This window comes from Thermobia domestica, chromosome 2, assembly GCF_964235325.1.
Source record: "Thermobia domestica chromosome 2, izTheDome1.hap1.1, whole genome shotgun sequence".
NCBI lineage: Eukaryota > Metazoa > Arthropoda > Insecta > Zygentoma > Lepismatidae > Thermobia > Thermobia domestica.
The window spans coordinates 1606878-1727931 of NC_137455.1; the positions used below are offsets into that span (position 1 = coordinate 1606878).

At 37.2% G+C, this 121054-nt stretch overlaps 1 protein-coding gene across 1 annotated transcript; it reads right to left on the reverse strand.

Annotated features, from left to right (window-relative positions):
- Nucleotides 1–58075: 58075 nt before the first annotated feature.
- Nucleotides 58076–109326, reverse strand: LOC145669795 (serine hydrolase BPHL). The gene is made up of 6 exons (XM_081738138.1): nucleotides 109071–109326; nucleotides 102507–102604; nucleotides 100347–100513; nucleotides 84126–84279; nucleotides 77921–78176; nucleotides 58076–60630 (listed from the first exon to the last, which is right to left on the reverse strand). Exons 1-6 carry the CDS (start codon nucleotides 109193–109195, stop codon nucleotides 60540–60542), a joined length of 891 nt encoding a protein of 296 aa, XP_081594264.1. The 5' UTR covers nucleotides 109196–109326; the 3' UTR covers nucleotides 58076–60539.
- Nucleotides 109327–121054: the final 11728 nt, after the last annotated feature.

Genomic DNA, 121054 nt, shown 5'->3' on the forward strand with positions numbered 1-121054 from the left:
ACATAAAAGAAAAAACAGTTTCGCCGCTTCCGAAACAACGGATTGTTTTGGACAGGAAGGGGAAGTGCGCCAAAATACACGATTTTAATGAGGAGGTTCACTGTTTTTCCACTAGAGTGCAGTGCTGTATGGATGGTGATACCTTTCTTGCCTTCAAGAAGTTGTAACATGTAAAGAGTAAATAGAAAGATCGGGTTGAAGTTTTTTTTTTTTTTTTTTTTTTTTTAAATGACAGCTACATGATTCATTTAACGTGGTAATGTGGCTTTAAGCACAGAACCGGAAAAATTGATAAGACACAGGCTATAGCGCGTTCAGTGCACAAGAGAAGGAAATCAACTCTACTTTTGGTTGTTTTGCACGTATTTTTCATCTTTAAAGATCGCTATCTGAAGCTTACTGCAGTGTATAAAAGATTGATATCCAGATAATGTAAAAAACCCGTTCATTGTAAAAGACAACGTTAGCTTTTCTGTTTAAGCATAGCGTACAAATTTTGCGCAGGGGTGCCCACAAAGGGGGGCTATGACGCAAACTGCGTCATTGAAATATTTGGGGGTGGGGTAAAATCTATGTAAATATGTTTGAGGGGGTGTAAAAATTAATCGAAAAGATTTTTTTCATGGAAGAACACCTACGGATAGATAATTGGGGGGTACGTCATGGACATGAAGGGGGGCACCACTGCTTTGTGTACCTGTTTGTTATAGCTTTGGTAATTAGGTTTGATTCAGTTGTGCTCTGAACGCTCTACACATCAGTCGAGAGTTCTCATTGAGCTTAATAAAATGAGACAATTGAAGGTAAATTCTTATGAGTAATTTTTGAGAAAATCCAGAAAAAAATTATGGCCTTAAAGAGTATCGGTATAATGTTTGTTGAAAAAAAAAGTAATTGATTACTTTCTATTGTTCTGGAACAGATCGTTTATATTTGTGTACATACCATATATGTAAACTATACGCTGTATCTATTGTCGTTTGTCTTTTCCTAACAGGAGGCACGTACTGCTCTACTACAAGCAAAAGGAAAAGAAATAAGTTCAAAAAATGAATGGAATTTCACTTGATTTGACTCCAGCAGTATTTTCAACCATAAAAAAGAGGTATTTCAATAGCACGAGGTCATCGCTGCACAAACGAAACTTTGTTTTACTGAATGTTATTCTATACTAAGCCATTTCAGTACGATTTCGTTGTCTACCTTCCTGAGATCCTGATGTATATATTATTCTCGCACATTCTTGGCCTACCAAAGATTTCTTATCCGTCGGATTTCCAACTTGTCTCACCCTGAGGTGTTCAAATTTGCACACCAGCTTCTCAGGCTAGCACCAGTCATGCGAAGCGTAGCCAGAACCCCAATGGAGTCAGTGAACGATAGCACGAGCGAGTGCGAGCTCCATTGAGAATTGTAAGCTTGAGTCATTAGAAAGCGTGATACCATGATATATGGGACTCAGATCGAGCTTCGTTGATACGAAGATAATTCAAAAAGTAATGCCTCCAAGCCCACTACTTGGCCAATAGTACTGCAAACATTCTGAACTGTTTATCATAAATGCACTGATGTTTAAGCTATAGAATGTTACTTGTTTCACCTTCCTATCTTCTCGTTGCAGAGTAATGGAGCAATCCACAGCGGGCTGTCATTGAATTTCTGACTGCGGAAGGTTGTGCGCCCAGGAACATTCATCGCCGGTGTCGTAGATACACCATTCGACCCGGAAACGAAGCGTCAGTCGACGCAGTACCGCCACACGCCCTCTTCTCCGCCAAAAAATTCATAGCTGTTCCTTCTGCTGCCAAAGTGTTGTTGACATTCTGTCTCATCCTGCCTATAGTCCGGATCTTGCGCCTGCAACTTTTGGCTCTTTCTCAAACTTAAGGATCATCTTAAGGGCCAACGTTACAGTTCTGAGCGGAAGTGGAAGCAACAGTTGAGCAATGGTGTCGCCATCAGACACCACAATTCTTCGCCGACGTCATCAAAAACCTTGTTTCGCGTTGGCGCAAGTGTGTTGCACGTAATGGGGACTATGTTGAAAAATGATGCCACTATTTGTAGCTGACATTGCAAACTTTCCATTGATGCCTGTATCGATGCTATCTGTCAAACACAAATACAGGTATCACCTTGGAAGCATTAGTTTCTGAATCACCCTTGTACATTATGGATACGAAAATCCTGAATGCACGTTGCAATTATTATTACTTGAAGTAAATGCTTTAAGGAGTAAACTCATTGAGCGATTGCTAGATTGATAAAAAATCATTCTAAATCTCACTTCTTATGAAGATCTTCTAATACAGCCACTTTATTATTATTATTATTATTATTATTATTATTATTATTATTATTATTATTATTATTATTATTATTATTATTATTATTATTATTATTGCTTGTATAGTAACAATGATAACATCAATAATTGTGGCCGTTATCTGTGGCCTAGTGATTGGCTCGCATGCTTTTGGTGGTATACATGGTCTGGGGTTTGATTCCCGATGGAAGAGCACAAAAATTTAATTTCACAACCAGTCACTTTCACCAATTATCTGTCTCCTTTTGCCTAAGCGTGGGATGTTAAACTAAAAAGAAAAATAGCAATAAGTCAGAAAACTCAGAATTGCAAGTTCAAAGAGTATGATAATTTTAATGAACTATGCATGACACCCTCAGGTGAAGAGGTTAGCGACGCCGCTGACAGTGAAAAACTTTCTGATATTTGATAAGTCTAGTTAATTGCAAAATGCTTACAATCGATACGAATGCTCACAGCTTCAAACTTAACCTTCGAAAACTTTGCATGTTACGTTGTTGTCCATAAATGAATGTTACTAAACCAGTGAGATTGAGGAAGTGTTTTTTTGGAGGCGTTGATAATTCTGCAGCAAACCATATTTCAAAGCAGTGAGTGAAACTATCTGAGTCCCATGCGGAAGTGACGAAGCCATGTAACTTGTGTGCTATCATTGAAACATCAGAGTTGCCAAGTGCTAATTATATCCTAAAAGCACCAAGGACACAAGGCGGAGCTCGCATGATAATGATAGGGTTAAGGGAAATTAAACAATAAAAGTCATCAGCGTGACATCGCAAAGTGCTGTAGAGATTCGAAGGAAAGGAAGGATCTCGGTCGACCGTTTCCAAAAGCTGGCGGCGTCAACTTCCTCTCTTCTGACATCATGTCATGGCTGCCTCTCTTACTATCCTTCAAGCTAGATGCATTTCCTTCTTATGCTTTAACGGTTTTCCTTTTTAACATCATTTTTATTTTAAGTCAATTACCTTCATTCGAGTTTACAGATGTTATATAATCTCTCATTGCAAACGTAACAACAGTTTATATAACATTTCATCATATACAGCAGGAAATAGGAATATTGGGATTAGCAGGGCTATATTCCTGCAATATTGCGAAGTATTCCAGCAACATACACAGAGAAAATGTTCTCATTTGCTTAGTTATATTAGACTTTAACTTTCGTTTTCGACGCCGATGCTAGATGCAAAGTGAGTCTTCCCAGAACTTTCAGTGAACTAAAACTCTGAAGAAATCACTGCATTGAATAAATTTTGTTACCATTTTTGCATTAAAACGTCTTCACCAGACATATTACAAGGATGAGTCGTAAGTCTTGCAATATTCTGGTACACAAGTGTACCTGTGTTTATTACAGTACAGGTTAACATTCAGAGCTCCTCGTGTTGGATTGTCTGCACCTACCTCCCTGTCAGTTCCCCGATTCCGCGTAGATAACACGACTTGTCCTTACCGTAGAGGCAGAGAAGTTAGTCACTGCTGTTTCCACCTCCTGCTGATTAGTGAAGCATCGTGATTTCAGGAAGTGCGCCATGGACAGAAACAGGTAGTAATCCGAAGGAGCAAGGTCGGCACTATATGCCGGCTATGGCATAAGTTCAATGCAGTCAAGTTCCTGCGTTTTTCGAACCGAGTGTAATTTTGCATTATCATCTTGCAGCACATTCGGGCGTTCGATTCACCAATGCACAATATATTTGGCGTAGTGCAGCATACATCCGCTCCAACTGTTTGGAATAAACGTAAACATTGATGGTACGACCTTTAGGAACAAACTCTAAGTGAATTACCCCCTCCCAGTTCCACCACACACAAAATATGACTTCATGCTCGAAACGGCTCTGTTTGACGACCAGTTCTGGAACAGTTGCTCAAAAACTGGTTTTGTGTATTTGGGTTTCCCCCTTCTCCCCCCAAAAAAACAGTAATTTTTCGTTGCATGTGACAATCCGTTTAAGGTAACACACATTTCGCGGATTTTGGAGCAGTTATTGGGACACATATACTCTCCTTTGGGCCTGAGCTGGAGTCAACTCAAGTCGGACAATGCGGTACCTCCTAATGGTTTTCCAAGATCGTAAATGTAACTGATTACGGTAGATTGAAACACGTCGAGTTGCTTTGTGTGTTTGTGGATGGATTTTCCCCAATGGTCTGTTGTTTGACCTCAGAATCTGTTACCCTGAGGCGGCGGGCCTTCAATGCCTTCCGACACTTTCACAATCTACACGAAATTTCTAGAACCAACAACTTGCTGTGATATATTACACCGCACCATCCCATTTCACATGACAAATGTTTTGGATTGCTGCCGCAGAGTTATGCTCGCTCGAGTTCGAATTTATGCAGTAATCGTTCACGTTTCAGATGGCAGTGACAAGACCCTTTGGAACGATTAGAGGACCCGAAGTCTCCCATGATATGAGACTCCTAACCATCACCATGTTTGACTGTGGGTACTAAGCAGGCTGGGTTTTATGCATCAGAGAGGCTTCTCCCGACTAACACTCTCCGTGTTGTTGGAAATCAGTGTAGCAGGACTCGTCTCAGAATATGACTCATTTTGGGTCATCCAACGTTCAGGTTTTATGATTTGGCACCACTGAACGCGCTTCAAGGCATTTGTGATACTGATAAAAGGCTACGTTATAGCAACCCTACCATGGTTGTTGGCATCACGCATGTATCGACGGATCGTTTTCTATACATACATCATTCTGGATTCTGTGGCTCGTGAGGTGTCACAAAGTGTTGCAGTTTTGAACACAGATGTACCTGCTAGACGCGTCCCTACGATTTGCCCTGTTTTGAAGTCGGATATGTCCCCAATTATACGTTCACTGACGAACCTCTTCTACTATAGTGACTACCAAGGACCCACATAGGTGACTCGTGACCTCTGTCTTTTTTTTCTCTCTCTCTCTCTCTCTCTCTCTAACAACCACGAAAATACTATACAGAAAATAAAATACGATATAACCATATGAAGCACAGTAATTAGAATAAAATAGTGGTAGTAATAAATTCAACCATTAATTTCTTACATAGGTAAACGTGAAAGTTCGCGTCACACACTTCACCTTGCAAGTACTAGGATTGTCAACGCTAAAAAATAAAATTACAAGTACCTGCTCATAACCTTTAAAACAGAGGAAGAATAATTGTATGTTAAACCTTGAAATATTAGTTGAGTCTTTCAAAAGTACCGGTCAGCTGGTAAAATGCCGGTCAAGTGGCAACGCTAGCCGAGACTCATTTGTGTGCTGCGGCACACCGTTTACGGAATATTAGTCTAAAAAATAATACGGAAAAATATTTTATGCAGGAAGTCTACCAATTTCTTATTCGAGTAAATTTAAAAGAATTAAAAAAATGGAATGGGATAATAATAAACTTATTAATGTGTTAAGAACAGCTAAAAGCAAAAATCATAGGACTTGGTCGTATAATTCAGTGAGACGAATATAAAACTATACAATAGAATAAAATCAGAAAACGATTTAAAGTATTATGGTAATTAAATATGAAATTAATGAAATAAAAAAAAAATACTAAAACAATAAAGCCAGCATCTATTCTTAAAAATTCATTGCTAAGTTAAGACAAATAAAATATAGTTTTACGATATACACTGATTATATTTTACTTGTGATTAAGTCTTGAGATTATAACATGTTTTCTGTTACTTGGTTGAAATACTATTTTGCACCATGTACCATATATTGGAACTTTTAACTCTAAGTTTCTCTTTAAAAATATAGCTTGAATAACAGTTGATGTTAAGTATGTTTCGCACAATCTTCGCATCAAGCAATTTTCTTTTATCTTAAGTCATTCAAACTTAAAATAAACAAAACAGAAGTAAACAATAACAAAAAGTGTTAAATTATTAACGTCACTACCTTCGATGAGTGGGTCCCAAATTTCAATCACAGTGAGACCTCATACTATGCCCAGGCCGGTAGCCAGCCCAAAAAATTAGGGGGGGGGCAGGTAGAAGTTAGGGGAGCCCGATTGAACCACACTATAGCTCATCATCATATTATACATAATTCATTTGCAATCCTACCGTGAAAATTTTAGGGGGCCAGTAAAAATTTAGAGGGGTCCGGTACCCCTAGAACCTCATTGGATACGGGCCTTACTATGCCACACACCCGTATACTGAGCGTCAGTGCTAGTGTTGCCACGAGACGAGACATTTCTCGTGTCTCGTCTCGTCTCGTCTCGTAAACGAGACGAGACACGAGACGGGACAGAATCCTTTTAGACGAGACACGAGATGAGACAGACTACTTGTCCCGTCTCGAAAACGAGACGAGACGGAACGTCTCGTGAATTGTCTCGTCTCGTCTCGTGTCTCGAAAATGAAAACGTGGCGGGAATGGCCAAGATTGAAATTGCCAGTGGTCATATAGATTGCAAAAGAAAAATTATATTTGTGAGAAAAAATGTTGAAAAGCCTTCATAGAAAAGTGTCCTCTGTCTATTGAATGAAACAATCGTGATACATGAGCTTCCAGGAATATCATCCTTAATGTCTTGTCCCCAATTCCCCTTGCTGTAAACTGAGGAATTCTAATTTTTTTCATTTCTGGCTGGAATGATGACAAACAAAATTAAAGACAGGGAAGATTTTTACAAGGTCAATAAACCGAACTACCACCACCATCTATTCACTTTGAAAACTGGGTAAGGTCTACACTCATTACAGGCTGTAGTTGAAAGTTCTGGTTGAGATGGCGAAAGAGAACAGAACAGACTTGTCTTTATTCTCTGGTGGCGGTATTCTTTTTGCTATATGAACCGAAAACGGCAATTGAAGTATGTCATCTTGCAACTAAAATTTTGTCTTCTCTTTCTCTCTCTCTCTCTCTCTCTCTCTCTCTCTCTCACACACACACACACACATACACATAAAAACACACTTTTACCATTTTACCAATCGCTCGCTTATTATACAGCAGTCATGTTGTAAAATTCACCTCTTCGTTTGGAAGGCGGGCGAAAGACAAAGAAAGCAAAGATATTATCGACGAACCCTTCAAATTGTTTGCTTTCAGCAAATTTATGATACTAATAATAACACTTTAGGTGAAGAGGTTTTACAGGGGGACCTTCGTTTCGTTACGCGGAAATGTTTGATCTGACCAGAGTGCGAAATTGCCCTCTGCTTCCACGTTGAGAGGAAGGGAATACTTCCCTTTCCTAGTGAATAATATTCATTAGGACCTGAATTATATTTAGAAATGGTTTCTTGCAGAGTGTAAAGAACATTTGGTATAATATTCATGGAACTCCGTTGAAAGCAGAAAATATCATGACTAGTGCTCTCAAACGGGTCGGGTCAGGTCAACTCCGGTCGGGTTATCGGGTCGGGTCAGTCGGGTCAGCTCGGGTCGGGTTGTCGGGTCGGGTCAGCTCGGGTCGGGTTGTCGGGTCGGGTTATTCGGGTCGGGTTGTCGGGTCGGGTCAATCGGGTCAGCTCGGGTCGGGTCAATCGGGTCGGGTTGTCGGGTCGGGTCAGTCGGGTTATCGGGTCGGGTTGTCGGGTCGGGTCAGTCGGGTCAGTTCACTTTGGTCAACTGAGTTTAGGTTGAGTTTAAACTCGGCTGGAGTCGAAAGCTGCTGTTTTTCACTAGCTGCCTAATTAAAAATAGCAATTTTCAATTGATTTTATAGAAACCATAAATCTATTTTGAACACTTGCAGCTAGTGTTTTTATGATAAATGCTTATTTTTCTACTTGTGTGTACTTTAATTTTTAAATGTGGAAGATTGATTTTACCAATCGACTGTAATATTAATATCTACGCCAATATGGAGTCTGGATTTATAACAAAACTAGAAGTTGTTTAAGCAACGCCAAAAGAGAGATTGGATATGAACGACCAAGCCCAAGCAGGGCCGCAGTGGCTCAGTGGTAGAGAATTCATCTCTGGTGCATGCATGGTGTCCAGTAGCGTAGCTAGTTTTTTTCAGGGAGGGGCCAATGAAGGGCCCAAGAGGATTTTGAGGGGGACATCTCCAATATATACATATATATATATATATATATATATATATATATATATATATATATATATATATATATATATATATATATATATATATATATATGTGTGTGTGTGTGTGTGTGTGTGTGTGTGTGTATTCAAGGTGAATGTTTCCATCTTTATTGTTCATGATTTTACTCTTTGGAAAACAGTGAAAATATAAGAATTTAGTACCTCAAACAACTAGGATTCATTAATGCAATTGATTTCTAATATAAGTAAATATTTATTTAATCATGGCGTTTAAAATATGTGTTGACTTAAGTGGAAGCAAATACACTTTTACATGTAAAGAAAATAACTTATAGGTTCATGCCTCTACTTGAAGAGGATCTTTCTATTCGTGTGGGCAGCAGCAAACATATCCACAACTTGTTAAAGATCTAACGATTTAGCAATTTTCTTCTCAATATAAAGTAACACTAAGTTTTTCAACCTATCATGAGTCATTGACTTGCGTATACAAGTCTTTAATCTTTTCAAAAAAGAGAATGACCTTTCACATGTAGCACTAGAAACTGATATAATCACAGAGATGATACCTAGCTTGTAGGTTTCTAGGAATGAGTTTTTGTAGACACAAAGAAGATCAACGAAATTCGTTAAGGAATCAGCTTTCGTTTTCTTCTCGTCTTCATACAACTTAATTGTTAGAGCAACCCACATTATGCTTTATTTCTTGTTTAATTAAGCTTTTTTTTTAATTATGCTTTATTGTTAATTTCAATGATTATTTTACATTAATCGTGTATAATGTATATTTATTATACATCAAATATTCTAAATATTTGATCTATTTATTGATTTTTTTGCAACTAGTTTCTCTCATATTTAATGAACTTTCTACTTAATTCATTGTAAAGAGATGTGCTTTGCTCGAATAAATTTTTTCTATCATTTGTGTGCGCCTTACAGGTACATATATACAGAAAGGGAAAGTAAAAGATGCCACCAAAAAGTACAGAAAGTGCTTAAGTTCAAAAAGTAAACATAACAATACAGTGATGAAGCCAGAGGGGGGCAAGGGGGCGAGCGCCCCCCTTATAGCTACTTCTGCCCCCCTGACTGCCACCTAGACTGCTCCCCAGACTCGTACAATCTTTAAACATTCTTCATGTAGTATTATATATCAGTATCATAACCAATCTCATTGACAAATTGTAGTCTACTTTCCATGAATTTACTATGTGGCAGATTAATCCTCAAGCTTTCTTCTTTGAGCGTCTGGGTATGCACGCATATTTCTGTTTTCTAATTTAGCCCCTTTTGAGGTAAATTTTAGTTATACTTCTTTCTTATGATTTTTAATAATTGTGCCTAGCGAACAATAGTAGATTTGGTCGACTTGTTTTCTTCTCATTGGATCAACTTCGATTGGAAACAAAAGAAAGGTAAAACCAGTTACGTAACTTGTTTGTATTTGTCCAGGTTTGAAGTTTTCAGTTTCATATTTTGTTTTATTTAAAACTTCTTTTTTCTGAAACATTATTCTCGGCTTCCAATATTCAGAGGATGTGCTTATAACAGCTTGAGTTTGCAACTACCAGGGCTTAATTTTTTGAAGAGATAAAAAGAGCTGTGTTTTCCCTTCCTGCAAATGATAATAGTAAAATTATGGGATGAAATTGATTCCCAATAAAATGTATTGTCAGAGTGCTGATCTTTAGTTAGTAATTGGTTTATACTAGTGCTCCTTTACTTATTTTGTTTCAAAGTACTGACGTGACGTCTACCATATTGACTAGGAACTGCTGAAAAATTCGTAGCCCAACCCAGAAGGAGTGCACGTGGATTGGTGAAGTTTTACTTCTTCTTCTCTTCCCCCGAGAGTCAATATACTACCTTGTACAGTGCTCCAGCTTTTGCAGAAAGTTTAAAAAATCTAGCTTTCCTCGCACCACTGTTCGTAGCACTACCCCTATCAGATCTAAAATGGCGTCTTTCAAGTGTTATTTATGTTTGGGAAATAAGTACACGTAATAGTTAGACGGAGCTAAATCTGCGGAATAAGAATGATGATCTAGACATTGAAATCCTAGATTATGCAATGTCAGTTATGTTCGCAGGGGCTTGATGGACAGGTGTATTCTCCTGAAGGAACAGAATTCCTTTCTTTTCATTTTCCGCAGCGTTGAACTTTGAATTTTTCTTTCAGTTTTGTAAGTAATGTAGAGATTCTAGATTAAATATCTGACCATTGAGGAGGTAGTCTACCACTCCATACTTATACCAGAAGTATGTTCCAAACAGTTTCTCAACCTACTTCTGTGTCTTGAACTTCTTGGGGCGATGGAGAAATGAGTGTTACTACTCCATTGACTGTTGTTCCGATTCAGGATCATAGTGGTACAACCATATTTCATCTATGGTTACTATTCGTCAGCGAAATTGATCAGCATTACGGTCAAATTGGAAGAATACTTCTCTTAATGCCGTTACCCTTTTATTTTCCTGACATATATTTTGGGAACCCATTATGCCGAGAACTTGCGCATACCCAAGCCATTCTGAATTATGCTACCGACGAGTTCCAAAGAAATGCCCAGAATCCCTGACACAAGTTTTGCTGAGAAGGTAAAAACTGAGAAAGCGGGGTGCAGACCTCAGACTATAATAAATATAAATAGCTTAAAATATTTTTGTCACACAAAAACTGGGGTGGCCTAGGCCCTCCGGCCCCGGGCTATATCCACCACTGGCTGAAATGCTGCAATTTTCAAGAATAATGTCACAAATCGCATCCATGATTCCAGGAAGAGTCATTGCTTTTAATCATCCTGGATGTAAAGCATAATTTGTTGAGAAATTGCTACGTTTATACTAAGCCACTTACTTCTTCACCACTATATATAACGGGGGAGAGTCCCGTGGTGTTTCACTGATTTCCTAATTAATTTACTTCGGTGACTTTCCTTGGTGGAACAAAAATGTTATAACAGTAAGGATCTGGATGTTCGTGAAATTATCTGTTTGGGCACACATAATCACTTCCGAGGCCTGAGAAACAATAAGAATTTCATTATTAATATGAAAATTTATATTTGTACATACAGAGATATGTTTTTCTAAACTACGGTTTCATTTTCCTACCTAGTACCTACACTCCTTCTGGATTGGACTACGATATTTTCAGCAGCTCCTCGTAAATTCTCTCTCTGGCTCTCTCTCTCTACATATATATATATATATATATATATATATATATATATATATATATATATATATATATATATATATATATATATATATATATATATATATATATAGAGAGAGAGAGAGAGAGAGAGAGAGAGAGAGAGAGAGAGGGAGAGAGAGAGAGATACGTAGCATATAGACGAATGTGTTACTTGTAGCATACGCGAAAGGAATTCAATTTATGTTTAGGCTTCAAAAGTTTCATTGAAAAATATTTCATGTGCAGACGTTACTTATTTGTTAGTTACAAATTTTATTTGAAATAAGTTTAATTTATAATTATATAGATCTAACATAAAAACAGCAACGAAATACACAATGTAATGTAAAATAAGTCAAACGTAATAAATATGTCATTTTTGGTATGGCAAATAGCCGCCCCCCGAAAATGTATCTGCCCCTTCTTTGCCCCCCTAAGAACTTAAAGCTGGCGTCGTCACTGTAACAATATAGTATGGAGTTCTTGCATACTATTCATTGTTGGTGGAAAAATTTCTTCTTTTACTTTCTTTTCTCCACATCAAAGGATTACACCGAAAAGTTTACAGAAATGAAAATAAGCTTTTCATTGTTGCATTGTTATGTTCTCAATGATTTTGCATTGTAAATATTGGCTTTAAACAATATTAACACAGTATGTTAAACTTTCAGTTAAAGAGAATTTTCCAAGAATTGTGCTATATATTTTAAATTATGCTTTATACTTTATTTTCTAAAATTATGCTTTTAAAACTAGTTTCCCAATGTGAGTGCATTTTGGCGTTCACCCAGTGTCGTGACCATAGTGCTCTCAAACGGGTCGGGCCGGGTCAACTCGGGTCGGGTTGTCGGGTCGGGTCAGTCGGGTCAGCTCGGGTCGGGTTGTCGGGTCGGGTCAATCGGGTCAGCTCGGGTCGGGTTATTCGGGTCGGGTTGTCGGGTCGGGTCAATCGGGTCAGCTCGGGTCGGGTTGTCGGGTCGGGTTATTCGGGTCGGGTTGTCGGGTCGGGTCAACCGGGTCAGCTCGGGTCGGGTTATCGGGTCAGGTCAATCAGATCGGATCACGGTTCGGGTCAGTCGGGTCGGGTCGGGTTATCGGGTCGGGTCAGTCAATTCGGGTCACGGGTCGGGTCGGGTCGGTCTTCAACCCGACCCGACCCGACCCGTTGAGAGCACTAATCATGAGAATGATCATAATTCGAACATTGAAGAACATAATTAACAGAAAAGAAATAGAATACCCAAACCATATTTTTAAACCTGCTATAAAATGTATATCCTATATTTTTACTAATTCCTTACTCCCATGAAAGTATCCTGGGGAGGATATTCTCTCCAATTTTTTCAGACTAAAATTCTTTTATCCCGTACGATTTCCCCTTGACACAATACGAAAAAACAAATGCTGTTGAAATCCATACACATGACCCTCCCGGGACTCAACTCGGCGCCTTCAAGCCAATGGTCTATCGCCGCAGACCGCTCGGCTTGGTATGAAGATGTACGTTGTATGATTGCGAATAGATCACGACAATATAACAAACTTTAATCCAAAATGGCCACCCAAAAATCAACTTTTTTTAGACCACTAGCTAATCTGGGTGTACTGTCATGAGTTTGTTACACAAACGGGGCAACCACCACATAATATCACACACCCCGCGGTTATGGGAACAGATTTGAACCATTGAGGTGAAGACTGGCCCCAAGCATTCTTTCGTCCGATGTGTCGTTCAGCTGCCATTACTATGACACTTTAAGTAGAGCTTACTGTGCAGTAACACATAAAATTTCAATGAAATGCTTTAAATTACTCAATAAAATTATTTGATCCCGAGCTTTTTTTTAAAAAAAAATAATTGCAACAAATCTAAACATGCTAAAATGGAAAGTAGTTTTTTGATTGGTATGGGTTAACACTGTGAAACCTAAATCAAAGGGTACACACATATCTATCTCTCTATTTATCTATATATCTTTCCATCTCTCTCTCTCTCTCTCTCTCTCTCTATATATATATATATATATATATATATATATATATACAGACACTATAAAGCAAGTGGGCTGATTGTATACGATAGTGTCGGGGATGGTGACACCTTTACATCGAACTTTGCTTGTCGTGTATACATTATTTGACATTAGTGTCTTCATCTTCGACGTACCTATGAGTAATTTCTGTATATTCGTGTATTGAAACTAGTGAAACAAATTTCAATGTTTCAGGATGTTAAAAAAAAAAAAACAGTCGAGAAGCCTCAGACAACTAACAGCAGAGATATATTATCTTCTAAACTATTTGTCCTTGCCTTGTGAGCTTATTTGAATTTATTTTTAAGACCTTTAGGCAACTTTGGCCGAATGGATGATGATGGGAAAATTAGTGGAATGAAGAAAGTGGTAGGATACTAGACAACTTCGAGAAAACACAAACATTCGAAAAATGAAATGAAATCAAATGAAATCTTTGAGTTTTACGTCCCACGTTTATGCCGGTTAGGCTAAAGGAGACAGTGATGATGAGTAATGAACGAAATGGTGGAATGAAGAAAGTGAGAGGAAACGGGAAAACCCCGAGAAAACCCACGCACACGGTGTTTGTCCACCACAAAGTTCACTTGGCGGGACTGGGATCGAACCCGAAACCCCAAGCACCAGAGATGAACGCTCTACCACTGAGTCACCGCAGTCCCCACACACATTCAATGTTTGGCCACCACAAAGCTCACATGGCACTAACCGAGATCGAACCGACTACCACATACACCAGAGGTGAAGGCTTCACGGTGTAGCTACCGTGACATTTCTTGTCTTGTGTGTTCTGGATAATACTTGTAACTTAATTGTATCTTGATTAGCATGGTGCAGCCTGCTACATTTTACTTTCGTTCCCATGGTATGATGCTATATTTTTTACGAGACAAGACGAGACAAAACGAGACAAACGAGACGAGACGAGACAGGACGGGACAGAACCTCTCGAGACGAGACACGAGACGGGACGAGCACATTTTTTCGAGACGAGACACGAGACGAGACATGCTTTGCACGAGACGAGACGGGACAACTTGAAGTTTCGTCTCGTCTCGTCTCGTGGCAACACTAGTCAGTGCTCTAAAGGATTAATCAATCAACCAAAATTAAAAGTAAAACATTGACACCAGTGTTTCTTACAAGTATACAGTACTTCATGCAGTGAGAGGAAGCTTTACAGTCCCGGAGATCGCTAATAGCACCCTTTCCAAAGCTATCATAGCTATCATAATCATCATCATAGGTATTCTGCCATTATTGGCAAGTTACTTGCTGCGACTGAGAAGCTTCCACGCTCCACGGTCCTCTGCTAACCTGTTCGTCTTCACGTACGATTTTTCTCTTTTGATATCATTCATTAATAGTAGTCTCCTTCGCCCTCTTCCTCTCTTTCCTGCCACCATGCTCTTTAGCACGTCCCTCATGATTGGCCAATTCCTTCTTAGCCAATGTCCCAACCAGTTCCTCTTCCTCTTCTTAATATCTAAAATGTCCTTTTCTCCCTCACTATTTCTAGTATCATCTCATTCTTTTTTCGCTCGACGCAGCTAATTCACTCCATTCTTCTCCACACCCATATTTCGAAGGCTTCCAGAGCTAAGATAAATTAAATTGCGATCTTCTTCTGCATCACACGTTCTTCTACAAATAGTGTCCCAGTTCAGCCCCGCATATTTTGATTTTGGCTCCCAAATTATTACTTTTCCATGGAGCAAAGATTGATGAAAGTATTTCGGTGTAAAGAGTTCATAAACATTTGTTGAGCTTACTTCTAAAGTAATGTTATATACATGATGATTGTGTACTTTGTCCTCCTTCCATTTCTAGGAAAATATAATCGACTACATTTGTTACTAATTTTGCTGTAATGCGTGTATCACTAACAGATGAAAACACGCAAACTATAGCATGATGCTTGGTTGCTTCACACATCTAAAATATCGAATATTGTGTTGTAATAGGTACATAAACATCAAAATATTCTAAACCAATCATAATCAAACAGTGTTCTTCGGGCCGCATCCGGCCACAAGCATGTTTCATCTGGCCCGCGAATAAAAATGGTGAAGAAAATCTGTCAAGAAGAAGAGAGAGGTCAGTGGTAGGGCGCTCAATTCTAGTATAAGGGGTCTTTGGTTCGATGCTATGCCAAATAAGTTTGTGGTGGACGGCATTGTGTCCGTGGGTTTTCTCGATGTTCTTTCGTTTACTCGCTTCACCAATTCTATCACAATAATCCATCTGCTTTAGCCTGAAAAGCATAAACGTAGGGGGAGGGGGTAAAACTAAAATATTTCATTTCATTAACGAAAGAAGAATGGTAGAGTCGTATGAGCTACCCCTGTGTCTGTGTGGCTGCCATGGAAAGTTTCTATATATTATAATGCTAGATTTACATGTTTGTGGACAATTCCTTTTGACAACGAGATCTCGGAACCCAATAGAAACGTGCTGTTTTCACAGGTCTATTTCTAATTTTGTGTAGATCTGTCAGTTCTCATTTTTTAAAAAAATAAAAAAGTGACGTTATTGTTCTATTCAATATTTTATGGCCCGTTTTGAGCTTATAAGATTACAATTGTTGCTAGAGCGAAGTTAAGGTTCATATCCTTGTGTTAGGCAACCAGTAGATGAGTTACGTATGGCAGGTTGACGGACATTGCAGGCGCTTTGCTTAAATCCGAATGGTAAGGATGCGCACGAGACAAGATTTGTGGCTGTCTCGTCTCGAAAATGTGCTGTAAGTGGTCTCGACTCGAATTTTGTCAGGAAAATCCTGCCTCGACTCGTCTCGTGCGCATCCCTACTGAATGACAAAACCTATTGCACGATGGTAACTTCAAAAGCCTCAAGAGTGGCAATGAGGTACTTGGAAGGATATGGATTTATAACGGAAAAAATCCATTTGACATCATCTGTCACTTCTCCAAGTTTACCACAAACTCACCCCAATATCTATACATTAAAATATTACGTTTATATGTTTGTCTATAGCAATGCACTCCCTTTGTAAGTCGTCCTGTCCTCCACTTACGTGTAAAGACATATGGACAAATACAGTGAGGAAGTGGCAAGGAGATCCATGATCATATCCTGTGTTTTTTTTCAGAAAATGTACCGGTGGGGCACACAACAAGACGTTCAATTGTCATTTATCGGTTCAAAGTTGATGGTTACAGGCATAAGGTACCATCAATCTAATAATAATAATAATAATAATAATAATAATAATAATAATAATAATAATAATAATAATGTTTGTTTATTAATGTATTTTTGTATTCTGAAACTATTTATCTCTCACTACTGGTACTATTTTAGTTCCTATTAACCTTATCTCCTCCGGGGGACACTGACCCCCAAAAATATACCTGAAAGAAATACTGGTCAAATCAGAATGATGCGCTTAGGCTAGTTCAGGTTCAGCTAGTAGTATTTTAATCTTTGTAACATGCGTTTGAAGAACGTTCCATTTTTAAGGAAATTATTTTTTACAACATAAAAATAACCATTAAAGAGCTAATAACTTTTGTTATTCCTTACAAGGTATTGAAAGGCCGAAAGCTCTGACTAGCAGTAAGAAAGGCTCTTTATCAGCACTTACGAAGGACGGCTGGTTGTCTAAGTGTCAAAATGTAATCTAGTTTCTTGACAAGTGTAGGCCTTGTTTTCACTACAAATGCCTTATCTACATTCTATCTGTCAGGGTGAAAAAAGCAGGTTGCGTTCGCTTACTGTAATTAGCACATCTTTTGAAGTAAAGTGTAACAACTCAGTCATTAATTATGACTTGCAAACTAGTAAAAAATCCGCTTTTGTTTTGCTGGGATTACAGTTCTATTAAAATGAAATATATGTAGGTCGATGCAGTCTCTGTTAGTCTTGGTTATTCGTGTTACATTGCAATTTTTATAATTAGAGAGTTCAATTCCAAAAGAGCCTAAGACAGAAAAGTAAATTTTTCAGGAGACAATCTTTTGTGTGAGTTTCCATCATTCTCTTTCTGTGACAGAAAAGTAATCTAGATAAAACAAAATTGTAATTGCTTACTTTTTGTAAGATAACGGTGAAATTATCATCTATAGCAAGAGTTATTATAAGCGTTTTTAGGCATGAGTCAGAAAATAACTTCAGAGACTACTGTTGACTAAGGACATCTTGGAAAACAACGCTGTTTTCTCTTACCTACAATTAATTTGATTTATGGAGTTTTAGCATGAAACCCTGTTCAATATACGGAGATGCTGCAATGGAATAGAATCAATATCTCAAATTTGACAAATACTGACTTAGGCTCTTTTGGAATCCACTCCTTTAATTGTTTTGCACGCATTGGAATTTACAAAATGTCTACACATGAAAGGAGCGTTAAAAATAATTATCGATGTTCAATTACGTTTAAAATCCATATTTTTTCTAGCCCCGATTTTCCAGAGGGTTAATCCAGCCCTGCCTACATCTTGTATTATTTGGTCCACACATATTTTAATTCTGGATTTTCTCTAGTATGTTTCCTTCTTCCATTGCCTTCGTAGCGAATAAGATGATTTCTCCAGGTCTCATAATGTTCCTAAATATACTATTTCTTATTTTTGAAATATTTTTCGAGATACTAATCTTTTTCCCTGACATTTCCAATACTCTTTCATTTTTGATACATTACCCATCCATCTGCTTTTCAACATTCTTCAACATCAGTGATAGCCAAATGGTGGCCCGCGAATAAAAATGAAAGAAATGAGTGATTTGTTTCTTTTTGCCTAACTCCGTGCGTATCAAGAAGAGTGTAATTGGCCACAATAATTTTGAATCGAGACTTGACTTTTAACTGTGATATGCTTTCTTCATTTTTCTGATTATGAAGTCCATTATTCAAAGTAACGACGATTTTCAGAAAAATGCAGATTTTTAGAGTTCGTTTCAAATGTTCGTAGGTAATAATAGTATAATTGGTCTATAAAGATATGAAAGAAGAAGTAAAACAGAGACCTACAGAGAAGAAAAGTGGACATTACAAAAAGATGGAGAAAGAAAAGAACGGTATTTGAGTTTTCCGACATTTGTATGTTGAAGAGAATGGAAAAACTTGATTGGAACAATAAACCAATAAAGGCATTAGAAATAACAGGGCCAATGGTGTATTTAAGATGGGGGGTTCCCGGGCTTAAGCCTCCCGAAATTTTATTTACTATATTAAATGCTATGAAACATCTTGCAGAATTTTCACATTTCCGGGACTAAAGTTAGCAAAGCTCCCCCTCCCAAAACAAGATTGTAAATACGCCAATGAATAGGGGTGAAATAATATAGCATGAAACAATTATAACATGTTAGGAAATTATTGAAGAAATAATTGTAAACTGAATAACGTGGAAGAAGGTGTGATAGAAGAAAACGAGAAGGGTATAGAGATATAAAATTAATGGTATAATTCTTAAGACAATCAAGACAAAGTTTCCTAAGTATATAGAAACTCCTAAAACGTAGCAATCAACCTACCAGTGATAGAAGAATATATGACGATTAATTTTACTAGTAGAAGTAGAAACCCGATTTGGCCACCTCAAATAACTCCCCATTTCCTCTCGATTTTGACATAAATTTAATTTGGATGTATATACCAGTATTCTTTGTTTTAGTCATCCCCTCAATATTTTCATGCCAGAGACGCCCATGCTTCTTGTAGACTAACGAGTGTCTTATTTTTTACTTTCTAGAATATTCTGAATGAAATGAAAAATGAGATCGAGATTAATGACCAACTTTAAATATAGACTCTGGCCGATTCCCAACACCTCCAGTTCATGCTTCGTTGTGAATTGAAGTGGAAAACGACTTGACAGCTGCATCTCGGAATTTCTTAATAAATTACTTATTGTGTCCTACCAAATATTTATGAATAGTGTGTGGATCACTCTTACCTCTGTATGTGTCACTGTTAGGAGAGTCAAACAATAATGCAAGGTATTAGATACAATACATACAGAAATAAATAAGGTTCTCCAGGAAAATATATATATATATATATATATATATATATATATATATATATATATATATATATATATATATATATATAGATAGATAGATAGATAGATAGATAGATAGATAGATAGATAGATAGATAGATAGATATAGATATAGATATAGATATATAGATGTGTATCAGATTGGTGACGAATGACATAAAAATACGTTTCTCTCGATTTCTTCGAAAGCTACCCATCAGATATTTTCTCAACTCTATCGATTGATGTGTTTTCAATAATCTTTCGACAATATTATAGTGAAACAAAAATTTAAAATTTCACAATTTCATACTTTTGTGCTTTATCTCGTTAATCAACGTATAGTGCAATTGTTCTACTTCAGAACCTTGATGAAAACATGCTTCAGGATCAGTATTTCATCTTAATAAGTTGCGTACTTATAGCACAACACCAATATTTAGGTTTACAAAGAAATGATTTTTTAAAAATAAATTTTCTCGAAAAGCACGCATCAGGAATTTCAGTTACCTATATAATTTTTTTTCAGCTCACTTAGATCTGTGCACTGATACATTTCAGCTTTCGTTTTTTTTTTTTTTAATTTACTAAATAATAATATTCCGCAATTCCTTTACTGCAGATTATCACGTCATTGAAATCAGAAACATGTATCTGTAAGTCATTATAGGCACACACGCAGGAGTTTATTTCGGGGCCGGATACAACACTTTTTGAGCGAGTCGAAATTCAATATGAGGGTAAATTATATTAACAGTTGTAAAATTCTCCCCTAAAATTACACTTAATTTACAGATAAGTTGGGATTTCGGGGAGGCGGTCCGGAACCCCAGGCAGGACCCAATCTCTGCGTACGTCCCTGACTCGTTAATTGCATAAATGAATCAATATAAACATTGAAATCATTTTAATTAGACGTGTATTAGTGTACGAAATCTTCATATGACTCATGCGTATATCGTGAGAGAATTGAGAATAAAGTTGGAGTGATCCTGGCATTTACATGATTTCTCCGTAAAATTTTGTGAATCGTCTAAAGATAAACAAGCGATGACGTCATAAAATGAGTAGAATAGGATATCTATGACTCATCGCTTTTGCAGGTCAACTCCTATTTTCTGATGTTAAAACTGAATTAGTATATAATGACAGGCGTAGCAGGTGTACTAATTGCATTCCCCTGTGATCTGGGAGTGAAACCCATCAACGCTGGTTCCTCAGTCTGCTATCTCCCCCAGAAGAACTGCAATTTCATTACTTCCGGACGGAAGTTCTGGGGAAACCATTCTCGTTTTATCTCGTGGAGAGGGGAAGTAGCCTTAGTCACCGACTTCCAGGCGGCCAAGAATTGATCGAAAAAGGAAAGCAGTTCAGTCGTTGCCATGGAAACTTAAAATCCAATTTCAGTGTTTCGTGAACAAACGACACAAGTACAAACATCTGCTCAATCGTTGCCTTGGTGCTCAATATATGCTTAAATTATAGAATTGGAATTCTATTGATCCGTACGCTGTCTTTGCAGAGCTAATGTCTTCTATATTCTCTCTTGATAGAACTGTATTAATAATAATAATAATAATAATAATAATAATAATAATAATAATAATAATAATAATAATAATAATAATAATAATAATAATAATAATAATAATAATAAAATGTGACAGAAAGAGTTTGTATGACATTCTTAAATAGAAAAGCTAACACTTTTTTTACATTATATGTGTTGTTTACAATATCTGGACAGAAATCTTTTAAGCAGTGAAAACAGCTTCAGATGAAGGTTTTAAATAAAAATAAAGTATGTCTAAAACGACTGAAGGGCCTATCCAGTTGCAATGATGTGAACAAACTTTGGGGAAAGTGGCTGAAATTCAGCTCAAATGCAGAAGAGACTACGTAGAATCTATATTCCAAAAGCAAATTATTCTAAGGTGGATGGAGCATACTTTAAAAAAAATCACGAAACATGAACATTGAAGTCAGTGGAAAATCAATGAAAAAACTGAAGGCGTCCACATATCTCTAAAACTATAAAAAGGAGATGGCTAATTGAAACCTGATTGCAAAGACCTAATGAAGAGCTTAAAAACAATGTATATCACGGAAGGTAAATATGAATAGAACATTGTCAAAAGTCAAGTTGTTTGAGTAAAATCAATAATAATGATAAAGTATATACATCTTCTGCGAATTACCTAGGGCAACCCCACGTGGAGGTTACGTGCTTGTCACATCTGGGTTTCGAATTTCCAGACTCGGTTTAGCACGCAACGTGACTTTTGACTTGATCATGTGAGACAGTCTGGTGCTTATGGTCAACCAGATGGGCCCTTTGGACTTGAACCCCTTCTGCACTGAACATCCCAAATACCAATCAATACCGCTAATGAAATGCGTGACTGCAAAATCTTATCCGTAGTTTTCGAGAAAATAGAGAAAAAACGAAGTTTTCTTTAAATCTAAAAATTGACGCTGAAAAAAAAAAAAAAAAGTCAGTGGCACTCAGTGAGATGAAACATAGCCTCATGAAAGAGTTCATTCTGACACTAATACCTGACGGCAGTAGTTAGTATGGCGAATCCTAAAATCATCATTACTTGTAACACTTACGATATTAGTTTCTGTCTAACCAAAATATTCTTCAAAGATAAGACATATGAGACGTTGGATAGCAAAGTAGCGTAACTCGTTTTTTTTTTTTTTTTTTTTTTTTTTTTTTAACGTGATTAAGTCATTTCCGTGAACTTGAAACCATAACCTGTTTGATGGTAAAGTTAACTATCTCAAGAGTTACAAATAGACCAAGAGATGGTAGCACAAAAGCATCGTAAATTCGAATTCACGATGACCCTGCACTGCAAAGTGGCGTAAGTCAGACAACATTCGACAAGAACCTCTTTACGAATGTCCTCGAGTCATCAGCAAGCTAAAGAAGAAGTATGTAATTGACTTATTGCCATTTATACCACCTATCTATCATCATTACTTGTCTTTAAAGGACAGTGACCAGTATGAAAATGATGATGATGACGTGTACTGTGACAGTAATGATGATGCATAATATTCCAGTATGCCTTCCTTCTTTATGTTGGGGGTGCGGTAGCTCAGTGGTACAGCGTTTACCTCCTGTGCATGGAGTCTCTGGTTCGATCCCAGCTCGCGCCATGTGGACTTTGTGGTGGACGAACACCCTATTCGTGGGTTTTCTCAGGGTTCTCCCACTTTCTTCATTCCACAATTTTCATTCATCTCTTATTATCACCGTCTCCTTTAGCCTAACCGGCATAAACGTGGGACGTAAAACTCAAAGGTTTTCCTTCTTTATGTTTCTGTTTACATTGATGTTACCTGTTTTTTTATGACTTATTTTTACGTTCATTTACTGCTTTCTATTGTTTTCGTCAACATACTGTTCTGTTACACAAGCAGTTGGATGGGAAAGTGGCGTAAGACAATATTACTTATCATATTAAATACTGATGTGTTTATTAGAGTAAATACAGATAATTCTACAAACTTATACGTAGATAAAAGTCTTCACACATAAGACATAACCATCTAGTTATCGATGGATAAAAATATATAATACTTGTAAAATTTCCTGTATTTATTTTAACATGTCTCTCAATATCTAGAAATGACCAGCTCCACTTTGGCTTCCTTTCTTCCTCCCATGAATTATGTGCTATTTCACTGAAATCACAGGAACTTTGTGTGTGTATTCTGACACTCTGCACTTTCTGAGGTTGCAACATACTTTAGTAATATAAAGGATGAATAACAGAACTTTGTACTTTTTGTTCGATTTTTCTATACCGATTCTAATGAAAGTCTCAAGATCTCAAAATGTCTCAAAAGTGAGTTACGCCACTCTGCCATCGAACGCCTCATATATAGGGTTGCCAGATTTGTAAAATCAAAAAGGAGGACATTTTGACTTTTAAAAAGATCACTAAGAAATTGTTTTTACCGAAACTTAAGTTTCCTTCCGGATTTTAAAGAAAAGCATTGTAGAAATCAACACATTATTAAAGTAAACTAATACAAAAAGTACAACTACAAAATGATGACCCACTAGCAGGCAACAATACTAATGATACTTTAAGTCATGATATTTAATAAAGTCATGGTATCAACAACTTATTTATCCTATCTCCATGCTGACAATATTTTATGCATCTTGAAACTTTTTTGACCTGTTTCATCAATAAATTAGTCTCCAAACTCGAAAAGGAGGACAAAAGCGCGTCTGGCTTGGGTATAAAGCCGGACATTAATTTCTGTCCAAAAGCCGGACCTCTGGCAACCCTACTCATATATCAGTCGATAAACCATCAAGATGGAAAAAATAATTATTGAAGATATGTTCTCATGCGTGGTTTTCAAGAAAACGCAACGAAATTTTGTGGCGTTAAAAATAATATCGTTCGTAATCAAACTCGAGTAAAACTGTTAGAAGTAAAACTATGCAAAGAATGAAGGAAAATAGTTATTCCTCGAGAAAACAATGGCCACTTCAGTTGATTCTATTTATAGGACTGTGTCAGTCTCATTCCAAGAATTTCTTCTGCCCCTCCTTCCAATGATGTATTTCATTGCGCCACAAAAGAACTTCTATTTCCAAAGCAGGGCTAAGTACTTAGTTGTCTTGAGGCACACGCAGTGCTTGGAATAATCGCATCGCAATCCTCATTACTCGGAATCCTTACATCGACACATATACGAGGGCTGCTGGAAAAATGTTTGTAAACTACTTACAGTGGTACCTATGTTTGATGTTTCAATATTATGAAATTCGAAAGAACAGACCTGTCTCTGTTTAAATTATCTTTGATTGCTTGTTTGAAAATTATAATCAAAGTATATTCCAGAAAATTTTGTCCAGGAGGGCAAAATCAAAATGTGAGGGCTCTGCCCTGTGGCAATATTTACTAGATGCTGTGTTCTCTAGAAGAGTGATATGTAATCGCAATTTAAGTTATATCAGCTCCGAGAGATGGAGGAAGAGCAGTTTTCTAACTCAGGGGGTCTTTCCAGTAAAAATCCGTCATGATGACTAATTGATTTACATCTTTTGTTAGAGAGAAGCTACATGGGAAAGGGTCTGTTCAAAGTGCGAGGTTCTTCTCGGGAATCGAACCCGAAATCTCGTGGACCAAAGGTATGCGTGCTAGCCACTAGAAGCAGCGATGAGAGCGAGTGCTCGCTCGGAGGAATTTGCGGCGCTAATAATAATAATAATAATAATAATAATAATAATAATAATAATAATAATAATAATAATAATAATAATAATAATAATAATAATAAATTGTAGCACTTCAAGAGTGATTAGATAAGTGTTTTTCAATTTTTTTTTTCCTTTAGAGCTCATCAAATTACGTTTCAAAGTTTCGCGACACCGTAGCATGTGATTTTTTCTAGATGCAATAAAGCAAACACATAAAAATAAATAAATTGTGGAATGACTATGAGATACAAATCTCACAAGCAAATTATATAAGACTCTTGAATAGAAACATATTAACATAAAAGAAACTTACGACTCTTAAGCAGGAATATGAGAAAGAAATATTATCATCAGAAATATAAGAAGACATCAAACTTTAAACTAGTGAGATACTGTATTTGTCACTGGCATATCTATGCGTAGACGAACTCATGACAGACACATTCTTATGTCCAGTGTTTCCTTCCAAAAGAAAAATGAACAGAGTTAAAAGCAAACGTTCCAGCCACTTGGAAGAGAAGTGTGAAATCAAGTCGATTGGCAATAAACTTTTATTTTCTTTTAAAGATACGTTCGTTGCGGAAGATCATAGAAGACATTAAAAATCTTGCGACACAGCGGTTGAGAAACGCTGGACTACATGTTTAAACACTTAAACAATTGTAAGTTGAAAGGGAAGGCAATATTGCATTAATATTTATCTAGAAATAAATCAATTCTATCTCGTATCTTCTGCATGTGACGATGGTCTCTGGAAGTTGGTTTTAAACAAGTTCAAGATTTAAGGATTAAAAATTTTAGGATTGTAGATTTCTGGGCTTTCGGCATCTAAGGCCATTTAGCCCATCACGTTTTGAGGGATGACGTCCCTCGGCGATGACAGTATCCGGGGAAAGGGAAGGAAGGAAGCGGCCTGGGACCTATAAGTTAGGTACCACCCCGGCATTTGCCTGCTGTGAATGAGGAAAACCCAGGAAAACCTCATTCAAAGTGGCTGGCCTGAAAAAGCTTTTTACACTTTTTCGACCGAGTGTCCCCACCGGGAAGTTCAAGATTTAAAAATAATAGTCCTTATGCAGAGTCGTTTTGATGTAAGATTAGCGTCATACTAAAGACTTGACTACTGCAGGAAACATATGTTAGTCAATCTCTTTAGTATGGCACTAATCACGCGTCAGAACGACTCTGCATAAGGTGCAATATGTCTACTCATTAACTTTAAAATTGTAATTACAGAATCGATCCTTCGTATTTGTAGCAAATAAAAACAAGAAATGAAATGTTTCGCTTTTAAGAGCAAACTTGAGACGGAACTGGAGTAGAAAACAAAATTAGAATAACTATAACTTTTTTATTGATAATAAAATAAATAATAGTTTCTACGACATGTCACAGAAGAGAAATATATCCAACTTGTCACTAGATGACGACAGACAGTAGTTAATCGATGAAAACAAATTATTTACTGTACTTCAAATTTTGGACGGTTTTCAAGTAAACTATTCTTTAAAAAATGGTGGAATGGTTGTGTGGGAGGAAACGGTAAATCCACGGACACAGAGTTGTTTACCGCAAACTCACATGCCCTAGCATTGAACCAAGGATAGAGTGACCATATGTCCCGATTAATCGGGATTGTTCCGTTTTGAGAACAAAATATTGTCTCAACGTTTTTGAGGGTCAGATGTGATACAACAAAACACCATCACTAAATTTTATTGTTGAAGTATAACGACCCTTTTTAGCACTGAGGCTGTATGAGGCGTGGACCTACAGTTTTGTAATTCGAACCACCGTATTGCACTTGAATTTCAAGCCTCTTCCACGAGGAATGCAACCTGAGTCTCAGTAAACCAAAGGAATGTGCGCTAGCCATTAGACCATAAGTTTTATTGTAATATGTGTGCCATTGCTTTATTATGTGAGCAACTACACAATAGATGCTGTTTTGTTTTATATTTTCATTTTGTAGTACTGATTTGTTGTGACATTATTAATTTATTCTAAATTAAACTTTTGTTGCAACTTTTTCCTATTTTTAGGTGTCCCACTTCTAACTGTTGATTTTTTTTAAAGACTTACACTAACATGCAACCAAAAGTGAGACTTCTGCCAAAGAAGTACCTACGCCATCATCTGATTAACATACGTTAATGGATTAGTTGTGTCATCATCTGAAAAGTTGAAAATAGCCAATACCTGTATGTCTTTTCATTTATTATTCTCAATATGAAAATATAGTTCCATTTCAAGTTAAAAATGGGCTGTTTTCTTTCTTTCTTTTTTCCGCTCCACTTTTTGGGTTAAATTTCATCCAATCTGCATTCGTACGTTATAATGTCTAGTGGAGAACAGAATTGGCGTTTCTACGAAAAAATACTGTGATCACGAATTAGAGAGAACAGAACGCTACACTCTGCATTAGCGTTTGGCTGCTGTTATCCGTGTTCCTGTTCCATCATTCCCCTTCCCCAGAGGCAGAGAGTAGCTGAGACTTTGCGACGGAACCATCTGAAAGTGAGATTGCTGCTTGTGTGACGTCATCTGCCACTAGAGAGTACCGTACGGCCTGGGTTCAATGCCCTGTTAGCCCTGTAAACCTCGATGAGTCCTAGACTAGACGGATTTATTGATTTCTCTAGAGGGAACCACTGCATAGCGCATTAAACCGATGTTGCCAAACGTTGTCCTGCTGGGCTTTAGTCGACGCTGCACTCAATTCCATTCCACGTAAAATTCAGAGAAAAAACCGAGCTAAATTTAAGCCAGTGACTACGTAAAGGAATTTTTCATTTGTTCTGGTTCCAGTTATTTCGTGAGATGATTTTTTTTTTTTTTAAGCAATACTTTGTTCAAACTTACAACAGAAAAGAGTCAATTTCAAACATGAACAATAACCTATTATTAGGGTTTACGAACAGACATAAAAAATAAATCCCAATCAATCGATAAACCATATCATGCTGAACAAAATGTATGAGTGAAAATCCTGATGCGTACTTTTGAGTCGACAAAAATGAACTGTTTATTTAAATCTAAGAATTGATACTGTATGATCAGGACCGCAACCAGCCACAGAGGTATGGGGGGCATGAATATGTTAGGGGGGGCCAAGTCATTAAACATTCTCTTACCAATAGCTAAATTGTTTTTTTTTTTGTTATTAATAATAGCATTTTGTGTTAAGGTTTGGAGGGACCACGAAAAGTTTAGGGGGACCAGACCTCCTAGCCCCTCTCTGGTTGCCTGCCTGTGTATGATCACCACCCACATGTGAAGATGAAACGGACGATATTACACATTATGGTTAATATGAGAAGTATTCGAAAATCATAATTAACTTTTAATTTTAATTTTATGTAACTCTAGTATAATCCAAGAGAATACATCAACGAATACATTACATGGAGATAAACAAAATGACATATCTGAGAGTTAATCTTCATGTGTAGTTTTCGAGAGAAGCTAATTTTACACCACTAAATAGGATTTCGTTCGTCCCGAATGATAATTGATACTTTTGTTTATTTATTTACTGAATATGTAAAATGGAACACTGTTTATTCTATTGTTGTTTGTTTTATCTAAACCAGTGGCGTACGCAAGGGGGTTTCGAGGTTTTAACTTTCCTCCTTCAGCAAGATATTATACAAAAATAAACATGTAACATATTAAAATATGTATACAAACACCTAACATTATACCAAGTTAGGAACTTGAATCCTCTCTTTAACGAGCTTGTGCGTACGCCACTGTACACATAATTCCAATAGTGACTCATATTCATACAACAGTTACACATAGTCCCGAAAATGACGCATATTCTACTTTTAAAAGTTTTTTCTTGTTTCCTTCCTGTCTATGTAATTATTATTTCTTTCTTTATGTCTGAAAGAGTGAGATTTTGAGATACGACCCTTCGTCAAATTGTTGACGATTTCAAAGAAAAGAAAAGTAATTCTCCTTTTAAATCATCAGTCTAAGTTAAAGATGGCATAAGTATTTATATTTAACAGATAATGTTTAAGTCAAAAAGATTGAAATTAAACTGCAGTGCATGTAGTTTTCAACTTCTGAGGCAATGGTAGGAAACTTATTATAACATGTTAAAAATCTAGATTTATTTTCTGAATAAAGATGACAGAAACATTATTATAGTATTAACAGTTGAACTTCTATGCGAAGTGAGTGTACGTATTTTTAGCTTTGATATTTCAGGCAAACTTCGTTGATGTTAAAGTACAAAGATCACAAATTGGTATTTCTCTTTCTTGATGTTAACAGAGCTTCCGCCACAGTTGTGTATGCACTTTTGCAATCAGCGTTACTCACACATCTAAGAAATACTCTTATGCAAGAAGAACTCTTACATCATTTCTAATTTTGTTTTTTTCTTTTAAAAGACAGATACGTGTTAAATGCCCATTTGAACAATAACATAATGGTACTAAATTTCTCTTTTCCGCCTGGCTACACTAATCTACTGTTTTATTTTCTTCTTTTCTTGTGGTGAAGCCATTTATGGTGAATTGTGCAGATGTTCAACCACAATCTGCTGATTTTACGAAAATAACAAATCATAGCAGAAACCAAGATGGCAGAACAACGACAGGAATGGTTACATAATACGAAGATGCGCTGTGCTTTAAAGATCTTTTCCTTGCTGGACATGGTAATCCAAGGATATTTACTCTGGTGACATTACAATACAAGGAACTACGTACGGCTGCCTCCCTTGTAACACTGTGACTCATCTCGCCTACTACAGGGCGTGACAGCACTTTAAAACCTCTTTCCAGTCTTTGTAATCTTGAAGCAACCTTCCAAAATAGGCAGTTAAATCTCCAAATGCAATCCTACGCACAGACAACAAACAACCTGTGATGTATGCTGTCTGGGCGGCATCTACATGTCCTTTTAAAGAGAAAGTTACACTTTTTTTTTTATTCTTCTGCCCAGTTTAAAGAGACGCCTTTACACACAACAAGTTCCAGCTCTATTTTATTCCGTAGTTTTTTTTTCTTTTTCGCTTATCACTAGGCGTTTCTCCACCTGTACATACAAACTACTTAAAAAGTGCTTTAGGCAGAGACTGACACTGCAAATGACAGCCCTAATGAATTTCAGCGATAATTACATACTTGAATAAATTTCCTATCTAATTACTTTAATTTCTTTTTCTATACTTAATAGATAGTTATCCTTGTACCGACACGTAGGACCTCATAAACGTACAAAGTGTGTAACAGACTTATCCATGAGAATTATATACAGAAAGCAATCAATACATGTAATCATCTTACCTGAAGATATTTTGTTCTTTGTCTTTTATCTGCTGAATAACACAGTCACACACAAAAAATAAAATGTATGAGCACTGGACCCCAGGGGATGGGTTCAATGTATTTTGTTACACAGAACCCGAATTTCAAAACCCTAGAATGACTGACCTTGCCAATTTTGTTTTATGGGCGAAAAAAATGTGTCTTTCCTATCCAAAATCGCTCAAGTTTTTCGCCCATAACAAAAATATTGACACGGTCGACCCTCCTGAGGTTCCGAAATTTCTATTCTGTATAACAAAATACATCAAATCCATACTCTGGAGCCGGGTGCACATAAATTTTATTTATTTTGTGTAGGGATGTACACGAGATCTGTGGCTGTCTCTCTCGAAAATATGCTGTAAGAGTGATATCTCGACTCGAAAAATGTATATTTCTCTATTGGAAGAGCCGTGTCTCAACTCGAATTTTGTCAGGAAAATCCTGTCTCGACTCGTCTCGTGTGCATCCCTAATTTTGTGTGTGTGTGTGTGTGTGTCTGTGTAATCATAGGAAATCCCAAATGAGAATTGTCATAGACAGAAGACACTTTGTGCGCTGATTTCTTCACCGTTTCACCGTAAAATTTATAGTTGGTTTATAGAAATAAAAAAGACGACCTCTAGTAAGTTCCGAAAAATCTTAAAACGAACTACGCAACTACCTAGACTTAAGGGGGCAGTCTACTAGATATTTTTCTAAAGCTAACAATTTTTCTTTTGCCAGTTTTTCGTAAGTGAAAAGAGATAATGAAATGTAACTTACCTCAATAATAGATAATGTTATTCTACACCCGAAAATACGAATCGGAAGAATTTTCAGTGTTGCCATCCATAGAAATTATAGTGTGGCCTGAATTTGAATTACCCAAAAATCTAGGTTATGGCAGCGACTAGAAAAATGAACTCAACGGCAATTGATGACTTATCATACTCTCTGTGTTCCTTGTTAACTACTTTTTAAATAATATTTGAATTTATTTTGTAACAAAGATTACAACATAAATATTTTTTTTATTGTCAGTAGAATTAAAATACAAATATTATTTAAAAAGTAATTAACAACGAATACAGACAGAGAACATTGGCGAACCATGTGTCTTTGGAAATGCTAAATCCTTTGCTGAAAAAGTGTTTTCCTGCTACAGTTACAACAGTCAGCCATTTGGAGCGCAATTGTTCGTCTAAGCTAAGGTTGTAAATGTGTGTTGCAAATGACAAGCGTGACTTTTTAGACAATAATAGCGTTAACTCAGTTCGCATGGCATGTCGTTCGCCCTGACATTGCGCACGCGTTTCTCACGGGGATCAGAGCGATTCAAGGATTCCGAGGAAAAGACGAAAACACTTCATAAACGTTGCTCAATTGCCACTGCTTTCGTGCCAATGATGAAAAGAGTAAACAGGATGACATATTGTCGATTACCATTAATTAAAGAAAAAGTATAAAGTTACAACTATTTCCCAATGAAAAAATTACACTATTCTTTCATTGACTGTGTAAAATATTTGCTATCATGCAGTATACTAACGTAAGAAATGACCACAAGTGCTACTGCAGATAATATTTACAGCCTTTTCTCTCTGTGCGTCCTTCATGTTCAGTTCGTGCAAGTGAATTCACCTTTTTCGTGGAAGCAAATATGTTCTTATATCGTGTCTTTATGTCAGGCACTTTCAGCTGGTCCGTGTGTGACGTAGAAGCGAGTTTTTACAATCAGCAGAGCTGCCAACCTCAGAGAACGAAATTATCGGTTTTCCTGTTTAAAATTATCGTACATTACAAAAAATATAGTATATTTGTTTATGCACGTGATAACTGTAGAAACAAGTATAATACTAATACTACTAATAATAATATGTAATAAACTTATCTGGTAATCTTCAGGTTCGAACTCCGAATCGGCGTCACTGTCCTCTCCATTTTCTTTATTAACAATACTCTGAACAACAATATTTCAAAAAGTGCAAAAACTGCACCATAGTCACTGTTCTAATATTATCGTATATTATGATAAATTATCGTATGGTTGGCAAGCCTGACAATCCGAGAAACAGCAGAGACAACGCATACGTAATGGGAAAGTGTTGGCAGTGTCCATGTAGTTATTGATCCAAGAGTAGTAGGGCCTGCAAGACCATTGACTACACTATATGTTTGTCTGTCACCACTGTCTTTTATGAATGTCATGTTATTTGTCTGCTCCTTCTCCTGTCTGCAGGGCCGGCCTTAAGCCAATTGGACCGATTGCTGCCAATCGGGACCCGCGAGTAAAGGGGGCTCCGCGCTAGTGCTGTCTACTCTACTCTCCAGTAGCGAAGAGAGCAAACAAGTGTGTTGTGGTCCCCGGAGCAAACAAGTGTGTTGCAGTCTCTATGATTAAATATTGCTCCTAATACATATAATTAAAACACGCCATGTGCTCGCGAGGCCCCCCAATGCTTACGGAATCCACGGCCAAGTGGCTATGGTGCCGTTAAGAGTCTTCATCCCGGCGAAAATAAAATACCACTAATTTTACAGTAATTATGTGATATCTTCAAATAGATAAAAGATAATCGAAATGTGGAACAAGAGCGCCCTAGACAATATTATTTTACATGAGAAACCGTTATCACGACTCACTTATCTGCTTTCGATTTCGAGCCATTTTGAAAATCGGCATTTATTTTCGCGCTTCTAAACAGCTGAAAACGGAAAGCCACTAGGTGACTTGTGATAACGGTACTTCACGCAAAATAATATTGTCTAGGGCGCTCTTGTTCCATATTTCAATTATCTTTTATCTATTTGAAGATATCACATAATTAGTGCAAACTTAGCAGTATTTTAATTTCGCCGGGATGAAGACTCTTTAAGATCGCTCTGCTACTCTCGGTTGTCAAATACATTCAACAATATATTGCAATACAGATGCATCAATGGACTCCACAACGGAGTGTATGGTCGCTCAATAAAATTAAATGAATATTCTGTATTAAGTTTGTTGCCATAAGCAAATATTTTCTGAATTTAATGCTGCAGTAGTTTCTTTATTTATTTTATTTTATTTTATTTTATTTTATTTTTTTTTAGTTTACTTGTGAAAAGAGATGTATTGTCCAGGGAGTATTCTGCACACCTCTAACACATCACTAAGATGAATTCATTTTCCTGTTCATTTTCAAGTATGCCCAGTGGTGCTATTCAGGCTAGAACCGGTTGTTAAAATATTTCAAGTTCGTAGAACCGTTTGTTAAACCCAAACATAACAGTAAATTTTACCCAGTTAAATCTATAAACAATAAATTTTAGTTTAACTATCTTTTTCAGAAATTCATACAGCTACAGGGTTAAATATATGATCTCTCAGAACAAGGTAAAAGCGTTTATTTCTTAATCTCAAATGCTTAGATCATGTTGTGAGTACTTCCACTTATATGCCCGTATCCAAACTCCCTCTATAAAAATTATTGCATGAGTACCTTAGGATTATGAAACATGGATTTTTGGATAGGGCACATGTTAGTTCCTAAGTGAAGTCTTGACCCGACTAAGGTAGTTTTGGAGCTATAGACCTTTAAAGTTCATTTTTCGTTTTTGGGCAGCCTATAATGCCGAAAGGAAGTGTTTGTGCACTCAGGTTGGTCTATACTTTTTTCTTATCTTGGTGTCAGGAATCACCTCCCGAACGTTGTCGGTGTTGTTTTGAAACACCCTATCTATCTATCTATCTATCTATCTATCTATCTATCTATCTATCTATCTATCTATCTATCTATCTATCTATCTATCTATCTATCTATCTATCTATCTATCTATCTATCTATCTATATCTATCTATCTATCTATCCATCTATCTATCTATCTATCTATCTATATATATATATATATATATATATATATATATATATATATATATATATATATATATATATATAAACCGATGGTTAAAAATTAGAATAAGACTACTGGGTATGCCTTTAGTAGCGGGCGACTTTTCATTAAGACATTATACAAAGGTCTTGTTTTATTCAGTCATATTAACACAGTGCAAGTAGAGCCTATTATTTTAACCTTAAATTTTAAAATAACTTTCAAAAATCAATATATGGAAAGCCAAATCGACAAAATAAATAAATAAAACTATAGTATTTGTAGTTATTATGACGCATTTAAGACGTCATTCTCCTGTATTTTCTACAATATAAGGATTGTTGGTAGCTTTTGTTAAATTTTTGAAACACGACCTAAAGTATCATCCTTGTTGTATGCATGACCGCAAACAGGGTGGGGTAAGGGAGTCAAATTTATCACCTATATTTTCGAAAAATGTTCAATTCTTCCAAATACATGTCAAAACTTGTTAGATTGGCTTGCTGATACACTGTTGTATTTAATAGATTAGTATGAAATTCTATAGTACTATAGATATTTACTATATTTAATATATGCACAGTGGCGTAACCAGGATTTTATTTCGGGATGGGTCCGGGAATCCTTCCCCGGAATGTTTTCGGCAACGGGGAAACTAAACGCAATTTTAGAGTTTCTTTCAACAACTTTAAAATTTTCGGGGGGTCCAGGGCCCCTCAGTGTTTGGTAATGTGACAACTGAAAACGTAATTGGAGGTTTCATTTTAAGAACTTTTCACAATTTCAGGGGTCACTAAAATAGGTAGTATCAAGACTATGTCATTTCCACGTATGATATACTAATATTGCTAGTTGTAGATTTACATATACAGGATGCGGAAAAAGTCCTGGAAAGGTCCAATACCTCCCAAAATATACAGACCAGCAAAACAAACAAAAACACGTGCTAAATAGTATTTAAATAAGCTACCCAATGATACCAAACGCAAGCCTGGAAATGTTTCCTCCACGTTTCAAGATCTTCAACTTCCTCTTTTAACTCCTAATATTTTCTTCTATTTTTCAAATCACCGATCAACTGTGTTCTTCTTCTTCCTATTCCTCGCTTCCCTCTGGGACTTCGGGTCCGTTTTCTGACATCATCGCTGTGCTCAGGGGACCATTATTTATCGCCACCACTCGCGACCAACAACTCCATGCCTAACACAGTTTCCTTACCGTAGGAGAATCAGCTCCTGCTCTTTATATGTTATCCATTGAATATCGCATTATTGTGAATACACTAATTATGGACGAGATTACATTTTCGAGTGTATAACTTACATGTATTTTTGAGATTTTTTAAATTGTCTTATTGATTTTTCAGCAAACAAAGCTACGGGTTGGGCAGGGACCCTCTTTTCCTAGTGCCCCCCCCCCCTTCGCTAGCACTGCAGGCCCGTTAGTTACGCCACTGGTTACTATGAACGAGAATGGAGTTTTGAATTAGTTGTAAGTAACCGATCAATATCTTAAGTGATTTTGCAGAGGGCAGGGCCCAGCTGGAAATTTCCAGGTATCCGGGCGGCGCAGTCCGTCTCTGATCATCATCATCATCATAACCATTCATTACTCCTGAAAATATGTTTCCACCTGACTCAAAACAATCTAAGCTATTAACAATTCTATATGATAAAGAAAAATATCTGATTCACTATCGAAATTTAAAACAACACCTGTCACTTGGGTTAAAGAAAATACATTGAGAAATAGAGTTTAATGTCAAATTTGGTAAAGAATCATATCGACCTAAACACGCAGATGAGGAAAAAAAAGCAACAAATGATTTTGAGAAAGATTATAAGTTGATAAACAACTCAGTGTTTGGAAAGACAATGGAAAATGTTGGGGAAAGACTTAACATTAAACTTTAGAGGCCCTATACAGAGTCGTTTTGACGTATGATTAGCGTTGTACTAAAGGTCTGACTAGTGCAGGAAATATTACGTTAGTCGAACTCTTTAGTATGGCATTAATCACGCGTCAGAACGGCTCTGCATAAGGCCCTAGGTGATGAAAAGAAATATGAGAAGCTTGTAACAAAACCAAACTTTAAAAGCACAGCTGTGTATAGAGAATTTAGTAGCTGTACATATGAACAGGATTAAAGGATTAAAGTATGTGTTGTCGATATATTTCTGTCTGTCAACAAACCCTTCTTCGAACTAACTAACTCTATGGCCCAGTGCTTAAAGTGAGCCGGTGCATCCGAAAGTTCGAAAATCGGTTGGTATGGCATACCGGTAAAAATAACTGATTTAAATTGTAATTTGCATGTAAAAGAAAAACAACAGATTTTACACATAGAAATTAGTACGACGTTAACATTGAGTCAACAAATACGTTTGTACTATCAAAGATTTCGTTGCTGCTACTTCGAAAGTAAATATCAGTTCCCTATCACCCTATTCAATAGCAGAATTTGTGGTCTTGATTTTTTCAACATTTCGGCGAGCAATTCCACCCCCCCACCCACCACCGCCCTGTTATTGACAGGACTCGTTTTTAAATTCAAAATGATTGTTTTTTCACATGGTCTGGACTTCTGTGTTTACAGTTACCAGGCTGTCCTAAAAGCTCTGCACCACACATGAGGGAAAATGAAACACAAATATCAGAAGCAAAAATAAACCTTTATTCAGAAAAGTACAGACCATCATGTTCGATGACCTTCACCCATCTTTGAGACAACAGTTCAATCTCATGGTGATACCAGGTGGCAGGCTTAGAATTGAAAAATTCGCGACAGGCAGCATGCATCTGTGTTGCCGACCACACAAGAAATGTGAGAGAGAGCGAAACAAACCATAATCTTAGGGTGCAACATCTGGACTATAGACAGGATGAAGTAACAACTCAAATACGTCAAGTTCAGCCAGGGTGTTGGTCACATTTCGAGACCGATAACTCGGAGCATTGTCAATTTGCAGCAATAAGCTTTTCCTCCTCGTTAATGCCACATATTTCTTGTTCAGAATGACATACACTCGGCGTAATTGTTCAGAATACAGTTCACCTGTTACAGTACGACTCTCTGGAACAAACCCAAAAGGAATTATCCCGTCAATACACCATCAAACACACAACATGAGCTTTTTCCCAAATCTGTCCTATTTCACATTGTCCAGGGCTTACGTGTGTCAGGGTTTCTCAAAAACACCGATTCTCATCTCCTGTCACAATTCTTCTCCAGAAACGAAGATCACGCGGGTTTTCTTAAACAAATTCTAGCAAATTGCCACTCTGGACTGGGCCTGCTCCTCTGTCAGCTCATGAGGACTTTGTCGGGGCAGTTTATTGACGTAATGCTTGGCATGCAATCTACGGTTTTCTGCCGATTTGGATGCCCCAACCACTCTTGCTAACACACGTGTACTCGATTCTGGTTCAGCACTCACAGCATTTTACAGAGGGCCGTTAATATTCATCGGAGGTCTACCCTTACGGACTTGTCCGCGAGCCTTAAATCACTCGCAGTAAGTTTTGTGAACCAACGGGTAGCTCTCGATCGATCCAGTATTGCTTTGTTCTCTACACGACAAAGAACACCGTACAAAAAGCACTGCATTTTTAGTCTGTCTGATTTTGGTGATTTTTGGATATGTTGTAGCTGAGATCCCCCCAGTCAATTCCTTATATGGGGCCAACTTCCTATGATCAACCTTGTGACCTCCGGAGGTAACCAAAAGTCACACCGTTATGTGGACTATCCTCATTTACCGTAGCTCAGTATAACACACAACTATTTTTTGTATGTCAAATTTGAACCAGTTCTACCAACACCCGTTCTGTGACCTTTGGTGACCTCTGGAGGACACAGGGTTGATCATAGGGAGTTGACCCTATATAAACAATTTCCCGGGAGGTCCTTCGCTACAGCATATCCAAAAAACACCCAAATCGGACAGGCGAGGAAATGCAATGCTTTTTGTACGCTGTCCTTTCCTTCGCTGCAGCTTTTGCAGTTAGTCCTTTCTTCCATAAAAGTCGTAGCACAGCTCGAATTGAAATTTGGTCCTCATGTTGCCCTTTTTGACTCTATCAGAACACTCGCTACACACGCAGTACTTGCCTTCACTTGATCCCACGAACTAGTCCTCTATGCCTGCCAACAGTTTTCAGTGGTGGCGCCATCTATCCTTCCAAAGTTTTACCTCATGCAGGTTAGTGTGCTGGTGGTGCAGTCTGGTATAAGAAAAATACTGTTGACCAGGAGACGAGACGAGACCAGAAGAAGTGTTTGAAAATGCAAATGAGATTGGAAAGAATCATTAAATACTAGTGGATTACAATACAATAGAATGCAATACAACTGAAAACAACATTCATTGAATACTAGGCTGATGATAATGGCGAGTAAAACATTTACACATTAATCCTCACTCTCTCCCTCTTTTTCTATAGATTTTCACGTCAAAAATGGTGCAAAAATGCCAGGAGTAGAGTTGCTCTTTAGGGTTCTGTCAGAATTACTGCTCTAAGTAGACATCTTTGTTCCATACCGTCACCTTATCTGATGTCACTTTAAGCACTGCTATGGCCTATAGAACCCATATTCAATGTCGCATTCACAAAAGCTCTCCATTGACTTCTGTCCTTAGCCAACTGGATGCACTTTGTACTTTGCTATGTCGTCATTTTGTCCCGTGAGTTTTTGCCAGGCAAGATTGTGTCTCTAAAAATTCAAACTTAGGTGTTAAATTTAGCGACATAAGCAATACACAGATACCGTTATCAAATGGTGTACACATTCTTTGATGGATTATCTGTATTACTCAGTTACTCTCTTTACGTTTTTATTAATTAATATTAGTAATGTCAATTCGTTAACTACAAAACACCAAGAAATGAAAACACGCATGCTTTTTCTATTTACCTCCTTTTTCAGGGAGAGCTATTTCCCTCCACCCACCTCACCAATCCCACCGACCAGTTCCCTCCCTCCCTATTCCCTACCAGCTTTCCACCCCTAATACCCACCGGCTTTATAGGGTGGCTGAAAGAATAGATAGATAGGGGGAAAGCAGGCAGAGGAGAAGGCTGGCTTCGGGGCGGGTATAAGGGCACAGGTCGGGATCAACATTTAGGATTCAGGCGTCCGGACAGATATCAAGAACCCCAGCGTCAGGTTAGAGAGAAGCACAGACGCCCAACCAGACAGACAGATAATATGTCGTGGTAAGGCTTCTTCTTCTTTCTTCGTCGTCGAAACAACTGAAAAAGAAATACTAACTGTTTGTGAATGTGTGAACAGAGGCGTTCGTGAAGTAAGTCGCACCGGTAAAAATAGTTATTTTTTTTTTCGCTTGGAAGTAAAAGAAGATAACTTTCTTAATGTGCTAATTGTTAAATACAACAATTAATACATTAGATAATATTTATTCTTTGAGTTTCAAGCGATAAAACTTTTAATTTTTAGCAGTATGACTTCCCTCACGACACGAGTCACCTGTGTGTGTCAATGTTTACATGCGATCTGTAGACATAAAAGGAACTGTACATGATGCTTATGAACGAAAGCACACTGGAAGAATAAAGGATTTAGCTTTCAAGATAGAGAGTCTCGTCATCAGAATGTATCCAAGACCGAAGAAAAAGGAGAATACTAGACAAAAGTGTCACTACCACCATATTGCATCTTGTATCAGAAGGTTAATTTAAAGGACGTGTGGAGAGGTAATAGTCTTGAGTAGATACTCAAAAAAGAGAAAACAGAGATAAAGGCACGGTACACAAAATATTATTAGACAACCATGAGAGACAACTGTAATATGAAATACTGCAGAAGGAGAAAAAAATCGGGTGGAAGGAAACTGGAGACAGTGTGGTCAGTGATGATGATGATGATGATGGTAGGGGAGGAGTTATGATTAATTAATTTGCTTATTTATTAACATTTTATTTAAATTTTTACCTACTATAACTTATCTATTTAAGTAATTTATTTCTTTATTTAATTAATTAATTTATATTTTTTGTTAATTTGGTTTACCACACTGTCTCCATCCTTTCACCACCCCTTCATCCTGATTATCTTCCTGTTTCTCTAATATTTTACATTAAAGATGTTGTATCCATTGGGTTCTTTCGAGTGATTTTGTATGTGGAACGTGTCTACTATTCAACTTTCTCTCATCTTTGATACTAGCCAGACTTTGACCTGACAGCACGTTCTCCCATCACAACATTCTAACGAAATATGCAATGTGGCCAACAGTGACAATTTTTTTCTTCATTTCTTGAGTTTTTTCTATATTCTGATGGAGAGACTTTTCTATTGAAACTATGGAAAAGAAAAATAATATTGAACAAGTGTGAATTGAGAAACCAGTAATTGTTATCATAGTGTGTGTGAAAGAAATAGTTTTGGAACAAATGTAAATTGAAGAACCAATGATAGTTACAATAGAGAGACAGATTATGAAGAACTTAGAAACTGTTGGATACAGAGAAAGAAGAACGAAGACACATTCAACACAAATTGAAGAAAGGAGAATTATTTGAAGAATCTGAAAGCAGAAGAAATATCCAAAGAAGATTGTGTACACGTCTGTAAATGCTACAATACTTACCCATCCGGATCGCAGCGCGTGGTCCCTCGCTGCATCTGTATCTGTGGTGATGAGGAATGTAAGTGTTTGGATGTGCGTACGTGTATATGTTGTGTATATCCACCCACCTAATCAAACGCCCACATCCCCATCCTCCCTTCTTCCAAGGCCCCCTCAACCCATCCGTCAGCCCGTCTCCCCCTTGCCGGACCGTCTGCCCAGCGGCCCAAACACCCGTCCTGTCCGCCAGTCTACTCCCCTGCCTGCCCATCCAGTCACCACCAATCTTCCTCGAGATCCTAGGAAGATTGGTGGTAGACATACCCCACCCATATATTGATCCAGCCACCCCACTTAATCAAGCATCCACCCCTAAAACCCCAAGCTAAATGTTTTAAGGAGGTTTTTTGTTTAATTTCTTTCCTTTTTTCTTATAAACATTACATTTTAATAAATTAGACATTACAATAATTGAATGATTGATTGATGTTTTCCTCGTGGCTCCAATCCAGCCGCGAAATCAATCACAGGCATTACTGAATCTTCAACTCCTTTGTACCAATTCTAGAGATGTTGCATTAGTGGTTTGTTCTTCCACCAACTCCCTTTCCAATTTCCACAACTGAGTAGGTTGATGGAACTCATCAAGAGCACTGTCACCACGATTAAGCGAGAATCACAAGACATTTAGATGCTTTCTTATAGCTGTTGATTCTTTTGCAAATTTATTTCAGCTCTCAGGAACAACAGAGAAGGCCATTTTGTATAGGATTTAGTATAGTTGGTGAGTTAGTATGTGGTCCTTGGAAATTCCAAATCACGTGCATATGGCCACATCTGTGAGTCGATTTCACTCAAAAATTTGTTCATTTTATATCTTTACAACTTATTTTTCCAACCACAATATATTTGGTTCTGATTATATGGCAAGAACCAAGTCAGATGACCATATCTTTAATAGCTTTGTTTCGACAGAATGTGATAGTTTCTGGTTTACCAAAAGCAATTACACTTAATACTGGAGAACACAAACTGCGTTTTTTTCTTCCACAAAATTTCGCAATAGCAAAGTCTCTGTACAGGAGCCTCTAGGTACATGACTCTATAAAATCATTCAGAAAACGAGAATCATTCACAAAGATCCTGTGAGGAAAGCATTCTACAATCCTTGCTGAAATTTAATTATAATTCCAACCACTCTGCTCCAGCTAACTCCATATTCTATTCACATAATGCTATGTGTGATTGCATATACTTAATCTTCAGTAGTAGTTGATCAATTTAACATGATTATTTCATTCCAACCGCAGCACAAAAAATAGTGATTTCCAGTTGTAGACAAAAGACTCCAGATCCTGTTGAAAAAGAGAGATTTTAAGGAACAAAGATTGTCAAGAGCACTTTATCATTGACAGTTATCAAAGAAAGCTACCAGTACCAATAAATTTACAAGTAGTTAACGATAATTATAGTTACTGGGTGGAAATTTTGAGTTTATCATTGTGGAAACAAACATATAAAATAGAAGGATACCAGAGAACCAACATAAGAAACGGTGACAGAAGTAGGGTTCATTGGGCGTTGATGTCTGCAGTAGAAGACTGACTGTCCAGTTATGAAGGTTCAATTCCAATGAACAAAGCGTTCGGAAGATATTGGGGAACCACCTTCTGCATGCCTTTTGATATATTCAAACAAAAATTAAAAATTGAGAGTATGAACATTTTCAGTGCGCTATGAATAGAATTATTTGAAAATGGACTCAACCCAAGATGGATAAAAATTGAAACTTTTTTAGAAACAAAAGTTGTGATCGTGTGGAGTACGCACTCCGACAATATCTTGAATACTACTCAATGACGAAGTATCATTTCAACAACGCTATTTGTTCAGAAGATGTAAAGAAAAAAATGTGCAATGATGCAAGATGCAAGAATTTTAATGCAATGATGCAAGAATTCTAATATTATATATATACACACAGTAGATTGTCTAATATAGAGTGAGTTATCGATTGAAAACCTCAAAATTCGAACGTTGTGACCTCAAAAGTGGTAGAGCAAGAAGTGGACCATCTGATTTGTACATTTGATGACAAAATGGAGCGAAGGAACCACTCGGGTCACTCGCTCTATTAGCAGAGTTATTTAAGTTTTACCCAATGCCAGAAGTTTGATTTCGGTAGGACAAGCAATTTGGAAGACTTGAAAAAACAATTAGTTTTTCACCGTGGTATGTTCTTAACGGGTTCAAATACATAAGTTTAAAAATATTTTTAACAGGGATTTCATGCGGTGATAAACATTTTAATATACGGGGTTTCTCGTTCCCGAGACATCCGAGTATTCAAAAGTAATGACAGGAAGAAAACAAGTGAGTATCGTTTCACACTTGTGAAATTACTATTGACTTTCAAGCTGCACGAATTCAATATTAAAATAGATTTATAATTTCTGGATGCAATAGACGAATAATGTGAAATGGAACCTGTTCAATCTGACATTGAATACATATCAAAACAATTTCTTATATTGATATTGAAAGTAAAGTTCTACTGTTTCTTAGTACTCCTGGTTTCAGTAGAACAATAAAGCTATTCTTCTGATATTGAATCCATAAACGTTCTCCTTCTAGCCCTTTTAGGATCTACCTCATTCTCTTCAGAATAGAGCAGGCTTTCAAATGGTACCACTTACACGCACCTATCATATACCAGGAGAGGGAAAAAAGTGAGGTCAAAGGGAAAATTTCGGGGGAAATGTTTTTCACACTTTGGACCCCTCTGGAACGGCCCTGTGTGAACGTAGAGATCTCAAAAAATCCAATAAATACTACTTGGTAGACTGAATGTGTGTGCCAAATTTCAAGCTTCTATCTTGAATAGTAAGGGCGGGAGAAATTTTATCAAGAATCCCCACAATGCCCCAGATTACCGCAAAAGATCCTGATCTCAGGTAAAAAAAAATCCTGAGACATCCCTATTTACCCCAGGATTATAATCCGCCAATCACTCTCTTCAGAATAGAACTGCCTTTCAGACAGTACCATCAAGGTGACCAGACGTCCCGTTTTAGCCGGGACAATCCCTTTTTTCCAACCGTTGTCCCGTTTTTTTCTGATTCTCGAACGGGACGCCTAAATGTCCCGTTTTTAAGTAATTAGGTGTCCCGTAATTATTATTCAAAATATAAATCTTCAATGCAAATTCTACTCTCTTCCATACCAACACTCATTGCCAAGGTTCAGCAATGTCTAGAACTTCTGAATTTTCAAATGGGAATTGAGTGTTCGTGGTTCAAGTGGGAATTGAGTGGGAATTCTGAGTGTTCAACTAGTTAAAAGAATTGTTGGGTAGAACTTGCAATCGCGAACCATTATTTGTTGTGTGGTACATGTAAAATTAAAAACGGTGTGTTATCACTCTTACTTGTGTATTTTGTAAATTGAGAACACTGCTGAGTCCCAAAATGCAATCTGGAAGTCAGATATCCCCCCCCCCCGTAGCCGATTCGTATGCGTCCCGTTTTCGCAAGTGAAAATTCTGGTCACCTTGAGTACCATTCACATATCTTCATCATGTGTCTAAGGCGGGAAAATCCCGAACAAAGGGATTTTTGGTTAAAATATCCCTTTTTTCAACTTTTTGCCCCTCCAGACCCCCCCCCCGTTTTAACGCAGAGATCTGAAAAATATCTGATAAATACTACTCGGTGGACTGAATGTTTGAGCAAAATTTCAATCTTCAAGTTGCAAAAGTAAGCCCGCCAAAAAAATACCGATAATACTCCATATTCCCCTATACAGAAGGACATTTTGATAAGATAATTCCCTGAGACATCCCTAATTATCCTAGGATCATGGTTCGCACATCATTCTCTTCAGAATAGAACTGCCTTTCAGACGGTACCACTCACGTCACGTGTCTCCATCATGTAACTGAGGCGGGAAAATCCCGAAGAAAGGGATTGTTTTGGTTAAAATATCCTTTTTTTACAACTTTTGCCCCTCTGGACCCTTCCCCTGTTTTAACGCAGAGATCTGAAAAAAAAATGTGATAAATACTACTCGGTGGACTGAATGTTTCTGCAAAATTTCAATCTTCTAGGTGCAAAAGTAAGCCCGCCAAATATACGAGGGCAAGTCAAGAAAGACTTGGACTGATTTTTTTTCTAGGCAATTTATTATTACTCAGCAACAGGCACATGATCCTTTTCAAAGTAGTTCCCGGCCATTTGAATGCACTTTTTCATTCGAGTCTTCCAGTCCTCAAACACGTGTCGCAGGCCATTCTTTGAGAGGTCCTTCAAAACCGCCTCCGATGCCTTCAGAACCTCGGAATTATCGGAGAAGCGGCGTCCACGCAGTCTGGATTTTAGGGCAGGGAATAGAAAAAAGTCGCACGGTGCGAGATCTGGGCTATACGGTGGGTGTGGCACACAGTTGATATTGTGCTGATGTAGGTATTCGAGGACAGCATGTGCCACGTGTGGTCTCGCGTTGTCATGGTGGAGTTTCCAGCCGGCATTGCGAAGGTTTGGTCGTTTCTTCGCAATGTGCTGCCGTAAGGTCTGAATGACTGACACGTAATATGGTGCAGTTACAGTAGTGCCGGAGGGAACAGCATGCTGATACACCATACCAAGATGATCAAAGAACGAGATCACCATCACCTTGCCTGCCGACTTCACAATCTTTGCCTTTTTTTTGGTGTGGGCGAACCTGGTGTCTTCCACTGCGTGCTGGCTTGCTTGTCCTCAGGATCGAAATGATGAAGCCATGACTCATCGCCGGTGACAATTGACTCCATATAGGCGTCTCCACCATCCTCAAACCTTTGCAACAGCTCCCTGCAAGTCTCCACTCGAACGGCCTTCTGCTCTGGTGTCAGGAGTCGCGGAATCCATCGCGCACACACTCGGCTCATGTGGAGGTGGTCATGCAAAATTTTGAAGGCACTGCCATGAGATATGCGTAGTGCGGCTGCCAGATCGTCGATACTGATGCGGCGATCTTCTCTAACAATGACTGCTGCCGTGTTAATGTTCACCTCAGTAACAGCTGACGCTGATACACCTGGTCCACCAGCTTTCGTGATTGTCATTCGGCCCTCTTTAAACTCTTTGAACCACCAGAACACGGTACTTCGTGGCAGAGCGTCATCTTTGTAGGATGCTCTCAACATTCCTAGAGTTTCTGTTGCACTTTTCCCCAGGCGATAGCAGAACCGTATAGCTGCAAATTGTTCATCTCGTAATGACTCCATTTCTTCTACAGGCGACTTCTAGAGGCGGCGCAGAACATCACCTGCAATAAAAAGTCGTGGTTACCAAACATGCAATGATTCCTTAACAACATTTTATATATATGCAGAGCAAGACCCACCCTACTTGTATGCCAAACTATGAAGCTCCAGCGTTAACAGAACTGCCGGGGAAAAAATCAGTCCAAGTCTTTCTTGACTTGCCCTCGTATATATATATATATATATATATATATATATATATATATATATATATATATATACCGACAATACCCCATATTCCCGTACGGGGTATAAAGTCGAAACAACCATGAGATTTTCCTTAGTTCCTCGTGTATTTCTTTCAGGAGCTATATGTTATATTAATTGTCATTGTTGAAAGAAGTCCCATCGGTAGACCCTAACCGCCTTATGCAGAGTCGTTTTGACGTATGATTAGCATCATAGTAAAGTACTGACTACTGCAGGGAATATGTTAATCGAACTCGTTAGTATGACACTAATCATGCGTCATTACGACTCTGCATAAGGCCGTTAAGTATTAATTTTGTTTTCCCTGAAACCTAAAAGAAAGCTTGTCTAATGTACTCATTTTCGTGTTCAGTTTTTTGAAGCTGTACGAAGCCTTCTTTCCTTTAGCTTGTAGCGCTGAAGTTTAAACTGTTTAAAAGTTTATACTGTGACATCCTTCAAGAGCCGCCAATGGATGACGTTTTCTACAGATTTCACTAAGAGGTCGTAAATTTTGATGACCAAATCACTGGCTCTAACTTCGTATTTGTCAATCTATTTTTCTTTCCAGAATAGCGAATGATTTTCAGTTGAGAATGGTCAAAGTGCTCCTACCCCCTAAGAGATTGTAGCCGGCGATGTCCTACCTTATTATTTCGTCTCTCCTTTTTCTTAGCTTAGAAAGAGAATAAAATATACTACACATACAGAAAAGAAAGATACATACAGTAGGTATACAGAACATTAGTAGTTAATGAACAATTGCCACAAGGACGAAATTGTGAACTTGTTCGTCCATACTACTGAAAAGTATGTTTCGGCGGGTATGTATATTTCACTATTTTTATTGTTCTTCGGAACATACTTTGTTTTCCATGGCTCAGTAGTAGAGCGCATACCTTTGGTGTGTGGGGTCCCTGGTTCGATGCCGGCCAAGTAACTTTGTGGCGGACAACATCCTGTCAGTGGGTTCCCTCGGGTACTTCCGTTTCCTCCCACTTTCTCATTCTTCCATCATCATTCACTTGCTTTAATCATCGTCTCCCTTAGTCTAAAGGGCATAATCATAAAACATTAAACTCAAAGATTTCATTTCATTTCATATTTTCTTTTTCATGTTTCAATCCAGCGATTCACCCGTTTCAAAAGGAGCCATCAGCCTGGAGACATTGGACCGTTATTTCTACCCTTCAATTTCCCGTTGAAAATTAATTTGGGCGATTATATGGAAAGAACAAAAAGAAATACTCCTGCTGCTGCTACTACTACTACTACATATATAATAATAATAATAATAATAATAATAATAATAATAATAATAATAATAATAATAATAATAATAATAATAATAATAATAATAATAATAATAATAATAATAGTAATAATAATAATAATAATCTGGATTTAGAAACAGCTTGAATTGTTATCTTTCTTACAATCATAAACTGTCGCACCATAAATGAATGGTCTGCAAATTATTTTCAAAAATATGATTATATATTTTTTCTTAATTGAAAAAGAATAACTCACCAAAATGTTGGTTTCACGAAACACGGACTCCAATGGATCCAATGTGAAACCGTCTTCACTTTAGAGTCATAAACTAGATGTTTTGGAACACCTTTAGTAGCACAGAAATAATTCATGTCAGCACTGAATAAATGATGTAGAAATAAATCATATGAGTATACATGGTAACGATTTTTTAATAGTGAACTATTGTTTGGTTGTAAAACAATGCAAAAATACGTACAATACAATCCTAAATATCGTTAGCAAAAATTATAAAACATTTCAACAATGTTATCATAAGAACAGAATTCGAAATTAAAGAAAAAGAAAATCTAATTACGTTCGAAAGCTATCATTCTGCAATGATTTCCTACTTCAATATGCTGTGTACTTCATTTTCAACATTTTTATGAGAAGATAAGACTTCGTCCCACCTCTTCTGCATATTATGACACAAAACATTTAAAAAGAATGTGAAAATGTTCAAGAAGTAAAGAAAATGAAACGAAATCTTTAAGATATGGGCATCCTCACTCATTTTTGCCATCAAGAGGGCTGCCTTCACCGTCATTTTTGTAGATGACTTTGTAGGTGAGTGTGATAGAGTCGATTGATGGTAAGTGTGAGGGAGTCGATTGAGAGTGAGGATGGCTGAGGCGCCCATGTTGTGGTTTCCAAGGGGGGGCAACTATAAGCGACGTTTCAAAAATAGTTTCAAATTTTGCTGTAACTAACATAAAAATTCTATTGGATTTTCGATATTCTGAAGTACAATTTCCTCTAGGGGGAGTGAGCGCCCCACCTTGCCCCCTGATGGGCGCCCTTGGCTGAGGGTGAGTGTGAGGGAATTGATTGAGGTTGAGGGTGAGTGAGGGTTAGGGAAAATCCCATCACCAGAATGAATTCCTGAACGATATTTGTTTGAAAGTTATTTGTTTGGAAAATGGTTGAAATAGCACTTTCCTGTGTACTTTAATAGGAGCAACCTGGTTGGTATAGTGACGTAATTTGGTCATAAAACCAGCTGGCCCAGTGTACGATATCCCCTAACGGGGATATTCCCTGTAACAAAAAGGGCATGGGTGGATAAGTATAGTGAAATGGCCCCAGATGAATCTTGGGACGACAAGTGGGTGGTTTGTAGGTACCCCCAAGATACATTAATCCCTCACGTTTCAAACCTCAACCCTGATTAATTCATGAGAAATGGCGTAAAATGAGGAAAGTGGGATTAATTTATTTCTCAAGAATAGCTCGATCCATTTTGTTCAAACTTGGATGCAGGTATAGGTGTATACAAGGGCTTTGTCTGAAAAATTTAACAGCTCCCACCCCATCATTTTCCCCCCTCAAAAATTCGACTCAATATTTTGAGTCCCTTTTGACCTATGATGGTCTGAAAGCACAATTATGAAAAAATAATGTTTAGATGTCACTTTAACCCTAGAATCACATATATTTTCTTTTTCAAAAATGTATCACGGGCATGCCATGGTCAAAATTTGCCAAAACAAACCATATCTTACCTATAAGGGGCAATTGTAAAAAGAACAGCTATTGATGTAACTTTTGCATATTTACTACGTGAATGAATTAGAAATTACACCTGAAAAGTGGTAAATTCACTGAGGTTCAATTTGATGGTCTGTTGTGTCCCTATCCCTAGTTAGGGATATAGTGAAACTGTTGATTTTTATCAATTTATTTAGGGATGAACACACCTGTCACCTTGATACAAACACGAAACAATGCATCATTGTGATTATGTTAATATATCACCAAAAAAGAAACACTGACAGTCAGGAGCATCTGTTGCGACCTCTAATAGCTTGGTACTTAGGTATAGCTAAAATGTTTTAAACAACGCATAATTTGAATTGGAATTCAATATCTTATTCTCTTGCCAGTCTTTTTAAATGACCGAAAAACTACGTCACCAAACTATTCCGAAACTTAGTTTTCTAAAACAAACATATAATGTGTCAGTTTTCAAACATTTCTTTTCACGCGGCTTAGAAATTTTCCTTGGAAAGATATGTTTATTTTATTTTATTTTTTACTGCGACTGCTCGTGTTGAACCAACTTTGTTCTAAAACTGAGAATAAAATGCTAAGATGATAGAGAGTAGGAATTTCAGAATAAGGAAAGATCACGGGAAAAGGAAAACTATCAGATTAAACCAGAGAATTGGTTAAAAGTATCAAGATGTAAATTGCATAGTTGGTTAACTTGGAATTTAGCGCCCCTTTCAGCACCGAGGCTATACGAGATGTTGACCTACGGTTTAAGGTGGAATCTAAGGTACCGTTATGCTTTGAAACTTTTCAATGAACTACAACTAAGATTCGAACCCGGAATCTCATTCTTCAAAGGCACGTGCTCTGGTTAGTCAAGTATAATGTAATGCAAAGTGTTGGAATTTATTGATTGGGGTTCAAGTTGGTTTTCGGATACCGACGATATCTCAAGCGAAATGCATCTTGCTCCGTCTCTTTCGACTATATCAGCGAGACTACATCTGACGTGAACTACAGCTTAACGTGAGATCCTAACTACATGACCTGCCGGGAATCGAATCTGGGTCTACAACGCCAAAGGCATGTACACTAACCGCTTAGTCACGAAGGAGATCCATATATTGATCGAAACGACACCGAGATCGATACGATGTTTTTCGACTCGAGAGGAGACAGTGTATTGAGTTTCATCTCGTCTCTGTACCATTCCTAACTTACATACATATCCTTTTCATACAGATACATACATTAATATGGATGTAGAAACAAATTGAAAAAATTACAATATAACACCAACTGAATTGTTTTCCAAGTTTGATTAAGATAAAGCAAAAGCTATTTTGGTCGTTTACTTTGTCTGTACTTAGTTCAACAAAATGGAAAAAATAACCGTGACAAAGTTTTCTATATGCTAATACTATGGTGATAAATTTACTGATGACGAAATTACTGTGTAAAAATTTACGGTGACGAAATTACCTACATACTAATATTTTGGTAACAAAATTATCAGTGACGAAATTACCGTGACAGGTGACGAAATTCCCGGTGAGAAAATTACCAAGTTCGGCAAATTCTCCAGAATGGAGGTGGCAAATTGTTCGGTGTCAAATTGACATACATCCCTTAAATGGGCTTTGTATCCAGTTATTTGAAAGCACATGCACAATGATCACTCTGATCGCGCTAAATTTCGTCAAAATAACTTAAACCATTTTCGAGAGAAATATCTGTAAATAAACATTTACAGTGGACGCATAAGTTACGTTCGTTCAGCTTAATAAAACTTGGTTGATTTATTAAGTTTAACGAGGTTTATGAATGGGGAACCTCTATATTAATTTGGAATCTGAATCAGATGACTTCCCGCGGGAGAACACACCACTTTTTCTGAACAAGGAAAAAGAATTTAGTTTGAAGGTAATTTTATATTACTTAAAAGCATTGCTAGTTTTTATAAACTGATTATTATTAAACATTTAAGCTTGATGTTTTTACTTTTCTCTCAAGAAAAAAAAATACATGGAATCTTACAAGAAAGAAGAGATGAGATAATCTTAATACGATAATGAACAAGAAGTACTTACTAAAGCTCCATAATTTTCTAAATAATCATCTTTTGTCTTTCGGGTGGAAATCATGGAGTCTAGATCCTAAAATCTGCGAAGTTTCTACTCCAGGTTAAACTATAAGTATCGATGATGAAAACGATTGTTTGAAATGATGCCCCTTACCGGATCACAGCACCCAATTTAGAAAGAGTATTTCTATCTACTGCTGTGGCATTAAATGATAAAACTTCAATATAACATGTTTCTGCCCTTGGATATACAGGATGCTCGAAAATAATATTTTTCAATACAAAAAAGGGGGATGTGGCTTCACACTAGTAAATTTATCGAGTTTTCTGTAGTAGGCATGATGGAAATCAGAAAATGATCAGTGTTTAAGAAATCTGAAGAAAATAATCTATGTTTAATACCAATTGTCTTCTTTGAGATTTCCCCTCATGTGACGAGGAATATTTTTTAAAACGCCCAATTTTCAGCTTGCTGTTGATTAGGAATCTCAAAGCTAAATCTACTGTAAGCAAGTTAACATTGAAGAGTAAAATAATACATTTTGGATAAAAGTGAGTGTGCAAATGTGAAATATCTAATTTATCTGTGAATGTACAAGACATTCAGTATGAGTATTACTTACTTACAAATATCCTATTTTAGTAGGATCAGGCTTTCTTCGAGAGAATTTTGACGGGACAACATCAAAATGTAAAGGACTGCACTGCGACACTATTTACTAAAAGAACGTTCGCAAAAGTAACATGTGTTCGGAATTTATAATTTATCTTAGTTGCGGGGACTTTGCCCCAACCCCACCCTCGAAGTGTACCTGAAAGAAACACTGACGTGAGTAAGATTAAAAGCTCAGGAAATATAAAGGAAGAACTAATAACTTATTCCGCTCTGGTACGCCACCATGTAGATGAAGAGGCTGGAATTGAGAAGAAAAATATGAGTTCCATAATTTTGAGTGCGCTACCCATTTGTAAGTTGAAAACCCGATGAGTGAAAATTCGTAGTCATTCCTACCCCTCAAAGTAATACCTACTACTATTCACTGAAATCATTGGCTAATCCACGCTAATATTACCATGAATATATTCAGATAAAATTTGGGTATTCCTTTAAATCTTTCTGTTTCGTCTCGTAAATTTTGTAAAAATCTCGTCTTGTCTCGTCTCGATTCTCGAGGACTTACTTCTCGTCTTGTTTTCTAAATTTATGTGCAAGATGTATTCCCTTATCTAGAAGTTCTAAAAAGGGTGTAATCTAACAACATGTAAACCAAATTTCTTATTGGAGTATATTGTGTAATGATCTGAGTATCTTGAAACGTTCATAAATGCTCTTCGTTGTAATCGTATAATTACTTTTATAAGAACCAACGAATTCATATCAATGTGCATTTCATTATTCTATCAAATATAAACTTATGGAAACAGACTTGTATTTCTCGTAAAATTCTAGCTCAATTTGATATTTTACATGACCCACTTCCTATTTTAAAAAAGTCGAGCGAGATACAAGATGACTGACTTCAAGATAGTGGCCACGATAAGCATACCCTGAAAGAGATGCCTACTTCCTCTCAGTGTCAATTAATATGTTTTTGTTTTCGTCCTTTTATCCGTTTTACAAACAAAATGAAATTTCTAACTTGAAACACATTGTTATATATATATATATATATATATATATATATAGTGTTCTAAAATGTCGATCACGGGCAACAGAACTATTCTTTACGTCAACATAAAGCGAAAATGCTATATAATGTTAACTCACCGGGACCTTCTTCAGCTGCTAATGGAAATAAAAAATTTCTATATCTGGCAACGTTATAGATTAACTTTGGAACCATTGCCATTGCTCTAGGAATCCATCAAACAATTACATCGATTCTTACGCTAATAGGTGTGTTAGTGACTTTATCTGCCATCTAGAAAGAACCGATGTAACTATTTGATGGTTTGGTAGATCTACTCTATGATTCTTTATTTACAATTCGCGTCTCCAGACGAGGATCCGAAAGATATACATTTTTTCTTTAAATATTCCCTTTATTTTGACTTGTACAATAATGCTCTGTAGTCCGAGGGGGCCATTTTAGAACATCTTAATATTCATATGCATATAATAGTTATTTGTAATGCATCAATGATCCTGATCCTTTCTTGAAATGTTATAGTATTTCTATAGATCTAATGCTTTTGTTTGTTAGTCTTCAAGACAGAATATCATTCTCTGTTAATATTGATATAATTCCTACTGTTTAGATAAAGACCAAGACAGGAAGTGTTAGTCACATTCTTGAGAAGCCTTGTATTTTTCTCTCTTCAATTGTTTTTTTTAGCGTGGAACAATGCCACGCTCCATTTTCTACCTATTAGCAGAGAGCCGTGAAACTGCACAGCATTCAGTTACGGAAAATGTTGTTTTACGGTCAACTATGCACTTCGAATACAAATGATAAGGCATGCTAAGTCCATTAGGAGAATGCTGCAATTCTAAACAATTGTTCATGTGTGTTAGGTTAATAATCACATTAGAATTTTGTGCGATGCACTCACTGTTCTGTTCTGGTGATATTTTATTTCTCTAACTACGAGCTGTCGGTACATTTCCATTAGTCATACAACGAGAACATATATTTGTTTAAATTAAGAAGCTATTTTCTTAAGTTTTTAATTTCACTTCACAAAATCTAAGGGTAGAGACATGCCGAAGATACCTCGCGATCGAGGTCGAGGTTTAAGTCGCGGTCGCTACCTTGATGTCTAGGTCGCGATGGATGAAGGGCGCACATAGCGAGGAGGTCGCACTCTCGCTGTTAAGTTCTCAGTTTAAGGAAAAACATTGCTGTGACGCATGTGAAATTATTCCGTCAGTGCATAAAAAGCACTGCGAAACCACATTTTGAAATTGAAAGGACCAGTTTATAAATAGGGAGGGACGCGAGACATGAGAAATACTGAAGTCTCGTCTCTTGTTTTGCAAAAATATTTGAGTCTCATCTCTTGTTCATCTCTATCAATATTCTAAATCAAAGATTTTTACCTTTTATTCAATTTTTTGTGAAGAAATGCCCTCTTTCAGCACTCAGGCGAGAAATCGTTTCCCAGTAAATTTTAATAAATAAATAAATAAATCAGGTATGTCTTCAGGTTTCGAGGTGGAGGGGGTATTAACTGCAGCAAATGAAGTTTCGGCACTGCAGTTCCATTATTCGACGTTTCCTCCCAATGGATACGTGCCTGTCTTTACAGGCATTTCTTTACCTTACATCAATAACGAATTTAGAAGAAACCCTTTTTTATTAATCTCGGAATTGGAAGGGGGCGTGGAGTTTTTAAGCATAGATATTATTAACAGTGGCTTCTTTTTTCTTTAAAAATTCTACAATTTACGGACTTCAGCCCGAAAGCCTCCTCCCTGTGACCGCCACTGCCTTATATAATACTAAGCTACGGTATAATTGTCAAATAAATAACTTATCTGACATTCTCATTTTAGTTGCTATTTTCTTCCATTCTCTATTTAAAACGTGCCTATTATAATGTTGTTTGTGTTTCTTATTGAATATTGCTGAAACATTCCTCATTAATTCTATTAATATGTCTTTTATAATCAAATATAATAGTGCAGCAAAACCTCTCGAGCGTAGACACGCACAATCCACTGCAGATGAAATTCTAAACAAATGAAGACTATTCCGTGTAACGCTTCAGGGAGAGCCAATGAGAATACGAGCCACAGCGATGCTTCCGCTGAACATCGATGTAAAAAGAAATTCAATTGTTCATCATCGCGACTATTAATTCACCCTCGCGGTCGACCTCTAGGTCGCGATGTAGCGTACATCTTCGGCATGCGCTTACTCATTTGAATACATGGATTTGTGCCAGTATCGAGGGTGCGACCGCGACTTAAACCTCGACATCGATCGCGAGGTATCTTCGGCATGTCCCTACTCTAAGGTTGCCTTCACATTAGGATCTTGTGGGCCGCTCATGTAAATCTGTTGTTTAAAGGCATTGAATACTTCTGAGCCGCTCAAAAGATTGTGATACCAAAATGTTAGCCATGCTAGAGTCAGAAGCTGCTGCATATTTATTCTTGGCGATAAATTGCAAGAAAAAAGCAAAATAGAACGATGTGAATTCAATCAACACTGAAAGAATGTTCATTTTACAGTCTGTTTCCTAAATTGAGAGAAGATAAAAGATTTTTTTTTCAATTACTTCAGGATGTCTATACCTTCGTTTGATGAAGTGTATAATAGTATAAAGTGTGCATTTAATCAGAGTAACACCAAAATGAGAAATTTTTCAAAATCAAATATATGTACACTTCTCCATTCCAACTGAGTTCATGCTCACGTGTGAAGGGCTCTCATAAGACTGCGTGTTATTTTCCTCCCGCCAGCTACTAGCGGGATCATCTTAATAGTAGCTCAGAACTGCGGCTCACTTGCACCGAAGCGCATGTGTGAAGGCGTACATTTAAGACAATTTAAAACTAGCACCTGCAGCTCATGCGAGCGGCTCACAGAATCCTGGTGTGAAGGACACCTTATTTTTACATCTCAAAACTAACAAACATAGTCCCATTATATTTTAACAAAGATGTAATACATGCCTGCAAATGAAATAAATATGAAGACTGTTTTTTGAGTGAATAAAATAATGGTGAGAAAAAACAACTAAATACAATCCCACTAACTTTCTCTTGATTCTGATTGGATGAGGAGATAATACTACTGTATAATCTTCATAGCTTACTGGCCTGATTGACGTAAATCCTTTCCTGCGATTACACAGGATAAATGTTGTGATGGCATTTTCTTAACAGATCTTCTTTATGAACACGGGAGCACAGAGGCTCAGTAATAGATCGCTTACCTCTGGTAGAAGGGGTTCTTGGTTTGATCCCAGGCAATATAAATTTCTGGTGGGCATCATGATTTTAAGGGTTTTATCGAAGTTCTGTTTCCTCCCACACTCTCATTCCATTAACTAATTTCATAATAATTCACTTTCCATATCCTTTAGCCTTCTCTATAAACACAGCAATAAGAGCAGTGACGAAGCAGAGGCCATAAATAACCGTCAACTGTACAGTGCATCAGAAAGTGCACATCCTCTAATTCCTTGTGTCACCAGAATAACGTATTATATTTATATAAATTGAATGTTACAGCATTCTCACGCAAAATATCCATACAATAATAATAATATAAGCACCCATGACTTAAATTGTCCGTATACATTTCAACGACTGATTGTTATCTTCAGTTATATGGGGGGTCACGTTAGCAATAACCTTTCTGTACCGTAGAAAAATTATTATATTTCGTTGACAACAACTTATTTGAATTTACTTTTTTGGAATCTGCGCTCATAAACCCAATGCTTACCAAGGCTAGAATTTTTGAAAAACAGTCTCCCTCATGTATATCTTATGATTTGCAGCGTCTGTTTATCAATGATGATGTTTAAAAAACAAACTAGAACTCATATCACTTTCAACAACAATTGTTCCCTTTGTATATATACAGTATATATGTATGTATGTATTTAATTCCCAAGATTTTTAAATATTGTTTTTTTTTTTTTTTTTTTTCAGTAATGGAACGAAGGGCCAACGGAGTTTTGTAAAATCAGCAGTAACGGAGCATTGGAGTGTTCTTCCTTAGTGACCTCCTATCTACACTTACTGAAGTCCAAAATTAATTAGAAAGAAAATAATTATAATATTTAAAAAAAGGGCGAAATCTAGATTAATAAACGGAACAATTTTAATCGAAAGAGCAATTTGTATTATTTTATTGGTAAAACGTAAAACGTAAAAATCCTTAATGGATAAGGGCTGAAGATGATGACAAGCAGTCATTGAAACGTATACGGACAAGTTAAGAATACGGGCACTTAAGTGATTTACAATCAATGCTTTATTATTCAACATGCAATCTTTCAGTTCATTAAGTACATTTACATGATATAGATGGAAGGCTTTCGAAAATAATTTCTAGTAGATAAAGTTGCTGGCATAGAGTATCAAGGACAGTGTTACTCGTATAGCTCAATCGGTAGCACGTATGTACATCCGTCAAGTGAAAGATCGGGAGTTTGAATATTCACCAAATTCCAATATGCTAATCTGTTGCTTAATCACAAGCAGTCTTACACGATTTTTTCACAAACAACTTGTCTGAAACCTTATTACACTTTACATACTTACATCTACTTCAGAGTTGAACGTATCCTTCTTATTGGCACATAATGTCTGTCCCAATTTTCAGAGAGGAAGTTCTGGGAGAAATTCAGAATTTCACTTACAAGGAGGACTTACGGAAGTGTCACTCATCGATTTGAATGAAACTTTGCATACTTGTAGAACATCGAAAAATAATCGACACGCATTTTTTTCATTTTTTTAATTTCGGCAATAGTGTGGATTTAAGGGTAGAAACCACCCTTTGAACAGCAGGGGTAGTCTCCAAGCATAGACAGAAAACAATCCTTAATGTAGAAGAAAACATACTGCCGGTTTTAGAACAGCTATTCAGAATCTAACGTCCGTTACTCTGAATCTTGTAATTTTGACGTCAGATTCTAAATCAGCTGTCCTAAAACCTCCTGGCAGTATGTTTTCTGCTACATTAAGGATTGTTTTCTGTATGCTTGGAGATCACCCCTAATGTTCTACAGTGGTTTCTACCCTTAAATCCACACTATTGCCGAAAAAAAAATGTGTCGATTATTTTTCGATGTTCTACAAGTATGCAAAGATTCATTCAAATCGGTGAATTATATATACTTCGGGTAAGTCTCCTTCTTATAATTCAATTTAAACTGATAAACATTCTGATAAAATACAATGAAATTTTTGCAGTACATTTTTATTAAAATTTTAAACAAAATACAATTTTAACAATAAATTCACAACAATTTTGGATTAATAATAGCAACAAAATATGTTTACCATACTTTTCTCTCGCCATAGAGCTGACAAATATGTTGAATACTGAAGCACATAATGTAACTTTTACCATTCTAGTATTTGAATCGAATACTTTTGTAAAAATCATGCGAAAAATGAGTACATTTTTCGTTAAAACAATTCAATATGAACTAAAAGGATCGGACAAGACAAAGAAATGGCGTTATTCGACATTTATTTATTCTCGTTAAGAATTAGATAGTTTGATTCACTTTGTGTGGAGTGACGTAAGGGCTGTTATTCTTTCAAAAATGTTCTTTTCAGCTTTCTATTTCTAAGGCACCTGTCTATTCTCTCTAAGTCAGAAGTCTGAAAGGACATTTTAAAGAAACTAACTCCTGGTTTAGAGTTTAACGTCAAGGACAAGAAGCCACACCTTAACGTGGGATCCGAACCATATGAACTCCAACTGGGAATCGAACAAGTTCTCTTTCGCCAAAGTCGTATATACTAGTCATATATCCACAAGAAAGCTCTAAGGGAAGGAAGAGACCGAATTGCTATAGAAGTAGAGAATTGTTTACGGGCACCTTTCTTTTAACGCAGTATTATAGTGAAGCTGTATAAAATACAGCATGTCCATGTTCCCACGTTAAGCTGTGGCTTCTTGTTCTTGATGTTAAACTCTAAACCAGGACTTAGTTTCTTTAAAATGTCCTCTCAGACTTCTGACTTAGAGAGAATAGACAGGTGCTTTAGAAATAGAAATATGAAAAGAATTTTAAAAAAATAATAATAAAAATTGGTGAAAAAACAAAAATCAAAAAGCGTTACGTAACAAAAAGGGAAGGGGTTCAGTCTTGCATTACGAAGTGTGACAAGTGAGAGGGAGGGGTTAAAATTGATCACAGCGTTACATAATATGTGAATGGCCCCTAATGCCTATTACGTGTGCTACCTATCTACAACAAGTTTCTGAATGATTCCAATGTCTTCATTAGTTCTCGAGATATGTACCTTCGAAGCAATGTGTAGAAAATAAAGTTTTCTTTTCATCCATATCTCGATTGATTACTTGTCATGACCAATATGATCATTCCTGGTGGGACACTCTCTGTCTCTGTATATTATATATATATATATATATATATATATATATATATATATATAGAGAGAGAGAGAGAGAACTGGTTATTAAAAGATTAGAATAGCATCACTGTGTACTTCCATTAAACAGTCTACTCCATAAATTTTAGGCCCAATGAAGAAAAAAATCCATTTGACGCAAAGCAATCGTTGCAATGTATATCTATCTTCATCACAGTATTAGAAAAGTCTTATAAGGGAATCGATCATACTTCTTTAGATTTAATCAATGATGTCGAATCTTATATCTTTCACCTGCATGAAAGTTCTAGTATGGAGACCGAAAAATATTGAGCGAAACGAATACGTATTTCTGTAAGCCTTTTGGACCAATTCTACAACTCTTCGCGGCAGAAAAATCAACCCCTCAGCAAAACTTTATTACAGGACGTTCTTTAGTATCAGTCTCAAATACTGACAACGAATTTTTAAGACGGGAAAGAAAAATAACAGGGGTTGTGCAAAATATTGTTGCTTCTTAATGATTAAGCCCTCACTTAATGATCAACTGACACACAAGCCGACAAAGATTTCTAGTAACTCTTCTAGCTTTAATGGGACACGGTAAACCCTAAAGCTAATTTATCGAATCGAATATTATCCAATACTTGCATTTTTTTTTTTTTTTTTTTTTTTTTCAAAATACCTTACTTTCGGCAACATAGATGTAATCTTGTTACATCTAAACCTCTCCTTTCAAAAGACTTCTAAATAGATGCCTTAGATATTCTACAGTATTCTGCTGTCTTCATGTTCTCTTGTTCAAACAAATCTCGCCATCTATCTCTGAAAAGTCCAGTATTTTTACCTGTTGACGGAGTTGAACAAATGTAAATCTTCCTTTGCTAATTGATAGCTTTATTTGGGATTTCCTACACCAAAGAAAAGTTGGTGGCCAGGTATTTTTGTACAAAACTGTACATAAATTACTTTAGTGCGTCATTTTTTTTTTATTTTTTTTTTTTCAGTAGACGCTTCGAGACAGTTTGACTTAAAATGGATAGAGTATAGCTTGGATTACTCTCTTCTTAATTTTGAATATAACAATGCGATCCGAAAACCCATTTTAACTTAGCATAGAACTTTATGCTAAGAGTACTGCAGCACTATGCTCTATGGATATTTCATAAATCACACTCTGTGTTGAGGTCTACAATTATTGTTCATAAACATCTTTTTGATTAAAAACACAAAGAGAGTGCGCACCTCGCTATCTTGTTTACCATTAGTCTGCATTTGACCCACCATTCCAGCTCCAGTTTTATTGGCTTAGAAAATCTTCTACAAGTTTGTTAAATTCATCGGCGTATTTCAGATGCAGATTATGTTTCCCATCTTCAAATATATGTAATCTGAAAGAAAAACAAGTAGAAATACATTATTTTCAAGTCATATTAAGCAAAAAAATGTAAGCATATATTTTTAGAGTTGGATCAAAATAATTCCAAATCAGGTATGGAAAACAAATTACTTACAGTAAAAATATTATCATACAACATTCAAGAGCATAAACTATAAGCTTTTGCGAAAATACTTTATCAGGAAGGGAAGAAACCAGGAAAAAAAAAAAGAGAAATTAAAGGGAAAAAAGGTATGAAAAATCCAGTGGACCACCATTATTTGAATGTAAAAAGAGGTGGTAACGTACAGCATGTCCACAATGAGATTCCAACATTTTGAGTCTATATATATATATTTTTTTTCCATTTCAGATTGTACAGCTGTGATCCGTACAGGAGGAGAAGCAGCAACTCATAAAGTTTATGTGGTAATGTTTTAGTTCTCGCAACAGCCGTAGTGGCACTGCAACAATCGATTATTTGAAAATGGAGACTTTAAAGGAGCGTGCACATGTGGTGCGATGATATACTGAAACAAAATCAGTTATTCAAGTGCAACGAAACTTTCGTCGTGTGTACAACAAAGATCCTCCGTCATTCAAGGCTATAAAAAAATGATGCGATCAGTTTTTGGCGACCGGCAATGTTATGAAAGGACACGGTGGTGGGTAAACTCAGAATCAACGATCAGGTTGTAGAAAGTATGCGGAGGTCATTCGAAAAGAGTCCACAGGAGTCACACAAGCAGCGAGAGAACTTGTTATGAAACGTTCAACAGTTCACAAAGTGCTTCACCATTGACTGCGTTTGTACGCATACAAGGTACAACTTGTACAAGAACTCAAACCTGATGACCGATCAAAACGAGAAGCGTTTGCATGAACTATGGTAGATCGCATTGCTAAGGACGAGACACTTTTATCGCGCGTGATGTTTTCAGATGAAGCTACCTTTCATGTTTCAGGTAAAGTGAATCGTCAATGTGTATTTGGGGTACAAAAAATTCCCATACATTCATAGAACACGTACGTGACACTCTGAAAGTGAATGTATGGTATAGTGTGATGGAAAATCAAATTGTTAGGCCGTTTTTCTTCCAAGAGGAGACTGTCACTGGTAACAGTTACTTGGATATGTTGGAAAACTTTGCCCTCCCACAGATAACAGACATACAGTCAATAGCAATCTTTCAACTGGATGGTGCCCCACCCCACTGGAGCCATGCAGTCCGACAGTTTTTAGATGACACATTCCCATGAGGTTGGATTGGCCGTGGCGGTCCAATTCCTTGGCCTCCATATTCCCCCGATATTACCCCACTAGATTTCTTCTTGTGCGTGTACATCGAAGACAGATTATATATGCAACAAGAGTAAACGACTTACTGGACTTACAGCGCATACGAGTTGTTATAAACTCTGTTACAGAGGACAAGGTCCGCAACACATGGCGTGATATTTAGTATTAGCGCTCCACCCGAGATGCCCATGTACAAGTGTACTGAACTTTGTATGTTAGTGCCTTGTTGTGAAAACTTGATGATTATCATTTTCATGTATAATAAGTATAGTGCATACATTTTCCTCTTTGCTATTTTGCTTTAAAATGTTGGAGTGTCATTGTGGACTCATTGTTTAGTGTAAGGAAGTAACTGCACAGGCCGGTTGTACAAGTGCAGAGAAAGACGATAATTACTGACAAGTAAAAACCTTATGCATAGTTATTTAAAATAACAGAAAAAAATAAATTATGGACTATAATATTTTCCATAAGCTTTGCTTTGTATATACTTAAACACAAACAAACTATTTGCTGAGCAAACAATGTATTCAAATTTAAAAACTATATACGTGTTAGTTGCCGAAAGTGACACGTATGTAGTTTTTTATGTGAATATATTGTTTTGCTCAGCAAATTGTTTATGTTTAAATTATGAAGTACTAAAAACAATAGTAATAATAAGATTCGATAATACAAAATGAAAATTGTGTACGAAGAATTTTTGTAGAAAAAGCAATAAATAATAATAATAATAATAATAATAATAAATGAAAATCAAGAAAATAAGTGTGTAGGAAACATAGTGGCGTGAGATGCGTTAATTGTAACTGGTTACAACGAGACGGAAGTTATTAGAAGCATCTTCCAGGGGTGTTAGGAGTGTTTTTCAGGGTAGAAGAGTAATTCTTCATTTAAAATGGTACAATCCGCGGCAAAAAACCTGCAACATGAGGATGTAAGTTTATTGTAAAACTACGCCTAACAGCACAGGGAATGAACATAACGTCTAAGTGGAACGAATCACGCCAGGACAAACCTCGGCCTCCTCCCGTGCACACTTATTTTGGAGCAAAAGAGTTCGTCATTTCACAATAAACTTATATGCTCATGTTGCAGGTTTTTTGCCGCGGATTGTACAATCGAACTTTAATTATACCATAATAATGCTTTAAGAACGCTAAAATGAATAACATTTAGCCTACAAACTAACTTATCTTGGTTTTGTCACAACCAAATCCGGTCTTCTCTACTGCTACTACTTTCTTTATTTTCTTTACGAAGAATGAAAATTTGGGAGGGTTTACGCGCAAGCACTTGGGAAGGATAAGCGAAACTGACGGGACATGGAGCATTTGAGGATAGAATTTTGAGGATACACGTAAAGTATGATTGAATATTATGTTGTGGTAAGTTATATGTTCTGGAACAGCCAGCTGGGGAATTTGGGCTCTGTAGGAGTATCGGTGATTGTTAATGTGAATCGAAACAGAAGTTACAGTCTTTCTAACATAAACAGTCTAGATTGTGGGTGCATGGATGCATAAGGCTAGAATAATTTCTACTACGTGAACGAGGAAATGTGAATGGGTGTTCGGAAGTAATTAGTATCGAATATACCACAGGTTCTATGTCTAGATTCGTTGCATTTGTTTGATGCACGTCCGAGGTGTTTAGAGTCGGACTGGGAGTACAAGGGCCCACTCGGAGAATGATGTTTAAGGGCCTTGATGAATACCGAGTTGGTCTTGATTCTGGACTGCCCTTTAAGAAATGAACCCATGTAGACCCTTGAATAAGACCCTGGGTGCTCCCTTCCCAATCCCTTTGCTCAGAGGCGTACGTCACCCGGTCTCGAGACGGGCTTAGGTTTAAAATGAGCATAAATGCCTATTCAAATATAGTTCCATTTAGATAGCAACTTAAAATGATAATTTCCCTCGTAAAACTTCATTTCCTTCCAGTTATCACTTTATAAAACGTCCGGCGTAACTGTGAACTTCGATGCATGTAATGTAATGCTTATTTCCAATCTAGCAGTCCATGTACATACTTTTGTACTTATAGTTAGTTCAGTGTTATTGCTTTCCCAATAGAGCGTGCACACAAAGGTTTCATCTTGTTTTTACTTTTCCTTAGCTACTTCTTTTTATTTTTTTCTGCGGGAGAGGGGATTTTTCGAGTAGTCTGGAGGCCTCCACGCGCATTCACCCGGCACGCGTGGATAACGTCTTCCCCCTTGTTATTTCTATTGAGGCAAATTGCTTTGTCGCTGATATCCCACAAATTCAATTAAATGAGTGAAAGATATAAAAAAATATAAAGCTTACTTTTACTACTACTTTTACCACTTGAGTTGGTAGAAAAAGCAGTTTTCGGTGTTTTGTATCACTTCCAGCTGCGACCAGTGCACTATTCTCTGCTTCTTTACGTTTCTGATATTCGGATTTTTCTTTCTTTCGATTTTGTGTTAATCGTGTACCTTTTATCGATTTCATCACTTTCAGATTTTAAAGAAAACCAAATTCGCCAAATGAAACAGTTCCACGCTTACAGTATCGCATATAGTACGTTCGAACCGTTAGCAATGGTTCGCAAACCTAGCGGAATTCTACTGAAACTGAACTAGAATACTCCAAGTAGTGTTTATTTAGCTATAATAATGTTTAGTTTTTAACGCTTTTCAATTCTACTTTTAAAAAAAAGTTCTTATTACAACAATGAGTGCGTTCTTTTTATCTCTTCGAGGTTTTAGATGGTAGTGAAAATAATCGGTGTTGAACTTAATAAAATAAGGAGCGTGATTTTATGATTGTAAAAGTTATTTTCTCGGAATTAGAATGGGTGAGGCTAGGATGAATTATTCCACATAACTCACATATAAATACAATTCAAATTATATTATTTTTAATGTTGAGTTGAGTTTAACGTCCCTTTCAGCAGCAAGTCTATATGAAACGGGATCTACTGATTAACGTGGAATCCGAACCACATGAGCTCCCGCTGGGAACTGAACTCGGGTCTCCCACATCAAAGGCGCATATGCTAACCGCTTAGATTTTTAATGTTACTATTAGCAGTGTAACTAAGATCCCACCCCCGCAATATTTGCAAATGGACCCCCGACAATATTGTTACGTTTATCGAATTAGTAACCCCATCTTGCTATCCCCCTTCCTCTTTATCGACTCGAACTTAAAAATAAAAAAATAAATAAATAAATAAAAAAACTATGATTGCATCAGCAATGGAGACTTCCTCCTACCCAAGTTTTGAAAACAAGTAAAAAATAAAATAAAAATCAAAAGTTTATAAGATTTACAAAAAGTGCTACGTTTCCATTGGGTTCACCATTTTCCGTGTACGTTATATATAGGATAAAAAGTTGTCTCAATCTAATGCCCTGTTAATTCCCACAACTTCGTAAAGGCTTTGTTCCTCTTGGATAAGAACATGGAGAATATTCCATGAAAATCCTCCTACAGTAAGGAAACCGTATTAGACATGGAGATGGAAACGCGAGTTGTGGCGTTGAAAAGAACCTGGCCCCCTTAGCACAGCGGTGAAGTTAGAAATATGTCTCGTGACTCGAAACCCAAGAATTCGGACCCCACGTGTTTGGGTTCAGGTCCCTTCTATTCGATATCAAATATATTGCGCTGTCCTTTACTGACATGCAATATCACAGTATTGTCTTTTAATGTTCGGTTGAATAACATTCAGGCAGAATATAAGGAAACTTACGTTTGTGAGCAGAAAGCATAGAGAATATGGCATGGACATCCTTTCGGGCCGGTTTTTTTTTGACCTTGGATCCCGGGCCAGATTTACGATATCACCAGTTTCCTCAGGGGAAACCGACCTTTTTCAATGCAACCGCCCACGTCCAGAAGCTCATGCTTCTTTGGTGAATAGAAGGGACCCGACCCTATACTTTTGGGGACCCGATTTCTGGGGACATCAGTCCCCGAGATCGATTCCCGATATCACCACTATGCTCAAGGGACCACGATCTTTCCATTGTTACTCCCCACGTCCAAGAACTACATATTTCCTTAGTGAATGAAGGGACCTAAGCTCGAAACTCTGGAACCCGATTTCTGGGGCTTCAGGTCCGTTTTTCAACATCACCGCTGTGCTCAGGGGACCATTATTTATCGCCACCACTCGCGTCCAACAACTCCATATTTAACACGGTTTCCTTAGCGTAGGAGAATCAGCTCCATTCTCTTTATATGTTATCGATTGCACATTACATTATTGAATACATAAATTATGGACGAGATTACATTTTCGAGTTAATAATTTACATGTATTTCTGAGACCTTCTTTTATTGTAATATTGATTTTTTCAACAAACAAGGCTACGGGTTGGGCAGGGGCCTCCTTTCCCTAGTGCCCCGCCCCTTTTCTAGCACTGCGATAATACCCGAAACTTCGATAATACTCGAAATTTCGATAATACCCGAAACTTCGATAATTTCAAATACTCGAACGGTTTCGAGTAACCGATGACAACTCGATACATTTTCCCTCCCGAAGTTCGATAGGTCCTCAGCCTTATCGAACACCCTACATTTAGGACGAGATGTTACTGAATTAGGAAATTCGGAATAAAAAGTTCTAGAGCAATTTTCTCTCTTTTTTGTCAGCAGTTTTTTTCTCACGATTGAGTTCTTTGCAGATTTTTAAAGGTCCTTTATCTTTTCCTGTCTTTCCATTTTCTGGAGTTTTACTAGTAGGTTTAATTGCTGTATTTCTATCTCTCCAGTGTTCTACATTTCTACAGGGTTATGTATTTTGCAGTTTCTCTCCACAGCGAGGTGAGACGAGGCTTGACTTGTCTAGCGACAGGGTATCCACATATTTTTGTAAAATGTTTTCCATGATAAAAAGTTTGCTTAATTTTTCAACTTCCTCGTACTTCCAGTCGTTTATTTAGATACCTAAACTACAGCTATGACACTAACTTCCTATAAAATGGGACGACCTAGGAAACATGTGATCAAATGTATATACACATACATATATTAATTGGTCTACACGTTACGCAATTATACGTGAACATAGACACGGTATTAACATTATCAGCTGTTACGGAGTTTCACGGTCAAACTACAAAGACAGTCATTAGATTCTGATAAAATTTACCTGAAACTTGCGAGGAAGTATACTCTTTGAAACCAAAACAGAATAGTCTGTGTTGAAGTTATGTATGAGCATTCATATAATGAAGTCCGTTAATTACGATGTTAACACTTTCAACTCTTCAATAGCTCCGATTACTATTATCCGATTTTAATGACATTTTTGTGAAACCACCGCGAGAACACACTTTTTCAAACAAAAAGTAAATCAACAAAAATTGGTGCCACCCATGTCGAAACTATACACGATCGTACATACAATTGACAGGCATGGGGGAAAACAATAGTAACCCTCATTTTAAAACCGAGTGAGTTGGATGCAGAAGAACAATGCTAAGAATTGTAGAAATAAGTCAAATGAAATGAAATAAAATTTTTGAGTTTTACGTCCCCCGATTATGCCGGTTAGGCTAAAGGAGACGGTGATGATGAGTAATGAATGAAATGGTGGAATGAAGAAAGTGGGAGGAAACGGGAGAACCCCGAGAAAACCCACGCACACGGTGTTTGTCCACCACAAAGTTCACTTGGCGGGGGCTGGGATCGAACCCGGGACCCCAAGTACCAGAGGTGAACGCTCTACCACTGAGCCACCGCGGCCCCTAGTGAAATAAGTCAAGTTTTAATTTACAGAGAATATTCAGTATGCTCTTGTTTCTATCTTGAATTGTTTCCACAATTCAGCTCATATGAATGCTACCACTGTTTTCCTGCAACCAACTCATTCGTTTTTCAAATGAGGGTTACTTTTTTTTTTTTTTTTTTTTTTCGTATCCTTCAGTTCTGGTATGAACACTGACAGCTATTCCGGAATTTCATGGCCTAACTTCAAAGGCTATTATTACATACATTCTTATAAACTTCATGTTGAACCACCGGAAAAAAATCTTTTGAACAAATAAATACAAAAATAAATAAAATCAGTGCACCTCTGTTGAACTTATGCTTGAACCTAGGCATATTAAAGTTGTTTAAGTACGCTGTTGTGGTATTTCATGGTCTAGCTCCCATGACAATCACTCTGTCCGAACAAAATTTATATGAAACAACCGGGAGAGTACATTCTTTTAAACAAACAAATACACAAAAAATAATCAAAATCAGTAAAACTATGTTATCAAAGTTATGTGTGAACATATACACAATAAATATATGTACGAGGAGCATGCAGAAAGTTTTTAGATACTCTCTAAATATTCAATTTATTTACATAAAACCTTTTACAATTTTTCAAAATAGTCCCTACAAGCATCAATACTCTTTTGCACTCTAGTTTTTTTTTTTTTTTTTTTTTTTTTTTGAATACCAGAAATTTATTATTATACGGTGCGATAGCCTTTTCACTTGTTTGAAAGCGGTGTCCTCGAAGTCACACGGAGCTAAACCTGGAGAATAAGCCCGGTAAAATACAATACGGACTCCACTTTCCTGTAGAAACTAAAAAAAAAAAAAAAAAAAAAAAAAGCTGTTGTGTGTGGCCGTGCATTTTCGTGATGAAAAGGAAATAAGACAGTGGAGACTTTTAGGTGGGCAGATCTCCAAGCTTCAACGACACTTGGAAGGCAATAAGTAACGAACCACTCTGCTGTCACTGTACATCGATCATTTAACTATACAGTTACTACATGGCCGGTCTTAGAGAAAATAAGACGCCACCATAACTCTACCCACGCTCCGTGCTCGTTTATGGGGCGTTTACACTTGGTCGATTTAGTCGAACGACTAAATCGACTCGCTGCATTTGCCACTAAATCGAAGCAACTAGGCCGAATCAGATTGATGGATGTGTTCAATTATTTCAACCACAGAAAATAGAACGTCTTTTAATTCAGTTGCCAGTCGATTAGTCGCCTTCGATCAACAAGCGATTAAGTTGAAGTCTCGTTTACACGGTCGATTAAGTTGAAAGTGACGTCAATTCAACTGAATCGAACGCAAATCGACTAAGTGTAAACGCCCCATTAATTTTCGAAAGTCAGTGGAGTTTCATTTTGAAAATACCACACTCTCGACTGCTGTTTTGTTTCTGGGTCATACTTGTACGTCTTTACTTCGTCTCTGTGAATATCTTTTAAGCATACAGCGGCACCACTCCACGCGGTCATCTTTTTGCTCAGGCGTAAGTGCATGTAAGATCGAGCACTTGGAAAGGCCGAGATAATCTTTTACTATGAACTGGGCTGAACTTGATTCAATCTTCAAGGTTGACTGAATTTTCTCATATGTGATATGGCAATCTTCTTTCACAAGATTTCTTAATGCTGCGACATTTTTATCCGTAACCACGGTGCTAGGGCGCCCAGAGCGAGCCTCATCTGCCAGGCTTTGTCGACCACGTTTAAATTCCGAATAAAATAAAATAAAATAAAAACTGTTGGTGTGAAGAGGCAGAATCCTCGAAACGCTTTACTAAACGATCATGATACTGTTTTTGCGTTAAACCGTATTTAAAATCACAAAAAAATCACGTCGCTCGAGCTCCATTATTGCCGACTGACAGACTCAAACTAAACTATACTTCTCCGGCCCTCTAAATTTCAGACAAACCAACCTGCAGCCTTGCAATATTATATCTTTTATATACGTTTCAGCACAGCAATGTTACTTGAATTTTAGTATCTAAAAATTTTAGGTATGCATCTTGTATATATATATATATACAGAGTGGTAGGTAACTCCACCGACAAACTTTGGGAGGTGATTCCTTATATGAAATGAAAAAAAAAAAAGTTCTAATAAACATGGGACGATAAACGTCTCCTTTCAGAGTTATGAGCCGCCGAAAATTCGAATATTCACGTTTCGAAACGCTCTGCCTTAGAAACTACAGTACCGATCCCAATCGGTTTAAGGAATTACAAAGGCACTAGTATGCGCTCTATCTAAATATCCATGTTCTACAGTGGTCCGTTATCGGAGAAACGAACTGTAAAAAGGAAGTTGAGGTATAGGGATACTCCTTTAAGTACTAATGGCGCGTTCGTTTCGCCGATAACGGAGGATGTGAAAAAGGATGTATATATAGACATGGATACATGGATAGATAGATGTAAACATGGATAGATAGATCGCATATAGTTCGTGTGTAATTCCTTAAACCGCTTGGGATAGGTCCTATAGTTTCTAAGGCAGGGCGTTTCGAAACATGATTTTTCGAATTTTCGGTGGTTCATAACTCTGAAAGGAGACGTTTTTCGACCTATGTTTATCAGAACTTTTTTCTTTCATTTCATATAAGGAATCACCTCCCAAAGGAGTTGTCGGTGGAGTTACCTACCACCCTGTATATAAACGGGTTGAATTGAGAACCTCCTACTTTTTCTGAAGTCGGTTAAAAATATTATGTATCTCATCTCAGATGATCACACATATAACATATTGTCTACACTAAGGATTTCAAGATGTTGTGGCTCAACTGATTTCAGACTTAAGAACCTAACCACAAATCAAGGAACAACACCTTGATATACCTTAATGCATCTGTAATATATTGTTCTATATTGTTGTGTTGTATGATCTCTAAATGCTAACTAACCTTATATCTTCAAAGTTGCATTCATTATCTATGAGCGATTACTATGTTTCCCCGACATTAAAGAGCTTTTCAATAATTTCCCTGACAAGAATCAAAATCCCTGATTTTTCAGGTCTGTAGAAACCCAGGTAGAGTACCTGATTAGAAGCATTCTTTCTTTAGGAAGGAAGAGAGTATTGGAGGGTTGAAGACAATTTTCAAGTTGTTATGGAACGATATAGTAGAAGAGATATGGGTTCCTTGAATGGCCACGACAGGCTCTCAACATGGGCGCCCGAAGGGTAGGACAGGGTGGGGCCCGGGCTTCCCTCTGGCTCACGAAAATGTATACGTAATATAGCAAACCACGTATATTAAATACCAGAAATACCAGATGTGATATATCAACCATGGAGATGGGCCCCTCCCTAGAAAATTTTCTTCGGGCGCCACTAGCTCTCAAGACACCCGAACAAGGGAATTCCAACGTGAGCATTGAAAATCAAAATCAGTTCCTTACATGATAATTATAGACAAAAACACACTGAAATAAATACATAAATACACTTAGTTTTTAATATTGAAATTTCATCGCTAGTGTTAAAGAAGAAAAGAAAAGTACGTTTGGCTATATGTCCATTAGCCATAGAGAATGTTATAAAAAAAGAACAAAATACGAAGGATGAAGACAACACTAAACAGAAGTCACGGCAGAGAGATTTACAGAAAGAACTGGCAAAAGAATGAAAATTAGCAGAAATATGTAACAAAATATGTTAAATAATGAAGATCAGGGATTAACTCAAAGCTGAGATGCACAATTATTAAGAAATTAAACGACGTGGGTGAAGAAAGTTGAAATAACAAAATGCAATTAAAACTTCTTAGATTTCACTAAATATATCTTCAACAATGTTTTATAGGAAGACTACTGTTGATTATCAGCATGTATTTACGTATTTAGTTCATCCGCACATTCATACAAAATAAAATATTTGCAAACATTTTTTCGCTATAGCATATATCTTAACAACTGTGGACACAGACTATTAATCAGAAAATCAGATGAACAGTATATACGCTGATAGGTGAAGGTAATACAAAACCTACAAAAGTCAGAAATACACATTACTTAAAAAAAAGAATAAGGAAACAAAAAAATCAAGTGTATCGCAAAAATTAAAAATTAATTTTCTAAAAATAGAATTTCAACCGAGTTTTTATATCCTTCTGTATACAAAAAATATTTTACAGATTAGGAAATATCTCTGCAGGTGCTTGCAAGGCAATTTCATACTGTAAAAATAAAATATACTGGGATAATTAAACCTAATATAATGTAAAGATTAACGGAATTGCAAAAGAGATAGTTGGACGATACGACAGGTGACCTAGAATAAATAAAGTTGAAGCGAAAAAAAAATGAAATGAAATTTTTGAGTTTTACGTCCCACGGTTATGCCGGTTAGGCTAAAGGAGACGGTGATGATGAGCAATGAATGAAATGGTGGAATGAAGAAAGTGGGAGGAAACGGGAGAACCCCGAGAAAACCCACGCACACGGTGTTTGTCCACCACAAAGTTCACTTAAAGTTGAAGCGATGGGGAATGATTGTAAATTATAAGAAAAGGAGATTGGTTGTTGAGGTGGGCAAAGCTCATATGACGTAAGAATCATAAATCAACGTCTTTATATCTCAAATACTTATGAGAATTGTACTTATCACAAAACGCTCTTTTATTTATTTAACTGAGTACGTTTCGGTAAATGATTATTGCCATGCTTAACAGAAGTCCTTTCAGAAAATTACTATTGCGTGACAACTACGTCCGTTGTAATATGTTAAGGGTTCCATGATGTTCATTGAAATTTTGTACAATAAAGAAAATAAATGTTTTATATATCTTTTGTGCCTGTTACTTATTTATATATCCTAATATTTCACTCATTTGCTTCTGTAAATATCGTTGAAGGAAGTATTCATTTAAAGATTAAATCGATTTACGTACTTTTCGAGTATGTAAAACATTTATTTATTTATTTATTTTTATGACACACCATCGTTGATTACCTGTTCCTATATCCATAAGTTACACATTTCCAGTACTCTTTTCACTTTTTTTTTTTATTTATTTATTTCATTTCATTGGTAATACCATAATACCAGTGTATGCTTTTAAATTCTGACTTAAAAAAAAAATCCTCATCTCTAATTCATTTCACTTCACTGATATACGTATTTCATTAATTACAAATTGCGAACTTTAAAAAAAAAAAGTTAGTGCAAGGAAAAGTCATCAAGATACAAGAATTTAGCTGAAAGAGTACTGGATTAGGAATTAGGAATTACATTTCTGGGCTTTTGGCATCTATGGCCATGTTAGTCCGTGACACATATGAGGGACGACGTCCCTTGGTGATTAAACTGCCCGAGGAATTGGAGAGGAAGAAGGACGGAAGTGGTATGAGACCTTTATATCAGGTAGCATCCCGGCATTTGCCTAGTGTGAATGAAGAAAACCCAGGAAAAACTTCACTCAGAATGGTTAGCCTGAAAAAGCTGTTACACCTATTGAACCGAGAATCTCCACCGGGAATCGAACACAGGACCGCTCGTAGCAAAGGCAAGAACGTTAGCGAATACGCTACGTGGGGTCACGAAAGAGTACTGGAAATGCATAGCTTATGAATGCAGGAAAATGTGATCAACAGTAATGAGTTCGTGAAGCTATAATAGTTTTCAGAAAGCATCTGTAATGAGGAAGGCAATAATCATTTGCCGAAACGTACAGAGTTGAATAAATAAATGGGTGTTTTTGGGAAAGTATAATTTTAGTATGTATTCAATACGCATTCCATTGAATCAAGTAGCAATCTCAAATACTCCTTGAAGATAGTATTGCAAGGTTTAAAATTAAAGTTGATCTATCGATTTAGATTTAATTTGAGTTAAAACAAAACTTTTTGAAAAAAGACAATTATTATTTCTTACTTCCCTTGAACATAGACATTCATTTTCTTGAGGAAAGAAGAAACTCCATACGTAATGTACCAACTTTAACTTTTTCAAAACGCACCAAAGATGATGGCAGTCGACCATAGAAACAGTATATGAATTTTCTTCATTTAAGAATGTTTATAGTGAGTCTATTCAGAAACGAGACTACTACTTTTTCACAAAACGTTTCTTTAAGTTGGGAATAGCTCATTACTCGTCCGTAATTACTTTCGATTCCAAGCAATACAAATAATACTTAAATCTTAAACTCTTACTGTTGACTGATTTTAACTTTGGGAAACCTTAAGGAAGACATTCAGTAAGTCCGGATGTAAATATACTAATAAGAAATTTGAATAACTCGAGAATCAATGGTAATAGAATCGTCTGCTTTTGCATTTTCGGAAAGACAAAAAATAGAATTTTATACCCAGCAGACAAGATTTAGACAATACCACGGACAGGAACCACCAAACTGTCATTGCTTTGTTAGATGACACAATTACTAGAAACTGGCTCTGTATTGAGGAAGAAAGGCAGTGAAAAAAAAAAAAAAAAAAAAAAAAAGAATGAATGAATGAAGACATGGAAACGGTTCGGAAAGTCTTTTAGCGAAGTCCACGCAAATCGATAAGGCGTGTGAGTACACGACTGTTGATCCCGCGTTCGATTGTGCATGATGTCGTGCCTTGAAGATTATATGTCAGAGTCTATAAACAGGCCTCGCAGATATAAATTTGCTGTTGAAATGCTATCGTACATTGATGAAGACAACGATTTCCTTAAAAGGGTATCATTTCCTGATGAAATCACTTTCAGTACGTCAGGTAAGGTGCATAGCCGTAACTGAAGGATATGGAGTGAGGAAAATCCACAGTTTCTGGAATAGGAACGCAACTGCACAAAATTAAACGTGGGTGTGCGTTGATTGAAAATTCTGTCACAGGCCCATTCTTCTTTGAAGAGGCTACAATTACAGGAGAAATGTACCTAGCAATGTTGGAAAATTAGGCTGTACCTCGCATACCACAAGGATAGATGTTCCAACAAGACGGGAATCCTCCTCATTATGCTCGTTACGTGAGAGAATTTCTGGATAACCATTTGCAGAACAATTGAGTTGGAGGGCAAGGTCCCATTCAATGTCCCCTGTAATCGCCTGACTTCACCTCCCTGGACTTTTTTCTTTGGGGGTTCGTGAAGACTTGTGAACCAAACCAAAGTTAACGATTTGGATGATCTAAGGCAAAAGAACTATCCATGCTTGTAGATTCGTGACACCTCAAATGGGGGAAGGTTGAGTACCATCTTGATGTTTGCCAAGTAACAAAATGGGCACACGTGGAGATGTACCGTGAAAAGTTGAGTGATTTTTTTTCTTGTGCTCTTTCCGAACAACGAGACCGGACGATTCTATCACTATGGGTTCTCGAGTTATTCAAATTGCTTATTGGTATATTTTCATCCGGACACACTATACACACCTTATTGCATCAAAATAGAACTAAGTAGAAAGTTACTTTCTTATAACACAAGTACAGCTTGTCCCGCTTAAGACTATAATAAAACAAAAGGTTGTAACAATGAAACAAATTATTAGAATGACGGTAACGTTTGTACCATTGTGGAGAGTAAGTCGGAAAGTTTTGTTAACAATGCACCAATTTTACAAGTGCTGCCATCTTGCGCAGTAGACACAAGACCGATGAAGTCTTATTGTTTGCTTGCCAGTCATCATGTAGACGGCGAAACTGAAGTCTGTGAAACTTGTTCAGAGACGTTTTTGTGCACATTATGGCGTCGGTGCAAAGGAAGTATCAACTTATATATGCATCAAGAAAATGGATCAGCAGTTGCGAGAAACAGGATCGTTATTACCGATGACTGGTAAACATGCAAAAAGAAAAGTTTCAGAAGAAAACGTGAAGGAAAAAAAATCAGGTTGCATTTAAAAGAAGGCTCTGCAAATCTACACGACAAGCTAGCAGGTAACTACAAATCTCAAAATCAACTGTACATAGGGCACTCCACAAAATGATTGCACTGCACGCTTAGAAGATTCAGCTTCATCAGCGCATAAAACTGGCTGACGGTACAATACTCAGAAAAAATGCTTGGAAAATTTATGAAGACGATGCATTCCTGAACATTGTTGTTTTTCAGACGAGCCGACTTACCATCAGAGTGGACTTGTTAACACACATAACTGTAGGATTTGGAGGCTAGAGAATCCTCACGAAGTGCGCTAAAGACAACGCGATTCTTCGAAATTGAATGTGCGTGGTGTGGTGTTATGAAGAACAAAATTACAGGTCCCTTTTTTCGCTGAGGCAACTGTGAATTTAAATAATTATCTAGACATGTTGCACCAATATGTCCTGCTCCATGTCATTTCTCTCACCTCGTCCGAGACTTCCTCGATGATCCATTTCAATGGAAGACGGATTGAAAGAGATTCAAAGATCATATCATGGCCCCCACTATTAGTATATTTTACTGTATGTGACTTTTTCTTATAAGGATTTATTAAGGACCATGTTTATTCTACTCAGGTTCAAGGTTTGGATGACTTGATTGAAAGAATTGTGATTGGAACAGGCAACAACACTTCACAGATGCTTGAGAACGTTTGGAAAATGAAATGTTGAAGTTTTACGTCACACGATTATGTCGGCTAGGATAAAGGAGAAGGTGATGATGAGAAATGAAAGCAATGGTTGAATGAAGAAAGTGGGAGGAAACGGGAAAACCCCGAGAAAACTCATGCACATGGTATTCGTCCACCACAAAGTTCACTTGGCGCGAGCTCGGATCGAGTCAGGGACCCTATGCACCAGAGGTGAACGCTCTACCACTGAGCCACCGCGGCACCTTCAGAACGTTTGCTGTTTTGACATTTATCGCGCAACTGACGATGCACACTTAGAAGTTCCTTACTTTTCTTCATTCGTAAAAAGAACTTTCTGAGTTGTTGTGTGTAGATAAAGAGTTTGGATGATAAATCTTGGTAAGTAAAAAAAGTTACGTCCCTTTCATTTGTTGTAGTCCTAAGCGGGAAACCCTGTATACACAAAACCTTATAGGTTGAGGGAGGACGAGTGATTTACCCCTTTATTCCTTTTATTTTTAATCAAACTCCCCGCAAATGAAAGGCAAGTTTATGATAAAGGTCTGCCACCTCTATTCGAGACAGGACGGTCAACGTGGAGGTAAGAATTCATTTACACTTTGGTCTTCGGCACATACAGAGATGGTGTGGTCGGCCGTCTTTACCCCTAAACTCCTATTCACCCTTAAAATAATAAATCCCACCCCCACAGGGGATTGAACTCTATTATTATGTACATGCAACCAAGTTATAAATAATTAGGAAGCCTTAACGGAAATATATTCCACATTGCGTGAAAATCGAAATCATCTTTACGAAAGTTAAATTATTTGGATGAGCGAATTTCGAACTTGGGTTTGATTTTCCCCATTTATTCTTGAGCGATTTCAATCCAGAAGAATAGGCGGCTTACTACTTAACCTTCATCGAAGTACATGTCAATGATACATTAAAATCGAATAAATTTTACAAAAGTTATCATGGAATAAACAGACAAAAGCTGGTAGAAACTCGCTTCAAAATAATACAAACTTCCATACAGGTGTGTTCTCTTACACTTGGGATAATATACAGGGTGTTTCAAAACAACACCGACAACATTTGCGACGTGATTCCTGACACCAAGATAAGACAAAAAATATAGACTAACTTGGTGCACAAATGCTTCCTTTCGGAGTTATAGGCTGCCAAAAACATGAAAAAAATGAACTTTAAAGGTCTATAGCTCCAAAACTATGGGCTCTACCGTAGTCGGGCCAAGACTTCACTTAGGAACTAGTATGTCCCCCATCCAAATATCCAAGTTTTAGAATCCTGTAGTACTTCCTTAACAAGTTTTATAGAGGTAGTTTGTGACTACTTCAAATTATATGCCCGTAGCCAAACTCCCCCTATAAAAATTGTTGTATGAGTACCTTAGGATTTCGAAACATGTACTTTTTGATAAGACACATATTAGTTCCTACCTGAAGTCTTGACTCGAGTACGGTATGTCCTATAGTTTTGGAGCTATGGACCTTTAAATTTCATTTTTTCATGTTTCGGCAGCGTATAACTCCGAAAGGAAGCATTTGTGCACCGAAGTTGGTCTATACTTTTTAATTTATCTTGGTGTCAGGAATCACCTCCCAAACGTTGTCGGTGTTGTTTTGAAATACCCTCTGGTAGAAAAATTTTTTGAAGTGAAATTGAAATATGCGTAGCTTAGATCCTACACATTATATCTAATAATAGATATTAAAGGAAAGATACTCACCTTGATCCCTTAATATTCTCGTGCAAATATTCAGGGTGTTCAGGTAAGACCATAGCGTCCTTTTTTCCGTGTATTATAAGAGTCGGGCATGAAATATTTGATACTTCTTTCCTGCAGATATCACCATTACGGCTTTTGTACAGCCTCAAAAAGGCATCCACCCAATCACTCCACGTGTTCTTGAAATACTCTTCTCCATAAACAGCAATCATTGGAGCCCTCATTCTCTCTGACCAGTTACTTATGTCTCGGATCTCTACAGGGAATAAGAATAAGGAATTTATTTCTTGTGCCTACTTTCCCATTGAAAATGCATACATAGCTTATTTCATTTGAATTATTCCTTGCATATAACTAAGAACATGAAATACGTCATTGGCATGGGATATGGGTCAACAGGTTATTGATGCTACTGATATCTTATCTTTGTAATAGTGCAATCAACGATATATTGGTGAAATTGAGTTAACATTCAAAGCAGGCCGCATTGGATCAGTGGTAGAGCGTTCACCTCTGGTGCATGGGGTCCTTACTTCGAACCTAGGCTGGCGCCAAGTGAACTTTGTGGTGGACAAACATCGTGTGCGTGGGTTTTCTCGGAGTTCTCCCGTTTCCTCCCATTTTCTTCATTCCACCATTTCATTCATTTCTCATCATCGCCGTACCCTGTAGCCTACCCGGCATAACCATGGGGCGTAGAAATTAAAGATTTCATTTCATTTTTAACGTTCAAAGCAGAGTGGACATACATGTCTTGTCAGTGTTGCTCGACGTACAACAATCCACTATTGAATGTAGGCTTATTAGGAACTAATTTTATTATTATTATTATTATTATTATTATTATTATTATTATTATTATTATTATTTGAATTTTTACATTTATTTTTGGCCATGTGACGGATGGAACATTTCCGTTGCTCTCACGTATAAAATTCATAGCCATGCGATAGATTCAGATGAATACAAACAATTGCTTGGAACACTACACAAAGCGATGCCATGAATAGGATCTTTCTTCAGAAGTGGAATTAAGTGAATTGGTTGGAAATCTAGGAATGTACAAATTGGGCTGCTAGAGGCCATGTATATCTCCTCTGCACTCATCCCTCGTTTTAACGGACAAAAAGGGGCAGTTGCGATTGGATGTTGCCGATTGTTCGCAAGTTCAGACACTAAGACTGCAGTGGCTAATATCCACAATTACAATACGAAAGAAAGGGGAATAATACAGTCTTGCACTTTAAATCAAGAACACTATCCAATCTGACAGTAGAAAATACCTGCTACACTCTAAATATACACTGTAATACAATAAGTTCAACATTTAGTTCATGAGGTTGAGACCTCACCTTTGACACTAGGTTCTACCGACTGTCAGTAAGTTCGACTAAGACTGCGGTGGCTATCTACAATTACATTACGAAAGAAACAGGAATAATAGATTATGTACTTTTGGTCACGAACATTATCCATTATCATTCCAGGCCGAATGAAGATAATTTTCGTTGGTCTGGTTCCAATCTGCTTGCCACTGAAAGAGCATCCGTTGGACGCAATAGTTAGAGATCGGACCATGGAAGAGTGTGTTTCAGTATTACATCTGCTAATGCTGAGCTCTTGACTGCTTTTCGTACGCTCGCTTCCCAGAATGACGACTGTTCTGGAACCCAGTAGACAACGACGACACAACATGTTGCTGTAGCTGGTGAGACATCTCAGAAGAATGTCTTGTACGAGGGAATGTTTACTAGAGACATTCTGCAAGCTTATAATTAAAGCCCAGAATTAATGGCGAAATAAAAGCTCAAAAATGGCTGGCGAAATTGCAAAATAAACACCCAAAAATGGCAGGTAAAATGACAAAATAAAATAAACAAGCAATCACGAACTTTGGGAAAAAAATGGATACTAAAATATGTAAAAGGCTATAATAGGCTATAATTCGTTTACTAATCGAATAAAATGTTTCATTTTGCACTTTGTACTTGCCACTTAAAATTCTGGAAACTTGCGCAACCACGAAGGGACGACATCTAACAATTCATTCGCCATTCTTCAGTAGTAACAATGAAACAATAACTTAAAAACACTATCACATTTTATTCACACGCGGTTACATTGGCACAAATATTCAAAGCACAAGAAATACTAAAGTGAAGTCATTTTACTACACTAGCAGTTTATTTTCACTTACGAAAGGTTTTTCATATTTTTTTCTCTGAAATTATTAATATCTTTTTAAGATTTTCAGAGAAAAGACTTTGTCTCCTGTCAGAAAGAATCCGCTTTAGATGTGAAAATGATCTTTCTACATCTACAGATGTCACTGGAGCTTGTAATTTGGGAAGGATCCATGTCATTGTCAACAGTTGTATCACCATCACCTTCCATAACACTAGCGATGTCCTTCAATTTTCCCAAATCGGGATTAGCACTTACAACACGATCACACTTACGCTGAATGTACTTGCCCTTGTCACCAGGTACAACACTCAGATCGTTGAGAGTATCATTGAAGATTTTCAGAGAAATAGCGAGAGTCCTTTTTTTCTTTTTCTTTTTCTTTCAAGCTTGGCGATAGCATCTGGTAACTTTGCGAAATGTGTTACAATGAAGATTAAGTCCTTTTTCAAGGAATTCTTCTTACGCAAACTTTGAGCAACCTTAATTGAAGACGCATCATCCTCATCAAAAGCACCAATGATTCTGCAGATGGGTTCAAAGTTGTTGGCATAATAGAGAACAGCTGTAATCCATGTACCTGGATCCCCCCCCCCCTCGGATCCGCCACTGTCATCTCGTTAGGACAGGCTGTGGTGGAAGCGTAAGTTCAGGGGCTAATTCGCGAAACGCACTTGTTCGCGAGGGAGCTTTCAGAAATACCTTTTTCACATTTGACACTAGAAGGTCAACGTCAGGAAAATGAGAACGAACTTCCTGCAATTCTATATAGCGCGTGTGCCAGACAGGTGACATGCAGCGTACGTGGGAATAAAACCTTAAGGGCTTTTGCTGCACTTTTCATGTATGCAGCTCAGTCTGTGATAAAAAGAAGGGCCTTATCGTATTTCACACATTCTGGCCACAAAATACTCAGAGATTTTGTAAAAACCTGTGCAATTGCCGTGCCATTTACTTTTTTCAGAACTTCTGATGCAATCAAAAATGTTTTTGTGCCTTCTTCCCCTCCCAAAGTTCCAATTACAAAGTTGGCAATGGAACGTCCTAGAATATCGCAAGTTTCATCAATTGAAATCCATATATTTTTGTCAGCAACACTTTTACGGATATCGTCAATAGTTCTGCTGTACGCGCTATCAACGTAAGTCTTTCTCAAATATGATTCACTTGGAACTTTTTGTTTTGTGCATTTCTCGAGAAAGTTTCTAAAGGAAACATTTTCTAACTTCCATAAAGGAATGTCCGCGTTAATTAGAGCTTCACACCGGTCATTCGCAAAACTGTTAGTACGCGAAGCGGGATTCGTGACTGTTCCAAGATTTTGAACCTTTTCACCAGGTGATTTGCGTGTCCTTGCAGAACTGTGTTTTGCAGTGCTTATATGGTGTGTTACAAAATAACGCTTTTCAGCGGAAACCACAGTTTCACATAACTTACAAAACAGTACAGAACCGTCTGTTGAAAACACAGTACGCCGCATTCACAATTTTTTCCAATTTCTGTTGCCTAGAAAGACCAACTTTCGGCATCTTGAAATACTGAAATGCACATAAATACCAGTTCTGTATCACGCACGCCTAAGATTCACAATAACTGCCCACCTGGCTACTTCTTGAAAATAAGCATCTTCGTTTGTCATTCCAAGAACCGAACACTGCCTCAAAATTCCAAGAACTGAATACGCACTAGCATCCCCGCCCCTCCATTTGTCACATTCCAACGGGAATAGATTAGTTATTATCAGACACCGAGATCGCTTGGCCAGATAAGGACGACTCAGTTCTGTGGTATGGTCATTCATGAGTAAATAAAGAGTAGTGGAAGAGAAAACCTGTGACAAGGCAACAAATTGCTTCTAAATTGTGAAATTGCACTTTTCCTGAAAATACCATGAAAATTGCAATAATGGCACTTATGGCATTTTGCCATTAATTCCGGGCTTTCCTTATAATAACGTTTTGCGAGTTATTGCAGATAACCAGACGACGTAATGAAAGGTGAAGCGCATGACTGAGGCAACCTTAACTGTGTTAGTTCAGTAGTGAAGGCTGACAAAGGTGATACAGACTAAATTCCGAACTGTCCTAGTTTGTGAAAAATGCGCAGCCAAGGAAATTCTGTTTTCGAACAGTCTGTATATAACACACTAAAATCGGGACATTGTTCTAGCATCGCTCTTGTTGCTATTCCTGGGTAATTACGTACTGTTTGGTGTGTGATGAAAACCGAAGAAAAATTTTTCGTGGAGTCACCATTCATGATGGAAGAGTAGGAACGTGTAGCAAATAAAGAGACGGTTACACTAATTCATCTGCGGTGAGACTCTCGTACGCTGGTAAATATGACCACCAGGAGGGGAAAGCTACAACGGTAGTCTCAGAAACACAACGTGCATAGCCTGTATATTTTCTGAAAAGTTTTTCACGACAATACACTAACGATGGCTCGATTGCTTCAATACAAAAGCTAGGAACAAAGGTATGTGAAAAGCACCAATAGCTAGCCGAATGCCCTGGCGATGAACAGAGTAGAAAGAGCAGACAAGTAATCAATACAAAATTGTCTAACTTGAAGAACCGGATTAGATTTCGAGACAATCTCAACAGAAAAACAGGTGTAGTGAAATAATGCACGAAGAAAAGTAATAGTTCAGACACAAGGGTACTTTAGGAATGTGCGGTGCCCACACCAAGACATAAGCCCGGATTAACAAGGCAAGTTCGTTAGCAGCAGCAGTGTACATACTGAGTTTTCTAAGCAGAATACTGAAAGCCCATTTCGTTGAACCAGCGAACAAGACGATTTAATGGAAGTTGAAGACGTCGAGTAATTCCGTGAAGGTATCTAGAACAGCAATGCAACTAGATCATCAAGCAGAGCAGACCATAAACACGAATCATGATTTGCGACAGAAAACTTTTAACAGCGAGAGCGAACAGTATGACACTAAGAACATTGTAATAAAAGAGGACAGTTCTCCTGCAATAATCCCCCTGAGAGACCAGAACCCAAAAGCACCCTAAAATAATATTTATTTAGATCTTTTTTAAAAAATATTGTCCATTAGGCCAGGAAGACCTCAGTCATAAAGATGTTTTAAACTTTTTTAATGCCAAATTACGTCATAAACCTCCTATAAATCCAAGAATTTGTGACGAGGATAAATGGCTACGTTATTCAATAAATGAAGAAATGTTGCAACAAGGTACTGACGATGGAAAAAGGCTCCTGAACCAGGCTTTTGAGTTGAGCAAGATTGTCTGTAGTGGACTATATTTTAAGATTGGTGGGGCCAGAGTCTCACGCCATTCGGGAAGGAAAATTTCTTCCGACCAGAGAGATTGAAAAGCTGCAATAATGTAAGCTGAGGATAGTATAAGATTGTACAAATCGTAAGGTATACAATCAATCCCTAGAGCAGGATTGGATGACTCACGTAAGACACAGTCGAATCCAAGAGCCATAAAGGAAACTTTTAACTTTATAGCCTTCCATATTGGCGAGTTTCCGGTACGAATAAGAAAGAGATCAGATTCGGCAGAGTAGTGTGGAAACCCAGAGATAATAGAAAAGTGTTAGGTTATAACGTTTTTATATTTCACAAATAATATTTTCATATAAAGATACAAACAATTGAAGGGTACACGGGAATAACGATCTAAGTCTATTTTTTGCGAACTTCAGCTGTTATTACCGTTTTATACAAGGAATAGTGATCTTACATATAGTAAGCTGTGTATTTCAAAAACGTGACCAATGTCCCTGGAATTTAGCTTTGGAAGGATTGTGTACTTTGGAAAAACGATCAAAGCCCATAGGTCCATCGGAAAAACGATCGAAGTCCTCAGTTCCATAGTTCCACTCATTCAGTGCAAAGACGAGTTGAGTTCGTGTGTCTGTACGTTTTGTTGGGTGTTTTCATGTTTGTGAGCATAACACAATTAAGAACTATTAGTGAAAAACAAACAGAAGAATATTTAGTATTTAAATGCCTGAGAGCAGGAAAGCAAAAAATACGTACGTTCATATGTTTTTAGTTCCTCGGGAACAATGTATGCGTTTGATCCCCAAACCACAAGCTTTTCGACTAATGATGGATATTTTCCAGCCAAAATCATTGCTGTTATACCTCCATCACTCCATCCTAATAGGGAGAATTTTTTGAAATTCAGCGCCTGGAAGAAAGAGAGCAAAACAAAATCATATAGTACTAATTTTTATATAATATACTAGACTAGCGTTGATTACCTGCTACGCTAGGCTGAACTAAAAAACTAAAAATGCACAACTCCTTTATATATATATATATATATATATATATATATATATATATATATATATATATATATATATGGTCTAGGAATTAATTCGTGCGGTTGGTACGCACACATTGAAGCTGTAGTACAAACACAAAATACATAAATACCTTAAGAAAAATATTGTCCATCGCTAGCCACCACTTTCGCCCATCTGTCAGGCAATATACGGATTCCGTGGCGAAAGAAGTCCTCATCCTTGGAAGCGATCCAGTCAGAGACCCATGTTTCGATATCTTCTGAAGAAGTAAACCGCTGTCCAATCAAATCGTTGTTCATGCAATCGAACAAGTAGTAGTCCGAAGGAGCAACGTCTGGTGAATACGGCGGGTGGGGTAAAACTTCCCATCCGACATTTTCTAAATAGGTTTTGACCGGTTTTGCGACATGTGGGCGAGCGTTATCATGTTGAACAATAAGTTTATCATGTCTGTTCTCCCATTCTGGTCGTGTTCTGGCCAGAGCTTGCTTCAAACGCATTAATTGTCGTCGATAACGTTCTTCATTCATAGTTTCACCCGGTTGCAACAGCTCATAGTACACCACACCTTTCATATCCCACCATATGCACAGCATAACCTTTGCACAGTGAATATCTCGTTTTGGTTGTGATGGACCTGGTTCACCTGGTTTCACCCAGGCCTTTTTACGTTTAGGGTTCTCGTAATGGATCCACTTCTCATCATCCGTAATAATTCGATGCAGAAACCCCTTTCTGCTCTGTCGTTGAAGCAGCAATTCGCAAATGGTTTTTCGTCTTTCAACGTCTCTGTCTTTCAATTCATGTGGAACCCAATGTGACATCTTTTGAATCATTTCCATGGCTTTCAAGCGTTTGGAGACTGTTGTTTGATCAACGCCTAATGCTGCTGCAAGTTGTTCCTGCGTTTGACACGAATCCTGCTCGAGCAATGCTGTCAATTCTTCGTCTTGAAATTTTTTTGGCTGTCCAGCTCGCTCTTGGTCTGCCAAGCCGAAATCACCACTTCTAAACCGTGCAAACCACTTCTGACACGTTCGCTCAGCTAGAGCATGGTCACCATACACTTCCACCAAAATACGATGACTTTCAGTCGCACTTTTCTGCATGTTAAAGTAATGCAGCAGGACACCCCGCAAAAACACTTTATCAGGCACAAATTGCGCCATGTTCACTTAACTACAAACTGGTGTTGTTGACGCTTTAATCCACTGCCCTATACTACGAACGATACGCGATGACAGGGGTTTGCAACACATGTGTGGATACACGGAACTGTGGGACGCTCCGTTCGTTGCGCCATCTCTTGTCCACCCGCACGAATTAATTCCTAGACCAAATATATACAGACGGTAGAGAAAAAATCTAAAAACACTTCATACAGGACACGAAGCTTGGCCCTCCACTGTACAACACGTGTTGCGGTTGTCGATCGTTTTTTTTTTTTTTTTTTTGTTTTCAATGTGTCATGTGGACCTTCCTCTTCCGTCAGCAGTACCCAGTTCATCTGTGAGTGTCATGGTGTGAAAGTGGTGCGGTAAAATGGGCGACTTGACAGACTTTCAAAGAGGCATGATCGTTGGTGCCCGTCTTTTTGGAGCTTCAGTGGCAACAGTAGCAAACACTGTGGGGGTATCAAAAGGCACTATGTCCAATGTCACGAGGGCATACACAATTTATGGGCAAACGACGTCTGCAAAGCATAACAGTGGTCGAAAGACAATCCTATCAGATACGGATCGGAGGGCATTAAAACAGATTGTAGCAGCTAAGAAGACCACCACTTCAATGAAAATTACGTCTAAACTCAATTCCGGCCTACAGAACTCGGTTTCATCGAAAACAGTGCGACGGGAACTTCATAAAATGAAAATTCATGGCAGGGCCGCTATCGCCAAACCCCTGGTCACAGCAGTAAATGCAAAGAGGCGTATCCAGTGGTGCAAGGACCACAAGGCGTGTACTCATGAGCAATGGAAACACGTAATGTGGTCCGATGAATCGACCTTCACCTTGTTTCCAACAACCGGTGGTGTTTACGTATGGAGAACACCGTATGGGCAGTGATATCGTGGTTTTCTCATCATCGCCCTACATGGAATGATGAATGCTAAGTCGTATGAGGCCATTTTGAGGGACTAGGTTCTACCCATGGCCCAAATATTGTTCCCTGATGGTGATGACTCTACCAAGATGATTTAGCACACTGTCACGCTGCGAAAACGGTGAAATCATGGTTTGAGGATCATGACCAGGAGCTATCACACCTCCCCTGGGTCCCACAATCATCAGATCTGAACATCATTGAGTCATTGTGGTCTGAGTTAGAAGGGCGTGTTCGGTCTCATTACCCTCCACCAGCATCCCTTAAGGAACTGGAGCATGTTTTGGAAAAACAATGATACACAATTCCAGACACCACGATTCAGAAGCTGTATTGGACGCAAAAGGAGGCCCCAAACTATACTAGGTATGATTTTCACACTTTTGCAAACGTTTTAGATTTTTTTGACCAACCCCTATATAGATAGATAGATAGATAGATAGATCCCATCCCCTCCTCCAAGTTGAGGGGCTGAATTTGGATTTAAACGGTATCGGAAGTGTCACTGTTCATATCAGAGACCCCGCAAAATTATGGATTCGACACTAATATCGGTCATTTTCGATTCATTTTTAAATATCTCTATTCTTCCGTTAAGTTGGACTGTCAAAGTGAAATGATAAAATCCATCCCAGGCTCGAACTTCGTCTATGTTGAAAATTTAATCGAGATCGGTCGGGTGCTTCAAGCGGTGCGAAGTCACAAACACATTCACTTTATATATATATATAGAGATTAATTTTGTTCGATTCCTAGTGGCGTCTTTGGCTAGAATGGGACCCCACTTTAAACAAGAGATCTTGTCTCATATAGCCTCGGAAGTGAAAAGAGATGTCAAACACTAATAAAAGAAAATAGGGAGAAATAGAAGACAGTGGGTGCAGTGTGACGTTACTCTTCCAGAAATTTAATTCGTTCCGACTCGTACTGTAGATAGTCCGCGAACGAAAATATGCAATTTTAAATTTCAACTACCGATTACTTATTTTATCTTCATTTCACCATTTCATTCATTGTAATCGTCGCCTCCCTTAGCCTCGGAGGATAACCGTGGGCATTAAAACACTAACTGATACGATGTGATGCATATCTAATACCATCACCAATCCACTTGGCGTAACGGCCCGATTTGTGGGCCTGAGCCGCTCCACGCCATCTGTTAACGACTTGTGGAACTTCGTCTAACCTAGCGACGAACGCGTGTCAGCGCGTATCTGGATCTTTCTATACCTAGTGGCCGTCACGTCTTTTATTCAGGTGACTCCTCAGTTTGCCTCACGACGCTGAGGGAAAGCACCGACCGGGAATCGAACCCGGGGCCACGCTCTAACCACTAGACTACGGTGTCCTCGCATATCTAATAAGTGAAAATAAATAATAATAATAATAATAATAATAATAATAATAATAATAAAAACTCGTACTTTAAAAGATCGGGAAAGACATAAAATCTGCATACACTTTTCAAGTATTTCTCACCTCTTCCTTGGTGCGTCTCAACAAAACTTGCTTTGCCAGTATATAAAGAACATGATGCATAGGAGTATTTGTTTATCCACCCTCTATAATAGAAATGAAGGGATAAATGTAAAACTTGAGACTAAGATTTTCTTCTCTTCCGATTTTATGTGTAATCTAAAATCCTTCGCATGCATTTTTATGTAAAATTACCAATAACAAACACTCAATGGTCGATCTTGAACTGTGGATCACTAAGTAAATAATCTTATTCTAATTATTATTTGAAAGATTTATAGTCCAGTCAAATTACATCAAAAACGGGCCAAACCTACACATTTAGAATAAAAGGATGGGACCTTCTGGAATTTGTTCGTTATCTCTTCCTTATTAACCTTCGGAAAATCCCCCCCCCCCAAAAAAAATCCAGTTGCGGATTTTCCGCCATTTTGAATAAATATTCTGCCATCTTGGTTTTCTCACATGCACTTATTTTATGCCACATAACTTCTAAACTAATTAACGTAGATGGATCATTTTTTCTTTATTATACTTCTAATATTATAGGCAATGTAACAAGTTTTTATCACTTTTCTCCGAGTAACTATTTTTGCATAACTTTAGGATAAAGTGAAAAATTGGGATCTATATTAGGGGACATATTCTTTTCATTGCTCATACAACTTAACTGATGAGAAATATGAAAAAAAACTGCTTGAATAAAAGTTGTTGGAAATTTCACAAGCTCTAAAACGATGTATATATTGTCACTATATACAATGTCAGAGATGCGCAATGAAGCTTCAATGTCATCGAACTGCGTACAATTTCTGTGGAAACATATGAATGAATCATGTAACATGAAGAAAAAGATATTCAGTGATTTGAGACGGCTTCTCATTGCAATTTCCGGTAAGTATCAACAGGTTTGGAAGTCCGGCTAGTTTAATAAATAGTTCGTAAACAGTGGCGTCGACAGGGGGTGCGCAAGAACTCTGAAAGTAGATTTTCGCACCATCTTTCTGTAAGTAGGCCTATGTGTCCATTGAAATTAGTGTTTGAGATAAACGTTTTGAAAAGATTAAATCTTTTGAAAAATGTTTTACTGATGTTGTTATCCTGCAAAAAAATCCAGTTGCGGATTTTCCGCATTTTGAAGATGAAATGAAATATTTGAGTTTTACGTCCCATGGTTATGCCGGGTAGGCTAAAGAAGACGGTGATGATGAGTAATGAATGAAATGGTGGAATGAAGAAAGTGGGAAAAAAACGGGAGAACCCCGAGGAAACCCACGCACACGGAGCTTGTGCACCACAAGGTTCACTTGGCGGCTGCTGTGATCGAACCAGGGACCCCAAACAAAAGAAGTGAACGCTCTACCACTGAGCCAGCGTGGCCCCTTTCCGCCTTTTGAATAAATAACCCTAGTCCAGTGCAATTATGAGAAAAATCGATCAGTTAAAGATTTTTAAAAAAGATTAAACCTGTTAGAATATGTTATATGTATTGATATTATACTAAAACAGTCCCAAAACTCTACTTGTTGGTTTTCCATAATTTTTGCGGCCAATTATATGAGCAATATGTCAAGTTTATCACAAAACACTATGGTAAACAATGTATTTAATAGTTATGATGGTGGACCTAGCGTAAATGATATAAAACACTGGACATAAACAAAGAAATCATGAATACGCTTAATCGTTGAGAATAACATCTACGTTGTTCGTTTATCTCAACAGAAACTTCTTTCTAAGACAAAGAACAAACCCGAATTGATATCACTTCTGACGAAATATCTCGAGAAATCTACCGTTCCGTACATCAATCACCTGGAGATGCAATGACAATATTTGTGTTAATCGCAACAAATCTTGCAAAATCTGGCTCGTCAGTAATAATGGGAGAAGATGAAGATATTTTGGTTCTGATGATAGCACTCGTATCAGCTGAGACTTACATATTAATTCTTGGCTCGAAGCCACCACATAAGATATACAGCAGTATCAAACTTCAGAGAGCATTGGGAGATATGGTGAACTGCATTTTATTTCTGCATACCTTCACTGGTTGTGATACAACTTCTGCTCCACGCAGTAAAGGGAGGAAAGTAGTGTACAAAATACTGGAAAAAATAAAGAACTGCGTCGAGAAATGGAAGTTTTTAACACCCCAATATCACCTGCTGATGATCTGGCAGCTGCTGGAGAAACAAAAATTCTTAGCGTTATATAGATGTGAAGAGAAAGAAAATCTGGATTGTACAAGATTCTGCATGTATAGAAAGATTGTATCCAAACAACGCATTAGTGACACTTTCAACTTAGTAGCACTATCTCCAACAAGAGCTGCTGCAAATCAGCATAGTCTCCATGTGTTCTATCAAATTCAGCAATGGAAAAAGCAAGAGATGACTCCAACTGAATGGGACTTTAGAATTTGTGGTGATTGCCTTTTTTCTGTGGGTGCAAAAGAAGAGAGCTAGATCGTACATCATTTTGTGGGCAGAGTACTGGACACGGATGTGGTAATAGCACTATTTTAATTGAAGGTGCAGATGAAGTGGTGATGAAGCTGTCACCAAAACCAACTTCTTTGAGAAGGAAGTTAACGAAAACTCTGGACATCAACTGCAAAACGCCATCGAGAAAAGTAAGTCTCAAAGTACACTGGTATATTTAGAACTTTTGTTTAAGTTCATTTATTATCGCAAGGCTTTTTACGGTGCCATATACACTGATCAGCAGTTGAATTAGAGACATCAGAACAATTGCAGAAACCGCCCTGCAGATGCTCCATCAGTGCATGTGAATGAAATGCATCGCGAAGGTACTGCTGCCGTGTACTTCCTCTCTCGGTATCCGTGTCAGTGCAATGTGTGATAGGCAAGATGAAGGAGCTAAGCGCACATGACCGTGGTCAAATCGTAGGAGCCAGATGAGTGGGTGACTCGATTTCGGAAGTGGCTGCGGCATTCGGATATTCAAAGGCAACTGTATGAAGAGTGTATCGTGCGTACCTAGCTTCCGATAAAGCCGCACCCACACGGGCAAACTGCCGCGGTCAGGGGCGTGTCGACGACAGGGGTAGACGCCGAGTGGACCGCATCATAACAGGCGATAGACGGGGCCACAGTGTGTCAAATCGCGGAGAGGTACAATGCAAGACAACAACGCCGTGTCAGCAGCCACACAATTCGCAACCACCTGCTCACCATGGAGTACAGAAGGGATACCCACGCGAGTATCCCTTCTAACAGCACAACACAGGAAACAACGTCTAACATAGGCAAAGGAAAACTGCCTCTGGACCGTGGAAATGTGGGATAAGGTTACCTGCACAGTTTAGCATTGGTACATGCCGATGAACCGGTAAGGGTGAGTCGCCAACCGCAAGAGAAAATGGATCCATCGTGACAGCAGAGAGCTGTGCAGCCCGGTGGTGGCGGTGTTCTCATCTGGAGCATGCTTACATGGACTGAAATGGATCCCGTAACACGTGCAACACAGTCCCTCACAGGTAAAAGCTACCGCGATATTCTGGACGATCATGCCACGTCATTTGCTCGGTTGCTACATCCAGGTGGTGACCCCATCTTGCAGCAGGACAATGCGCCGGCCCACCGCTCTAGGATGGCAGCAAACTGGTTTGATGGGCACTCCTCTGATCTGGCAACGAGGTCATCGGATCTCAATCCCATCTAACGCATCTGGGACGCCATGGAACGACGCCTTCGGCTGTGGGCCCTCTTCCAACTAACCTGCAAGCTCTGTGGGAGACTTTGCAGCAGATATGGATTGAGATTCCACAACAACACTTCAGGCGCCTCGTGGAGTCCATGCCGCGGCGAATAGACTCCGTTATCAAAGCGAAAGGTGGTGATACCTGCTATTAAGTAGGTGTCTAGAATTCAACTGTGATCAGTGTATATTGTCTTCTTTTTTATAACTACAATACTTTTAAGTTTAGCAGTTTAATAGATGCGCAGAAGAATCTAGGCACAATTATAAAAGCTAGTACGTATAGTGAAATAGTGAAAATCATGAAACAGGATATGATGGTATTGCAGTAAATCGGATACAAAATGCATCTCAAAAAATTCCGGTAAATATATTTTCATTCATTTTTAATAATAATTAATCCCTTGTTTACATCACCATTTTTTATTTTTTTAACAAAATTTATATTTTCAAACACTAATAGATAAAACTTTAAGATACACTGAACTTTTTGGTAACGTCAACGTGGAGAAAGTGATCACTTATTATATAACCTACAATATTAGAAGAATAATAAAGAAAGAATGACACTTTTATGATTATTGGATTAGGAGCCATAAGGCAAAAACTACGTGCTGGGGAAAATTTCAAGATGGCCTACTGATTATTTAAAATAGCGGGAAACAGCAACTCGAGTTTTGGCACTGCTTTAGTATAATAATACATATAACATATTCTAACAGGTTTATTTTATTTTATTTTTTATTATTTTTTAAATCTTTAAGTTTGATCGATTTCTGTCGCAATTGCACTGGACTAGGGCTATTTATTCAAAAGGCCGAAAACCTGCAACTGATTTTTTTTACGGGATAACATCAGTAAACATATTTCAAAAGATTTAATCTTCTTTTCAAAACGTTTATCTCAAACACTAATTTCAATGGACACATAGGCCTACATACAGAAAGATAGTGCGAAAGTCTACTTTCAGAGTTCTTCCGCACCCCCTGTCAACGCCACTGTTTACGAACTATTTATTAAACTAGCCGGACTTCCAAACCTGTTGATACTTACCGAAAATTGCAATGAGAAGCCGTCTCAAGTCGTTAAATATCTTTTTCATGTTAAATGATTCATTAATGTTTCTACAGAAATTGTGCGCAGTTCGATGACGTTTGAAGCTTCATTGCGCATCTCTGACATTGGATATAGTGACAATATAAACATCATTTTAAAGCTTGTGAAATTTCCAACAACTTATATTCGAGCACTTTTTTCATGTTTCTAATCTATTAAGTTGTATGGGCAATGAAAAGAATATGTCCCCTAATATAGATCCCAATTTTTCACTTTATCCTAAAGTTATGCAAAAATAGTTACTCGGAGAAAAGTGATAAAAACTTGTTACATTGCCTATAATATTAGAAGTATAATAAAGAAAAAATGATCCATCTACGTTAATTAGTTTAGAAGTTATGTGGCATAAACTAAGTGCATGTGAGAAATCCAAGATGGCAGACTATTTATTCAAACAAGGTTAATAAGGAAGAGATAACGAACTAATTCCAGAAGGTCATATCTTTATATTCTAAATGTCTACCTCAAACCTTATTTTGACTGCACTATTAAACACTCAAGAAATATGTATGGTGTATTAAGAATTTGTAAATAGAAGCGATTAAACAATTTGTTACTATCCAGTGAAAATTAACTTCTCGTATTCACTCTTTCAAACCCAGGTAATTCAAAGCAACGAACAAAGAAGATCAGAAGATAAGTGATAATTAAAAAACTTACGGAATATTCTAGCTAAAATGTGTATTTTGTACGAAAGCTAAATTTGATCTGATTTTCTGTTTAGCGTCTCTTTCAGCAGCGAGGCTATATGATACAAGGACTTACAGCTTAACGTAGAATCCGAACAATATGCGCTCCCGACAGCAATCGAACCCGGCTCTCCTAAGCCAAAGGCGCGCACGCTAACCGTTTAGTCATTAGGGAGGTCTACGAAGGCTAAAACCCAGAATTGGAAATGTAGTGGACAAGGTTTGGTGACACCGCACAAATTGTAGCTGAAGAAGGTAAGGTTCCCGTAAAGACTGAAAATTTCAATTAAAGGAAGAATATGTAAGTACAAGGTAACGTATATTTCTTATGAATATGTACCCTATAACTTTAATCAGTATATAATTGAATACCAGATTGTGATGCGTTACGTCAAAACCAAGTTCTGCTGAAACCGACAATTTCAATCATATCTTTTTCTAGTATTATTGTTAATATATTTTATTTTAAGATGCGCTGAGAAAGTGTAAGGAATGCCTCGAAAAATATATACAAGTTTTATGTTTTTTGGATGTTTGAAGGTATAAGTTTTATTTACAGTTCTCATACTTTTACAGAAGTATTTTGAACTTCCAAACCAGAAGTCAAATTTTCTGAATGGAAATTGATAATTACCTCAATTAATACATAATGTTTCAAGAGTTGTCAAATTAAAAACAACTTAATTCCCTTCTCTCAAGCAAAGATAAGGATATGAGTAGCATGTGAGGCATCTTCGTCTTTACAGTTTAACATATGCTACACCCAATATAATAGTTTCTACACCCAATTGATTAATTTCTACATCTTAATATATTTATATTCCGAGTGCAGCTATATAAAATATTTAATTCATGTTTCTTCTTGTTATTTTTATTTTGGATTGTATTCTTCCTACAGACGTCTTTTTTGTTGTTGTTGTTGTTTCTTCTCTTGTATATTATTTCTTTTTCTGTTTTGAAGTATTTAACTATTTTTTAAAACTTAAGTAGCATATCGAAATGAAAATTAGATGAAATCTTTAAGTTTTACGTCCCACGTTTATGCCGGGTAGACTGAGGAGACGGTGATGATGAGAAATGGATGAAATCAAGGAAGTGGGAGGAAACGGAAGAATCTCGGGAAAATTCACGCACACGGTGTTTGTCCACCTCAAAGTTCACCAAAGACGTCATGCACGAGAGGTGAACGCTCTACCACTGAGCCACCGCTGCCCTTAGGTAGCATATGGTTTTCTATGTGGTTGAAATACTTTTCTTTTGTAATTGTTTTATGGTTTCTGTGTATTGGTGTTTAAAAAAGAAACAATGTATGTACGTGGTTAAGTGCTCGGAAAATGCTGCAGAGCCTTAACTTCGCCCCAAATAAACGAATCCATCAATACACAAAAATAAATCACCATTCAAATTCGGAATGTAAGCAAAAAAATAAAGACCTTTTGTTTCAAACGCTTTCTTCTGAAGTGCTTCATTTGCTTATGAAATGATATTCAAACACTAACGCAAAAATACGTTTTATACATCCTGTATGTTCCATTAAATAGTAAAATTTTCAACTTCCACAACAGACAGGAAATGGACTGTTCATATTGAAAGTAGACCTTTTAATAGAATGTAATTTTTTTTTATTACGATTTCAAAGTATCGAAGAAAATACGGAACTTTTGTTTCAACCATTTTCTCCCACAGTTATTTTATTCACCTGTTAAATTATACTTTGAATCAGTTGTTTAAGTGAAGCTGTTCTCGTCACTTTTTCCACGTTATTTCAAGGCAAAGGGAACATTTTCGGAAGTTCTTGTTTTTGTTAGTAAAAAAAAAAAAAAAAAAAAAAAGCAACAAAGTGTTCAGACAAAATGGAATACTGGATACACTATATTGGTAGTAGAAAAGGAAGAAGATTTTCAGAAGCCATTAACATATTTGAGTGAAGGAAATAAGCAAGATGACGACAAAAGAACAGGAAGAAAAAAAATGCAATCTTTCAATTTAACGTCCCACGATTATGTCTGTTAGGCTAAGGGGACGATGACTTAGGCGAGTGAATAATGATGGAAAAATTGGTGGAATGATAATGTGGAAGGAAATGGGAGTATCCCGAGAAATTCCACGGATACGATGTTGTCCACCACAAACTTACTTGACCAGGAATTGAACCAGAGGTAAGCGCTTTACCACTGAGCCAATGTGGCCACACAGAACAGGAAGAAAATAAGGAATTTCTTTGATGGGGAGAAAACTGAAGGACTTAAATATTTGGAAAGCATCAATGAAATTACTTTCTAATACAAGAAAAAACTTGAGACATCGAAGAACGACAATGAAAAGATCCACCAATAGCTTTGGAACTGAATACAGTTCACAAAAAGCTGGACGCTTCCGAACAACAAAACGAAAATAACTACAGGCGCTCACGCTGTGAAATTTGAAAACAAGGCTGTGTTAATCGCAAAGGGAACGGGAAATAACAGACAAATTAAAAGGAACAAACAGAAACCAAAGCACCCAGGCTATGCAAAAAGAAAGGGCATCATTGAATAGGAACAACTTGGACCATTCAGGTTGGAGAAGCACACACTGCTTGAAGGACAAATTGAAGGAAAAATCAGACACGAAAGAACAGGAACGGAATATCAAGAGATCGTCAAATGCTGATCACTAAATAGGTAAGAAATGGATAAATGGGTCATTTTACGTCGCTCGCCAGCGTATGAGGGTAAGCCAAAAATTATCCGCAATATAACTATAGCTTTTCACCTCTTCAGTCCTGGCTTCTGAAAAGCGCAACAACAATTTGTCATTGCACTTTTTTTTTTTTTTTTTTTTTTTTTGAAGGTCTATGGGGTTATGAATATAACAAGAATATGAATTATTGCGTTTGGTGGCGTCATAGGGGGTAGCTGATGGTCCTCATACGTGGACCTTTGTTCTTAATTAGTATTAAAACCTGCTTATGTTATTCTCTAGGTTTAATTTATTACGTTTCCATTTAACACGATCAATAAATGCTGTTGAATGTAATAAAGACTCAGCCTATGCGAATACAACTTGGTTTTGTTTATTGGGGAAAGAAAAACTGTCATTGGAGTAAAATAAAAGTACATCCTGTTTCAAAAAGAATATACGTATTACGAAGAATTATTTTGTTCAAACTATGGATCGCTGCGCCTCGGCTCAGCTATTGGAGAAACGAATATATAGTCTAGTTTATATTAATAGCCGCTAGATGTCACTTGTCTTCTGTTTTGCTTGGTAACCGTCATATGTTTAAAATGGCTACTCCCCAGCAGAAATCATTTTGTGTTCTCGAGTTTGCGAAGTGCAATTCCGTGATTACAGTGCAAAGACGTTTCAGGTTGAGATACCAAATTGATCCTCCGAATGGGTAGAACATTCGCAAATGGTATCGAAAGTTTGTAGATACAGGATGTGTATGTAAAGTCAATGTGTTTTGTGCGATATCCCGATCATCTGTTTACGGCCCACTCTTCTTTAATGGAAACACGGTTAACAGTCAGCACTATCTCGCTATGTTACGAAACTGGTTGTTTCCGAGGCTGCACGAAGACAACTTCAATTTTCAACAAGACGGAGCACCCCCTCACTGGAGTCGCCAAGTGCGTGAATATCTGAATGAAACTCTACCGAATCGTTGGATTGGTCGTCAGGGAGCTGGCGACTTAGCATGTGTCAGCTGACCTCCACGGTCACCGGATTTGACACCCTGCGACTTCTTCCTGTGGGTTTTCATTAAAAACAACGTTTATGTACCACCACTCCCACGGAACCTGGAAGAGTTGAAGAACCGGATCCGTACTGCCATAACATCAGTGACGCAGGACATGCTTGCCCGAGTATGGGAGGAATTTGAGTATCGATGTGATATTGTTCGTGTCGCTGATGGAGGACATATTGAACATCTGTAATTTGAACTTTGAACTGTAATTTGAACTTGAGAGGTTCGTAAATATGTGTGTAAAATTTCATATTCGTATATCTTAAATTTAATAAATATATGCATTTGAAATACGTATATTCTTTTTGAAACAGGGCATACAAAGGTTTCTCAAACTATGGTTACCTATTATTTGGGGCTCAGAACATACAGTGTTGATTTAAAGTGAATACTGTGCATACATGAACAAGGATTGTCTTTAGTACAGGAAAACTTGAATTTTACATAAAACCGATTAGGCTAGTGTTTGTACTTTCAGAAGATTCTTTATTTCACGATCATCGAGCGGCTTCACATCTAAAATAAGAAATAACAGAATTTGTTCATATAACTAGGAAGAAACACAAATGATTGTTATTGCAATACTGATCACCAATAGCGGATTTACGTGGCAGAAGTTGTTCGGATTGAAACCCCCAAATTTGGGGGGGGGGGACTAAAAATAGTCATGCCTATAATGATAAACCTCAAGCGAATCGTTTTAAAAATTCCGGAATTTCTATTTAAAAAAAAAATATTCCTAAGCAAAGATCCTTTTCAAAATATTTTCTAAATCTGCCATTGTTAGAAATTACACCCAACTCAGAAATCGAAGAGAACAATTAAGATGAAAGTTCCACGATTTAGTCTAATGCAATACGTCTAAGCGACGACATTATATAAAAAAAATAAAATAAAATAAAAAATAAATAAATAAAAATCTAAATTCAAATGAATCTTTCCCTGAACATGAACCTTTCCCTCCTGCCCAACTTTAAGTTCACACAAGTATTAGATATGAATCACGAAAAATGGATTAAAACTTATTTAGGTGTACATAGCATCAAAATAATAATAACATAGTACCAGGGATACTCTTTTTCACAATTAGGAAAATACCTCTGGCCATGTCCCCCCCCCCCCCCATCCCCCTAATCCTCAACTTTTGATACTCAACTTGACTTCAGCAGTAATGTGAATATTCAATAACGCGAGCAACAGAGACAAGTTTTGAAGATTTAAATAATTAAGGTGGATCACCACCCGGAAGTCAGTGCATATTTTAGACCATTCCCTTAACTACTGCGCAATGAAACGTTACATGTTGTAAATATTGTACTATAAGATAGAGTTCTGTTTCAGCTACAACACACCACACTGATTCATTTGGTTGCGTCTTCTGATATCGAAAAAGGTAACAAATAAAACAAAATATTTGATTCGTTTTACAATGAGCACACAAGATGGCACTTACTGTTAGATCTTACTAGAAGTGCTCAGTCTTATGAAATGTTTATTTGAATGTGTAAAAGTACTTTAAAGTAACAATCTTACTACAAAATTGATATATTGTTTGACCGTTTTTCGTGTTATGTTTCACATTTTATTTAAATATTAATTTACATTTAAGGGAATAGATTTTGAGAAGAAACTTGCGCAGAACGAAATAATGCGTTGCTGCCAAAGTTGTACATTTACTATGGTAGTCACAATAAGAAAATTTCTGGATTCTAGCGTTAAGAAGCAGAACTTAGCTGTGAATTGCGACAAGGTTGAAAACTAATTTCTCCAGTAAGTTTCCAACCAGAATTCCATGATTACATTTTTTATTATCTGGCATCAGTAAACATTCGACACTATCTGGCAATGCCGCACTATTCTAGCAGCGTTTAGCATAGCACCAAGAAACGGGTGATACTTTCGTAAGAATTTGTATTTTACACCTGAGGTTCACGTTTGTGGACCTACACTAAACACACGTGTAGCCGAAATGCTACTACGCAGATCATAAAACATAAAATTGCTACTAGTTCCAGAAGTATTAGGCACATCTCTAAAAAAGTATTGCCTTCAAAATATTGAAAATAATAGAAAAAAAATGCTATTTGCCTTCCGCTTCACCGAAGCCATCTTGACTCAGTATTTATGGAAACAAAACAAAATACGTGGAAAAACAATCAACAAATATGCTACCATGTGACAAATTTTTCAACTAGAGAACCCAGTAATGTGATTTTCGCGCACAGATACCCAAAAATTACCAATGTGTAGGAACATAACGTTTGAGAACTCAGGTCAACATACGTGGACCTGGGGAACAAAGAGGTTATAATGTTCATACTGACTCTGTCCTCGTTTATTTTATTGTTATGCTGTTGTGGTCATGCTATGAAAGTTTGATCCTAATTCCTCCATTTGTCTTCCTTGTGTTGTACATAGATTATGACCACTCCAATAGAAGTTTGCACCAAAGTAGAATAACGAGCACTGATCCGGTTTTTGCGGTCGGAAGATGTATGAGGAACCGTGACTAATTTCCAAACGATATGCCACTTCATCAATAGTCATTCGTCTGTCTAACAGAACCATATCACGAGCACGCTCAATGTTGTCATCGCTTGTGGCCGTAGATGGCCGTCCGGCTCCTTCCTCGTGCGAGCATTTTTGAACTTTTTAATCCATTCGTAGACACCCTGTTGCGGCAAGACACTATTCCCGTATTGTACCGTAAGTCTTTGATGGATTGCGGCTCGTAATACATCTACCCACCACAAAAACCGGATTACTGCTCGTTGTTCCTCTTTGGTACAAACTTCTAATGGAGCGAGAATGATCTATCCGCAACAAAACGAAGATAAATGGAGGAATTAGGTTGAAACTTTTATAGCATGACAACAATAGCATAACAATAAGGCTCTGCTGGTCAACTTTCTGATGAATAAACCGTCACAACTTCTACAAACAGTTTCATCGAAAAAAATATATCTAACGATAAAAGTGGGAGCATTCAGTGAGGATGAAGTGCTTAAACATGAGTCAAATGTGCACTACCATTCATAACATAGCCTCAATATTATGAACGACGGTAAAACCACACAAATACGAAATAGGAATTGCTATAGATACCTGCATTAAGTCTGCAGCACACTTGGCGTCTACGTGAAAGAAGTCGTCTGTGAACTGACGATCAGGTGGGCGGCTCTTTCCATAGCCAGGTGGATCCCATGCCACTATCGTAAATTTCTCTCTGTTCAATTTTTCCACTTGAGGCTTGAAATCAGTCCAGATGGAACCTTAACATTTAAGAATATAATACAATAGTCATAAAATTACAATAAGTATTAAAATTGTGGTGGCACAAAATATTTACATTCTTTCTTTTTTTAACCTTTTAATGGAACTGCAACACAAAGTTACTAATTTATTTGCATAATGAAAATAATTTCTTACCTTTTACTGTATTAATCATTTCAACAACAGCCAATGTTTTCTTCACTAATCTATACCTACGAGGGACATCCGGAAAGTGGTACCCGTTTGTGCAATACAGACACAGTAGTACATATTTTTATTGGAAAGAGCATACTTTACACTACTTCTTCACATAGTCACCAAGTAAATTGAGGCATTTGTCATACCATGTGACGAGTTTTTTGTATTCCAGCGTCATAGTCCTCCGCCGCCAGCGAATTGAGGTACGTAGTCACGCCTCGTTTAAGTTCTTCATTGCTGTCAAATCTTTTTCACGCCAGAAAGTCTTTAAGCTTCGTAAAGAGATGAAAATGTTCACAGAGTTCATCAATTGTGACGCGCCGATCGTTCCTCACGCATTCGTCTACTGACCTCAGCAGTTCGTCTGTAATGACAGATGATCTCCCTGAACGCTCCTCGTCGTGTGTACTCCCCCTCCCCAGGTTGAAGTTGCGACACCAGCGCCGAACAGACGACTCGTCCATCACATTGTCTCTATACACCTCCTTTAATTGGCGATGAATTTCACAAGGTCGAACGTTTCGTGCATTAAGAAATTTAATCACGACCCTCACTTCACAACTGGCGGGGCTCTCAATTCGTTTAATCATTATAAACGAGCACAGACACAACACAGGCACTGCTAGCGTCACGCAACCTCGCACAGTGCAGGCAGACAAGCCATTGACGCAGTCTGTGCTTGTCCAGCGGCTCCCCGAGTCGTCAGCGCTTCGTGCGGCGCAAACGGGTATCACTTTCCGGATGGCCCTCATAGTTACATACGAGAGATTTTTTTTAAGAGCCTACTATATAACGAGGTAGTGTAACATGGGGTAAAAGTAAACATCAACTTTAACTGCTTATATCGTAAAATAATCTCTTCTTTCACTTTTGACAAATACTATAATAACTGCAAGCTGCTTCTGCATTTTTGTATGAATTAAGAAGAAAAACCTCACAACTTTACGAGAAATTTGAGATTTGTTTAGTGGACTTCCAACTCCCAGAAGTGTGCCAGCCTGGGAGAATTATGCCAATCTCCTGGGTTCTGTTATATCAACATTGCACTGACGTTTGGGCAATCATAGCATGGGCCTGTTTTAGCCCTTTAAATGTTTTCTATCTTTATATATGTATATTTTATACAAATAGAAACAATTTAACTATGAAAACTTACAAATAGAGGCATATTTTGGGATTAGTCTTTCTAATATACAAGACGCGTAATTATATTAATGTGACAGGTGTGGGTTTGATTGAATTTCTAATTGGAATAAAATTTGCATAATGTAAATTTATAATACTTGGTTATGTTAAACATAACTTTTGAAATGAAATGGAATGAAATCTTTGAGTTTTACGTCCCAGGGTTATGCCGGTTAGGCTAAAGGTGACGGTAATGATGAGAAATGAATGAAATGATGGAATGAAGAAAGTATGAGGAAACGGGGGAACCCCGCGGAAACCCACGCACACGGTGTTTGTCCACCACAAAGCCCACTTGGTGCGAGCTGGGATCGAACCAAGAACTCCATGTACCAGAGGTGAATGCTCTACCAGTGAGCCACCGCGGCTCCTAAACATAATTTTTTATTACATTCTCTTTAATTCAGCTAAGGAACACGTTCTACGTTTACAGAACAATACACATTCATAAAACACAAACACATCTTCTATTACTACAGTAAAACTTATCTAAGTTGGCCTTGTCAGTCCACAGAAAACTATAAAAATTGAAGAGTTCTTCACGTCAGAGCTCCCCATTTAAGATTGAAAACCTTGTCATGATGCTAAGGTACAATTATATTCCCTTACCTAAGGCACCTGGAAGACATAGGAGTGGATGAGGGCCAGTTCCTACTTTTACATAGTTTATGTGAACACCTCCGACATTCACTTTTTGTTCTGGAACGCTGGAATTAAACAGTACCAGACAAATTATGTTAATTGAAACATACAACAACTTTAGTTTGTTAAACAACACAATGAAAAGTGTTAGATTTTAACCATCAATCTCTTGTAACAGCTACATGTTTATGTTTTGCATGTAATCAGCGCAAAGCAATAATTTAAATTTGGTTCCGAAAATTAAAGTCTCAAACAACTGCATCATAAAGAGAGTTACAAATCAAAATTAAACGATGTAAAAGAGATGAATTAAATTTCTTACTTTAGTAAAAGATTCAATATGATTTATCATTTCGACATATTCTGATGTCTTTTTCAGTACCCAGTTGCACACTAAATTCATTAAAAGAATATCTATACGATAGATTATGTTGAAGTACTTAATGAGACGTAAAGCATCGGAACAAATGCATACACTAAATCCAGTAACTAATGATTACTTACAACACTTAACCCTCACACTACCTACGTATTTTTTTTGTAACGCGGACAAGCAAGGGGGTTAGAGTCATTTTGTACCCACCTGTTAACATCAAATATACCTCGCAAAAAGAAACTAATTAGAAACTTTCACAAAAATCTACAATGACTGAAGTTAGCAGTACATAAGATAAGACTAACAGCTATTTATTATGATGCCATCTAGGAGTGATATTTCTAACTATCAGTCAAATCTTCCACCAACAGGAGTGCTTTGTGCTCACCAACTTAAAACAGTAAATTTTATGAGACACACTAACGTTCCTTTTGAACGACCGTAAGGTATTGTATCCGCTTTAGCTAAACTAGCAATAACATATTTTCTTACAATTCTAAAGAAACAATTAGAAGAGTAATTACAAAAAGATATACTGTGGAGGGCTCAAAGTACCCCCCCCCCCTGTTGGTAGTCCGAGGGTTAAGCTACTTTTTCTTAAGACATTGTCTACTTCGGGATAATCTAATATGGAAGATACTTCAATGAGTCTGGTCTGCAACTAAGTTTTGGAGTACTGAAGAAGACATCAATCTATGTCGAAATAACTTAAGATAAAAAATTTAATTCATTTATTCGATATATAGGCCTATCCTATAACATTCACAAGCAGATGTAGAGCAGACTGTAAATACCAGCAAAAGAACACTTGTATTTGACGGAAAATCCACTAAGTACCTACTTACTTAAAGAAAAACAAATTCGCTTTTCGACAAAAAAAAAAAAAAAAAAAAAAGTTGTTAAGGACTTCGCTATCTATCAATACAACCAATACAACTGGAGGGAAACTCTACAGTCGTTCCAACAGTCATGACTGTTAAGTTTTTCTTATCAGCGGGGATACAATACTTTTTCGCTATTCTTGCTGTACATTTTTATTATATGTATTACACAGGGATGGTTAACAGCTGTCTGATTACTAGGGTCACCTCACTGAAAGTTTCATCAATTGTATTGAAACGTTTTGCACGGAGTGGTTCCTTCAGTTTGGGAAATAAATCAAAGTCTGGTGAGCGCAAATCAGGACTATATGGTGGATGGGGAAGTATTTCCCATCCATACTTGTCAAGTGTATTCCTGAATTTTAGGGCAGTATGCGGTCTTGCAATATTGTGCAAAATGAGAACACCAGCTGCAAGCATGTCAGGCCTTCTTTGACGCATTTTCGGACGCAAAACATTTTGGAAAAACAACATGTAGTATGCGCCTGTTACAGATGTCTCCTGTGGCACTCTATTTGTAGCTATCACTCATTCATGTCATACGCGAAGATGGTCAGAGGTGTAGCTACTACAGTTAACGGTCTTCCACTTCTTGGGCTGCCGCAGTGCTTACACGTCTTTCACGGAAACGAGTTGACCACCCTGATACGGTGCTACGATCCACTACACTATTTCCACAAACCTCTCGCAAAGTACTGTAAATTTCAGTTGGATTCTTTCCACGGAGAGTTTCGATTTTGATACAAGAACGCTGATCACTATGTGTAATCCGACCTGAGTCGGGTTCACGTTCCATTTTAACCCTGAATTTCCGACAACATAGCCATGCGAACCAGCAAACACAGACACAACCAAGCCCAAACTCTGAGTCACAACTTACATAAAATTGAACTTGATCACACCACTCAAACGGTCGCGCATGCGCTGTGTGCAAGACTTTTGAAATGACCCTCGTATTTTGGAAGGAATTCGGACCCCAAGGTCTCACTCTGGTACGTCCCTAGTTCGGTGCGCCAATGATTGAATCGATTGTTCCAGTCTTAACATAACAAGTTATTAGCGAACTCAGCTGTTTAAACCCTTTGTAAAAACTTGTAAAAATGTGTTACAAAATGTTGGTTTATGATCTCTAAATATTTTTATTTCCAAGAATGAATTAAAAAGAGCAAATTGTTATTTTCCTTAAACAGTTTATCTCTTCCTATGGTGTCAGACCCATATAACGCAGGGCCTGGGGCAAACGTCCTACTTCTCCACTCGCGATACAGGCCTGCCTATTCAAATTACAGTCTTTCAAGACTTGTAAAACATTTTCTACAGATGTAACTAACTCGGTATTTGACACCAGCTCTTCCAAAGGATGATCCGTCAAGAACCCCAGACGATTTCGTTTGACGGCGACCTAGAAATAAAGTAGGTTTGTTGTAGTATATTAGCTCTTCGTGAGGAAGCCCGTCGTCAGTGTATTATGAAAACAATCGTTCTTGGCAAATGCGCTAAAGCCAGAACAAAGGTCTACCTAGTGTAGGACATAGGTTGGTTTGGCTTAAATTTTAAAAATAAGTGAACCCTACTTAGAATTCACAAATACTTTGCGTCAAAAATATTAATTGTAAGTTTCTGGTTTTGATTGATTTTTTGAGTTTAGCGTCTCTTTGAGCAGCGAGGCTATATAAGATGTGGATCTACTGATTAACGTGAAATCCGAACGATATGAGCTTCCGCCGGGAGTCAAGCCCAGTTCTCCCACGCCAAAGGCGTGTATGCTAACCGCTTAGCTACGAAGGAGCTCAATTATAAGTTTCTAATTATATTATTAAATAATTCGCAGAACTCGTAAAGGAACACCAGGAGCGGCAGAAAGTTCATGAACTACTGATTTACAGTGCACTATGCGAGCAGAAATGACTATGTGGCTGAAACGTGGAAAAAGAGCGAGAAAGATTAAGCACTCATTGGAAGTTCAACCGTTTGGCCTAACTTCTGAGGACTTAAACATGAGAAAGAATCAGTATGCTAATTGAATATTTTTCCCAGTGGGTAATTAATTCGCTTGGATACGTATCCAGCCATGGCAAATTATATACATATATGCCATCACAATACTTTATAATAATGCATGGTCGTACTGAGTTTCACAGGCAAGCATGCAATTACTTCTTCGATCACATGTACACCGCGTGAAGGAACAGTTTGTCTAGTGTTATATTTTCTCAATATTGAAACCAAAAGTGAAAGGTATATTTCTACCACCTTCGGTTGCAATAGAGAGATTAGAGCGAAAATGGAATAGACTCTTGGGAAGCATAATTCATTCCAGAAAACTATTTCTTGCTATCCAATAGTTTTTACTCTATAGCGATCAATTAGGTTTTATTCTGACGTGATCAATATTTAACCTGTAAGTGATTTATATCTGAACTCTCGGCCTAAATAGGAGATAAAGGAGAAGTTGGTACCTAATCGTGGAACGCGAAATCAATTCAAAAAACTCTTTTCACTATCTCTTAACATTGTTGATTTGTGTTGATCAATATTGAAACTGAAAGTTGTAGTAATCTGAGGAATTTCAATCATAAATTATATCTTTACTGGCGTAAACGTGTAACATATAGAGAAATCGCCATTGAAGAAGAAAGAGTCGTATTAGCAAATTCAGAAACAAAGAAATCTTCCTTTACGTGCATACCCTCGTTAACGCGACTTCTCCTTACAGATGCATCTTTCTGTAGGTCGTCCTGCTTCGCGCTGCTCAGATGCATTGTTTCTAGTGATTACCTAGCACTGGTTGGCGGGTGCTCTTCGCACAATTACCTATACATGCATTAACTGTTAAAATACACAAGTAACATTTTGTCGCAAAACTCCTAAGCCAGTCCTACATTTCATGTCTGCGTAGAGACACCAACTGGACCATGCATTCTAAAATTAACACAAAAAGAAGAGACGAAGATTATTATTCAGATTTTTTTGGATGGTCTCAATTTAAAACTTCGAACAGAGATAAAGAAACTTTATTTTAATATATTTTTGCTTGGTGTGCGTAGTTCCTATAAGTGACTGAAGATATAAAGGAAAGATTCAAATTAAGGGTATTATTTAGTTTCTCTCCCAAATCACTTGGTAGTGACTACGATTCATTATTTGTAACTGTCATGTGGTCATGAGTATAAATAAATGTGGACAGTTTGCACAAAAACTACAGAGCATAAAACACGAACCAACTTGTGCTAGCTGGCTATAGCGTTGCCAAATCTGTAAAATAAAATAAATAAATAAAAAAAAAAGTAACTGGCACCCCTTCAAGATTCCCTATGATATAGGTCTAATTGTGAAGTACGTCTGTTCGGACTTATCCACGGGAGAGAAATGTACTATCGTGAACAAAAGTGCATTAGCAACTATATTCTGAATATCCTTAGCACATTCACTAATAAGCTTAATAGATACATTGTGCTATAAATGAGAAACTGAAATCAGCATTGATCATTTTATTGTATTTACCAGTAACTGCCATTTCTTTAAAATTATCGAAATAGATGAACGTAAATATATTAATCTTTACGTGACAATTTTGGATTTGGAAAATGAAATTTATTCTTTAAACTTATACTTCAGCTGCAGGAAATTGCTTTAAGAACTCCTTTTTCACCAGTGGTGTAATGCTAGAATTTCTGGTAGTATATGCTCGATCGTTTTCACAAGTATATCGTATACGCAAAACTACTTTGTGCATACGCACTTTAAAATAAGCTCATTCTTTCGTAAATTAAGGTGAGTATGCGCTGGACTATAAATATTATATGTGCGTATACGCCGTATACTCCCGTATACGCCCCATTATATCCCTGTGTTTCACTCTCAAATAAAGGTATAAAATTCCTTACCAGTAAACCCGATGGCAGAACTTTCTCTGTCTAACTCCGGTGAGCTTTTGTAAGTCAAAAATTTTCTGCAGGAATTTCAAAATAAAAAATCAAGATGATAGTATCATGTTTTTATTACATGAAGCACGGTGAACTGTTTTCAGCAATATCCCTAGTTCGAGTTACAAGCTGTGAAGTCACATTTTTGCTAAAAGAAGCAATTTTTCTGCAGAGGCGCGGCAAATTTTCTGCGACCACATTGCAGATCGCGGCATGTTCTGCTATGGGGGAGTAAATTTCAAATTTTTCCTGACACAGTCCCTATCATCTCTTTAAAATTATCTAAACAGGTGAACAAAATATATTAATCGTTGATATATTGAGAAAGGTGACAGTTCTCGATTTACAGAATGAAAGTTACTTTTTAAATCTATACTTCGAACTAGGTGAAATTGCTTTGAACTAAATAGAAATATGAAAAAAAAAGTCATAAAGGGGATGGTAAGAAGTTTGTACCGGTCACTGGCTTTAATCAAAATAACAGTAATATGACCGGCCCTTTGGCAACCCTTGGTGGCTACTAAAAAGCACGAATGCTATTTACCCAAGTCAGCGCAAAAGCGAAGCAGGGGGACACAACCGAGACCGAGGGGGTGTCCGTAAAGGTTCAAGGTACTTTTCTTCCTTCTCAGGCACATCAGCGACGGTGGGTAAAAGCATAAACGAGGTCCTTTAGACCGCTCACTGTTACACTAGCGGCTCCAGAGTTATGAATGACTTTAGGGAAGATACTAAATGCCATCCCAAATCAAATTTTCAATTCAGCTCCGGGTTCATCGCTGCTTCTTACTGTGAAAGAGAGGGAATTGTATGCAATACCGGTAGTCCACCAAATCGTAATGTTACTATGCCGTTTCTCTTTGATGCAGTAACGTCCAGAAATGAAGACCTGCTTTAATCGATTTCTCGCATTAGATTACGTCGATTTTTTTTTTTTTTTTTTTTTTGGTTATAGTTAAGGAGCCGTACTTCCCATTTAGGGAAGGACGAGAAACGCCATACTTTCAGGAATTATTGACTATCTAGGATGTTAAAAAGTAGGTAATAGACTGAGTTCTTGCCCTTGTACTTAGGGTGTTTAGGTAGTCCTCGTGCACGGGAGATGAGAAGTAGCTGTTCTTAACTATTACTTTTTTTTTTTTTTTTTATAAAAGTAAATCCCATCGAACCCTAATCTACCTAAATGAAATATACTGCAAAATGTGCGCTAGTGATTTTTTTTTTTTTTTTTTTTTTTGCAGAACTACAACGTATCTATACATAGAACTCAGTTTGAAAAACATGAAATACTACATATTCAATCCGGTATTTACTTTTATAACTTACGGAATATATTCTTCCCACTGACCTTTGAGCCATTGTCCGGACTTGAAATGACTGGCGTTTCAAGCTAGGATATAAGGCTATAATAGAATTAGGCTTAGTCACCTTACCAACGTTTAATAAGCAAGTAATACCCCTCTTTAGTAACATTATTAAGACTTGAATACTGTTTAGATACCACAAATTACAACTGGTCTCGATATCTGAGTTATTTTCTTATTGGTCTACTTCTGAGATTTGAACACGCGCAACTCGATATTCAACTGTTTCCCAAGCAGCTGATCTGACAATTTTTCATTCTTTTCTTCATCTTTCTTTATTTTACCTCTCCTTTAAGAACTCCAAGCAAGTGAACACCAGTTGAGTAGTTCTTAAGGAATACTGTTAAATAAAGTTGTAATTGATCGTTTTTAATTTCAACTACAAATCAATTATAATTTGGTGCAGATTTACTGTACTGATCCACATATTTGTAAAGTTTATGGAACAAATTTGCAATAATATTTTAATAGAATAGTTGTAAATAATCGAAATATGCTGTGTTCTTACTTGTGAGATACGTAGCTACGTAGAAGGGCATTAAAGAAAGTCTAACCTGTTAAACATGAATTTGCCCATGTTAGCCATTAACCACAGTAAAAGTAATGAAATGAAATCAAATGCCCGAAGTCAATGAGCTTACTTATGATACGCAACCTTAGAAGTGTCCGAGAGTTAAGTGATTCACGAATTTGTGAAATTCACGTTAGTCATGTGTTATGCTACTTTGGAAGAAATGTGCAAGCAATGAATACATATCGGGATATCATCCATAACTTAAAAAACAACTTATGACCAAAGCATGTACAATTTAATAAATACTATCGCCACAGTTACGGCAAAGTGTCTTTACCTTCATCAGACATTTATAAAATACAATTTCTAAGACTACAGCTTATATATCTCAGAAAATGAGAGAAGGTCATATCTAGGAACCAATCAGATGCGTTTTTTTCATTTCGGCAATTTTTAATTGATTAAATATTTGTAACTTTTAATGATACAACTTTCACTTGAAATCTTAACATTTAATTGGCATACCTGTGTTATTATAATGAACAACTGTAACTTTTGAAAACTTTAAACTTTTAATTGGTTATCTGCTATAAAATGCATATGTGTTACCTTATTTTACTTCTATGTAGTGGCGTATTTAAGGGGGGCTTCCGGGCTTAAGATCCCCGAAATTTTATTTACTGTTTTAAAGTAAATGAAATATCTTGCAGAATTTTCACATTTCGAGGAATAAAGTTAGCAAAGCCCCCCGAAACAAAATCGTAAATACGCCACTGCTTCTATGCTTTATCCAATATCCTTATCCATACATTATGTAGGTATATTTAATCCACTCATTCATCCATTCATAAGCTCCTCACTGTCTTCCTTTCGTGTCCATTCCGCTTCTTCCAATTTCTTACAATGCTCTTTTCCTCTTTTTCTAGCCCCTCTACGCCTTCCCAGTTTGTTACATGTCTTGCTTCCTTAATATGCTTATACATTTATATGCTTTATTTAGGGGCGTCATTTCAGATTTTGCTTGAGGAGGCAAGAGGGTGAAAGCAATGTGACGTACGTAGAGGATCGTGGAGCATGTCAGCTTCTCAGCTGCTGCAAGTGACCTGCCAGTAAGGGCCGAATACCCATGGCGATGATGATCAGTAGTAGTCATATTATTCTACAGTATTATTGATACATTGATATTTTTTCTGTTATATGTTAAAATCAGTGATTTAAAAACAAACAAATTAACAATTAACATCTATCTCTATTCAGTTCCAACCACATTTCCCCATCTTCTATATATATAAAAGAGAACGCACAAATCCTTTGTTAGCTCATCACGCTAATACGGCTGAACCGATTTCTTTCATTTTTGGGGGGTTATTAGGATTTGGACCCTAGATGGTTTTTATCATATCACTTTAATTTTTAATTACCAGTGTCTTGAGATAATTGACCATTCAGGTACAAATCCTTTGTTATTAGTTCATCATAGGTAAAAATAAACGTATTTATGCAACCCGCATGACCGTTAACTCGGCGGGTTAACATAAATGACAGGCGATATACAGCGGAAAATAGCTTGAATCTTCTGTTTAAAATTTTTTAATTGATTTGCTTATTTTTACAGACACTTTTACAATATGCCAGCACCGGGATGACCGCAGCGAAGCGGGGCGGGTTAACATAAATGACAGGCGATATAATGTTAAGATTTACTGCAATCTTCTATGGTTTTTATCATATCACTTGAAAGCGAAAAAGTAAAAATTATCTAAGTAACAAAGTTTATTGCGTTCCGGGGTGACCGCAGCGAAGCGGGGTGAACGCTGCTAGTATGTTATATTTCTAATAGGTGTATGTGTATATGTGGCTTCTTACGTAACTGACCTAACTTACATAACACGGCTTCTTACGTAATAGGTCTACTTCGACAAACTTATCAATTTTAACAAATTTTATAGTAACAGAATTAGATAGAGGCGGTCAAGTAGATGCCGTTTATACTGATTTTAGCAAGGCATTTGACGTCGTTGATCATGATGTCTTGCTACTGAAAGTAGCATCTCTGAATTTTTCGAAACAAGCAATGGAGTATCTTGTATCATACTTGCATAACCGAAAACAATATGTTTCATACAAAGGATTTGTTACTGAAAAATTTAATACTCTATCAGGAGTCCCTCAAGGATCTAATCTAGGTCCTCTGTTATTTCTTCTTGTTATTAATGATATTCCTCTATGTCTTAAAACTTCTCAAGTTCTTCTTTTTGCCGACGATCTCAAATTATACTCCAAAGTAAGTTGAATTGATGACTGCATGAAACTTCAACAAGATCTAGAGAGTATTCAAATGTGGTGTGATAAGAATAAATTAGTCCTGAATGTTTCCAAATGTAAATCTGTATCTTTCACGAGGAAAGAAAATCAAATTAACTTTACCTATACAATAAGTGACACTTCCTTGTCTACCCCAAATACTATAAAAGATCTAGGAGTTATATTTGATAGCAAATTAACCTTTACTCAACACGTTGACACAATAACGAGTAGTGCATATAGAAACCTAGGTTTAATTTATAGGATAGGGGAGGATTTCTGCAAATAATCAACATTTGTACGATTACATTTTTCGAAATTAGAATACTGTTGTACTGTTTGGACACAAATGTCACTAAATACTCTGATGCAATAGAAAACATACAGTTTTATTTTTTTAAATGCTTGCGTACAACGAAACCGGTTTCTACCCAAAGTATGTCCCCTATGAAGACTTGGTAAGGAATTTTAATTTTCAAACATTAGAAAAAAGGAGACGGGTTTTTGATTTGTTGTCCTTACATAAATTATTAAATGATAAAATTGATTGTCCAGAATTAGTTTCAGAAGTATTATTACGTGTCCCAACAGGTAAGACTAGAACATCAAACGCTGGGACATTCTATTGTAGAAAAGCAAGAACAAAAATATTACATAAGTCTCCTCTGTGGAGAATGTGTGCTTCATATAACGAAATGATAAGATTTCATGTAATAGATGTGTTTAGTATGTCAGAGAACAAGTTCAAAAAAATGATCATGCAATAACTTACGTATAATTAGATAACGTATATTTGTGTATGTATAGGCTATAATGTATATATAATAGTGTATGTTAAATAATTCTGTATACGACACTATAGCTGGGCATTAAGCCTGTTGTATTGTTCTTATGAAATAAATAAATAATAAATGTGTGAAACTTGTCCCCTCTTGCCCTCCTAAATGACGCCCCTGGCTTTCCTTCCTAATATATGCTTTCCTTTCTTCCTTGAAGGTACCTGATGATGCTGTATCAAGGTGTATGGCCCATTGCCTCTCAATATAACAACATAACATTTTGCAGCAGGATGGCTACCCAGCTCATTTTATCTGGATGAATAGTTTCTGAGGAGACCATGTGACTGACCTACCAGAAGTTCTGACCTCATGCTATGTGATGTCTCTTTGTGTAGTTGGGGTGTGAAAGAGACCTACCGTAGGAAACCACAACTGCTGGAGCATTTAAAGGATAATATCAATGCTGTAGTAGAAAATGTTTCCACGATTTTCTTTAAATAGGAATTGATGACATTCTGGTAAGATTACAACGCCTGTATGACGATGTAAGAATCCGACGTGAAACAAAATTTATCATAGATTTAGGAAAACAATCGTGACATTAGAAGACATAAACTTGTTTCACTTTGTGAAACATAAGCATTCCCAACCATTTTGTAGATAGTGAATAGCTCATTTTCTAAATTCCGGATATTATTAATTTTACCATTATCCACTAAAATTCAATAAGTGTAAGGTAAGTAAAGAGCTTTAAAATGTACTGCTGAAGAGAACGCTTACTACAGCAATTACTTCAGGCACAAAGATAACGGGTTAAAACCCTGTTAAGTGAGTGAAACGTCTACGATTAAGCCCTTTAGACCAAAGAACAGGAATGATTACTACAAGTGAATGATTATGAAAATTAATTTTTTGTGCTTTTCTGCCGGGAATCGAACTCAGTACCACGTACACTAAAAGCGCAAACGCTAGCCACTAGACCTGCGAGGATGGCTTAAATCCTGTTAAATCTACCTGTAATATAACTTTTGCGATCTTAATCGAAGAGTATTATATGATAATGGAATTTTGATATTGATAAATAATTGTTTCATCTTTTACTTGTTAATCATTCTACTTCCTACTGAAATGCCGTCTTCATTATGTAGGTTCTTTTTCACTATCTCTTTTAGATAGATATTAACATGGGCGTCTCTGGCGGGGGGACGAGGGGGACGCGTCCCCCCAATATTTTGAAGTACATAATATGCAATATTTTATTCTAATTTAATTTATTTACTAACGACAGAATAACATAAATAATAATAATTAAATTTATTTAGAATATATTATTCAGGCTGTGAAACGATTATATCAGAGTTCTTGATACATCTTAGGGGGTCGTGAAGGTAAGCACAAAGGTAACAAATGAAATCGAAGTTAATAAATAGGTTGGGCTAGGTAGCACAATTTAAATCCCTTTCTTGGATGTCCCCCCAAGTTTTACATGCCAGAGACGCCAGTGGATATTAAATAATGTAGGCGAGAAGCAGCATCCCTGTTGAACTCCCCTTCCAATTGCACTCCCCCTCCAATTCTAACATTTAGTTGTTGGTTCATATATAAGTTTCTTATTAGTCTTCCATCTTTCCATTCCAACCCAACTTTGTTTACAACTTCCAACAACAATTCCCAATTCACGCTGTCAAAAGCCTTTTCTAAATCAATAAATACTACATACACCTCTTTCTCTTTTTTCATAAACCTTTCACTTCTTGCATCTCTTGTGCCCTTACCTCTCCTGTACCCGAACTATTCCTCCTCGACTTTTTCATTTACTCTTCCACACAACATTCTGTTCAGAATTCGAAGCTATATTTTTGCTGCGTCCGATATTAGATTAATAGATGTATAATCTTCATACCTCTCTGGGTTCAATTTCTTAGCCATCGGTATCATGATCGTCGTCAGAAGTATTTTGGCCCCTCTCCTGTGCTATATATTTCATTGCAGAGTTGGAACAATTCTTTATTACCCGTTCTCCCATAGTCTTAATAATTTCGATTGCTATATTATCTATCCCGGTTGCCTTTTCATTCTTAATCTCGGATATAGTTTTTTAAAATTCATCCTGAAGAATACTAAACCCTTTATCATCATCGCCAACTTCATTTTCTGCTTCAACTTCTAGGCCATATAAATTTATGAAAATAACCAATTAAAGTTTTAAATTAAATATAATATTAACCTCTAGTGTACAGCAGGTGCAACAACTTTAGATTCAATTTGTAAATACTTTACTTCTTGTAAATCTGGTGCAAGAACGTTCTTTGGTGGTTTCGCTTCATTTCGGAATTACTATTTCAAAATAACTCGTGTATTTACATATTCCACATAATTTTCACTGAGATATTTGTAATTAATTAAATTAAATTTCAGTTTAGCGTCCCACGATCTTTCAGTTTAATGCCCTTTAGGCTAAGTGAGATCATGATTAAGGCAAGTGAATCTTGATGGAGGAACTTGTGGAATGAGAAGGTTGAAGGAAACGGGAGTAACCCGAGAAAAACCTCGGATACGAAATTAAGTTTCGATGTTCCATCCCTGTTTTATTTAACAGACGTTTCAAAGACAACTGGCTGTCTTTATCATCAGAGTTGCACTAACTTAAAGAATTATTGTGTTATAGTTTTAATTGTTCCGTTGTTATAATTTTATATTTCAATACATGGTTACCATCTTTTCGTGAGCCTAAAGCAGGACATAGTTATAGAACATGTGCGCATCGCTGGTCCCCGATACCTACCGATCAAGAATAACAGAAAGAAATCATATACCATTTAGGCAAGAGCTTAAAAGCCTTAGTGGGTGGTGTAGAAAATTGACCTATTAGTCTTCTCCTTTCACTATATGCAGTGGCGGCGGTTGGACGTTAAAAGTGGGGTGGCAAGACATGATTTCAATATTTGTATATCAATGTTTGTTTTCCTGGTTGCTTCTAACATTTTGTTTGACGAAAGGTTGTATAACTATTAGGATACTGTCTTTTCCAGTTAAAATACTGTATATCGTGTTTCATATTTTATTAATTAAATTGGCAAGAGCAACGCAAGTATATACTAGCTCTTTTTACTCTTAAACAACGAAGGTGTGAGAAGAGATTTGATTTCTTGCTCAAGAACATCTTAAAATTCTGTCTGAAAAATTGTGTGATCAGATTAGGGGCCTATTTAATAACAAATCTGCAAAACAATTAAACAGAAAAAATAATGTTAATCGAATAGTAATGAAAAATGAGGCTTGTTTTGCAAAAGTTACATTGAAACGGGGATTAATGAACAACTTATATTTTTAACTCCACACATGGCATTAAATGTATGTTATTACTCTTAGAAAGATAATAAATACTAGAAGCATATGCTGCGACATTTAAAGAAGTACTTTGCAGCTTCCTGATGCATGTTCGTTGCCATTAAGTACAGTTTTCAATTTCTTGGAATACGTCAAAACTCAACAAAACTCCAGTTATACAAAACAATCCTAAAACCTAGAATAATGTTGAATTCACTAAATTTAATTGTATATAAAAATTGTATATGTATACCCCTAAACTCGTATATTACATTGCAAACATTGCCGCGCCTTCACAAGTTGTGAAGGACTTTTTTTTTTTTTTTTTTTTTTAAATACGAAATGTTATTTCAATTAGTACCAAAGCGGCTGACTAACATATTGAGTCCTTGTAAGAAGAAGGAAAGTACACTCGAGTTGTGGCGCTCCAATAGGTTAATTTTTGGGTCATTTTTCGTGGCAATTAAAACCCAATTCCTGTAGCTTTCTTAACTGAACGGGAGACAACCAATACGTACTCACGGGACGGCAAATATTTTATGGCACAATTTTTATTCTATGAACCATTAATACATACAAAAATTTGATATTTCCAAATGAAACTATATACATTAATGTGTCATTTCAAAAAAAAGTGGGGGGGGCAACTGCCCCCCTTTGCCCCCCCTAATCGCCGCCCATGACTATATGGTAGTGAAACAGATATTTTCTCCGAAATTCAGTGTTGCCAACAAAATTCGAACTGGACGACAGCTCTCGGCGTGAATAGGGGGGTGAGTAAAAGCCTGTTAATGTCCTGTTAATGTCAAATAAGTAAAGAATGAAGTTTCTTAAATGTTTTGGCGAAGAAAAAAATAATCTGGAAATTCCGAGTGCTTGATGTTGCTTTGTTATTTGACACTTTCAACCTACTTTCAACAGAATATTTTTTTTCTTCCGTTGAGCAGGGATGACCCATATATGCAGGCAAGTTGCTCAATGTTTGTTCATTTCCCCCTTCTCTATATAGAGAGAAAGAAAGAAATAACCCACATCTATAAGTCATTAAACACAGTGTAACGGGGACCACAACTATGACAACGTCGTTGGACACACATTAAGTTACAATATCCTAGTAAGAGGATATAGCTGTTCGCACAGTTCCGATTACAACTCACTAAGGCTTTTAAGCTCTTGCCTAAAGAGTACGTATTCGTAATCCGATGACAATTTAAATAAATAAATAAATAAATAAATAAATAAATAAATAAATAAATAAAACAGGAAAATTCGTAGCGTCAGTTTGTCAGAAGTTACGAACCATTGAACGGTGGAAGAATAATATGATTGGCCGTGATTTCACTGCTGGCAATATGATTAAGTTTATCGACAGAACCATCTTGATAGTTCTGGGTACACATCATGGGTCGAAATTTACAAATGCCACTCCCGTAATTCGGAACGCTGAAAATTTTCTTACAATGTGGGATGTCCCATCTAACTCGGAACAGGTGGCAACCCTAATATGTAACAATCAAATATTATGCTTTAAATGTAATTCATTTTTTAAATATTATTATTATTAGACCTATTATTATAACTTTGATTCTCTTCATTTTTTATCGTAATAAAATATCACAAATTTCACTCAATATCAAACCTTCATCTGTCTTCAATGTGCTATTACGTAATTTTATTTCTGTTGTGTTTCATTTAACATATTAAGGGGACAGATTACTAAATATTTTTTCAAAAGCTAACAATTTTTCTTTTGCCAGTTTGAGAAGAGATAATGAAATGTAACTTACCTCAATAATAGATAATGTTATTCTACACCGAAAATACGAATCGGAAGAATTTTCAGTGTTGACATCCCCAGAAAATTCAATATGAACAGAATTTGAATTACCCAAAAATCTAGGTTTGGCAGCGGCTAGAAAAATGAACTCAACGGCAATTGATGACTTATCATGCTGTCTAGGTTCCTTGTTAACTACTTTTTAAATAATATTTGTATTTTAATTCTACTGTTTATTGAAAATTATTTATTTTGTACTCTTTATTACAAAATAAATACAAATATTATTTAAAAAGTAGTTAACAAGGAACCTAGACAGCATGATAAGTCATCAACTGCCGTTGAGTTCATTTTTCTAGTCGCTGCCATAACCTAGATTTTGGGGTAATTCAAATTCTGATCACACTGTAATATCTATGGATGGCAACACTGAAAATTCTTCCGATTCGTATTTTCGGGTGTAGAATAACATTATCCATTACTGAGGTAAGTTACATTTCATTATTTCTTTTCACTTACGAAAACTGGCAAAAGAAAAATTGTTAGCTTTAGAAAAATATTTAGTAGTCTACCCCCTTAATACCAATAATATAGATAATTTTAAGAGCAATTCTTAGTTGAAAACAATCATTCTTTCACTTGCGTTAATTTTAATTTTAAACCTTAATTTTAAAATTAAAATTACAATATATATATATATATATATATATATATATATATATATATATATAAAATAACTTTCTGTACAAATGTGCTATTGATTTTAAATATTATTTAAAGGAAAATAGAAGCTAAGTTTAAATTTAATATTTCGAACTCATTTTTTAGAGTTTAAAACTATGCTATACATAAGTGTCGGAAGTCCTATAGAACGGCTATGTTCTTCTGTCAAAAACTATGTATCAGAGAAAGAACGATGGGCCATGGTGGCTCAGTGGTAGAGCGTTCACCTCTGGTGCATGAAGTCCTTGCTTTGGTCCCAGCTCGCGCCAAGTGAACTTTGTGATGGGCAAACGTGTCCGTGGGTTTTCTCGGGGTTCTCCCGTTTCTCTCACTTTCTTCATTCCACCATTTCATTCTTTCTCATCACCACTAGGGATGCGCACGAGACAAGATTTGTGTCTGTCTCGTCTCGAAAATGTGCTGTAAAAGTGATGTCTCGACTCGAAAAATGTATATTTCTCTATTGAAAGAGCCATGTCTCGACTCGAATTTTGTCAGGAAAATCCTGTCTCGACTCGTCTCGTGAGCATCCCTACGACCAGCGTGTCCTTTAGCCTAGCCGGCATAACTGTGGGACGTAAAACTTGAAGATTTAATTTAAAACCGGAAGTGGTAGAAACGTACCACTACTCTTGGTTTCAATATTCAATTTGCAAAGTTTGAAAGAAAGTCTACTGTAATTTGAAAATGTGAAATGAAACTCACTTGTTTCTTATTAAGGTTATTTGTTGAGGATTCTGCCTTTGATGTTATCTATCCTTTCGTATCCTCTCTACATTGGTTTTGTTATTACTTGAAGGCCACGTATTAACAATCGAAATACACTGCTCCACAAAACTTAAGCAACCCGAGAGAACGTGGTATAAGTGACGTGTGGGGCCCATTCAACACTGGTTAGTGGCATGCACATACACGGAGACACACAGGCAAGTCGAGCACCCACTCTATCGCATAAGCAGCATCGTTGCAAGCGCGGTGAAAAACTTATGCCATGAGGCGTACACTACAGCCTAGTAGTGTCCGAGGCTCCAAGCATTGAGTTAGTGGTTCTTGTGTGGGGTACACACGTTGCAATGGCTGGTAGACGACATTTGAGTGACTATGATCGCGGGCAAACACTTGGGCGGTGGAATTCGGCCGATCGCAAGTGGAAGTGGCGCAGGAATTCAACGTGAACAAAAGTGTTGTGTCAAGGCTGTGCAATCGCTTTCAAAATGGAGGTGAAGTCAGTAGACGTCATGGAGGAGGCCGTCCGAAGAAGACGTCGGCCGTCGAGGGCCGATTTCTCACAATTTCTGTCAAACGTAACCGCCAAGCTTCATGCTCTCACCTGGCCAATGAGTTGTTTCAGGCTACAGGACAACGCGTGAGTCATGAAACTGTTCGTCGGCGACTCAATAGAGCAGGACTGTATGCAAAAAGGCCTGCGCTGTGTGTGCCATGAAACTGGAGCACAAACGTGCGCGTTACACATGGTGTCAGGAACATGTTGTATGGGGGGAACACCAGTGGGCGCGTGTCATGCTCTCCAATGAGTCGAGATTCAGCCTGTCGTCAGATTCTGATCGGACTTTAGTGTGGAGAGAGCCAGGAGCACGCTATCATCCAAACTTCATTGCTAAATGGCCCTCCTAAGGCGGTGGTTCCATTATGGTGTGGGGTGGAATTATGCTGGACGGGAAAAAGGACCTCCATACTGTGCAACATGGCACTCTGACAGCACAACGGTACCTGGATGAAATTCTCAATACACATGTGTGTAATTTCCGCGGAGCATTTGGCCCAGACTTCCTGTTCATGGATGACAATGCCCACCCACACCGTGCGCATCGTGTGTCCGAGTATCTGGGGAGCGAAGGCATTACGCGTATTGCATGGCCTGCATATTCGCCGGACTTGAATCTCATCGAGCATGTGTGGGATGCTCTTGGGCGGCGAATAGCGCAGCGCAGTTCACCAGCACACACTCTCCCTGACCTGCAAACAGCTCTCCTCTAGGAGTGGCGCCATCTGCCGCAAGACTTGTTCAACACACTGATTTGCAGCATGGAGGCCAGATGTCGTGCCTGTTTAGCTGTTCGTGGTGGTTACATGCCATATTGACTGCCTATGCCCTCGCACAACCCAGCTTCACCTGTTGAGGTATCGTAGTGCTGAACTTTTTGGTCACCCTGTACATCCTAACTGTATTGTCCGTCTTCACTTGTGTTGCATTGTGCATCTGGACCGTCTGTTTGTACATTATACTTGGTGCAGTGATCGTGCCGTTTTATTTTCCGCCACTTTCTTCGAGTTGCTTAAGTTTTGTGGAGCAGTGTACTTCAATTGAAGGGTAAGGGGAAAAAACAAGGAATGTCCATGTGTGTGATTTTTCGGATGCTTTGTCCTATCTGTTGGTGACTCTTGGTACTATTTGACTGTATATGCCATGCATACGTAGATGTAAAAATGTCCATGTAAAAAGAGGCAAAAGATGTAACTAACCCTATTCTTCTTACGCGGTTTTCAATATTAAATCGCAGTTTTCTCGAAAATGCAGTT

Excerpts from the sequence above, each read along its gene's own strand:
- LOC145669795 (XM_081738138.1), bottom strand. The coding sequence starts at position 109,195 with ATGTTACTAAAGAGGGGTATTACTTGCTTATTAAACGTTGGTAAGGTG. Across the intron at positions 84,280-100,346 it reads GTGCTGCAGACTTAATGCAG|GCGCTGAATTTCAAAAAATT; the intron begins GTATCTATAGCA and ends TCTTTCTTCCAG. Across the intron at positions 60,631-77,920 it reads GAGAATATTAAGGGATCAAG|ATTACATATATTTGAAGATG; the intron begins GTGAGTATCTTT and ends TTTTTCTTTCAG.